The sequence below is a fragment of the Mesoplodon densirostris genome, chromosome 1, assembly GCF_025265405.1.
Source record: "Mesoplodon densirostris isolate mMesDen1 chromosome 1, mMesDen1 primary haplotype, whole genome shotgun sequence".
In the NCBI taxonomy this organism is placed as follows: Eukaryota; Metazoa; Chordata; class Mammalia; order Artiodactyla; family Ziphiidae; genus Mesoplodon; species Mesoplodon densirostris.
The window spans coordinates 108790304-108934482 of record NC_082661.1 but is presented as its reverse complement, the minus strand read 5'-3'; the positions used below and the strand labels follow the sequence as shown (position 1 = coordinate 108934482).

At 44.4% G+C, this 144179-nt stretch overlaps 3 protein-coding genes across 3 annotated transcripts; 1 reads left to right on the top strand and 2 right to left on the bottom strand.

The window, feature by feature from the left end:
• Positions 1-10104: 10104 nt before the first annotated feature.
• Positions 10105-12292, bottom strand: LOC132483907 (U3 small nucleolar RNA-associated protein 6 homolog). Its single transcript, XM_060089784.1, is given in 2 exon segments — positions 10105-12167; positions 12170-12292. Coding segments are annotated over 2 exon segments (1710 nt in total). The 5' UTR covers positions 12258-12292; the 3' UTR covers positions 10105-10545.
• Positions 12293-32431: 20139 nt separating this feature from the next.
• CCSAP (centriole, cilia and spindle associated protein) lies at positions 32432-50320 on the top strand. Its single transcript, XM_060107479.1, has 3 exons — positions 32432-32936; positions 44469-44737; positions 46360-50320. The coding sequence occupies exons 1-3, from the start codon at positions 32555-32557 to the stop codon at positions 46534-46536; spliced, it is 828 nt and encodes a 275-aa protein (XP_059963462.1). The 5' UTR covers positions 32432-32554; the 3' UTR covers positions 46537-50320.
• A 13394-nt stretch (positions 50321-63714) lies between these two features.
• On the bottom strand, positions 63715-117341 carry RAB4A (RAB4A, member RAS oncogene family). Its single transcript, XM_060089772.1, has 8 exons — positions 117132-117341; positions 84713-84793; positions 82496-82610; positions 76826-76888; positions 75543-75697; positions 74031-74126; positions 70148-70282; positions 63715-65407 (listed from the first exon to the last, which is right to left on the bottom strand). The coding sequence occupies exons 1-7, from the start codon at positions 117160-117162 to the stop codon at positions 70167-70169; spliced, it is 657 nt and encodes a 218-aa protein (XP_059945755.1). The 5' UTR covers positions 117163-117341; the 3' UTR covers positions 63715-65407; positions 70148-70166.
• Positions 117342-144179: the final 26838 nt, after the last annotated feature.

Here is a 144179-nt window from a genome sequence, read left to right as displayed (position 1 = left end):
AAATACGTTTGCTTTGAGTAAAGGACACTGTGATATTGTGATTTATAATAAATACTCATTTGGTCTTTGTCCCTGTTTCTGATTCTCAACTCCCAAAACCCTTGGAATTTCCTGAGCAGTAAGAGCCCCAGGAGCATCTTTTGTTCTACTTGGTCTCTTGTCCTCTGAGCCACAAAGGTGACATGGGTGTCTTGTTGTTCACAAGCCCCTTTCCACCACTACTGGGCTTATGTCCATGAGGTTTTTGGAAGCACCTGCGTATGGGAGCTGGTTGCCAGGGGAACCAACCATAAACAGAGGGGTGCAAATTTCAGTCCCACCCCCGATTTCCTGGGAGGAGAGGGGCTGGAAATTGACTCAATCACCAATGGCCTATGACTTAATCAATCATGCCTATGGAGTGAAGCCTCCGTAAAAACCCAAAAGGCCCGTTCAGAGAGCTTCTGGGTTGGGGAACGCATGGAGGTGTTGGAAAGCTCCACACCTTTTCCTCATGCCTCACCTTCTGCGTCTTCTCCACCTGGCTATTCCTGGGTTATATCCTTTTATAAAAAACCAGTGATCTAGTAAGTAAAGGGTTTCTCTCACTTCTGTGAGCTGCTCTAGCAAATTAATCAAACCCCAGGAGGGTATCCTTGGAACCTCCAAATTATAGGCAGCTGGTCCGAAGCACAGGTGCACTTGCAGCTGGCGTCTGAAGTGGCGGCAGTCTTGTGGGGCTGAGTCCTCAGCCTGCGGGACCTGATGCCGTCTCTGGGTAGAGAGTGGCAGAACCGAGTTGAATTGTAGGACCCCCAGCTGCCGTCAGAACGTTGCTTGTTGGCAGTGTAGGGAAAAGCTTCCCGCAGGCTGGACTCGGTACTAGAATCGTCAGACCTGCACCTGGCCTTGGAGGAGCTCTGGTTCCAGCGCTGAGACCCAGGGCATCTGGTCCAGGTTGGACTCCTGAGTCTTCCTGGGCATCACCTGGGCAGCAGGGACCCTGGAGCTGACCTCAAAGCCATCACAGGCCTGGGGCACTCGGACGTGGAACGCTGTTCACAGAGGTACTTGGGGTCCCTCGTTGCCTTGAGTCTTGCTGCAGGGCAGGTCCTCACACTTACATCTGGGAACTCAGCCTTTGAGGCTGGGGGATGCTCTTCCTGCTTCTCCAGTCCGTGTGGTGGTCGGAAGGGGAAATGGGGGGACACAGCATGTTTGCCCAAAGGACCTGCTGAAGTCTGAAGGCTCAGGTTTCTGAACTCTGAGTGGAAACCAGAGCCCTATGGGGCCCTCAGGTTACGACGGACAGACCTGGGAAAGGTATTTTCATGGACCCTGTGGTGGGTTTGAGAACCAAGGTCGTTAAGCTGGTGGCCATCATGATTTAACTGTAGTGGGAGCAGAGGGACCAGGGGTCGGGGGGCTCCAAGAGAGGAAAGCCATGCAGTTTGCTTTCACCCATGCAGTTTGCTTTCACCCATGCAGTTTGGCTGGTATCCACCGGCCCAGTGTACTCAGCTGTCTGACCTGCTGGCAGGAAAGCAATCTCAGGCACTCATTTAGAAATCAACAGTGTTCCTCTGGCCCCCACGAGGGAGGTGGTCCTGAAAGTCCCCACTGGATGGATACTGTTCTCTGGGGACTGCAAACCTTGCACTCACCCAGCCCGGCTCCTGCATCACCCCTCAGCAGGATGGCCGTGCCCTCCCTGGCGGACTACAGGGGACAGTCTCGGCCCCTCCCCACCCTGCTCCAGCTCAGGTGTGCCTCGCTTCTCGCAGGACCGAGGGGCAGGCTAGAACCTGGTCTGCTGCCCACTGTAGTTGGGCCTTGGTGCATCCCACACTCTGGTCCACACCTGTGGGGCTGTGGTCAGCGATAAACAGTGATGCTGACCCAGGGTGATGGTTCTCCGGGTTGGGGTCCACACTGAAAGCAGCCTCCTGCTGAGCAAACAAGCCGGCCATGCAGTTGCTCAGTGGACAGTCAGTCAGCATCTTTGAGGCCTTAGACCTCCTCCACGGGTGATGTGTTTCTGTTTCAGACCACAGTCCTGGGTGCTTTACGAGCTGCCTGGGTTTGTGTAGAATACTACCGGGCAAAGATTTTGGCAGTTAGGATCCATCGATTCTCCTGGCCACTCTTCAGACAAATTCCCCAGTCAAATCCACCTTTGTTTCTCCAGAGAAACCGGATCTGTATCTTCAGCCCCCGTCAGTGAGAAGGTGCTGAGTCTGCCCTCCTGGCCGAGATGCCGGAGAGGACCAGGCTGAACATTAGCGTCAGATCAGAAAGCGGAGAACCGGGTTCCAGCTTCTCAAAAAACTCAAGCCGTCAGCCTCTTCGGGAGCTAAGTCTTCTTTTCAACATCTCAGTTATTACACACCCCCAAACTTAGTTCCCTAACCTCTGAGAAAACTTCCGGTCCGGTGCTGACAACTGTTGTCAAACCCCCCAAATCTAACTTCAGAAAGGAGTTTATCTGAACATCCTCGGTTCTATATGGGCTTGGTTCAATGCTTTTATTTCATGCAAAGCAACCGCTGAAGAAGGATAGCCATTTCCTTTGTGCCCAGGAGCCCCTGGCCCCTCCAGAGATGTTTGGATCTATTTATAAATGTGACATACAATGATGCCTGCCTTGGCAAGCGGGTCATACAGAACTTGAATGTGGGGAGGTCGGAACAGATACCTCAGTCTGAATCTGGCCATGATGTCATTTGCCTTCTAATTCCAGGTGGCCTGCTGCCCGGGGAAGCCATCTGAGCCCTTGAGGGAACCAGGGCCCCGTGGGAAATTTTGGTCCCTGAGGACCCCCGCTGGTAGGTTGGGAAACGTCTGGACCTGTAACAGGTCCTGGGGTGGGAAGGCTCCAGCACTCCATTTTGTCAGTTTATGCCCCCAGAGAAGTTCTCAGGCATTTTAATGGAAATCAGTTTCCCTCTGCCTCACCACCCTCTGCCTTGTCCTTTTAGGCAACAGCACAACCCAGGGCAGAGCAACATGCTTTAACCACCCAGACCCCAGACCCAGATAATCTACAGCTGGGCCTTCTGAAGATGCTCCTGGATGTAATTTGGAACTGTTATTTTGGCGATTTTTAAGGCATCATTGAGAATAGTAGAAATGACAAAAATATTAGAATCAGACAAGCATTTTTTTAAGGAAAATATAATAGATTCTAAGAAACTGTATGTCTGCTTGGCATTGCTTCCCAGAAAACTCCTGGGATTGATTGTTGCACATATGCTTCGTGACTATCTTGCAAAGCACACAGAGATGGCTGGGGGTCTGCGCCAGTTCAGACAGTGCAGGTCGTGCCAGCCTGGCACCCCTCCGTGTTCAGGTCTTGCTGCTCAGTTAATACCTCAGGTGGAGCACATAGAGAGTATTTTTCTTATTTCATAAAATATGAAATATAAAGTATGAAGTAGATCAGATCAATGAATAAAATACCAACCAAGATGAATGTCAAGTTTGGATTTCAAATTTTAAATATGAAAAAAAGAGTACATATATGTATAACTGATTCACTTTGCTGTACACCTGAAACTAACACAAGATTGTAAATCAACTATATTCCAATAAAAATTCAAAACAAAACAAAACAAAAATTTTAAATATGGGAGAAACATATTGGCAGTTCATGGAAAAATAACTGCGGAGTTGTTAAATAAACCACAGTGTGGTGTGATTAAAAAGCACACATAAACCTGCCCTGCCTGCCTGAGCAGCTATGTCCTCCTTGAGGGTGGGTCCTGTTCACATTGTCACATCTGTTCCTACACCAGTGCCAGTCACACGCTGGGGGCTCAGCCGTTTCTGGCGGTTCCTGCCTCAGCCCTTGTGGGCTGGAGGGAGAGGGACAGTCCTGACGCCAAGGTGGGTCCCAAAGGCTGGGAGGAGAAACGCTCGGTGTCCCCTGTGAGAGGCAGTGCAGCAGCTGGAGGACCGAAGGCCTGCACTGAGTTTAGGGACAAGTTGGTGCTCGCCCAGGTGACAGCAGCCGGAGGGGCTCCAGGTGGAGCTGTGCAGAGGGGCCCGTTTGCAGGTCCAGGTGGCTGACCTTGGCAGACACAGTGCTCAGCGAACAACCACGGGCTCCTCTACATTTTCCTCTGCGGTTGGTTGAGTTCAAGGGACCAGATCTAAAACGGATGTGTCACCTCACGGCCATGGATGTTACGAGCTGGTGTGTCTCCTCCATCCCTCTGAAATTATAGAATATATATATATATATATATATACACACATATATAGTCTCTGTCCCTGGTTCCAGTCACAGAACTCCTAAAATCCAGGTAACTTCCTAAGTGGTAAGAACACTTGGAGCATCCTTTGATCTAATATTTGGTCTCTGACTTCGGTTCCCGACACAGATCTCTTAAATCCTGTGGAATTTCCTGGGCGATAGGCATGTCTGCTGTTCTAATGAGGCGACTTTTGTGGGTTCCTGGGTGGCTTCCAGATGCGGGCTGGTCACGAGAAAGGTCAAGCCATTCCAATCATGCTTAGAATATCCAGCCCTACCCCTACAGCCTCCGGGAAGGCCAGAGAGCTGGAGATGGAGTCAATGATTGATCTTGCCTGTATGATAAAGCCTGTATAAAGACTCCCAGAGTGTGGGGTTCTAAGAGCTTCCAGGCTGATGAACACATCTACGTGCAAGAAGGTGGTGCCCCCCGACTCCACAGGGACAGAAACTCCTGTGCTCGGGACCCTTCTGGACCTTGCCTTACGTGTCTCTTCATCTAGCTGTTCATTCATATCTTCTACTATCTCCTTTTTAATAGACCAGCAAATGTAAATGTTTCCCTGAGTTCTGTGAGCCATTCTAGCAACTGATCAAATCCAAGGAGGGGCTCATGGGAACCTCTGATTTTCAGCTAAGTCAGACAGAAGGTGTGGGTCACCTGGGGACCAACTACGGGTTCCTGGCATCTGAAGTGGAGGCAGTCTTGTGGGACTGAGCCCTTAACCTGTGGGGTCTGATGCTAAATTTCAGGTAGACAGGGTCAGAACTGAACTGCTGGACACCCAGCTGGTGTCACAGGTTTTCCTGGTGTGTGGAAAACCTACATTTCTGGTGTCGGGAGTGTTGTGAGTGAGTGGTATCGTGAGAGTGAAGGTGAAACACGCAGGGAATGATTTTCTCCAAGGAAACCCTCCCTTCCCTTCTCCTTGTGTCCTGGAAGCTATGTCGTGATGGCTGTGTCACAAGATGAAGGGATCTGGTATCTCTGACTCATGCTGGGAGGACAGTCCCTCTTTGTTTGAGTGAGAAATAGACTTCTATTGTTTTTAATACTGAGACTTTTTTTTTTTTTTTTTTTTTTTTTTTTTTTTTTTTGCGGTACGCGGGCCTCTCACTGCTGTGGCCTCTCCCGTTGTGGAGCATAGGCTCCGGACACGCAGGCTCAGTGGCCATGGCTCACGGGCCCAGCCGCTCCGTGGCATGTGGGATCTTCCCGGACCGGGGCACGAACCCGTGTCCCCTGCATCAGCAGGCGGACTCTCAACCACTGCGCCACCAGGGAAGCCCCTAATACTGAGACTTTTACAATTGAAGTAGAGTTGATTTACAATGTTGTGTTAATTTCTCTTGTACAGCAAAGTGACTCAGTTATACATATATATACATTCTTTTTCATATTCTTTTCCATTATAGTTCATCATAGAATATTGAATATAATTCCCTGTGCTCTACAGTAGGGCCTTGTTGTTTATCCATCCTATAGATAATCGTTTGCATCTGCTAATCCCAAACTCCCAATCCATCCCTCCCTCACCCCCCTCCCCCTTGGCGACCACAAGTCTGTTCTCTATGTCTGTGAGTCTGTTTCTGTTTTGTAAATAAGTTCATGCATATCATTTTTTTAGATTCCACATGTAAGTGATATCATATGGTATTTGTCTTTCTCTGTCTGACTTACTTCACTTAGTATGACAATCTCTAGTATCCATGTTGCTGCAAATGGCATTATTTCATTCTTTTGTATGGTTGAGTTGTAAATATTGAGATGTTTGGATTTGTCTACTATAGAAGCTGGTGGTTCCTTGTTCTGTCTAATACACTGACCAAGTAGGAAGTGTTTACAGGGACTGTTGTCTTATCCAGATGTGATGAAAGGCAGCCTGCTCAAATTTCCCTACTTTTCTAGAGAATGAGGATTGTCACCTTGGTTTCATCTATCTGCTTTACTTGTTCAAGCTCCTTTGGTCAGATTGTCTTTAATAAAAGGCTTCTGCTGTTTTTTCAAAAGGCATAAAATAAATGAAATTTTCTAGCATTTATGGAGGGCTTGTGAAGGCCCCAGTGTGCATCTTGCTTCATCTTCCCAGCAACCCTATGACACAGGTGCTGTTACCAACCCCATTTTTCAGGTTCAGAAGCTGAGGTGACAGAGGCAGGTGGCTCCCCTGGGCACAGTGGAGGTAGGTGGGGAGCTAGGTTCTCAGCCCTAGTCCATCTGACTGCAGAGCCCTCTCTCCTAATGGCTAAGTGACTCCGCTGATCTCATTTATCCTCCACTAATGCTTGAGTCCCCAACAAGTGTCTTCCATAGTATCTCTGGTAGAGCCCTCAAACACATTTCTGGTCCATTTTAATTTGCCAGAAAGTTCTTTATCCTGAGGTGAAATCTTAGTCCCAGACCTCCAGTAAATGAATCATGAAGCATTCATGAGTCATCGTTGTCCTTCTACACTATATTCTGTATGCACCTTTCCATTTTATTTATTTATTTATTTGCGGTAGGCAGGCCTCTCACTGTTGTGGCATCTCCTGTTGCGGAGCACAGGCTCCGGACACGCAGGCTCAGCAGCCATGGCTCACAGGCCCAGCCGCTCCGCGGCATGTGGGATCTTCCCGGACCGGGGCACGAACCCATGTCCCCTGCATCGGCAGGCGGACTCTTTTTTTTTTTTTTTTTTTTTTTTGCGGTATGCGGGCCTCTCACTGTTGTGGCCTCCCCCGTTGCGGAGCACAGGCTCCGGACGCGCAGGCTCCGGACGCGCAGGCTCAGCGGCCATGGCTCACGGGCCCAGCCGCTCCGCGGCATATGGGATCCTCCCAGACCGGGGCACGAACCCGTATCCCCTGCATTGGCAGGCGGACTCTCAACCACTTGCGCCACCAGGGAGGCCCGGCAGGCGGACTCTTAACCACTGCGCCACCAGAGAAGCCCACCCCTTTCCATTTTAAGAAGACAAAGAATCTGCACAGGAAAAAGAAAGAGCTAAAGGAGAGTTTCCAACCAGCCGTCCATTGCAGAGAGAGGCATCACACAACAGAACTGGTGAGTATTACGTAGTGCATTTCAAAGTCATGGTGAGGGATGCATGGTGATGTTCGCCATTGGTCTCAGGATCTTGTGCTGTGCTTTTGTTGCTATTTGAACATCCTGTACATCGAAATTATTTTTCGAAACATCTTTATCATGAACCATAGACAATTGTATTCTTCGGAATCACCTTTGGGGTTTATAGCAGGTGGCTTTCACAGAATGTAATATATTTTCTTCCATGTGAATAAGTCAAATGAAGGAGTGGATTCTGCAGCTCTGTCAGTAAAGGTATGATCTTGGGACACTCACTTACCTTTGCTAGGGCCTTGTAAATGTGCTCTCAGCTTTCAAGACTAACGGGATGTGGTGTAAGGAATATCTAAGCAGCCTCTGAATTTCAGAGGACCCATGAGGGAATATTTTTTATATTTAATCCCACCTCCACCGCTCCTAAACCCCACCAACAAGGATTCTAATTTAACTTTGCAGTCTTGATCAGAAGGCTCAGATACTTTTCCTCTACTATCTATGCTTTTTAATCAAGATTTCTTGATGACCTGTGTCCGTGTGTTTAATCTCTAGTAGTGAGAAGTTAGGGAGCACAGTTCACAAGACCACTTTCCCTTTGGACTCTAGTAGTGAGAAGTTAGGGAGCACAGTTCACAAGACCACTTTCCCTTTGGACACTTGAGTTTGGTAATTCTCTAGAAGGATTCACAGAACTCACTGAAAGCTGATATACTCATGGTTACAGTTTATAACAACAAAAGGATGTAGATTAAAATCACATAAGTGGAGAAGCGCATGGGCAGAGTCCAGGAGGGAGGGCTCCTGACTCGGGACTTCCAGTCTCCTCTCCCCATGGAGCCATGAACAGTGCTAACTCCTCCCAGCAACTATGTGTGACAGTACGCGGGGAATATTGCCAACCAGGGAAGTTCACCCAAGCCTTGGTGTCCAGAGCCTTTATTGGAGCTCCAGGGTCAACTGTCCGTGTGGCTGACCTCGGTCTCTAAACCTTCTGGAGGTTGAGCTGTTACTGCATGACTCAAAAGCCCCCCACCATCAACACACTGCTAGACACTCCAAAACCCCGGGTCAACAAAAGCCCCACTCATTGGTAGGGCATTCCAAAGGCTTAGAAATTACCCACCAGGGGGTGAGGGCAAAGGTCAGCCCTCCTACTGGTCAAGGTTAAAATTCTTACTACATATGCAGAAATGTTTTCTTTTAGATAAGCTTGCAAACACCAGTCTTTTTTTTTTTTTTTTTAAATCTTGTTTTCTGTTTGAGACAAAACAGTCAACGGCTTCATCCACAGTAAATGCACTTTGAACACCTGCTATTGTGCTTGGAGAATCCTGTGTTTATTGTTGACATATTTTACCTTGCCATATCTCAGCCATGTCTTCTCTATCAGCAGGTCATGGCATGTGACATGTTACATGCACCAGCAGCACACATGGATGGAGTTGTGGAAGGGTTACCATCCCTTGACCACAGAGTGGTCAAGGCTTAAGCTGGCTTCTGACCAGTACTGTTATTTGGGTCGTGTTTGCCAATTCCCAGGGTTTCTGAAAAGAAGGCATGATGAGATGCAGAACAATGTCAGCAGCCTCAAAATCTGCAGTTGATTTGTCACTGTCACTCGATTCCCTTTCACATACCCATTTTCTCCTTCTCTCCACGCTCAGAAAATGGGCAACACTCTGGCTCCACAAGGCTAGGACCTCTGCCTGTGCGTGAGGTCTCATTTATCCCACTTTTAGCCCCTTTCTCTCCTCGATTTCTCCCCTTCTCCAAATATGAACAAGTTACTCCTGTCTCTGATAAACATTTTTATTTGACCTAATTATATCCCAATTTTCTGTTAGAGTTATTTATTTGTTTGTTTATTAGATTAAACACAAGCCAAAGATTTATTTAACTCATGATTGAAGGAGCCAGTGAGCTGAGAGAGCTGTTTCAAGGGGCTATGGGAGATACAGAAGTATTTATAGGCACAGAAAGAATGCTGGAAGATTACAAAATTCCATACAAATTGGTTAATGTTCTATAGTGGAATAATAACCTTTGGAGTCTTCTTTTCTGTAAGGTATAAATCATTTGCATCTCTACAGGACAAAATTCTTTGGATAACAATAATTTGTGAGTGATATTAGCAAAGTTATTTTGTACCTATTTCTGTTAAGCCACATACAAAATATCTTTTCTGATCACAATTGAATAAAACTAGAAGTCAATAACAAAATGAAAACTGGAAACTTCACAAATATATGGAAATTAAACAATACTCTCAAACAACCAATGAGTCAAGGAAAAAATTACAAGTGAAATTAGAAAATATCTTGCAAGAAATGAAAATGAAAACAAAACATAATTATGGGAGGCCAAAACTTATGGGAGGCAGCAAACACAATGCTAAGAGGGAAATCTCTAGCTGTTAACACGTTTAAAAAGGAAGATCTCAATTCAACAACCTAACTTTACAGTTGAGAAAAAGAAGAAAAAACTAAACCCAAAGCTAACAAAAGGAAAGAAGTCATAAACACTAGAGTGGAGATAAATAAGATGGAGAATAGAAAAACAATAGAAAAAAATCAGTGAAACCAAAAGTTGGTTCTTGAAAAAGATGAACAAAATTGACAAATCTTTTCTTTCTATATAAATTTATTTATTTATTTATATTTATTTTTGGCTGTGTTGGGTCTTGGTTGCTGTGCACGAGCTTTCTTTTAGTTGCAGTGAGCCGGGGCTACTCTTTGTTGCAGTGTGTGGGCTTCTCATTGTCGTGGCTTTTCTTTTTTTTTTTTTTTTTTTTTTTTTTAAAATGACAGGATGCTTTTATTTTCTTCTCCACATTATTCTATTCCGCCCATAGTTTCGACAACAAACGCATACCACATATGCTTTTATAATAAAGAGACAATAAACAAACAGAACTGTACTTTCCTATCTTAACTGACCCCTGGGTCTAGATTAGAGATACTCAAGTTTGACCGGTGGTAATAAAAGAAGATCAGTGATACGATTTTCATGTATTTTGGAAAACATTTAGGACCTATGGTAGGTCTGGCCTCAACAATTGGCCTCTGGCCACTAAACAGCAGCTCTCTTTTCTGGCATTAAAGATTAGCACATTAACAAAATTAAAGCATGTCTCAAAATCAGACACCACCTCGTCTGCCATCTCAGCAAACTGCAGATGAATGCATAAAACAAAACTATGCAGAGGGCTTACAACACTATTTCAGAGTTGGCTGTGTTCTTCCTCTTTTCACAACTGGCCGGCCTGGTGCACAGCATGTTTAGCTACAAACAGCTCTGCTGACTCTCCCTGCAACATTTTCATGGCTCGCCAGTAGATCTGTCCGCAGTGCTCAGGTCTACCAAGGGGGTGGTTCAATTCTTCTTTGATGTAATCCATCCAAAGATCAGAATCCACGGATCCAAATTCTCTCACAGCTCTCTCATAATATTCTCTTAAGTTCGCCATCTTGCAGGATTCTTGCTCCTTTTCAAATTGGATCATCTTCCTGAAAAAATCAACTGAAAATGGACGGCTTTCCTGTAAACTTTTAAACACAGCTCTGGCCTTTTTGTAGCCACCACTTCGATAAGCCCAATCCAGGTACTTATCCTTCAGAGTGACTGAGTCGCCACCCGTGACAGCTAAGACAGCTTTCTTAAAGATTGCTTCAGTGTCTTCTTGGCTTTTGGCACCTTCACTCCACTCTGCCCAAGAAATCCACAATGGCAGACAAGTCTGGGGTTTCAGGTGCACAAAGGCTTCTTCAAAAAGCATGGCTATGTCAGGGCTCTTTGAGGCAATCAGCACCTGCAGCTTCACCTGCCACATCATCACGGAGCCTCTGAACAATTCCATCCCCGCTCCTGCCACCTCCAGAGCTTCCGTAAGGAAGTCATGGTGCAGCAACAACTCGCTCCACTGCTTGTACTGGAATTCTGGTACAAGTTTGAGATCATGTGCCTTCCTGAATGCAACCATGGTTCTTTCCAGCCTCTTCTCTCTGAGGAGCCGACTGCTTGTCTTCTTAGCAAACCTTTCCATGCAAAAGTTGATGTAACACTTGCACATGGCCTCTGTACAAAGAGTCTTCACCGCCTCTTCATACACAGCACAGCACCTCTCCTCCCGGCGGCCCACCTCTGCCACTTTGGTTTGTTTCGTTGTGGGCGGCTCTTCTCCTGGCTGTGACTCGATCTCTAATTCTCGCCGGGCCACATAATCCCAAGTGAGGGGGTCGTCTGTATGCAGAGCCTGAAGGTCATCATAAATTTCTCTTTGCAGATCTTTGGCAAAGTCGAATAGCTGTGCAATTGAAAGCAGTGACACATGAAATTCTGCACTTTTAATTATGTTTACAGAATTTTTGTAGATGATCCTTGCCAACTCGCCCATAAGGATTTCTTCAGCATACTCGAGATTCCCCACATCCATCTTGGCTTTTTCAAACTCTTGCTTTTCCTTCCTCAATTTCTCAGCATGCATCAGCTCCATCCTAAAATACTCTTGATAAAGTTTCGGGCACCCTGGATGAAAGCGCAGAGCCCGAAGAAATAGTTGTCTTGCACTTTCTGAAGACAAGCGATCTTCCATTTCCCATTTGGCCGCCATAATCCACAAGGCTGGCTTGTTCGAATGAAGGGCCAACATGGCAGAGAATACCTTGCTAAGTTGAACTTTGGTAGCCCACTTCTTACAAAAGACTACATAAGACAGCCAAAGTTGAACATCATCTTTCCACTTGGCTGATGCACGTCGGAAGACACCTTGTACCCGGTGTACGATAGAATTTTCAATCTCATCCTTCTTAAATGAATACCCAATACGAACTCGTCTTCGCTGGATCAGTTCCAAAAGATTGATTTCATATTAATCTCCGCACGACTGAACAGTCCAATGCGCTCCAGCTGTTGCAATTCGGGGAGTCGATCCTCTATGCGTTCCTGAATTATCTCCGCCATGAGGTCGAACTCTACAAGCCGGCAGAGACCTTCTCACAGCCTGTCGTGGCTTTTCTTGTTGCAGAGCATGGGCTCTAGGCACATGGGCTTCAGTAGTTGTGGCATGTGGGCTTAGTAGCTGTGGCTTGCGGGCTCTAGAGCTCAGGCTCAGTAGTTGTGGCGCACGGGCTTAGCTGCTCCTCGGCATGTGGGATCTTCCCAGGCCAGGTCTCGAACCCATGTCCCTTGCACTGGCAGGCAGATTCTTAACCACTGTGCCACCAGGGAAGCCCAAAATTGACGGATCTTTAGCTAAATCGATTAGGAAGAAAAGGGGAGAGAAGAAAAGTCAAGTTACGAAAGTCAGAAATGAAAGTGGGGCTGTTACTACTTATTTTATAGAAATAAAAAGGATTATAAGAGAGTAGTAGGAACAATTGTATGTCAACAAATTGAATAGCCTAGGTGAAATTTACAAATTCCTAGAAACACACAACCTACTGAGACTGAATCATGATGAAATAGGACATAAAAATAGACCTCTAACTAGTAAGGAGATTGTATCAGTAATCAAAAATCTTCCAACACAGAAAAATCCTGGGTCAGATTGCTTCTCTCGTGAATTCTACCGAACATTTAAAGAGGGATTACCACCAATCCTTCTCAAACTGGGCTGAAATATTGAAGAGGAGGGAACACTTCCTAACCTGTTCTATAAAACCAGAATTTCTCTGATACCAAAGCCAGACAAAGACATTACAAGAAAAGAAAACTACACACCTTTACTTTTGAATATTATGTAAAAATCCCTAACAAAATACTAGCAAACCAAAATTAGCAGCATGTTAAAAGGATTATACACTGTGACCAAGTGGGATTGTGGGATTTATTCTCAGAATGCAAGGATGGCTCAACATATGAAAATCAATTAATGTAATATATATTAACAGAATGAAGGAAACAAATTGCATGATCATCTTAACTGATTCAGAAATATATTTTTGACAAAATTCAACACCCTTTTATGATAAAAAGACTCAATAAACTAGTAATGGAAAGAAACTTCCTCAAATCCATAGTGTTTCTATACAATAATAATGACAATCCAGAAAGGAAATTAAGAAAACAATTCTATTTACAATAGCATCAGAAATAATAAAATTCTTAGGAATAAACTTAATCAAGGTGGCAAAGGACTTGTACACTGAAAATTATAAAACATTGCTTAAAGAAATTAAAGAATATACAAATGAATGGGAAGACATCCTTTGTTCACAGATTGAAAAGACTTAATATTGTAAGATGCCAATACTACCCAAAGTGATCTACAGATTCAATGCAATCCTTATCAAAATCCCAATGATATTTTTCCAGAAATAGAAAAACTCATCTTAAAATTCAAGGAACCCTGAACAGCCAAAGCAACCTGACAAAGAAAAACAAAGTTGGAGGACTCACAATTCTGGATTTTAAAACTTATTACAAAGCTACAGTAATTTTAAAAAGTGTGATACTGGCATAAAGACATATATATCAGTGGAATAGAATAGACAGCCCCCAAATAAACCCTTTCACATAAATAAACCTTGGCACAAGGGTGCCAAGACCTTTCAATATGGAAAAGACAGATTTCTCAACAAATGGTGCTGAGAAAACTGGATACCCTCATGCAAAAGAATGAAGTTGTACCCTTACCTTACACCATATACAAAAAATCAACTCAAAATGGATCAAAGAGTTAACTGTTAGAGCTAAAACTGTAAAACTCCTAGAAGAAAACGGAAAAGCTTCATAACATTAGCTTTGGCAACAATTTCCTGGCTATGCCACTGAAAGCACAAGCAACAAAAGAAAACATACATAAATTGGACTTCATCAAAATTTAAAATTTTGTGCATCAAAGTACACTATTAACAGAGGGAAAACACAACCCATGGATTGGGAGAAAATATTTGCAAACCATATATCTGATAAGGGGTTAATATCCAGAATATATAAAGAATTCCTGCAACTTAACAACAATTAAAACAACCTGATTTAAAAATAGGCAAAATACTTAAATAGACATATATCCAAATAAGATATACAAAGGCCAATAAGCACATGAAAAAATGCTCTGCAGTCTACATTAATGACTGTTAGGGAGATACAAATCAAAACCACTATGCGATACCAATTCACACCCATTAGGAGTATTGGCAAGGATGTGGAGAAATTGGAATCCTTGTGCATTGCTGGTGGGATTGTAAAATGGTGAAGCTGCTGTATAAAACACAGAATCACTTCCGGGTAAGATGGCGGAAGAGTAAGACGCGGAGATCACCTTCCTCCCCACAGATACACCAGAAATACAGCTACACGTGGAACAACTCCTACAGAACACCTACTGAACGCTGGCAGAAGACCCCAGACCTCCCAAAAGGCAAGAAACTCCCCACATACCTGGGTAGGGCAAAGCAGAGAGATTCCCGCACAGAGGAGCGGTGCCGAGCGGCACTCACCAGCCCAAGAGGCTTGTCTGCTCCCCCGCCGGGGCAGGCGGCGCTGGAGCTGAGGCTCGGGCTTCGGTCAGAGCGCAGGGAGAGGACTGGGGCTGGCGGCGAGAACTCAGCCTGAAGGGGGCTAATGTGCCACAGCTAGCCGGGAGGGAGTCCGGGAAAACTCTGGAGCTGCCGAAGAGGCAGGAGACTTTTTCTTCCCTCTTGGTTTCCTGGTGCACGAGGAGAGGGGATTAAGAGCGCCGCGTAAAGCAGCGCCAGAGACGGGCGTGAGTCGCGGCTGAAAGCGCGGAGCCCAGAGACGGGCGTGGGACGCTGGGGCTGCTGCTGCCGCCGCCAAGAAGCCTGTGTGTGAGCGCAGGTCACTGTCCACACCGCCCTTCCGGGAGCCTGTGCAGCCTGCCACTGCCGGGGTCCCGGGATCCAGGGGCGGCTTCCCTGGGAGAACGCACGGCGCGCCTCGGGCTGGTGCAACGTCACGCCGACCTCTGCCGCTGCAGGCTCGCCCCGCACTCCGTGCCCCTCCCTCCCGCCCGGCCTGAGTGAGCCAGAGTCCCCGAAGAGGCTGCTCCTTTAACCCTGTCCTGTCTGAGCGAAGAACAGACGCCCTCCGGCGACCTACACGCAGAGGCGGGGCCAAATCCAAAGCTGAGACCCAGGAGCTGTGAGAACAAAGAAGAGAAAGGGAAACCTCTCCCAGCAGCCTCAGAAGCAGCGGATTAAAGCTCCACAATCAACTTCATGTACCCTGCATCTGTGGAATACATGAATAGACAACAAATCATCCCAAATTGAGGAGCCAGGAGTCAGTGCTGTGCCTCTGAGGTGGGAGAGCGAACTTCAGGACACTGGTCCACAAGAGACCTCCCAGCTCCACATAATATCAAACAGCGAAAATCTTCCAGAGATCTCCATCTCAACACCAGCACCCAGCTTCACTCAACGACCAGCAAGCTACAGTGCTGGACACCCTATGCCAAACAACTAGCAAGACAGGAACACAACGCCACCCATTAGCTGAGAGGCTGCCTCAAATCATAAAAAGTCCGCAAACACCCCAAAACACACCACCAGACGTGGACCTGCCCACCAGAAAGACAAGATCCAGCCTCATCCACCAGAACACAGGCAGTAGTCCCCTCCACCAAGAAGCCTACACAACCCACTAAACCAACCTTAGCCACTGGGGACAGACACCAAAAACAACGGGAACTACGAACCTGCAGCCTGCAAAAAGGAGACCCCAAACACAGTAACATAAGCAAAATGAGAAAACAGAAAAACACACAGCAGGAGAAGGAGCAAGATAAAAACCCACCAGACCTAACAAATGAAGAGGTAATAGGCAGTCTATCTGAAAAAGAATTCAGAATAATGATGGTAAAGATGATCCAAAATCTTGGAAATAGAATAGACAAAATGCAAGAAACAGTTAACAAGGACCTAGAAGAACTAAAGACGAATCAAGCATCGATTAAAAACACAATAAATGAAATAAAAAATACTCTAGATGGGATCAATAGCAGAATAACTGAGGCAGAAGAACGGATAAGTGAGGTGGAAGATAAAATAGTGGAAATAACTGCTGCAGAGCAAAATAAAGAAAAAAGAATGAAAAGAACAGAGGACAGTCTCAGAGACCTCTGGGACAACATTAAACGCACCAACATTCGAATTATAGGGGTTCCAGAAGAAGAAGAGAAAAAGAAAGGGACTGAGAAAATATTTGAAGAGATTATAGTTGAAAACTTCCCTAATATGGGAAAGGAAATAGTTAATCAAGTCCAGGAGGCACAGAGAGTCCCATACAGAATAAATCCAAGGAGAAATACACCAAGACACATATTAATCAAACTGTCAAAAATTAAACACAAAGAAATCATATTAAAAGCAGCAAGGCAAAAACAACAAATAACACACAAGGGAATCCCCATCAGGATAACAGCTGATCTCTCAGCAGAAACTCTACAAGCCAGAAGGGAGTGGCAGGACATACTTAAAGTGATGAAGGAGAAAAACCTGCAACCAAGATTACTCTACCCAGCAAGGATCTCATTCAGATTTGATGGAGAAATTAAAACCTTTACAGACAAGCAAAAGCTGAGAGAGTTCAGCACCACCAAACCAGCTTTACAACAAATGCTAAAGGAACTTCTCTAGGCAAGAAACACAACAGAAGGAAAAGAACTACAATAACGAACCCAAAACAATTAAGAAAATGGGAATAGGAACATACATATCAATAATTACCTTAAATGTAAATGGACTAAATGCTCCCACCAAAAGACACAGACTGGCTGAATGGATACAAAAACAAGACCCATATATATGCTGTCTACAAGAGACCCACTTCAGACCTAGAGACACATACAGACTGAAAGTAAGGGGATGGAAAAAGATATTCCATGCAAATGGAAACCAAAAGAAAGCTGGAGTAGCAATTCTCATATCAGACAAAATAGACTTTAAAATAAAGACTACTAGAAGAGACAAAGAAGGACACTACATAATGATCAAGGGATCAATCCAAGAAGAAGATATAACAATTGTAAATATTTATGCACCAAACATAGGAGCACCTCAATACATAAGAGAAATATTAACAACCATAAAAGGAGAAATCGACAGTAACACAATCATAGTAGGGGACTTTAACACCCCACTTTCACCAATGGACAGGTCATCCAAAATGAAAATAAATAAGGAAACACAAGCTTTAAATGATACATTAAACAAGATGGACTTAATTGATATTTATAGGACATTCCATCCAAAAACAACAGAATACACATTTTTCTCAAGTGCTCATGGAACATTCTCCAGGATAGATCATATCTTGGGTCACAAATCAAGCCTTGGTAAATTTAAGAAAATTGAAATTGTATCAAGTATCTTTTCCGACCACAATGCTATGAGACTAGACATCAATTACAGGAAAAGAGCTGTAAAACATACAAACACATGGAGGCTAAACAATACACTACTTAATAACGAAGTGATCACTGAAGAAATCAAAGAGGAAATTAAAAAATACCTAGAAACAAATGACAATGGAGACACGACGACCCAAAACCTATGGGATGCAGCAAAAGCAGTTCTAAGAGGGAAGTTTATGGCAATACAATCCCACCTTAAGAAACAGGAAATATCTCGAATAAACAACCTAACCTTGCACCTAAAGCAATTAGAGAAAGAAGAACAAAAACATCCCAAAGTTAGCAGAAGGAAAGAAATCATAAAAATCAGATCAGAAATAAATGAAAAAGAAATGAAGGAAACGATAGCAAAGATCAATAAAACTAAAAGCTGGTTCTTTGAGAAGATAAACAAAATTGATAAACCATTAGCCAGACTCATCAAGAAAAAAAGGGAGAAGACTCAAATCAATAGAATTAGAAATGAAAAAGGAGAAATAACAACTGACACTGCAGAAATACAAAAGATCATGAGAGATTACTATAAGCAACTCTATGCCAATAAAATGGACAACCTGGAAGAAATGGACAAATTCTTAGAAATGCACAACCTGCCAAGACTGAATCAGGAAGAAATAGAAAATATGAACAGACCAATCACAAGCACTGAAATTGAAACTGTGATTAAAAATCTTCCAACAAACAAAAGCCCAGGACCAGATGGCTTCACAGGCGAATTCTATCAAGCATTTAGAGAAGAGCTAACACCTATCCTTCTCAAACTCTTCCAAAATATAGCAGAGGGAGGAACACTCCCAAACTCATTCTACGAGGCCACCATCACCTTGATACCAAAACCAGACAAGGATGTCACAAAGAAAGAAAACTACAGGCCAATATCACTGATGAACATAGATGCAAAAATCCTCAACAAAATACTAGCAAACAGAATTCAACAGCACATTAAAAGGATCATACACCCTGATCAAGTGGGGTTTATTCCAGGAATGCAAGGATTCTTCAATATACGCAAATCAATCAATGTGATACACCATATTAACAAACTGAAGGAGAAAAACCATATGATCATCTCAATAGATGCAGAGAAAGCTTTTGACAAAATTCAACACCCATTTATGATAAAAACCCTGCAGAAAGTAGGCATAGAGGGAACTTTCCTCAACATAATAAAGGCCATATATGACAAACCCACAGCCAGCATCGTCCTCAATGGTGAAAAACTGAAACCATTTCCACTAAGATCAGGAACAAGACAAGGTTGCCCACTCTCACCACTCTTATTCAACATAGTTTTGGAAGTTTTAGCCACAGCAATCAGAGAAGAAAAGGAAATAAAAGGAATCCAAATGGGAAAAGAAGAAGTAAAGCTGTCACTGTTTGCAGATGACATGATACTATACATAGAGAATCCTAAAGATGCTACCAGAAAACTACTAGAGCTAATCAATGAATTTGGTAAAGTTGCAGGATACAAAATTAATGCACAGAAATCTATGGCATTCCTATATACTAATGATGAAAAATCTGAAAGTGAAATCAAGGAAACACTCCCATTTACCATTGCAACAAAAAGAATAAAATATCTAGGAATAAACCTACCTAAGGAGACAAAAGACCTGTATGCAGAAAATTATAAGACACTGATGAAAGAAATTAAAGATGATACAAATAGATGGAGAGATGTACCATGTTCTTGGATTGGAAGAATCAACATTGTGAAAATGACTCTACTACCCAAAGCAATCTACAGATTCAATGCAATACCTATCAAACTACCAGTGGCATTTTTCACAGACGTAGAACAAAAAATTTCACAATTTGTATGGAAACACAAAAGACCCCGAATAGCCAAAGCAATCTTGAGAATGAAAAATGGAGCTGGAGGAATCAGGCTCCCTGACTTCAGACTATACTACAAAGCTACAGTAATCAAGACAGTGTGGTACTGGCACAAGAACAGAAAGATAGATCAATGGAACAGGATAGAAAGCCCAGAGATAAACCCACGGACATATGGTCACCTTATCTTTGATAAAGGAGGCAGGAATGTACAGTGGAGAAAGGACAGTCTCTTCAATAAGTGGTGCTGGGAAAACTGGACAGGGACATGTAAAAGTATGAGATTAGATCACTCCCTAACACCATACACAAAAATTAGCTCAAAATGGATTAAAGACCTAAATGTAAGGCCAGACACTATCAAACTCCTAGAGGAAAACATAGGCAGAACACTCTATGACATAAATCACAGCAAGATCCTTTTTGACCCACCTCCTAGAGAAATGGAAATAAAGACAAAAATAAACACATGGGACCTAATGAAACTTCAAAGCTTTTGCACAGCAAAGGAAACCATAAACAAGACCAAAAGACAACCCTCAGAATGGGAGAAAATATTTGCAAATGAAGCAACTGACAAAGGATTAATCTCCATAATTTATAAGCAGCTCATGCAGCTCAATAGCAAAAAAACAAAGAACCCAATCCAAAAATGGGCAGAAGACCTAAATAGACATTTCTCCACAGAAGATATACAGACAGCCAACAAACACATGAAAGGATGCTCAACATCTTTACTCATTAGAGAAATGCAAATCAAAACTACAATGAGATATCATCTCACACCAGTCAGAATGGCCATCATCAAAAAATCTAGAAACAATAAATGCTGGAGAGGGTGTGGAAAAAAGGGAACACTCTTGCACTGCTGGTGGGAATGTGAATTGGTACAGCCACTATGGAGAACGGTATGGAGGTTCCTTAAAAAACTACAAATAGAACTACCATATGACCCAGCAATCCCACTACTGGGCATATACCCTGAGAAAACCATAATTCAAAAAGAGACATGTACCAAAATGTTCATAGCAGCCCTATTTACAATAGCCCGGAGATGGAAACAACCTAAGTGTCCATCATCGGATGAATGGATAAAGAAGATGTGGCACATATATACAATGGAATATTACTCAGCCATAAAAAGAAATGAAATTGAGCTATTTGTAATGAGGTGGATGGACCTAGAGTCTGTCATACACAGTGAAGTAAGTCAGAAAGAGAAAGACAAATACTGTATGCTGACACATATATATGGAATTTAAGAAAAAAATGTCATCAAGAACATAGGGGTAAGACAGGAATAAAGACACAGACCTACTAGAGCATGGACTTGAGGATATGGGGAGGGGGAAGGGTAAGCTGTGACAAAGTGAAAGAGCGGCATGGACATATATACACTACCAAATGTAAGGTAGATAGCTAGTGGGAAGCAGCCGCATAGCACAGGGAGATTAGCTCGGTTCTTTGTGACCGCCTGGAGGGGTGGGATAGGGAGGGTGGGAGGGAGACGCAAAAGGGAGGGGATATGGGAACATATGTATATGTATAACTGATTAAATTTGTAAAATAAAAAAAAAATATTAAAAAAAAAAAAAAAAAAAAAAGACGCAGATGTAGAGAATGGACTTGAGGACACGGGGAGGGAGAAGGGGAAGCTGGGATAAAGTGAGAGAGTGGGCATGGACTTATATATACTACCAAATGTAAAATAGATAGCTAGTGGGAAGCAGCCGCATAGCACAGGGAGATCAGCTCAGTGCTTTGTGACCAGCTAGAGGGGTGGGATAGAGAGGGTGGGAGGGAGACGCAAGAGGAAGGGGATACGGGTATATATGTATATGTATAGCTGATTCACTTTGTTATAAAGCAGAAACTAACACACTATTGTAAAGCAATTATACTCTAATAAAGATGTTAAAAAATAAAAAAAAAAAAAATAATAAAAAAATAAAACACAGAATCACTATATGACCCAGCAATTCCACTTCTGGGTATACACTCAAAAGAATTGAAAGCAGGGACTTGGACAGATATTTGTACACCCATGTTCCCAGCAGCATTAGTCATAATAGCCAAAAGGTGATAACAACACAAATATCTATTGACAGATAAATGGATGAACAAAATGTGGTCTACAAAACGTGGAATATTATTAAGCTTTAAAAAGGAAGGAAATTCTAATACATGCTACAAAATTGATGAACTTTCAAGACATTATGCTAATTGATATGTCAGTCACAGAAGGATAAATACCCTGTGATTCCACTTATATGAGGTGGAATTTGACTTAGAATAGTCAAAAGTCATAGAGATAGAAAGCAGAATGGTGGTTGCCAGGGGCTGGGTGAGGAGTTAGTGTTTAATGTGTATGGAGTTTGAGTTTGGGAAGATGAAAAAGTTCTGGAGATGAGATTCACAGCAATGTGAATGCACTTAATGTCACTACAATTAAAATGGTAAAATTTGGGTTACATATATTTTACCACTATAAATAATAATTTGCATTTTTACAAGTTAACACCAATCCTTACACAATTAAAAAAATTTTAATCAATAACTAAGCAAGATACATACCACTAGCACAGGGTTTCCCAACCTTGGCACTACTGATATTTTGGGCCAGATGATTAACTGTTGTGGGCATTGTCTTGTGTATTGTAGGGTGTTTAGCAGCATCTCTGCCCTCTTCCCACTAAATGCCACTAGCACCCCTCTCCCCTTGTGACAACCAAAAATGTCTTCAGACATTGCCAAATGCCACATCTCTATTGGTTGGGAACCACTAATAAGGGTTCTGGAAATTCTGACTTAATCTCTGATATTGGATGTTGTCTAAGCAGCATCAGCTTGGAAGTCTATAGCCATAAATTTATTCCTTGAGCTATCGATCATTAGAAGTTTCTGGTGGAGTCCTTTGCACCAACATCCTTTAGACCATCATCCTCTGCTGTAATCCAGCTTCCAGGGTCTGTAGTTTAGAGCAGAGCAGGTCCATACCTCAGAGAACTGATCTCGTTTATGGTGTGCATGGAATATTTACATGATTGACTTGAGTTCATAAACAGATGAGACTATTAAGCACCCCACCCTCACAAAGACTATTAACCCCAAGTCTTTACTGTATTTCATGTGGCAGAGAAAGATTCTCATCATCTTCCTATATGCTTAGACCATAAAGCCAGATTCCTAATCATCGCTGCCAGTGGGGAATAAATTATTCGCCACGTGCAAATCAGAACCAGAAACAAACTAGTCTAAGGACCAGAAATAGAACCAAAAATCATGGGACAGGGGTGGAGTGAAGAGAAACAGAGAGTCAAAGAGGTGAATTCTATCACCACTTGGGATTCACTCCAGGCACCAAGAAAATATGTTCCTGGGCTTACCTGGCCTAGGAGGTGCACCTTTTTGGGCAATGACGCTCTGAAAGTTGGATCCACTTGGACATCACAATGGGATCTCCCAAACTGTCAAAGTCCCAGATGCGTACGTTGAAGCTCCAACCCCAATGTGACTGGGTTTAGAGTTAGGGCCTGTGAGGAAGTGATAAGGGTGCCCTAATCTGGCAAGGCTGGTGTCCTTATAAGAAGAGGAAGAGACACCAGAGCTCTCTCTCCACCATGTAAGGACACAGCAAGAAAGCAGCCATCTACAAGCCAGGAAGACAGCTCTCAGCAGAATCTCATCATGCCAGACCTTGATCTTGAATTTATAAGCTCCAGAACTGTGAGAAATAAGTTTCCATTGTTTAAGCACTCCATCTATGGTATTTTGTTATGGCAGCCTGAGCAGACTCATACAGTGTAATGCCCCCAAAGTTGTCAGCATGACTTACAAATACAGGAAGAACATGTGTCCAAGATACATTTAGCCCTTCAATGGGGGCCCAGCGTGATGGGCCTGGATTCATCCCCAAGGCCCGGGGTCATCCTGCTGTGCTGCTTTCTAATAAAAAGACCTACCATCTATCGATTGCTTATTAAATGCAGACACAGTTCGAACTACTTCATAAACTGTAATTTTATCTAATCCACACAAGAACTGCTGTTAAGCTTATTTTATACCTAAGATCACTGATGCACAAAGAAGTTAAATTACTTGACCAGGGTCACGGAGTTAGTGGCAGAGCCAAGACTGAAACTCATGCAACCTGGCCCCAGTGTCCTGTATACTTACACCCACACCACGTTGTCTGCACCCTCTCTTCTCTCTGTCTCAGAGTGCCTGGCTGATTATTCCTCTGTTGAATTCTTTTTGTCTTAATCAATCCCTTCTAGCAACATGAGTGTTAACTCTGGAGCCAGCCATACCTGAGTTCCAGTTCTGTCTCTGTTACTTACTAGCTGTGTAATCTTGGTCAAATTATTTATTAGGTCTAGTCCTCAGTTTCCTCATCTGTGAAATGGGTGTAATAGTAGATTCTATTTCAAAGAGTTGCTGTGAGAATTAATTGAGACAATGTAAGGAAAATGTCTGATATATAGTGGGCATTTGATGCCAGTTCTCTAGAAAGCTAATCATATATTGTTTTTCTCTTGAATACAGGATAGGGGCTCTTGTTCTAGGATCCATAAGCCAGCACGGGGAGAGGCTGACAGGCAAGCAAATGTCTTGTGTGTACCTTTATTTTTTTCTGGGGAGAAACCTACAGCTTTTATTATATTCCCAAGAGAGTATCGACCTCCCTGAAAGTTGGGAACCACTGAACTTTGAGTCTGGAGGTTGAGACCAGAGTCCTTCACATGTCCTGCCCTCAGCACAGCTGGGCCACAGCAGGACCTGGGTCTTTCAGGTCTCCTCCCCTGAGCGCAGCGCTGGGCACACAGAAAGCTTTCAGCAACGTGCATGGAATTGAATTCCATTGGAATTTAGCAGCTATGTCATGGCCTGGGACAGTGACATCCCTGATGTTACCAGCCTGTCCTCATTCCATTCAAAGATGCCCATGGTTAAAAGATTTCCAGAACACATCTTTAGTCCAATAACAATATTTCAAAGCTGAATATCCCAAATGCTGCATTGGAAAAGGATACTGATTACATCAATCAAGCTGCACTATGACCTTTATTGCTAGCTGACTACCACATGGGTGGAGGGGATGACTGTGGGTATGGCAAGTCTCTATTATCCCTCTTTGTCCTGACTTCACTGGAGTACCTTAAAATAATAGCAGCTATCATGTAAAGAGTAGAAACGCAAACTATTCATTTTAATTTTTACCCTTCTACTTGGGGTTTGTTATATCCATCCCCAATTCAAAAAGGATTCATACATACATACATATATATATATATATATATATATATATATATATATATACACACACACATATATATATTTATTTTTTGAAGTATAGTTGATTTACAATGTTGTGTTAGCTTCAGGTGTACAGCAAAGTGATTCATTTATGCATACATATATATGTGTATGTGTGTATATATATGTAGGCGTAATGAATAGATGTACATATATACATATACAGTATTCATGTGTATTTAGATATTGATTTCCAATTAAGGTATTTAATATATCTTATGTATCTTATATACCTATATGAGATCTGTGTAGTTTTATATTACACATTTCCTGCAAGTCTCACTGAATTAAAAAGTTCACATTTTACATGAATTCTGGAAAATAAATAACAATTTTCAAACATTTAAAAAAGCATTTAAGTCAGCTTCCAAAATACACATGACACAAAAGGATCAAATCCATAAGAGAGGATATCAGAGTGAGGAAAAGAAAAAAATATAAAACAGAATAAAACTGTGGTATGTTAATGTACAAAACTGGGACACAAATTTGGCTCTATACTTTATAGCAGCTGAAGCAAAGAAAAAAACCAAAAACAAACAACCCCCCCCACCAGAATTTCCAGTGTCCAAAATGTAAAAAACTAGTCAGCTTGTCAATAAAAGCCCGAGACGAATTTCTGCCATGAGTTGTCACAGGGGGTCACAGGCGAAGCGTGGACCAGGTCACCTCCCTTCATGGATCTAAGAGTTCCGTCTGCCTGTTTCTGGTCCAGTGCTTCAGGGAAGCTGATGCCCTGACACTAAGTGCAATTCAGAAAAAGCAATTCTGTGAGGGGCCAGAGCAGTGCTCTTGAAGTACACTGTTTTCTAGTAAATTGGCTAGAAGGCAAGGGAAAAAAAAAATAGACTCTGGAATCCTAGAGCAATGGAGAGAGTGCATATTCATTAGCAACCCTCCATGAAGGATATTTTCTTGCTCCCCAGCCTGGCACTGTTTTCTAGGGGGAAAACCTGAAGCGTAGGGAGTCTGTGCTGCTCAACTAAGAATGTCATCCTCTCATGAATATTCTGAAGCCTCAGAAAATGATCGGTTTCCTGATGTGCATGGTGACGGGCTGATGGAGTATGGGCAGTGTGGTTGAGAATGCCTTCAGAAATGCACACAACTAGGCAGCCCAGGGCTCAGCATAACACCACACAGAGCAAGACAGCCGGAATTCGAGCCTGGGCACGCCCTCAAGGCAGGCATTCCGGATGCTGCCGGAGGACACACACGTAGAATTCTGTTCTGACGAATTGCCATGGTTATCACACTGCTTTTCTGGATTTGATGGCTTATTACCGAGTAGTCAGGGAATTGGGGATATTTTGGCTTCTCTGTTAGATGGAACCGAGAGTGGGAACAGCAGGGAAGGGGAGTTTTCTGGAGGGAGACAGAGGCACTGCTGGAAGTGGAGGGGGGGACGGAGGGGGAGGGAGGGGGAAGGTTGGGGCGCCATGCAGGAGAGGCCCTGGAAGATAAGAAGCTGCAGCAGGGGAGGAAGGGCAGAGGACAAGTGTTGCTCTGGTCTGAATGTCCACGTCTCCCTAAAATTCATATGTGAAGACTACTCCCCAGGGTGATGGTATTAAGAGGTGGGGCCTTTGGGGAGCCCTCGTGAATGGGATTCCTGCTCTAAGAGAAAAAGCCCCAGAGAGCTCCCTGGCCCCTTTGCCCACCATGTGAGGGCCCAGTCTGTGAGAGGGAGGAAGCGGATTCTCCCCAGAACTCGACCATGCTGGCGGGCACCTTGATGTCAGCGCCGTCAGAAATAAATGTCTGTCCATGTTAAGCTGCCCAACTTGTGGTACTTTGTTATAGTGGCCCGATCGGACAGAGACGGGTCTTCACCTGAGAGTCCGTCCCAGGGCTGAGTAGCCTCTCAGGGAAGAGCTCAGCTGGTGGTCCAGGTCAGGGTCTGTGGTCAGTGGGGGCCGGCACAGAGCCTCTTTGCCTCTTCTCAGGAAGTGAAGGACTCCAGAAGCCCCTGAGATAAGCAGGGGTCTGGACACCCTCACTGCCGCATAGACAGGGTGTGTTCTGCACTGAGGCTGGGGTTTGCTGTTTGGGAACCCTCTTCCCGTGAACAGGGCTCCAGGCTACCAAGTTGGAGGTATTTTCCCCAGGCTTCTTGGTAGGAACTCAAGCTAAATACTTCGTTGTTTTCAATGCAGATTCTTGATTTTTCCTGTGGCCGGTATGGCCTTGAGACAAAAGGTTATGACCACCAGGACTAATCCAGTGACACAAAGCCTTTGCCCAGAACTTGTCCACATAAAAGGAACTGTTCATATGTATTTTTCTACATGATAGTCCCTGGCTACATCCACTGTAGACAAGAAGGGAAAGAGGGCAGTTAAACAGTACTGAGCTGCACTTGAGGATTTTTTGGTTTTAATATTGTTTTGCTTTACCCTCACTGAGCAGTCTAGACCAGCCTGTGGCTCTGACAGTCCCCTCCGGGGTCACGGGAGGGGCTTCCCCAGCAGTCGTGCAGGGGGCGGGGCTGAGGGTGCAGTAACTAGCCGGGCCTGCTCGGGCTGCAGACCCCTTGTTTGGATCAGGTCCTCTCTCTCTGCAGGGCCACAAAGGGGGCTTGATGCTTGTGAGTGTGCCTCCATCCCCGACCAAGGTGATGAGGGGAGGGGGATGGACATGTGAGACACCATCTGACGGACATGATTGCCCTAGCCAGTGATTGCATGTGGGCAGCCAGGCTCAAGGATGACCCTGACATTTTGACCCTGTGACTGGGAGAATGAAAATGCTGTTAACAGAAATAGGGAAAGGAGACAAAGGGATTGGTGGGGAGAGCAAGATGGTAAATATGAACACTGAACATGAGCTGTTGGCAAGCTGTGCACCAGGGGAGAATGGCCAGTGAGCTGGACGGTGGTCTGCAGGGTGGGGGCCATGGAGGTATTGATGCCCCGGTAGAGAGCAGTAATCACTGCTATGTGGTCCCTTGTGCAGAGATGGCAGGCGGAGAGAGGTGAGGAAAGAATGAGGAATCCTTAGTTTAAGAAAGAGGAGGAGGGCTTCCCTGGTGGCGCAGTGGTTGAGAGTCCGCCTGCCGATGCAGGGGACACGGGTTCGTGCCCCGGTCCGGGAGGATCCCACATGCCGCGGAGCAGCTGGGCCCGTGAGCCATGGCCGCTGAGCCTGCGCGTCCAGAGCCCGTGCTATGCAACGGGAGAGGCCACAACAGTGAGAGGCCCACATACCGCAAAAATAAAAATTAAAAAAAAATTTTTTTAAATGAAAAAAGAAAGAGGAGGAGGAGGAATAGGAAGCTGCTAAGGAAACCGGAAGCCCATCAGAGAGGAGGAAGGAGTCAGGACAGACTAGTGTATCGAACGAAGTGCTCGATTGCTCTCAGAGAAGTCAACTCTGCTCATTTCAGCAGAAAAGACACAGATTTAGAGGTCACTTGGGTGGCTTCCGGAATCTCTGGAAGAGGTCTGGGGCTCTGAGAGGAAGAACATCAATGGAGACCAATGGGGCTTGCATCGCTGACACCATTGGCTCTGGACGCTGGCATTTCTGCAAGCACTGGGGTCACTGCGGCTCCAGGAACTAGGTTCTGGAACTGGCATTTCAGCCAAAGAGAGACCCTCCTGGTCCTTGCTTCTCTGCACCAGCAGACCCTGATTCTAAGCCTGGGGGCAGGAGTATCTGATTAGCAGAATTTAGGCCTCAGGACTACTCTAGCTGCAAGGGAGGCTGGGGGAAATATAGCATCTGTAGCTTCCACACTGGGAGATAGGTTTGTAAAAAGGGTAGAGGGGATAGGGGACTCCTGAGTCTTGTTTGTGTTTGGAGAGAGAAGGAGAGGGAAAAGGCGAGGGAGGGGGAGGGAGGGAGGGAGGGAGAGAGACAGAGACAGAGAGAGGCGAAGTCCAGAGACGAATGGGAAGATGGAGGCTGATGGAGGGAGCCCCGGCTGAGAGGGGTCAGGAGAGGCAGGAGGCGAGCATATGACATGGAAAGAACAACTTGGGAGGAAGGAAGGGTGAAGTCAGGGAAGCTCTTGGAAGGTCGCCTCCCTTGGCTCAGAAGGATACGGACTGACACAGGATGGGATGGCACCCTGAGGGGAGGGAATGATGGTGCCAGGGGCGGCAGGTGGCAGGGCTCTGGAAGTAGGGAGTGCAGGAAGTTCAGCCCAGCACCGCAGAAGGAGGACAGCCTGCAGGGTTTGCCACTTTGTGAGGCTGCCATCCCAGTGCTGCCAGACTTAGTCAGTAGCAGGCTTCTTATATGGAATCTGTATGTCTAGGTAGCAAATCTCTATTATCTTTCTATGATCTTTCAGGAGTCAGGCATTGACCTTCCTTTCTATTGGCTCCGACTCTTCCTCATGGAGGGGCCCGCCCAGGGTTGCCTCTCACTGAAGGCTCCTTCTACCAAAGTCCTCTCCTCTCCAGGCGGGGACCCTGCTGCCCAGCCTCTGAGGTCCCTTTGCTGCCTGCCCATTTTCTACTCTCTCTGCTTCTTCTGTGAGCTCCTTAGGCCAGTCCTAAAGTTTCCCTCTTGCTTCAGAAACCAGTTGCAAGTCCACAACATTTGCCACAGTTGTGTCTTGTAATCTCTGCTCGTTGGTCCTGATTCTACCTGCAGAACAAATTGATACCGTCATCCACACGGGCAGTCCTTCAGTGCCGTATGAACAGAGGATTCTCTGGAGGAAAGGTTTACCTCCCCTGATATAGAAATACAACTTTGTAGTTATTGCTTATGATTGTGTTCAATTTCTTAACAGCCATACTTTACTTACAGTCAAATAGATCCCAGAATACTTCCCCTCACAAATGCTGTCAAATTAAATCTTTCTCATCCTGTTATTCTTCCAAACACAAAGATGAATATATAGATGGGCATATGTTGTTTTGTCTGCCTACCGTTCCCTCCTCTGGGAAGCCACTTCTTCCTTGTTCCCTGTGGTTCTCCTGGCAATTTCAGCCTCCCACTCTATCCCCATTTACAGGGATGGGCACATGACCCATGCCTGGCCAATCACATCACCTCCTACCCCTGGCAACAGCTAAGCATGTGACAAGAATCTGTCTCTATAATTGGAATACCAAGAAGTGCTCTTTTGCTGGTGGTCCTCAGCGAAGACAACATAAGCTTGGGGTACAAGTGGCGCTTTCTCCAGCTGTGTGCAGGAAGTCCATTGCAGTGCGAGAAGAGGCCAGCCCTCTTCCCACCCTCACCCCCCAGGAAAGCAGAGGTCAAAAAACCAAGAGAAAGAAGTAGAGTCCCAGTGACATTGATGGATCCCCGGGTCTAGGTCTGCTGGAGCCAGTAAATATTCTTTCTGTTTAAGCTAGTTGAATCGGGTTTTCGTCACTTCCAAGTGGGTGAGCCCTGACTAATAATAACACTTTACAAAATTAGAATGAATGTAATCCACTTAACTGTGCAAAATAGGGAAAAGTAAAACAAAACAAAAAAAATCATTCCTAACCCTATTTTTCAGTTATACAAAAAATGGTATCGTACCTTATATACTTTGTGCGTGTGTGCTTGTGATTGTAAGATACAGCCGCACATTCCTCCATCCAGTATGCATGCCCCTTTGCAATGTAAGTTTGCTGCTGCTACTCCCCGTGGAGGGGTGGAATTTCTCTCTCTCTGGATCTCGGCTAGCCTTGTGACTTATTTGAGCATTAGAATGCAGCAGAAGAGATGTATATGACCTTCAGAGGCCTTCCAACTTCTGCTATTAACCTCTTGGAAGAAAGGGCCAGGTGAAGAAGCCAGGCTAACCTCTTGGAGGATGAGACCGCAAGGAGGAGATCAAGACAGCCCATCCCACAGCCAGCCTCAGTGCCAGGTGTGTGAGTGAGGCCATCTTGAACCTTCCAGCCCAACTCTCCCTCCAGCTGAATGCAACTGTTTAAATGAGTCTAAAGCAGCAGAGGAACTGCCCAGCTAACCCATAAAATCGTGAGAAATAATACACCGTAGTTGTTTTAAACCACAACAGGTGGTTAATTATGCAACCAAAGCTAACTGAAACAGATTGTGTTCAGAATTTTTCGTGTAACTGCACATCGTCATTTCCCCCACGTTATTAATATCAATATTAAGGTTCTTTTGTTTGTAACCATGGGAAACCAGTTTAAATAAAAGTGGGATACATTAGAAGGTTCTTGGGGGTATTTCAAGCTACAGAAGGTAAAGTTGGGGAGGGGAGAAGTCAGGGCCACCATGGGGGTGTCAACAGTAGGAGGTCACAAGCGTCTCTCCAGAAAACTGCCATTAACAATTAATGTTAATGACTTCTGGACAACTAACTTCAAGTTCTCAGAGTAGGCTTGGGCCGCGCGTCTACCTCTGGATCTTTTGGCTATGATGGGGGGCGGGGCAGGATGCAGAGACAGGAGACAGAAGGGAAAACAGCCCTGAGTCGGTGGAAATCCAGGATGGTAGCCGGAACCGTGTAACTCATCACGGCCCCGGGCCTTTTTTTCAATTGCTAATGTTTTGATTTCCCCGAACTTCTTTTCTCTCAGATCTTTTTTGTTACTAATGTATCCAGGCTCCTTTTAATAAAGGGGAAGAATCTGCATGGGGCCACGTTGGAAACTGTAACAACCAGAGCAACGTTGTATACTTAGCACAACGCAACTGAGTCCGCCAACGTTTTCTGTGCAAACGAGTCTCTGAGAGGGTGGCTTGGCAGTCTGAATCAATAGCTTCAAAAACGTTCGGGGTGTAGACGAGAAAGGAGTTGTACCAAAGCGTTGAAAAGGGGTTAAAGCCAGAGTAACAGGTGTTGTGAACAGAGGAGGAAGCAAGAGCCAACGTGCGGACTTGGGGTTGTTTCTGGGGAGCGCGGCCGGCGCAGGTGTCGGGAGGAGAACACAGAACGTCGCGGGCTGGGGGGGCGGCCTCGTTCCCGGATGTGTCCTGCGGCGGCGGGGGCCCGGGCCAGCCGAGTCGCCCGCGTCCCCGCGCGCAGCGCCGAAGCCGCCGCCCACACCGAGCGGGGCGGGGGCCGGGGCTTGGGGCCCGGGGCTCGGGAGCGCGCGCGGGAGGCATCTGCTCCCGGGACTGAGGCGGCGCCTTGCCCTCCCGGCTGCTGCAGGAGCGCGGGCCGCCGCGCCGGCAGCGACATCTTGCTCGGCAGGAAAGCGCAGGGAGAGCGGGCGGCTCCGGGCTGCTGCGCCGCCCGGCCGGCGCCGCGGGGCCGGGGGCGCACGGAGGAGGTAAGCGGGTCCGACTCTCCCGCCCGCACGCCGCGCTCGGAGGGCTCTCCTGGGACCGCGAGGCCGTCCCGCTCCCCGCGCCCACGCCTCCTTCGTCTCCCTCCTCCACCGCCCATCCGAGGGCTCCCGCGGCTTCTGCCTTCCTAGCTCCGGGGCCGCCCTCCTGGCTGACCCCCCCACACGCCCCGCAGCTGCCACTCTGCCCCCACCCCCGCCGGGGCCTCCCACCCGGGTCCCCTCCCCCCTCCTCCCCTCCCCCTCCCCTCCCCCTCCCCGGGCAGGCCGCGCGCTCCCTCCGCCCTTGCCCCGCCCACCGCCCCGGCCCGCCCACGCCGTGCCCGCCCCCACGCCCCGCCCCCGCCCGCGCTCCCGGCCCCACGTCCCGCCCCGTGCGGGCGGGGCTCCGGGTTTAAACGTCGCGGCGGGCCGGGCGAGTGGAGGGGCGGGGCGCGCCTCTGTGTTGTGCCGCGGGTTCCGTAGGCGACAGCGCGGCGCGGAACGGCGGGCACTCGGGGCCGGCGGGAGGCACCATGTCCCCGGGAAGCGGCGTGAAGAGCGAGTACATGAAGCGCTACCAGGAGCCGCGCTGGGACGAGTACGGGCCGTGCTACCGCGCGCTGCTCCACTACCGCCTGGGCCGCCGGCTGCTGGAGCAGGCGCACGCGCCCTGGCTCTGGGACGACTGGGGCCCGGCCTGCGCCTCGGACGACTCGGCGTCGTCGGCGTCCTCGAGCGCCGGGGCCCCCGCGCCCCAGTGCGCCCCGGCCTCGCCGCCGCCGCCGGTGGAGCCAGCGGCGCGCGAGGAGCCGGAGCAGCGGGCGCGCGCGGCCCCGGAGGAGGAGCGGGGCGCGGAGGCCGCGGGGGACGCGGAGGCCAGGGACGCGGAGGACGCGGAGGACTCGGCGCTGCCAGGTACCTGGCCGGGGAGGGCCCCGTTCGCGGGACTGGATTTGCTCTTGGGTCTCCTCTGAACCGCCCAGCTGTTTGTCGCAGCGCTCAGAGAAGGCGCTTCCTTGATTTTATTTAATCTATTTTGGGTAGGCGGAGAATGCGCCTCCCTTGACAAAATAAGGAAGGTGGCTGCCCCGCCTCCGCCCTCCCACCCTTTATTCCGTAATGAGGTGGCTCTGGGTTGAGCCCAATGTGAACGCCTTTGACGTGTCCCTGGCGAAGTCCCCGGGTCTTCATCCGCTGGCCTTGGTGGCCTCTGGACCACTGAACTCCCATCTGTTTATTTCTGAGCGCCCGTTTGTTTATGAGAGGCGCCCAGCTTTCATCAGATTCTCGAAGGTGACCGCCAGAGGTTAGGAACCACTGAGCTAAGCGCTCTGTCTTGTGAATGGGGCCGTTGTTTTCTGTGTTAACTCCCTGACCTCGCCGCGCTGTCCCTAAGGAATATTTTGCATTGTTTACTCAGACTGTTGCGTAACTCCCGGCTGGTGGGAGATAATCCTTGTAAGTGCCTGGTTCCCTCCGCTTCTCGCCACCCCTCCTCCGGGTGCTGCTGTGAGCGGGAGGAGAGGCAGCTGGAAAATGGCTCTTGGGGGCGGTGCATCTGCAGTTGCTGCCGGGGCCCCGCGCCTTCTCTCCTGCCCGGAGGAGCTCAGAGCTGGGGTGACTCTCGGCGTGTGAGGCGGGCTGGCTGGTCACTGGTGCTAAGGGCCAGGTTGAATGGATGCCCCAGATACCGCCTGGAGGAACCCCTGGTTTCTTCCTGATACTCTAACGTGGGCCAGGCACCACCCGGCGTCGCTCAGTTTTAACGAGGCTCTGGTGAGCAAAATAACTAAAAGGTACTGAGAGCTTGTCACGCATCCAGTCACTGATCTTAGAATATGTATTTTCTCATTCAACGTTCAAAACAATTCTAAGAGATAGGACCATAGCTTTTATCTCAGTTTTATAGATGAAACTCAGGATAAATCATTAGTGATTTTATTTTTGTTTGTCAAATTGCAAGTGGTACTCAGTAAGACTCTCATCCTAGCTTCTCTGTGAGACGCTGAGCAGGAGAGGAAATTGAGTCTTGTTATACTGTTTGCAGCTACTCTCGGTTCATTATCGGTGGCAGAGCTGCCCCTCCATCCTCAGGTTACTTGTGAATTGCTACCCATTCCTAACCTTTGCTAGAAGTTCGCATACAGACGGTGGAGAGGGTAAGGGGGCACTGATCTACCAGCTCAGTTATGAGATGTACTTTATCAGGCTGAATGGGCTTTTCTCTCCCCGCCTCTTCCCCTTCATTGTTTGCAAAAGAGCTGTCAGTTATTTCCATACGTATATAAATGCAGTTTTTAGACAGCACTGTAGTATGGATGGGGTCTGTGTTTGCAAGAGTTCGTGATTATTTTGATTTCCTTAGAGACACTAAATCTTCCCAGTGGCTAAAGTAGTTACTTTTTCTCTGCTAATATTTCTGGTTTAGGCATCCAGGAGAAGAAAGGATGTTTCTGCTTTCAGGACTCCCAATCCCAGGATCTTTTGGTTTGCTCATGCCTGTCACAGCCCCTGTCTATCCCTGTGAATGGCAGGATTGAAAGTCCTTGTTTTTATTTATTTTTATTTATTTTTATTATTATTTTTTTGCGGTACGCGGGCCTCTCACTGTTGTGGCCTCTCTCGTTGCGGAGCACAGGCTCTGGACGCGCAGGCTCAGCGGCCATGGCTCACGGGCCCAGCCGCTCCGCGGCATGTGGGATCTTCCCGGACCGGGGCACGAACCCGCGTCCCCTGCATCGGCAGGCGGACTCTCCACCACTGCGCCACCAGGGAAGCCCGAAAGTCCTTGTTTTTAAGTGGACAGTCTTTCTGGAATGATGAGCACGCTTTTGAGTTTCTATAAAACGTAAGCGCTTAGCCCTTGTCTTTACTGAAGCCATGTGTACGCACAGAATCGTGTAGCTCTATATGGCTGAGTACCGCTATAGCAGCTCCCCTCACCACCAACAGCGCATTCCCTAGGCGGCCACTTCCCACTCCTCTGGTTTTCCTTAATGCGTATTTCTGTTTCTCCAGGTAACATGGCTTTTATTGATACTTCTTGATCTTTTTCAGTTTTTAGCACCATCTATTGGCTTTAATTCTTTTTAGTGATCTCCTAACCCATACACATGGCCTATCCCCACCCTCTCAGTACCGTCATCATAGAGTTTGTTAGATTCACAGTTAGTGCCTGTGGAAAGGTGGCTCACAGCTGCCCTATATTGTTTTTGCCGTGATTCCCTTTTCTTTCTTTCGCAACACCACGGACACATCAGTTTCACTGTCACCCTCCCCATCTTATGACGTCCCTCCCGGGGCCTCTGACCTACTTTCATCTGGCCTGGTTGCATCTTGGGAAGGCCCTTGGCCACCGCCGCAGGGACTCCCTGGCTTCTCTCTTGGGTAGGACCCTCTGTTGTGTGGCTCTCACATCGTCTTCTTTCTTGGTTTACCCTCTCCTGACAAAGATTATCTTCTAGTACCTTCCTGAGAAAGGGTGTGTGAGAGGTTTAACTTTCTGAGACCTTGCATGTCAAAAGATTCTATCCTCACTATTCCATAGTTTGTGGCTGGGCATGAAATTCTAGGTTAGAAGTAATTGTCTCTAAAAAATCTGGAGGCGTTGCTGTCCAGTGTTGGAACTTCTGATGTTGCCGTTACACTCCTGTGTCATTCTTTGTTGATAACACGTTCCCCGCCTCGGGAAGCTTTTCAGGTCTTCTCTTTGTCCTCTGTGCTCTGAAAAGTTTCCCCAATCCAGGCCTCTTTTCCTCCAATGTGCTTTCATGGGTCCTTGCAGTCAAACTCATGTTTTGTAATTCTGGGAAGTTTTCTTGAATTGTCTTCTCATTTCTATTTTTTTTCTATTCCTTTCTTTTTGAACTCCTTAGTTGGATGTCAGACTTCACAAATGTATCCTATAATTTTCTACCCCAGCCCCCATTCCATCTGTCTTTTTCTTCTATTTTTCTGGACAATATTCTCAACCTCATCTTCCAACTCTTCGATTACATTTTTCATTTGGGGGGTCCTATTTATTTTTTAATATAAGAGCTGTTGAATTGTTTTCTAGGTTTTCCTCCCTCCCTTCCTTCCCTCCCTCTCTTTATTCTTCTTTAAAAAAACAGTATTTTGTTCTTGATTCGTGCACATAGTATCCTCTCTTATCTTGCTGAGAATATCACTAGGAGTTTTTTGTCCATTTTCTTCTTGCAGTGTTTCTTCAGCACAGTCTGTTTCCCCTCCGTCTCCCTGCATTTGTTTCTTTTGCTTGTAATCCTGCATTTCCTGTTAGAAGCTATTCTCAAACGTCTAATGATCCTTGGCTTCTCATTCTTATTTAAGAAATGGGTATAAGAAGCTGTCGGGAAGTTCCCTGTGTGTAGGGGGTGTGGGTGGAGGTGCTTGTTCACTGCGAAGTCCCTTCTCTCCGTAGCAGCATGCTTCAAAGAGGGTCTAGAATGTCTCCAATTCCTTTCTTCATATTCACATTTCTTTTTAAATTAAATTTTATTTTTTAACCAGTTATACATATGCATAATTTTTTAAAAATAGGCTTAAAATGAAAATAATCCTGACCCATCTACCACCCATGCCCCTCGCTCCCTAGGGGCCTCCTTCCAACTCTCTACCTTTCGTTTCAGCATTGTGGGCAACACTCTTTTCATTCAGACTAATGTTGGCTTTTTTAGTTTAAACATTATATATTGACTTCCCGTCAGTATATTTATGATGATTTAGCTCGAGATCTTAGCTTGGCCATCCCCACCCCTAGACACATACCAGCACCTACTTTGTACCACAGTATTAACTATGTGACTGTTTCATTAAAGCACTATTCTGTGTTTGGATGATCATGACTATGTAAATGTTATTTGCAGGTAATCCATGTAGTACATGCTGATTACATTTTCTTGGTTATTATTTATGTTTTTCCTGGAGTTAATCATTGCTTTACTTTTATGTTTGTTTTTGGTACTCCCATCACTCATTCAGCCTGAAAGAGTCTGGTAGTACTGTAAAACTTTTCATATGCCAGGCACATTAGGTGTTCTGTTCGTTTCATTATTTTCCTTGGAGACATTTTTGTGGAACCCTTGGTTCTCCTGTTTTAATTTAGACTTTATGCTGTCCTGACATAGCTGTCAAACTGAGGCTTCTCTTCACTGATTGCCTGAGTATTCCTTTTGCTAAACTCCTTTATGCAGCCCCATCTCACAAGTCTCAAATCTCCCTTCCTTTTGGTGGGGAAATGTTGAAGGGGAGTAAGCATTTTGTCACCTTGCAGTCTGAAAATGCCTTTATCCAAGGACTGGGCTGCCATTTTGGCAAGATAGAGACTTCCTAGATTAGAAATTTCAGTATTTGAAGCCATTATTATGTTGAATCCTAGGTTTAGGTCTTACTGTTGAGAAGCACCATGCTATTCTGATGCTTATTTTGGGTACGTGACCTCTTTTCTTTCTTTCTTTTTTTTTGGTGAGGGGACGTTTTGGGACATGCTCTTCATCCTAGGTGCTCTAAAATTCTATGTGTATGTCATTTTTCATTCATTGGGCTGACAACTTGGTGGGCCTTTTTAATCTGGAAACATTTCTTTCCATTCCATGATGTTTTCTAGTACTGTTTAAAATAATTTCCTCCACTCTATTCATTTTTTCTTTCTATAATTATTTTTAGTTGGATGGTGTACTTCCTGGATCAAACCGCTAACATTTTTATTTAACAATTTTTTGATATTGGAATTTTTGGTTCTATTTTCCAGGAGAACTCTTTAATTTTATCTTCTAAATTTCTTATAGAAATGTTAATTCTAGTTTTTAATTTCAAAGAGATTACTTTTTTGTCCCAAGTGTTCTTTAAAAATTCTTTTTTAAATAGCATCCTATTCTCTCTGGATTTCTTTTAACTACCCCCCTCCCCCGCCCCAAAGCCATAAATATCCTTTGAGTGCTCTCTTATATTCCCAGCCTAGTCTTTTTCTCTATATTTTGGTCTCTCTCTTATTAAAGGATGTACTTGAATGCTTGCTCTTAGCCTGTCTGCCCATATTTAAGAGTGAGGCTTGAAGGGCTTTTCGGGAGCTGTGTTCCTGGGGGAGCTTGTGACCGTAATTGCAGGAGGACCCCGCTGTTTCTCTGGGGGCTGCCAATGTCAGTACCTGCCCATTTCTCTAGTGTCTGCTTCTCAGACAGTGTCCTCCATCCTCCTACCTGGGAGGGCACAAGCCTGGCTCTCAGCATCCCGGCAGCAGAGTTGTGGGAACAGAGGAGGGATCCCGTTCTTTACCACGTCATCCTGTTCTCAGGAAGGTGACCCCTTACTTCTTCTGTGCCTGGTGCCCTCTAGTCCTCCCTCTCCAGGCTGTAGGGCACCTGCATTCTGGGGCAGGGGCAGGGCGGTCGCCTGGCCTGAGGAGCAGAGGAAGGACTGTTGAAGAAGTATGCATTGCTGCACAACAGAATTACCCTGGAAACTAGTGCTTCAGACTCCAATTCTTACTTTATTATTGCTCATGGTTTCTGTGTGTTGGAATTTGGCCCCAGGCACAGGACGTGCCTTGTCTCTGCTGCGTGGGACTGCAGCCATCTGCTAGGACACTTGCAGGTGACATCTTCAGGTGCCTGGCCCTCCTCGTCACATGCAGGCTGGCCTCCAAGGGCGAGCGTTCCTGAGAGAGAGCTGGGCACCTGCTGTATTGTCCTTGACGACTTATTGCCAGGAGCCATGTGGCACCTCTTTCACCCCATTCTTTGCTCACAGAAGTCTGCCCAGGTTCAAGGGGAAGCAGCATGGACCCTGGTTCTCAGCAGAGGCACGTTCATATTACACTGTCAGAGGAACACCTGGGGCACTGATCGATGCCGGACCTTTGGGAAGGCAGTCTGCCGCACTAGCCTTCTGGGGAGTCTGGTGCCTCAGTGCCAGTTCCTGTGGGGCTCCGCTGTGTCCTGGGCCCTTCTCCTGCAGGGAGTCAGCAGCATCCTGCTCCTTCCTGTGAGTCGCTTCTATCTCTTTGTCACTTTCCATCTTCCAAAATTTGTCTGATGTCATCGCCTCCTTGCTCTTTGTCCTGTGGTTTGATACCTTTTTTCCTTCACTTTAGTGGGGTTTTGTGAGGAAGGGACTATATGCATGTGTCGCCAGTGCACATTTAGCCTGCTGACCCCATTTGCTCTATTTTTACTTATTTTTATTTTTCACTTTATTTATTAGTCTTAGAGGTTTGTGAATTCTGTTAATTTTTTTCCCAAACTAACCCTTGGCTGTGTCGGTTTTCTTTATTATATGTTTATAATTCATGATCTTTTTTCCTTACTCTAATTTTTTAATGCTTACTTTTTTTTTTAGTTTTTTATTTTTTAATTTATTTGTTTTGGCTGCATTGGATCTTTGTTGCTGTACGCGGGCTTTCTCTAGTTGTGGCGAGTGGGGGCTACTCTTCGCTGTGGTGTGAGGGCTTCTCATTGTGGTGGCTTCTCTTGTGGTGGGGCACGGGCTCTAGGTGCACGGGCTTCAGTTGTTGTGGCAGACGGGCTCAGCAGTTGTGGCTCATGGGCTCTAGAGCGCAGGCTCAGTAGTTGTGGCGCACGGGCTTAGTTGCTCCACAGCATGTGGGATCTTCCCAGACCAGGACTCAAACCCATGTGCCCTGCATTGGCAGGCAGATTCTTAACCACTGCGCCAACCAGGGAAGCCCCTAATGCTTATTTTTATAACATTTTAAGATGGATGCTTATCATTGATTTTTTTCCCCTGCCCTTTTTTTTGATATATTGATTTAAGGCTATACATTGCATTCTGATTACTGCTTTAGCTGCATTATGCTTAATGAGGAAACTGTAGAAACATTTCTAATAGGAACAGGATTAACAACACAGATTACCGTTTTAACCATTTTTAAGTGTATAGCTTAGTGGCATTGAGTACATTCACATTTTTGTGCAATTGTATGATTTGTTTTTGACCCATGCATTATTTAGAAATGTTTTTAGGGGGAGGGATAAATTAGGAGCATGGGGTTAACAGATACAAACTACTATATATAAAACAGATAAGTGACAAGGATTTCCTGTATAGCACAGGGAACTATATTCAATACCTTGTAATAACCTGTAATGGAATACAATCTGGAAAAAAATAGGTGTGTGTATGTGTATGTGTGTGTGTGTGTGTGTGTGTGTGTGTATATATATATATCTGAATTACTTTGCTGTACACCTGAAACTAACACAATATTGTAAATCAACTATACTTCAATTAAAAAAAAGTTTTTAAATTTCAAAACGAGATTTAAAAAAGTAATTTATTTTTGTTGTTGTATCCAGCTTAATTACATGATAGAGAATACATTCTATATGATTTCAATTTTGTAAATGTATTAAGATTTGCTTTATGACCTTGCTTGGATAAGTAGATTTCTGTAAATGTTCCATATGTGCTTGACAAAATTGTATATTCTGCAGTTGTTGGGTGCAGTGTTCTGTATATACCCATTGGGTCAAATGTGTTAATTCTGTTGTTCAAATAGTTTAAAAAATCAATCTGTTCAATCAGACTTTCTGTGATGAGGGGCAGGTTCTCTGTCTGCACCATCCAGCGTGGCAGCCATGAGCCATATGTGGGAATTGAGCACCTGAACTTTGATTGGTGTAACTGAGGAGCTGAATATTTATTTTACTTAATTTTAATTAATTTAAACATATTTAATAGCCACATGTGGTTAATGGCTTTTGTATTGCATAGCATAGTCCTAAATCAAGACTGAGCTTATTTTTCAGTTACTGAGAAAGCGGGTATTAGAATTTTTCACAGTAACTGGTGGTGACACTGTTTTGTCTGTCTGGAAATGTCTTTATTTAAAACTTTGAATAGGATTTTGAAACATATACGTGTATACACTTATCTTGTACCAGGCACTATTTCAAGAGTTTTATAAATATTAATTTTATAGTTATATGTTCTGTCTCTTCTGTGTTTCCCATCTTCTGTCTCCCGCTGCAGATATTTTTGAGCTTGTTTTTTCTTTAAGTACAGAGCGTGAACACGGTTGTTTTATGGTCAGTGATCATCCCATTATCCCAAGTCTCTCGCTGCTGCTGGGCCTTCCTTACTGTCTTGTCTCTTGCGTGCCTGGTCATCGTCCCAGGACACTCATCGTTGTGTCTGGAAGATTATCTGTAGGAATAATCTGAGGCCTAGGCTCTCTGGAGAGGATTTTAGTTTCTTGTGTTGGGTGCTTGTGGACTCTGCTGTTTTTAGTGTCAGCCCTTTTAGTGCTCTGTGGTGAGGAGAGTTGGTGCATTACCTGCATTGGGGTCTCCCCACTCTTCACTCTGCAGCCTGCGGTGACCTGCTTCCCCACCCCTATGCTCCCCTACATCCCCCGTGAGACAGCCTGGCTGCTCAGTGCTGAGTCTTTCTTTAAAAAAAAAAACAAAAAACTGAATACTTTATGTTTAATTGTGGTAAAACACACGTAACATAAAAGTTACCATCCTATTTTTTTGTTGTTGAGGTATAGTTGATTCACAATATTATATATATAAGTTTCAGGTGTACAACATAGTGATTCACAATTTTAAAGGTTACGCTCCATCTATAATTGTTACAAAGTGTCGGCTGTATTCCCTGTGCCGTTCAGTACACCCTGGCAGCTCTTCATTTTTTACGCAGTAGCTGGTGCATCCTAAGCCCCTGCCCCTAGAATGCCCTGTCTCTTTTCTTCTGCATCCTCCCGCCCTCTCTGTAGTGTCTAGCCCTGTTCACTGCTCTCTCCTTTTCTGGGAGTCCTTCTCCGGCTTCTCTCCTGGAAGCTTTTCGACTTTGCTGGCTGTTCTCTCCCTGGCTCCCTGGCTGCTCCGTCTGCCAGCTCAGCCCCGGGGCCGCCCTCCGCCCCCTTTTCCCTCACTCCCACCGCCTACTCCGCGTCCCCGCTGGGGGACCTGCTCTCCATCTGAGCCTCGGCCCCCACCCACCTGCTCAGGACCCCCTCCGATTCCACATTCACTTCTCGGCCCCAGATTAAGGGTCCAGCTGCTGCCTTCTTGGTGGCTCCAGGGGCATCTCACACCGGAGGCGTCAAGCACCCTTTCCCCATCCTTTGGCAGCCTTCTGCTGGAGGACAGCGTGACTAGCCGCTCCCAGCCCCTGAGGACGCAGACTCCTCTTCGCCTGCCAGCATCCTCGCGGTGTCTGTCGCCCGCTCCCCTGTCCATCTTGCCCTCTGCTGCTGGGCTCTCTGCGCTGTGGTCTGATCAGTGTGCAGTTCACAGGTGCCCGGGTGAGTCTGAGCACCGGCCAGGTGTGGTGGACGCTATTCCAGTCTTTCTCACCGCTCCTCCCCTGCCGTCACTGTAGGTTACCCTCCCCTCCCCGGACTCTGCTATTTTTTCCTAGCTGTCCTTTCTGTCCCCACCACTCTGATCTAACCCGTCCTTCATGTTCGTTGCTAGAGACCTCATTCCCGAAATGAAAATAGGACCACATCATTTTTCAGCCTAAAACCCTTCAGTGATTCTTCTTCATTTTCAGGAAAAAATAAAACTTCTGAGCTTGGCACAGAAAGTCTTTTCTCCCCACCGCTACCCGCCACCCCCGCCCCGTGCCTTCATCCCTAGGATCTCTGTGTGCCTTTCAGTTTGAACCACGTATATTCTTTCTTCTGTCCAGGCCGTTGAACAAGCCAGTCCCTCTTTCTGGAATTCACTTTCCTAACCTCTTCATGGCTGGCGTTACCTTGTCCTTTGAACCAAATCATTATTGTCTTCTCTGGGCAGGCTCCCCACGTGGGTTAGAGGAAGAGAAGGAAGGGAAATGAATCGATGAAGATGATTTAGGTGGTTCCTGTCTCAGTGTTGTGACTACACCAGCCTCGGTCCCCCTTCTACTCTCTGTTGTCTTGGTCCTGATGGGCTCTTTTCTCTTCTCCTACATCCAGGGAAGAGAAGCGGACAGGGTGTGGACACATCGCTCAGAGGAGTGTGTGAGTGATGGGTGGATTTGGGTTCTCATGATACAGCAGAAGGCTGGCGTCTCACCTCATCCCTAGATAGCACAGGGCTGGGTTTATGGATATGGTGCATGGGGGTGCAAAGCACTGAGCCCCAGGGTCAGATGCAGGCTGTCTGCTCCCTAAAATGCTTAGTAATAAATGAAACAATTTGGTAGATCAGGGTCATTGCTGAAGACAGAAATGACGGTGATCTGTCAGGATTCACACGTGTGCATTTTGTGTGAGGGCCTCTACTTCTGTGGGGACATGGATGTCGGCAGAGAAGGATCCACTAAAGGGGTGAGGGACCCGAGCATGTCCTAAAAGTGCTGGGGTTTGGGAATAGCAACCTGGAAAATCATCCCCTATAGCCAAATTCTGGAGCCTCGGAAACGAGGGATTTCCTACATATGTGAACAAGGGGGTCTGTGAAATAGAGCCTGGATGCACAAGGAGCTCTTATTTGGACATAAGTTTAGTCTGAGATGAAACACAGGCTCACTAAGGGTTTACACAAAGAATACAACCTTTACAAGATCATAAAGTGCTTATAAAAATAATGAATGGAAAGTCATGAAGGGTAATTAAGGGACACAGGTACGTTTTGGACTGTGTTCTTAGTATCTGAGTTCACCTCAGGCAGGAGGTCTATTCCCCACTGGAGTTTCCCCAGCCCCGCTGAGAGATTTAGGACTGTGTAGACCAGGGGCCCTGGTTCACGTCAAGAACAAGAGCCCCCTTCCCAGCTGCTCACACTGGGGGCGCTCAGGTGTGTGTGTGTGTGTGTGTGTGTGTGTGTGTGTGTGTGTGTGTGTGTGTGTGTGTGTGTGTGTGTGTGTGTGTGTGTGTGTGTGTGTGTGTGTGTGTGTGTGTGTGTGTGTGTGTGTGTAGCTATGGAAACCCTCCCTATCGTGATGGAGGGCTTTTGAAGCTAAGGTCACTGGCCAGCTCTTACAAGGAGCACAGGAGAGCTGAGAGGAGCGTTTTCCATAATCATGAAGCATCACAAAGAAATGCAGTCCTGGAACTCCAGTTGAGTAATTTGAAAACTAACCTTTTGCAGCTGTTGAATGATTGTCACAGGCCCAGATCTAGCCCTGAAGTAAGACGATAAGCTGATTGGACTTATCATGGGGAAAGCCATTAGGCTGAGTTGCTTTCTAGCTTTTAGTATTTAATTAAGATGCTTAATCTCAGAATGCGAGTGATAGTTGTTACTTTTGAATAGGCTTGGTTCAATCTTGGTGTATTTATGGTTGATCTTAAAATGGGATAGGCTGAAAATTATTATACTAATGTGTTTCTGTCCTTACGTTTTAAGTGAAACTTGTGAGTTGAGCTATAAGTGAAAAAGTTACTGACTTCATTAAGCATTATGAATTTTTCATCCCAAATATTTAAATCATATGTAATTATATGTAAACTGGAATTTAAAGCATTCATCTTGTTTTATCTCCTTTTTCAAAAAGCACTGCCAGCGAAAGACATAAAAGAAAAACCTGAACGACAGATCAGGACCAGAGAGCCTGACAAATTACCCAGCAGTACCGAACCTCAACCACCACCAAGTGCCTTACCTGCCAGAGGAAGTAGGAGAGCGGTCAAGAGTCCTCAAAGGTCATCAACTAAAATAAAAGAACATAAGCATCCGTTTGCCCTTTATGGGTGGGGAGAAAAACAGACGGATACAGGAAGCCAAAAAACTCACAACGTCTGTGCTTCTGCCCCAGTGCATGAGGTGGGTGCCAGTGAACGGGCTTCTCTGCTTTCCCCCTGGAGGATGGGGGATGGCCTCGCCTTTGTCATTGGCTGTCATACCCTGTGGTCACTGTGATGCTTTGGGACATGGTAGGTCTTAGGTGGCCCAAGGAAAGCCTAGAACTGGGCATCTGATTTGCAAACAGGATGCAGGATGTTACCTGCCTGGAGGTCAGGGGGTTTTGCTGGTACCTGGAAGGGTTTACCGACACCAAGCCAGGCGGAGAAGTGCCAGGACTCAGGGTTCTCAAGTTCTTGGGGGGCCAGGAGGTGCACCTGAGGGGCATGGGCAGGGTTGGCAGCTGCCCGTCTAGATTTGCCTCTGGCCTCCTGAGAGGCCCCTGCTCCACCAGCCTTGATAACTGGTATCCATCCCCTTGACCCCTTTGTTACTGTCTGTCTGTTAGATCACATCTCCTGCATTCTCGACATCTATCTAGACTCTCGTTTTCTCTTTGGATTAAATTAGAGTGATTGCGTTTCCCCTGCTCATCCATCCCCCGGAGGTCTGGTTCTCCTCAGACTCAGACCTGGAGTGTCCCTGTGCGAAGGCCTGAGGACACGGCAGACGAGGGGGGCCTCACGTGTGGAGCCACAAAGCAATGACTGTGTTAGCACTAACACTGTCACTCCAGCCCAAAGCAAAGGGGGAATGAAAAGAAGCAGAAAGTTCAGGCTGTTTGAATTCTGGTTAAATACCAGGATCCAGTGTTCACCGAACAGACTTCTGAGCCCTAGCAGATGGTGCTGTTTAGAGTGATATTTGAGAAAACAGAGCTGTCCTCTGGCAACCCGGTGGGATTAAGTTGAACAGGGTTCATTAAACGTCTTAGCTGGTAAAATCCTTTGAGATTTGTTAGTATTTTGCTGTAAGATGTTATTTATTTTTTAAGTATTTATTTTTTAATTTATTTTTTGGCTGTGTTGGGTCTTCGCTGCTGCGTGCGTGCTTTCTCCAGTTGCGGCGAGCAGGGGCTACTCTTTGTTGCAGTGCGTGGGCTTCTCATTGCGGGGGCTTCTCTTGTTGCGGAGCACGGGTGCTAGGCGCGCGGGCTTCAGTAGTTGCAGTGCATGGGCTCAGTAGTTGTGGCTCGCGGGCTCTAGAGTGCAGGCTCAGTAGTTGTGGCTCATGGGCTTCGTTGCTCCGTGACATGTGGGATCTTCCCGGACCAGGGCTCGAACCCGTGTCCCTTGCATTGGCAGGCGGATTCCTAACCACTGTGCCACCAGGGAAGTCCCTGTAAAACATTTAAATTCCTTCAATGGAATACTGATCCATGCTTAATGCTAAGGAGTTCCAGTAATATTCCAGAGCCAGTTTCTCGAGGCACCTGCAGATTAGTTGCTTACTATTTATATCTGAAATTTCGTCCGGTGGACATTTTCTGTTGCCTAGTTTCTTTATTGCTGACGATGGGTAAGACAGAATCCAGGGCAGTGGCTCTTCTGGAGAAGCTTTTATACACAGAAGTCCTGAATATGGTGAGTCTGGCTTGCCTCTGCCCTGCTCCAGGTGACGTGGGGGAAGCTTCACTGTAAATGTTCTGGAAAATTAGCGCCAAAGCCACCTGAGTGAGTGTACGTTTATTCTGACTCCCTTAGATTCATGAATCGGCGTTGCGAGCCAAGAGCAGAAGGCAGGTGGAGAAGAGGCGGCTGGCGGCTCAGAGGCAGCGGGCTCACTCCGCCGACGTGGACAAAAACAGGCGGGTCAAGCCTGCCTCGTCGGAGAACCCGTGGATGACGGAGTACATGAGATGCTACTCCGCCAGAGCTTGAGGGGAGGGACAGTTGCTCAGACAACCTCTTTTAAAAAGTGTAAATGAAAGAAAGGAAAAAACAAAACAAAAACCATCAAAAGAAACTGGACACAGGTTTAAGAAACCAACTGATTATGCAAGATTTTTCTTAGGGAATTTCCAAAAGATTGTCTCTTTTGATGAATCCTGGTCACCTACCTCAGCAGTAGGGTGACAGCTGAAAGCCATAGACATTTGGTTATTTATGAGAATTCCCTAAATCTTTGATATTCTTATAAGGGTTTTGTTATAAAGCATCTTAATCTTTTCAGATACTGACACCAAATGCCTTTAAATGGCTTACAGATTCTTAACTTCAGTATCTTCCCTCAGTTTAGGTGGAGCCTGTGTTGCTCCTGTTCTGAACGACTTCTGAGATTCCATAGCTGGTAAGGTCACGCCAGCTTGCGGCAGAAGACTCATTTTCCTTATGTGTAGATTTCTTTGTGAAAGAATATCAAGTTAAAAGTGAGTTTCGACGCTAGTACTGATTCAATGTATAGTGAAAGTAGAGCTTTGGTAGCTCCTAACAGTTAACTTTCTTTTGCATTTCAGTTCAGCACCACTTCACGTGGACTGTGATATTTAAGAATTACTGGGCTGGGTGAGGGTCATCTTTTCTCTTTAAATTGTCATCTAGGCACTTATTAATAGTTTAATAGTTCAGGTGCATTCCAGTAAACAAAGTGCCAGTGCAGTGTGTTTAGAAGTAGTACTGGTTTCTTCTGAGTCAAAGACTGTCTGTCACTTTTTATTGTGAGATTTTTTAAGAACACATAATGGGGTACCGTTCACTTACTGCAGTCTGGCCTTTTGACACACACTCACTGTGGACTTTTGCCTCTTTTCTGATAGTTTGGCGATGACATTTAGAATTTAATTGTCCTGCTCATTGGGGATGGGGACAGATTTTAAGATACCCATTAGAGATGTGGACCACCCCTACTTTCTCCTCCATAGAACTCACCAGTAACAAAGCCTTGATGATGTACATTGTTCAGACTTTTGGTTGAAATACATTCCTCTTAGGTTGCTAACCGGTAGGCCTTGTGTAGAGCCTAATGCGAGAGGATGCTGGTGTGTGCGTGGGCAGAGGTGTATGTAAATGACGTGCTCCTTCTCTCTAGTACATTTGCTTTTGTGGTAGAAAGTGATTTTGAGAAACACTGGTTTCCATCCAGGAGAGACAGGAATCTGCAGGATGAATGGTAAACTCCTCATAGGAGAGAAGGAAGTACTTTGCCAACTTAGCACGTGCAGATGTGTGAATGAAAATCTGGTGTTTGATGTGAGTTTGAGCATTTCCTTGACATTTTTACTCTGGGTCTTTGAAGTATTATGGTCAATTTTTAGAACACAAATGTTTTATTCCATGTAAAATCTTCACACAGTATCATCTTACACAACTGTATTAAGTTTTGCAAATTCATACTGAAAAATCATGAGCTTTTTTAAAAAAAAAAAACTTTAAAAATATTTGCATTGTTTTTAGGTGAATACATCGTGAGCTCTCCTGGTCACTGTGATGTATATTTAGTACGAAGAAGGTCTGTGTGTTGTCCAAAACAACCTCGCTAGTGATTCTGGTGAATCTTGCTGTTATTATAGTCCTTAAACATTGCAGGTACCTAAAGATGAAATTCCTGTGGCGTCGTGATGGTGGAAACTGTTTCTTTAAAATCACTTCCTGCATGTTTGGTTTCAACCACCGGCTCTGGCGTTCCATTCCCGTTGCAGCTGACAATCTTAGGAAGAGGCCGAGGGGAGTAGCTCGGGTCCACACTGATGGACTGTCTTAGAAACCCGACCCTTCGAGGCTCTGAGCAAGCCAGACTCTCTCCTTTAGAAAACAGACTCATATTCAATGTGCTTGCTTATTACTGCAAACTCCAGATGCAGATCTGGAAGAACCTAGAGGGCAATACTGGCCAATTTTTCCCCATTTTTAAGTAGAGGACAAATGAACAAAATTTTTAAAGTACTTTTAATGTGCATGAACAATGAATGAGTCAATATGAAGTACTTGTGAGTTCCCTTCCTATGTCCAAGTCATTAGTTGGTTAGGGTTTCTTTACTTTTCTTTCTCTTTAGGGGTAAAGATTATCTTTTAAGCCTACAGAATTTTTTAAGTTGTAACTTTTTTTTTTTTTTTTTTTTTTTTGCGGTACGTGGGCCTCTCACTGCTGCGGCCTTTCCCGTTGCAGAGCACAGGCTCTGGACGCGCAGGCTCAGCGGCCATGGCTCATGGGCCCAGCCGCTCCACGGCATGTGGGATCTTCCCGGACCGGGGCACGAACCCGCGTCCCCTGCATCGGCAGGCGGACTCTCAACCACTGCGCCACCAGGGAAGCCCAAGTTGTAACAATTTGATGTCCTACTTTTTCCTTCTCATTCTAGAAACTGATGTTGTGATCATGTTCCCATTTCTTTGGACAACTTATAAGACAGCAAGGTAGTTTAAAATTACCTATCATGTTGAAAAGTTTGAAACTGAGAATCCAGTGATATTTAAAATATAGAATAAAATAATTGCTACATAAGACTGTTTTTAAAATTTTGGTTTTAAGTTCTTAGTTAAAACAATTTGCCATAAACATGTTTTCTGTGTTACTTTTATGAAAAGCAATAATGGAATATTGAGTAACACCTGAATACCTCCACTGGACCGAGGTGAGTGAGAACTAAATAGGAATCTGTCCGTTTTCTTTCTTTTAAAACCTAAAAGATCGCTCTTATTTAGGAGCTGTCAAAATGCTTGTACTCCCCTACTGTCAGAAAATTTCCAAGTACATATATACATTTTTTCAAGTTTACTAAAAGTAAAATAGGGCATAGGTTATCTGAATTAACTTGTAAGGTAGTAAGCACACATTTGTGGTGCTTCTTATGAAGTAGCTTTGTCATTGATTCATCAAATGTAAATTGCTAGTAACCTGAAAGGTGTGTATACTGGGTCACATAAACTCAACCAACTAAACTGCACAAAAGAAAGGTGGCTTTTGAGTTCTAAGGCTGTGCTGGGCGTAAACTTTATCAACGGAAGGTTAGTACTTGATAAAGTGTTCAAATGTATTATTGGCAAAGAGGGAGAGAGGCCAAGCCTATGTTAGAAGTAAAAACAACTTTCCTTGTTGACTGCTTCAGTAGAAAATAGTTTAGTGGATAGTTTTACATTTCACTGGACTAGATAAAAAATGGTGCTAATATTTACACAGTCTGATTCTGTAGTTGGTTTGGGATCAAACTGTCAATGCCTGACTTATAAGGTTCTTACTCTAGTCTTGTGATCAGCTAAATATTTAAAAAGTGATCCTAAAAGTGTGACCTTGTATTTGAAATGGATTTTGTACAATAGGATGAATAGGGAGCTCTTCAACGTAAGGTGTGTGCTTAATACCAAATCCTGTGCAAGGAGTGATGTCTAGGTTTTGGGCCCAGATTTGCTCCCTTCCAGCCTGCTAGTGTGAGAGGGGGGAAAGCTGCTCGTCTATTACTTATTTCCATTTTGAAAGTCGGGACACCTGAGTGAAGACAGTAGAGGCCTCTTTTTGGATTTCTTTTATAATTAGCAAAACTGTATTTAAGAACAGTCTCCCTGTGTTGTTGTATATTTATTTTGAGCACTGCATTCACTTTAACATTCTGAAGAACAAAGGCTGGGCACTTACCATCCCAAGGCTCGGGCAGTGGGAATCTGGGGCTGTGTTTTCTAAGAACTATGTATTACTTTTCGCTTGTATTGAATATTGCAGTTACTTGGAAAAATGTGAATAAAATTCATTAATGTTACAGGCTGAAACTTCTGTTTTGTGGAAAATAATTCTGATTAGCACATAAATGGTTGAAGAAAGTGGATGATCACATTGATCCCTAAATGGATTTTTCATTAGATAAATGTTTAACAAGATACGTTAGATACATCCAGGAAAAGACACGTTCTGTGTATATACTTTGCCTTAAATGCCACATTTTCCTCAGTCTTTCCCTCACACCTTCTTATTGTTTTGAAAATGACAAAAGTGATAGGGCATGGGTAAAGTAACTCAAAGAGAAGTTATAGAGTAAAAAGTGCAGGTTCCTTTCAGTACCACCCCCTTACCAAAATTCTACACCCCTCCTTAGAGGAAACCAGTGTTAAGTTTGGTGTGTAAACTTCCAGACCTTTTTTCCAGGCACTTGGAGGTACATACACACTTTTTCTTTTTTTTTTGCACAAACATGGAATAATGTTATACACATTCTGTAACTCCCCAGCTTTCCCCCACCTGCTCCCTTGTTCACACGTCCCCCCATGGAGCTGATCCTAATTAGCCTACCAAGCACCCTTGAGACTGGCCTGACTGGCAGACCCCCTCCTCGGGTCTCAGACTGACCACAAGATGGTGTACACATGGGGTAGGTCCAAATAGCACTGCCAAAGCTTTGAAGACTGAACTGACATTGGAACCAACACCCACAGGACTTGGGGCCTGAGCCTAAATAGGTTGATTACTTGCTAAAACAAAAATACCAGCATTCTCCACAGGACTTGGTCATGTCTTATCATGTAATATTCAGATGCCTAAGATTCAATCCCAAGTTACTCAGCATATGAAAACCATGAAAATGGCTCTCATGGAAAAAGAAAATCAGTAGCTGCCCTCATAGGCTTGATGGAAGCTATTATTGAAAAGTTCAAATGAGAAATCACCCTCTTGAAATAAGCATTGAAATAGAAATTATCAGTAGAGAAACAGATGATAGGGGAACTAAATGAAAATATTAGAACTGAAAAATACTCCAACTGAAATTAAAACCTTACTGGATAGACTCAACAGAAGATTGAAGATGACAAAATAAAGATAATCAATACAAATCATCCAGTCTGAACAACAGAGGAAAAAAGGGCTGAAGAAAAAGTTTCCGGGTTGTGTTATAGGAGTCCTAGAAGGATAAGAGGAAGAATGTAGTGCTTTAAAAACGTGTGGAAATGATGGCTAAAAACCTCCCAAGTAAGCTGAGTGAAGCTGAAACAGGATAAACCAGGAAATCCAAGCCTAGATACATTGAAAACTGTTGAAAACTACCAGACACCTTGAAAGCAGCCAGAGAAAAATGAAAGATGACCTACAAGGGAACAACAATTCAAATGCCCATGCGTTTTTTCATCAGAAACTACAGAGGCCAGAAGGAAGTGGCACGTTTCTTAAAGTGCTGAAAGAAAAGAACTGTCAACTCAGAATTCTGTATCCAGTGAAATATCCCTCAGGAATGAGAGAGAAATAAGGATATACTCATATGCAGGAAAACTAAGAATTGATAGCCAGGAGACCTGCTTTAAAGGAATAGTCAAAGGATGTGCTTCAGACAGAAGAGAAGTGATACCAAAAGGAAACTGGGAACACAGGGAATGAGAACAACAGTTCTAGAATTTGGTCTTTTGTTCTCGGTTCCTGAAACAGCTCCAGAGCCAGAAAGGTGAAAGGAGTGCCTTGTTATTCATAACAAGCCCCTTCCCAACACACCTTTTGAGATGACTTCTGGCCAGCCCCTAAGAATGGGGGCTGGTTGCCAGGGAAACCAACTGGGAGGAGAGGGTTGGAACTTTCAGACCCATCCCTGACCTCTGGGGAGGACAGAGGGGCTGGAGATTGAGTCAATCACCAATGGCCAGTGACTTAATCACTCACACCTATGTGATGAAGCCTCCGTAAAACCCAGAAGGACGGGGTTCGAGTGGCGAACAGATGGGAGATGTGAGGAAAGTGGTACCCACAGAGCATGTAAACTGCACTCTTTCCCTGTACCGTGCCCCATGCATCTCTTCCATCCTGCTGTTCTTGAGTTATATCTTCTGTAATAAAGCAGTAATCCAGTAAGTAAACTGTTTTCCTGATTTCTGTGAGCTGCTCTAGCAAATTAATTGAACCCAAGGGAGGGGGTCCCGGGACCTTCCAATTTACAGCTGGTTGGTCAGAAGCACAGGTAACAACCTGGACCTGTGATTGGCGTCTGAAGGTGGGGGGGGGCAATCTTGTGGGGCTGAGCCCTTAACCCATGGGACCTGCCACTGTTTCCAGGTAGACAGTGTCAGCACGGAGCTGAATTGTAGGACACCCAGCTGGTGTCAAAGGATTGCTTGATGTGTGGGAAGCTCCCACTCACCTGGGGTCAGAGGTGGAAGAGTGCTGTCATGGAGGAGACACAGCAGTGGATTTTTCCTGAGAACCTAATAAGAGCTTCCAAACACATAAGTGCCTGAGCCCACAGTGAATGAGTGTGAGCACGTGAACGTTCCTAAAACCTGGCAGGCTCCTATGGGAAGCACGGCAGACATCATCCCTACAAATGACAGAATGCAAGACCAACAAGGGTTCTCTGCATGCACAGGGAAAGCTGCACTACGAAAGTAAACAGAGTGGCTACGGAGGGCAGATTAAGCTGATCTTCTGGGAAAAAGGCTAAAACTACAAAGAAGACTGTCCTGAGGCAAAATACGATATATGAAGGAACATCTGGCCCCCGAAAGGAGAACTAGACAAATGTACAACTATAGTTAGAGACATCAACATGCCTATCAGTAACAGAACTAGTAGACAAAAGATTGGTGAAGACACAGAAGAACTAAACAGCACCATTAATAACCAAATCATTCTGACATACATAGAACACTTTACCCAGCAAAAGCAGAACACAAAGTTTTCATGTTCACCTGGAACATTCATCAAGACAGTTCAGATCCTGGTTATTAAAATAACCTAAAATTTAAAATCATACAAAGTATGTTTCTGACTATAATGGAATTAAACTAGAAATCAGTAAAGGTAGGAAAATCTCAAATCAGTCGGAAATTAAACAACCTGCTCATAAATAATCCACCAATAACATGGTCTCAAGAGGAATTAGAAGATATTTTAAATGGAAGAAAATACAATATATTAAAATTTGTGGGCACAGTTAAAGGAAGTAGTACTTAGAAGGAATTTATAGCATTGAGAGCTTATATTAGGAAAGCAGGCCTCAGATCAATAATCTAAGCTTCCATCTTAAGAGACAAAAGTAAGCCCACATCTTCCAGAATGAAGGAAAAAGAGCAGAAATCAATAAAATTGATAACAAAAACAAATGAAGCCAAAAGCTGGTTCTTTGAAAAGATTAGTAAAATTGATAAGCCTCTAGCAAGCTTGACAAAAAAAGAACAAGCCATACGTTAGCAATATCAGGAATAAAACTTGATTATCTGAATTTGCATTTCACTGACTATTAGTGAGGGTTACCTTCTTTTTCATGTTGATGAATCATCTATTTCTTTGATGAGTGGCCTATTTATGTGCTTTGCCAAGCTTAAAATTATTTTGGGAAAACTAGAAAAGCACACTGCCTTCCCCCTCCCTCCCTCCATCGTGGGTATCTGTCTGTTTAACTAGCTAGGATCTCTGTATTATCTATCTGACCCCAATCTTGTGTCAAACGTGTTGCAAATGCTTTGTCATAGCCCGTTGCTAACTGTATGCTTTCTTTTGTATAGAAAATACTAATACGCAGAGTCAAACCTCAAACCCTTTCTTTATGGGGTATTTTGAGTCACCTACAGAAAGATTCACCGTTTGGTCATAAAAAAATTCTTATGTTCTTCCAATGCCTTTAAAAAAATCTTACCTTTTGCTTTTAGATCTTTAATCCAACTGGAATTAACTTTTTTGGTGAATATGAATTAGGGATCCAACCTTTTTTAAAAAAAATTCAATTAAATGGGTAGAAAAAGTTCCTAACACCATCCAGTGAAGAGCCCTTACTGATGTAAAATGTCACATCATACTTTTTCATAAACTGCCACAGATACAAAGGAAAGTTTCTAGACGCTGCTCTTCTGTGGATCAACTGGTCTACACCTGAGCTCATAGCATTGTTTTAACTTAATTTTGCAGTGCATTTTAGTATTTTGTATGGCAAGTTTCCCTACCCCACCTTGTTCTTTGCTTTCCTTGGCAATTTTCTTTTTTATATGAACTTTAGAATGAGCTTGTCGATTTCTATTTTAACATTCCATTTGGGAATTTTATTAAACTGCATTGAACTTACTAATTTTGGAGGACTGACATCTTTATAATATTGACTCTTTCTATCCCCAAATAGAGTATGTCTCCATTTAAGTTGGTCTTCTTATATTTATTTCAATAAAGTTTTCATCAAAAAGGTCTTTCACATTTTTTCTGGATTTTTTTCCCCTTCCATCAAATTTTGTAAATGCTTCTTGCCTCTGCATAGGAAAGGGGCTGAACTGGGAGGAATGCTGTTACTTTTTCTAATGAATGAAGGAAGGAGACAGAAATGTGGGTGAAGACAGAAGTTGACGATGCTGTCATTAATCATGTATTTTGGAATTACCTCAGAAGAACCAGGGAATTGGAAAGGACCCAATTGTTTATCAGCAAGGAAGTGGTTAAAGAAAACATGGCATATTCACACAATGGAACATTATTCAGCCTTCGATAAGAAGGAGAAAGCTCTCAACGTACCCAGACGTGCCAAGAGCTCCAAGATGCAGTATAGATGGAAAAAGACTGTGTGTAACATGTTGCCTTTTGTTTGAGGAAGGGAGGAGGAATAATACCTGTATCCACATCAAGGAACTCTGGAAGGATACACACACTAGCCAGTGGTTACTGTAGGTGTGGGGTGAGAAGGGAGTGAGGGAGAAGCAAGGAGGCCCCAGGGTGACCTTGCATACTGCTTTGATTTTTGACATGTAAGAATGTATTAGCTATTTTTAAAAATCCTAGAGAAAATAGGAAAAAAAACCCAAAACTGAATACCCACTCTTTGAAGGTATGTCTCCCCCTGAAAACTCCAAGCTGTGTGTGGTTAAGCTAGGCTGACAGAGCCAGCTAGGGGCCTGTAGGGCCAGCAATTGCAGCACCCCCCCCACCGCCCCCCGCCCCGGGCCTGAACCTGGCTGGAAGGGTACTTTGAACCTTACCATATTCAAAACACGTAGATTTTTGGATAGTGAGGTGTAAATCCTGTATTTCCACCAAAAAAACTAACCTGTCCTAGGAATAACATTTGAACTTGATTACACCAACAATAGAAGCTTATTGAGTTTTTCAGAAGGACCAGGGCTTGCTTAGGTGGGCCAGGCTGCTCGCTTTTCCATGTGTTCTGATTGGGACACAGACTCTGTTCCACTTTCCTCCACAGCAGGACTGATTTCCCAGGGATGCCCGCGGTGTGCCCTTCATAACAACAGTGCTCCTGTAGCCTGTGACTGCTGTTTATGGATTAAAGGACACCTGCTTCATGACTGCCACAGTATGTATGGCAAAGGTTAAAATTTAATAATACAAAATATAAACCTTAATTTTTTTTAAAAATGGCTTTTTCTTACGTACAGCATGGATTTAAGTTTGGGCCTCCTGCACGACTAGTGGGAGGGTAAATTGGCACAAGTTCTCTGGAGGGCAGTTTGGCTTTACGGCTCTTAAAACGGAGCACATCTTTGACTTGGCAATTCCGCCCCTAAGCGTTTCCCCACGTACCCACGTGGGCCCAGGGAGGTGACCACAGCACAGCATCCCGGGCAGATGGGGCACATCTGCCCGCTGCCCCCATGGGAGCTCCTACGGTGGTGGGGAATGAGGAAAGGGAAGTGTGGGCAGCCCTGAGCATCTGGAAGACCCAGCCGACGCTCTCTGCTCATGCTTGCACAGGTTCAGGAAGCCCGGTGGCCCACGGGCAGGGGACACCACGCCTGCTGCCTGGGATCTTGCTGAGTGTGGCTTCAACTTAAACCCAAAACACTGGCCGTGTTGACTGTGACTGGTAGTGTGAACCAGTTAAGAGTGACTGCTTCTGACAGCTAACATCGCCATTAATCCATCTTTTACTAGTTTTACGACCTAGGTGTTGGCTAGGGCCCGAGACAGACAGCCTGTTTCACTTGAGGATTTCAAGGGAACTGGAGGTTCTTCTGTCTCTGTGCTGCCTTCTGCTCCTTGAGAGGAATCCTGGGGGTCAGGATCAAATGCCTTCTTCCTGCCAAGAGCCCCCTCCAACAGCCCACCTTGCTGGGGGCCCTGGCCTGGCACCACACACCCCTCCCTCATGGATGGATCCCGACACTGCCCGCTGTGCTTTCTACGTTTTCTGTGGACTCGACTCGTACCCACGCCCAGCCGAGTGCTCTGCTGTGTGGCGTCACCCTGTGAGAACGGCTCTGACAATGGGTGAGACACCATCTCACCGTGACATCCCCGGGGACAAACACCAGACCCAGCCTAAAGCCAAGGCCGCTACATGGATCCCAAAACGTAACTACATTGGGTAAAAGTCTGTTGAAGTCACGGGCTAGTGCTTAAAGCCAACATTACTCCTGGAAACAAAGAGGAAGACAGGAAGGCCAGAGTACAGTAATCGGATAGTTGCAGATCAAGTAAAAAAATCCGAGTACCTAAGGACATTTTTCTTCTATTCTTGCTCAAGGACTCAGTCAAATAAACAGAGAAGAGAAGCAGCACAGGCGAGGGCCAGCCGGGTCAGGAGTTTATTGGCAGAGAGCACAGGAGCGTTGCCACAGTAACTGCAGATGTTAGATGCGGCTGGGCGAGGGGCGTCAGGCAGAGACCACCCTCCTGTGGGCGAAGGGCGACAGCCACGGCACAGGCCCCCAGGCACTGCCTCACCTTCACAGAGAAATATCCGACTCACAAGCGACTTCGGTACAGCTTTAACCACCAAATACAAAACGACTGTGACAAGCATTCGAAAACCAGTTGGCATGCATTTGAGTCATGCATTTTTAATTGATAGTATTTTCAGTGTACTGAAGGCAGGGACAAAAAGGCAAGTTATCAAGCTTGCAGGTTTCTTTTTCTTTTCTTTTTAAATCAAAGTATGGTTTCACAGCGATGAAATCAACTTATTTCCCATCTCCAACAACTTGGCACTAAAGGTATGTTAAACATGGAAAATACTCTTAACAGTTAAAATAAGAACGCTTTATAGTCCTTGAAATTCCAGTAAACACGTGTGTTTGAAATTTCCATGAATTTTGAAGAAAAATGGTGCCAGTCAACAGAAACCCCGGTGCCTTGTCCTACTGTGCCTTGCTGTGGAGACCACAGGGCTGTCCCCTGGGGCCTGCCGTCCACTTCCTGGGAGTGGCAGCCCTGGCCGCTGCATCTCGGGCCCCTGTACTCTGAGCCACTGCAAAGGGCTATTTTGAAGGTTAAATCAGATGTTAAATGTGAGAACACCTTTAAGTTGTAAAAAAGTGCTATGTCCCTTCAGGGCTTTATGATAGACATTTCAAATGACAGAATTAAAAATGAGGAATCTGTTAAACAAAAATTCTCCAGTAATTTCTCAATAAACTATGTTTTCTTTTAAAAGAAGAAAAGAAAAGTGGGCATGAAATCCTATACTTTAATCAGAGACACACTGAACAACCAATGCAGCACTTGGGTACTGGATTTCTCCAAGTGCAGAAGTATATTTCTCACGGCTCAGATAGGGCTAAAGTTTGAAGAATCAGGTAAAAACATGTATAAACAACCTAAAGAGAAAACCAAACTTAAAAGCTTCAGGTGAAATCATTTCATCTTAAAATTAGAGTAGGAAAACTATTATTTGCCATTCCTCTCCTACTGCTTTGAAAAGGTGGCAGTTACTGAGTTTTTATACCTCTGGCTTCTGCTTCAATGTGAGGACCTGTCAACTGTAACAGAGTGTCTGTAATTAACAGAATTGAGAGATTGGACACATTTCACCCCAAGCATTTATGGCCCATCCTACAAGTCTTGGACAGCTGTGCAGGCCTAGCCCTGAAAGCAGACGTTTATCGACAAATCATCTGTTCCATTGCTTCTCACAGCCTCAAGTTACCGGTCAGTGCACACGGACAGCACAGCAGTCTGGACGCCTGCTTGCCCACAGGCTGTACCGTCAGGTACCAAGAGGCCAACTAAGAGTGCACAGACAGCGTTCCCAAGAAATACTGATCCAAACAACAAAACCTGCAACCTAAACAGCAAAGCTCTTAACCCTAGAATGTAAAACAAGACAACTGGGTAACTAGGCACTGAAGTCAACCGTTGCAAACAAAGAGGCTGCTCTGAGAGTTACGATTTTAGACAGTTTCATTACCATGTGTCTTGGAAAGAGAGTTGTGGACTGAAGCTTGGACTCCAAATGCCTCCCAAGGTTTGGGAAGTTCTCAGCCATCATTTCTTTAAACAAGCTTCCCGCCCTCCCTCCCTGTCTTCTCCTCCCGGGGCTCCAGTGATGTGTAGACTGTCTCTTAACAGGTGTCCTGTAAGTCCTGGAGGCTTTTCATTCTTCCCCCCACCCCCGCCCCCCGCCTTTGCTTCTCTGTTTGAATAATTTCAAGTGATATGTCTTCAAGCTCACTGTTTCTTTCTTCTGTTGCTGTTGAAGCTCTGTATTAAATTCTTTGGTTCAGTCGTTGTATTCTTCAGCTCCAAAATGTCTGTTTGGTTCTTTTTTATGTTTTCTATCTCTTTGTTGAACTTCTCATTTTGTTCTTGTATTGTTTTCCTGATTTTGTTAAGTTGTTTTATCTGTGTTCTCTTGTAGCTCTCTTGAGCATTTTTGGAACAATTATTTTGAATTCTTTGTTGGCCAACTCATGTGTCCCCATTTCTTTGGGGAGAGTTACTGGAAGTTTGCCATGTTCCTTTGGTGGTCTCACGATTCCCTGATTCTTTGTGATCCCTGAAGTCTTGCTATTAATAGGTATCTGTGCACTTGAAGAAGCAGCCATCTCTTCCAGACTTCATGGGCTGACTTTGGTATAAGACCTTCACCTGCAGGCGGGGGCATGCCGGAGTGTGCTGTGATCCCAGGCCTAGTGGTGTAGGGTTCCAAGTGCAGGGTCAGGGGGTAGTCTGGGTGGGAGGGATACTGTGCCATTGGCTCAGGCCACTGAGGGTCACAGCATCAACTGTGTGCTTCCTGGCAAGCACTGTGCGGGCTCTGCAGTGGCTGCAAGGGCTGGTGGGTTCCTCAGTGGCACCTCCAGGTTCAGCTGCTTGGGCACAGGGCAGGAAGCAGTGATGGCCAGAGTTGGAGGTGTGCACACACCTGGCTGTGGAGACCAGCTGCAGGTGCCTGTGTAGTGGCAGGGGCTGGTCGCAGACTCACACGTAGCGGTGGGGAACAGGGCCAGTCGCAAGGGCTTGGGCCAAGCGTGGGCCCACAGCAGCTGCGGCCCTGGCAGGTGGTGTACTTTACTAGAGCTGCAGAATCTCCCCACAGGTGTGTACACAACAGCGGAGGTTGGTGACGGGGATCAGCCTGGGGGTGTGCAGGTGCACAGCTGGGAGGGGCTGGCCACACTGCACACCTGGCAATGGGGGTCAGCCGCAGGGGCCTAGGTGGGCATCTTGCACCTATGTAGCTGCAGAGGCCTGGGCAGGCTGCCAGTGCAGATCCTGGGCGCTGGTGAGGCCGGGAAGGATGGGGAGGGACTCAGGCAGCAGGTGCCCAGGAACAGGAGTACCCATGGGGTGATAACTACTGAAAGCTGGTGGGCTCCTCTGCAGAGCAGGGTACTAGGAACCACGGTTGTTCCAGCTGCATGGCTGACACTTTGCTTTGCTGGTCTCTAGGTGGGGTGAAACTGAACAGGCCCTTTGTGTGGTGCCCCAAAAGGCTGGGGAAGCTAGTCGCTCACCCCCCCACCCCGCTTTCCTGGGGAGAACTCTTTCAGCACTCTTGGTGCTGTGCAGTGCTGGCCTGGGGGATGGGATGGTGCAGACAGAATGAAGCTGTTCTTCCCTTTCTGTGTGATTATTTTCAGGTTTTTGTTCCACTGAGCAGCTGAAGTTTCTTAAGTGGACTCCCGAGTTCTCCCGGAGCTGTTTTTCTCTGTGGATAGCTAATTGCTGATCTTTGTTGGGAGTCGGGGAGGATGGAGGCCGGGGCCTCCCTACTTCATCATCTTGGTGATGTCATTTGAAAGTGAGCTCTAGGAGTTATGAAACTCCCTCCCAGAAAGGAAGGGACTGAGCAGGATCATATAACCACCTTTTGGGAGATTTTGCAAAACAGGTATCTTGCAGTGGATAGGCTTGATATCCAGGTACTTTAGAAGGACTTTGGGACACAACCAACTCTGATCATTTGTCCTTTCCACAAGCACTGGAGTCCCTTCTATTTGCCAGGCCCTAGGCACACAGAAGGCAGCCCTTTCCTAGGGAAGTCTCAGCCCAGTAAAGAAGACAAATAAAGACAATCTACGGACCAACGTGACCAATACCAAAAGCAAGGTCAGGACAGCGCAGGACTGGAGTGGTGTGTCTGCACGTGTCAGGAGTGGGAGAGGGTTACGGAGGGCTCCCAGCTGCACCCATCAGGACAAGGGGGCTGCAGCCTGATGGACCTGGACCGTCTGCAGGGTGCGTTACAGGTGAGGGCAGCGAAACACAGTCCATGCAAAGGCAGAGGCGACGAGAAAGCAAGGGGCATTCAGAGAAACACAAGAGTGTCCTATAAAAGCACCATTTTCCCCAGGAAATAGGCATAGCGTGAGGGCATGTGACAGATGTTTATGGCCACAGAAACCAACATGGTGACTTTTCTGGAAAGGAGAATGGTGTGGTGGACTTACCCCAAATTAATCACATCACAAATTTTCCTAGTCAATGTAAAATGATTTGACGGCTCCCCACCCCACATACAGAACTTAGCACTTTACTCTCATACAGAGTTAGTTGGCCCTTAAATATTTAGTGAACATAATTATTTCTATGGCATTTTGGAACGTGACATACTCAGAAATTTAGTGTTTTTCTTAAAATGCTAGTTTTTCTTTAAAATGAAATTTACACATGACATCAAGAAGTTGGAGAAAGGAGCTGTCAGAGCACAGGCTTATCTATTTTCCATCCGATTCCCACAGGCGAAGGACAACATCCTTGAGGATGAAGGAGCATGCTGACATCATTGCAAGCTCGACCCACTTCAAACCTGGTTAGAGTAACTTCCGGAGATGCATGGGTCAAGTTCAGTACATCCTTCATGTAGACACGCTGAGGTGATTAAATTAGGTGTGCCTCACATTACTACAGTGGCAAGTGTGATACTAAGAAGGTCTAACCAGTTCGGCGAGGGGTCCCACCACTCTGAAGCCGCACTGGCTGTGGGTGGCAGGCTGGCTGCCCCGTGTCCCTGCTGAAGGTGCAACTGTCCCCTGGGCTCGGGGACAGAACTTCCAGTACAATTAGCCATTTTTTGGGAAATGACCTCCTGTAATACTGGATTAAAGATGTGCATCTTGCTTCTTCAATGCATGCCAGAAAGACAACTTTATATAATTGCAAGAAAAAAACCATAGCCATTCTTGGCTTGTAACAGTATCTTTTATGAAGTTCCCAATGGTATGTTGATTATATAAAATTAAAAAAATATATTCTTGTGAGAAATGCATACTGAACTATTTTTGGGTGAAATGACAGATGTTTTGGGTGTTTCCAAATATTACAGCATAAAAAAAGTGGGGCAAAGGTAAACAGTAGATAAAACAAGATGGGCATAATGCGGACAATTGTGGAAGCTAGCTGACGTAGTGGTTCTACGTGCTATTTTCTCCATACTTGTTTATGTTCAAAAACTCCCATAAGTCAGTTGCTAACCTTAAAGGGTGATGGCCGACAAGTGACTCCTCTTCCTGAAGCTGGCAAGTTGAGTGTTCTCAGATAAATCCCTCTACAATTCTAAAAGCAACTCCTTAAAGAAGTAAATACAATCAGGAAGCAACCAAGCAACAACTGAGATAAACTCAGATTGTTTGTAGGTGCATAGGTAGACTGATTAGTAAAGAGAAATCATTTTACAACTAGCACAAAAAATTATTTTAAACTTTACAGGTGTTTTAAAGTCCCTCTAATTCTCCCCTCCAAAAAAAGCAAAAAAAAAAAAAAAAAAAAAAAAAAAAAAAGACAAATTTGACAGAAAATAAAGAACCATCTTCTGTGTCACAGTATGAATTACAAATCATTTAAATTACTAATTTTAGCACTTTCTTCACTCTGAATGAGACTGATCTGCTAGGAATCAATGTTCTTAAAGATTTCAAAAACTCTTACATAAGTCACAAGTAATATGTTTTCAAAAAAACGTTATAGTATCCCAAATTGTGATGTTTTCATTTTCACTTAAATGTGGACTGTGAAAGAATAAATTATAATCTCAAGTCCAGATGGAGTATAGAATCTTTTTCTAGGAAGACTGAGAAAATGCTTTTCTAGATATGTAAATTAAGAGCATCCTGAAAACTTAGTAAGTTGTGGGAAATACATACATAACCTTTGTAACTAGATATATTTGGTCTTTATCTCTGGTTCCCGACACAAAGCTCCTAAAACCCTTAGAATTTCCTGAGTTTTAGGGGTCCCTTGTGAGCAGAGTTTATGCTAATGAATTGACTTCAGGTGTGTCCCCTAGAGAGCCTCAGTGTGGGGCTGGTCACCAGAAAGGTCGAAGGAACTTTTACCTCCACCCACTGGCCTCAGGGAAGTGGGTCTGGAGATTAAGCTCTAGAAAAATTCTTGAACAGCAAGATTTGAGGAGCTTCTGAGCTTCCGGGTTGGTGAACAGGAAGACATCCATGTGCTGCGAGGGTGGTGCAGCCCAAACTCCATAGGGACAGAAGCTCCTGTGCCCAGTACCCTTCCAGACCTGGCCCTATGTTATCTCCTCGTCTGCTGTTCATTTTTATCCTTTAATATCCTTTGCAATAAACCAGTAATCTCGTAAGGAAACTGTTTCTCTCAGTCCTGTGAGCTGCTCTAGAAGTTAATCAAACCCAAGGAGGGGGTCGTGGGAACCTCAGACTTAGTGCTGACTTAACCTCAGCACTTAACCTGTGCTGGTAGGTCAGAAGCACAGGTAACAACCTGGACCTGTGACTGGCATCTGCAGTGTGTGTCTGGGGGCGGGTGGTGGTAGTGGTGGTGATGCCGACTCAGCCCTTAACCTATGGGATCTGATGCCATCTCCGGGTAGACAGGGTCAGAACAGAACCCATCTAGTGTGTGAAGAATCAGAGGATTGGTTGGTGGTGTTGGAAAACACTCCATGGACCAAATACCACATTTTCTCCCCTCTTCATTTTTCCTAAAGGCCTTTATTAAGAACCACCATGGTTTGGTTCTCCAGCAACTTTTATTGGTCAAGGGATGTGGAATTATATGCAGTACCTGGGGTTTAATTAACAGGCTCACTTATAAATCAACTTAACATTTATCTTATCAAAAAAATGTTTGCTTTTGAATAAACTGATGTGGTCAAACAGACATGCTCCTACCCCATGCAAAAAGCTGTTCAAAAACGAGCAGCTTGCAAACCCACTGTAAATGAGATACTGAATGAAACGTTCTTCTAGCGAGGTCCAAGAAGCAGTTCGGTCTGATAATTTGTTTCATATTCTGACTTTTCAAAATCAAATATTCAAGACATAAAAGAAGCAAAATTAAAGTACCTAAAACAGCTATATCCTGATATTTTTATCCAAGTCACTTCCCAGAGTTTGTAGTGCTGCTGTGCTCTGTTGGTTAAAATAAAACAACAAAAGCAGTAGGCAGCTTCCAACTTAAAGGTAATGAAATTTACCAGTTTGCAGCTAAAAGTCACAGTGGAAGAACACATATAAGGTGAAGAATGCTTTTAAACCTTTCAGCTTTAAGTAGTACTGTATTTTAACTTTAAAGAGAAGTTCTATTATATATTTTTTTGCATAAACATTTAAAAATATTAGAACAAGTCTTTGTAATACAATATATATTAGACTTCAATATAACTCATGTGAATTAAAAACATGTTAACTTGATAACTGTCATAAGGCAAAAGCTGTACAGAAACTTCTTAGTGGTGTCCCTTTAAAATTAACTTGATTTAGTGGGTTGCCTTAAAATGAACACAAAACAATAAAAGACTAAAAAAGAGGCAGTGATGCTCTAATACTGAATCCCAGAAAAAGCACAGTAGCAAACGATGTGTTTTCTAACAGGGAGACCAGGTGGTTCAGCAAACTGGGACCCGGTGAGCAGGCCCTGGTACGTCGTTCATCTATTGCACTGACCAGATGCTGAGAGTAGATCGGTTGCCTAGGAAGTTTGGTTAAAGGTACCAGCATCTTAAGTACTGATCACAGTGCCTGAGACAGAGCAGGTGCTCAGCTCCGCTTCCTGAACGGATCTGACGAAGATGCTTTAAAATCAACAGGATGCTGGACAGTGTAAAGTTCATGGAAAAACTCAATTTTTCATTTTGTTTTGGTGTGTGAGTAACTACTGATCTAGTATTTCGAGTATGGCTCACATAACACCTTGTGGACTGTGGTAAATGGGATTAACTAAGCACTGCATTGGCGATTAATGCCAGAGTCTCTGAATATCAGGTCATAAACATAACCAACTGTGCAATATAACCGACACAATGATCAAAGTACACCTCACAATAAACAGATTTTAGTTCAGACGATTAAAAAAAATAAAGTATTAGACTGCATTTAGTGCAACGCTCTATCAATCATACCATACATCACATACCATGCTGTGGAGACGTACTGGACTAGCATATATACAGTACACAGCCAGGATTCAAACCAGGGTGAAAGGGCGAATACGGAACAGAACATTTTTACATACATGTGTACATTTAATGGTCTTGTCCACTGAATTGGATTTATTATACATTTGCTGTGCCACATCTACTAGCTTGCATAACAACCCAAATTATTTTTTTTTGCACAAAGATCTACTTCCATTTAAAGTAGAAAAAGATGGTGGTTAAAAAAAAAAAAACTTCTTCAAGCTCGAACAATTGTGTCCCAAATACCACTGTATGAACACCTAAAAAATATTAAGAACAATTTAGAAACATGCATAACTAAAAATGTACAAACAAACATCGATTAAAGTCACAAAGGGAACTAGTGAATGAATACTTACAATTTTTATTTAAACTTACCTAGGCATATTAGATAATGTTGACTATACATAAAAAAGAGGAAGCTTTAGAAAGTTAAAATCTCTACTTGCAAATTTTATAAACGAGCCTTAGCTACAGGCACATTCATTTAGACTTCAATGAACCCAGGAAAAGAATCGTCACTGACATAAAGGGAGAAGAACCTCTAACTCAATCACTCCCAACAACTTTCCTTTCTGAGCAAGAGCATTAAGGATTTCTTACAAATTCTTTCAAGCAGAGAATCTAATTTTTTTAAATTGATAAGGCTGGGTTTAATCTAGCATTTTGCTTTTGTTTTATATTTTCCCCATCTGTTCTTCACTTCCTTTTTTCCTCTTTTCCTGCCTTCTTTTGGATTTATTTAGATTAATTATGTACTTATTCCATTTTAATTCCCATGTTGGCTTATTAGCCAAAACTTCATTGTGTTATTTCAGTGGTTGCTTTAGGATATTTTTCTTAAGATTTTATTTTTTTAGAGCAGTTTTAGCTTTGAAGCAAAATTGAGGCGGGAAAAGTATGTAGAGTTCCCAAAGACCCCCTGCCTTCACACATACACAGCCTCCCCCATTATCAACGTCCCCACCAGATGGTACATTTGTTACAGCTGATGAGCCTACACTGACAATTCATAACCACCCCAAATCCATAGTTAAATACAGTTCACTCTTGGTGTTCTATGTTCTAGGGGTTTGGACAAATACATGATGACATGTAGCCATCACATGGTATTATACAGAGTAGTGTCACTCTCCCAAAAATCCTCTGGGCTCTGCCTACTCATCCCTCCCATCCCCAGCCCCTGATCTTTTTCCTGTCTCCATAGTTTTGCCTTTCCCAGGATGTCACATAGTTGGAATCATGCAGTATGTAGCCTTTTCAGGTTGGCTTCTTTTTTTTTTTTGGCCACACCGCATGGCATGTGGGATCTTAGTTCCCCGACCAAGGATTGAACCTGTGCCCCCTGCATTGGAAGCGTGGAGTCTTAACCACTGCACCACCAGGGAAATCCCCAGAATGGCTTCTTTCACTTACTTATATGCCTTGAAGGCTTGACAGCTCATTTCTTTTTAGTGCTGAATAATATTCCATTGTCTGGATGGACTGCAGTTTACCCATCTGCCTTCCGAAGGACATCCTGTTTGGTTGCAAGCTTTGGCAATTATGAATAATGCTGCTATAAACATCCATGTGCAGGTTTTTGTGTGGACATAAGTTTTCAACTCCTTTGGGTTAATAGCAAGGAGACTGCTGGATCGTACAGTAAGAGTATGTTTAGTTTCATCCATCTATCTACCTATCTACCTACCTACCTACCTAATGGTTTTACCCGTGTTATACGATTGACAGTTTAAACATTGATTATAAGCATGTCTTGCTAATTTATGTTTATTTTTAAGCATTACATTTTTTTAAATTTAATTTTTATTTTTGGCTGCGCTGGGTCTTTGTTGCAGTACGCGGGCTTCTCATTGCGGTGGCTTCTCTTGTTGCGGAGCACGGGCTCTAGGAGAACGGGCTTCAGTAGTTGTAGCATTTGGGCTCAGTAGTTGTGGCACATGGGCTCTAGGTGCGTGGGCTTCAGTAGTTGCAGCACGTGGGCTCAGTAGCTGTGGCTCGCGGGCTCTAGAGCGCAAGCTCAGTAGTTGTGGCACATGGGCTTAGTTGCTCCGCGGCATATGGGATCTTCCTAGACCAGGGATTGAATCCGTGTCCCCTGCATTGGCAGGTGGATTCTTAAGCACTGCACCACCAGGGAAGTCCTAAGGTTAGTTTTATAAGCAAATGCCAAGCTGTCTTCCAAAGTGGCTGCACCATTTTGCATTCCCACCAACAATGAACAAGAATTCCTATTGTTCTACATCCTCACCAGCATTTGATGCTGTCAGTGTCTTGGATTGTGGCCATTCTAATAGGCTTGTAGTGATATCTCATTGTTTTACTTTGCTTCTTCCTTGATGGCATATGATATGGAGTATGTTTTAGTATACTTATTGCCATCTGGATATCTTCTTTGGTGAGGTGTCTGTTAAGGTCTTTGGCCCGTTTTTAAATTGGGTTGTTTGTTTTCTTACTGTTGAGTTTTAAGAGGTCTTTGTGTATTTAGGATAACAGTCCTTTATCAGGTGTGTGTTTCACAAATATTTTCTCCTGGTCTATAGCTTGTCTACTAATTCTCTTGACATTGTCTTTTGCAGAGCAAAAGTTTTTATTTTTCATGAAGTCCAGCTTACCAATTATTTCTTTCATGGATTGTGTCTTTAGTGCTGTATCTAAAAAGTCATCACCATACCCTAGGTCATCTACATTTTCTTTTATCTTCTAGGAGCTTTATAGTTTTGCATTTTACACTTAGGTCTATGATCCATTTTGAGTTAATTTTTGTGCAGGGTACAATGTCTGGTATGTAGATTCATTTTTTTGCATGGATGTCCAGTTGTTCTAGCACCACTTGTTGAAAAGACTATTTTTACTCCATTGTATTGCCTTTGCTCCTTTATCAAACATCAGTATGTGGGTGTATTTATGGGCTCTCTATTCTGTTCCATTGATCTACTTGTCTATTATTTCACCAATACCATACTGTCTTGACTACTGTGGCTTTATAGTGTTTTGAAGTTGGGTAGTAACAGTCCTTCAACTTTGTTCTTCTCCCTCAATACTGTGTTGGCTATTATGGGTCTTTTGTCTCTTTTCCACATAAACTTCAGAATCAGTTTGGTTTTCCTCATATAGATGTTGTTAAGAGTTCTACCTATTTCCTTTTTGGGGGGATGCTAATGTAAATGGTATTGTGTTTTTCATTTCGAATTGCACTTGTTCATTGCTGGCATAGAGAAAAGTGATGGACTTTTGTATATTAACCTTGTATCTTGCAACTGTGCTATATAATCATTTATATAGAGTTTGTGGATTTTTTGGATTTTCTACACAGATTATCATCAGCCAACAAAGTTAGCTAATTTCTTCCTTCCCAGTCTGTATACCTTTTATTTCCTTTTCTTATTGCATTAGCTAGGACTTCCAGTATGATGGTGAGAGGGGACCTCCTTGCCTTGATATTAATAGGAAAGCTTCAACTTTCTCACCATTAAGCAGGATGTTAGCAGTAGGTTTTGGGTAGATTTTCTTTATTAAGTTGAGGAGATTCCCCTGTATTCCTACTTTACTGAGAGCTTTCATTGTGAATGGATATTGGATTTTGTCAAATGATTTTTCTGCATCTATTGATGAAATCATGTGATTTTTGTTCCCTGTTGATGTGACGATTACATTAATTGATTTTGGAATGTTGAACTAGCCCTGCATACCTGGGATAAATCCCACTTGGAAGGATGTAATTCTTTTTATACATTGTTGGATTCGATCTAGTATTTTGTTGAGAATTTTTGCATCTATGTTCACAGGAGATACTAGTGTGTAGTTTTCTTTTCTTGTAAAGTCTTTGTCTGGTTTTGGAATTAGGGTAATGCTGGTCTCATAGGATGAGTTAGGAAGTGTTCTGTCTGCTTTTGTTCTGTGAAAGAGACTGAAGAGAATTGGTATAGTTTCTTCCTTAAATGTTTGGTGGAATTTACCAGTGAACCCTTGTGGGCCTGGTGCTTTCTGTTTTGGAAGATTATTAATTATTGGTTCAATTTCTTTAATAGATATAGGCTTATTCAGATTGTGTATTTGTTCTTGTATAAGTTTTGGCAAATTGTGTCTTTGATAGAATTGGTTTATTTCATATAGGTTATCAAATTTGTGGGCACAGAGTTGTTCATAGCATTCCTTTATTACCCTTTTAATGTCCACAGAATCTGCAGTGATGTCCCCTCTTTCATTTCTGATATTAGTAATATATATATATATATAAATATAAAAAATATATATATATATACATATATATATTTTTTCTTTTTTTTCCTTAGCCTGGCTAGAGTCACTGATTTTACTGGTCTTTTTCAAAGAACCAGCTTTGGTTTTGTTGATTTTTCTCTATTGATTTCCTGCTCTAATTTTTATTATTTCTTTTCTTCTGCCTACTCTGGCTTTAATTTGCTCTTCTTTTTCTGGTTTTCTATGGTGGACACTTATATGATGGTATTTAGACCTTTCTTCTTTTCTAATACATGCATTCAATGCTATAAATTTCACTCTAAGTACTGTTTGTGTTGAATCTTCCCAAATTTTGATAAGTTGTGCTTTTTCATTTAGTTCAAAATATTCTTAAATTTCTCCTTTCACTCATGTGTTATTTAGAAGTGTGTTATTTAATCCCCACGTATTTTGGATTTTCCAGTTATCTTTCTGTTACTGATTTCTAGTTTAATTCCACTGTGGTCTGAGAGCAGACACTGGATGATTTCTATTCTTTTAAATGTGTTCAGGTGTGTTTTATGGGCCAGGATGTGGTCTATTTTGGTGAGTGTTCCGTGTGAGCCTGAGAAGAATGTGTGAGCAGAGGTTCTCACTGCTAAGAATCTCTAACTTTTAATTATGCAATCACCTCTCCTTTTCATAACGCGGCTGCAAAAAGCAGCGACGGCCTCCACCTCTAAGCCTGTGCGGGGCTATGGGTAGCAAACAGAGGGTGAGGCCGAAGGCGGCAGGGCTGCCACAACGCGGGCACCTACCTGTGAACCCTGCGCTGCTTCAGCAGCCACACTCCTGTGCGCTCGGGGCTTGTGCGCGGCGTGGAGACCGCAGCTGTCTCAAGGCAGCATCTCCATACTGAATACCTGAGCCCATTCTTTCTGGGTCCAGCTCACCTGAGGACCAAGCAAGGCTTTAGAAAAAGTTTTCATGTTTCTGTGATCCCCACAATATATTAAGTGAAAAAAGCAAAGTGCAGAACACTGTGTACATAGAACACAATTTTGAATAAACAGGAAAAAATACACACGTTTGCTTGTATGGGCATAAAAACCTCTTCGGACGGATACATAAAGAACTGGTAATAATGGTTGACTTCAAGAAAGAGCTCTAGATAGCTAGGGGACAGGAGACGGGGTAACAGAGGGTGACTCACTGTATCCTCTTCTGCACTTTCTGAATTTGGAATTATGTGAATATACTATGTATACAAAGATTTAATTTAAAATTAAACCACAAAGATACCATTTTTCACTTATGAGACTGGTAAAAACCCACGTATGATAATACACCCTGTGGGTGTGGCTTTAGTGAAATAAACACCTTCATTCACTACTAGTGGGATGATAAACTGCTACAACCCCGATGGAGGAATTTGACAGCCTCCACCTAACTTCCAAATGCTTGTGTTCTTTGACTCAGCAAATCCACTTCTGGGAATTTATCCTATACATACACTCATACACATGTGAAATGATATACAAAAGGTTATTTACTGCAACATTTTTTGTTATAGCAAAATACTGGCAACAACTCAAATGTCCAAAGTAGACTGGTTAAATAAATTATGGCAATACACAAAATTGAACACTACATACACACACACATTATGTGTGTACATGTACATTAGCATATATATGTATAAGGAAGTCTCTAAATACTGATTTGTCATCACTGGTAGGTATAGTAAGTGCAGAGTTCACAGTATGCTAACTTTAATGTAAAAAGGAAGAGAGAAAATAATGGTTTTTGAACCATATGAATGTACTGCCTCTTTAGAAAACTAAAATTAAAAAGTACTGCTGAAATGGATAAACAACAAGGTCCTACTGTATAGCACAGGGAACTATATTCAATATCCTGTGACAAACCATAATGGAAAAGGATATGAAAAATATATATATATATATGCATAACTGAATCACTTTGCTGTACAACAGAAATTAACACATTGTAAATCAACTATCCTTCAATAAAATCTAAAAAAAAAAAAAGTACTGCTGAAGAATTCTAACATATCCTTATAGTTTTTCATCTGATGTAACTATGATTTGGATGATCTCAGAAGAAAAAGATCCTGAAAGCTTTATATGAATTAACTCACACACAATGTATTCATGGGTGGATACCAAAGGGGGAAGGTAATCTAAATAAAAGCTCATGTTGAGCTTGCCAATACTCAATATCACACCAATTTTCATGATAACTATTTATGCTCTAGTCTTTAAAAATAACAGTTCTGTACCAGGTTGAGTAACTTTTTGCTGCTGTTTTCAGATCAAAAGACCACAGAAGGATGAAGCAGCCCTGTTCCTGCTGAGACCAGCCCTCCGTCTGGGGCCCTGACGCTCTCCCACTACCTCGCCCACCCCTACCTTCTCTGTCGGCTCCCCTCCAGCCTTCTCTCCTTTCCGTTCCTCTCTCTCCTCTCGCGTCATTTACATACGCTAAGACTTCTGTCACTGAAACCTCTCGTTAAATTAACCCTCCTCCAGGGAGGTGCCAGGCTCTGCCTTTTCACCTCCTCTTGCTGCTCAGCTGCCCCGTCTTCTCCCTGTCATTCTGCTGGTAAAGATGACCGGTGACTTCCTACTGCCCGCCCCACGGGACACTTTTCAGCTCACGTCTTGGCTTATGAGACTTTCCTCTGATGCACTTGACAATGAACAACGCTTCGGCTGAAGCTCGGCTAAAGTGAAACCCATGTTCCCGGGTCTCTTCATATACCTCTGACTTCCCCCTCCTCCTCTCTCGCATCCTCTGGTCTCCAGGGCTTCGCTCTGGGCCACTGCCCTTCCCACTCTCTCCACTGATAGCTGCATGGTCTCGCTCCTTCCAGAGTCGCCACTACTCCTACAGCCTGATGGCTCCCAAGCAGACACCGCCAGCCAGGGATTCTCCCCACAGCCTCCTGCATGCCTCCCCGCGTTTGTTCCAGGACGCTGCCCAGGGAACACTCCAAAACAGAAGCATCTTGATTCCTTTGAACCGGCTTACCCTCTGGCTCTGCCATGACCCTCTGGGTCCCCGAGTTACCCAGGTGTGACATCTAGTTGCCCTCAGCCCCTCCTCCCTTCCTGACCCCACCTCTCAGCCCCCTCCCGAGGCAACGGCCCCGCCCCGCTAGTTAGCATCTGAGTCGTGACGCCACTGCCGAAAGGTTTCTTGGAATTCATCTACGTCTCTTCATCTCCGCTTCCACATCCTCGATAAAGCTTTAATCAGGCATTTTTTGCGGATTACTCAAACATGCCTTAGTTGCTATCCTGGCCATCGGCCCTGGGCTCCCTCCAGTATGTCCCTGATGTGACCACCCACACACACGATCTGCCTCCAGCCACAATCTGACCACATCATTCACTGACCCCGCCCCTGAACGGCCACTTACCCCTACCGCAGTGGTCCTCAATCTTGGACGAACATCAGAATTAATCACACGAGAGAGCTTTTTAAAATCTGATGCTGAGGGCTTAATTCAGCATCTCTAGAGGTGGGTCTTGGAATTCAAACTTTTACGCATCCCAGGAGACTCTAGCATACAGGCAGGGTGGAGACTCGGTCACCACAGGGCAAAGTTCTAGGTCCCGGATCATGATCCCTGGCCTGGCTGCTGCCTTTCCTCAGCCTTCTCTCCTGCCATTCCCCGCTGTGGTCCTTCTGTTCTAGTAACTTCAACTTCTCCCCCAGTGTCCACTCGCGCTGTCCCTGCTGGCCTCCCCTCCTCCCCACTCCCCTGCCCGCCTCCTCCTCCTCACACTGACAGCCTGAGCTCAGTCACCACCTCCTCCGGGAAGCCCTTCCTGGTATCACCTCCTGAACAGGTAGGCTCTCCTTCTTCGTGTGCCTCAAGATCCTGTGTGCTTCTCAGTTACTGTATCGACCACACCGTAGTATAATTATCTTTTGACTGCTTCCCATGAAAGACAGTTTCTTGAGGGCAAGGGTTGTGATTAATTTATTTCTGTATCCCAGCACCTGACAAAGAATAGGCATTCAGATACTTGAATGAATCAATTAAAAACTGAATGTCCACATATAATTGTGGTGATATTTAAATAAAAAGGAACTCTAATAAATGACAACTACATATTAGTTTGTTAGCTGCCTAAATGAGGGGTATTGTAAATTTATTTTTACTGAAGCAACAAACAGAACACTGATGAGACGGGTTACTACTGAGGCAGGCTCAGTGAGCTTCGGGAGTAAATTCTCCCCGATGCCTGAGCTAAACCAGCGGCACCCCGCAAGGTGCCCATAGATCACGTCAAGGCACATGGCTGGTGCCTGTCCACCACACACGACCACTGGCCCGGCAGAGTCCGAGGTGCTGATGGAGCGCGGACAAAGGTCCGTTCTTCCTGAAGCGATGCTCCAACAAAGGCTGTGGTTTTAAAAGCAAACACGCCCTGACACCCTGACTCTGTCCCTTCCGTCACTGGGGCCAAGGAGTAAGCTGTGAAGGAGGCGTGGGCTCCCACCTCAGCCGCGGACAAGACCTTCAAGCCCGTGAGTGGCGACTGCAGGTCGGCACAAGGAGAGAGGCCACTCTGACCAAATCACTCCTAGAAGTACTCAAAAGTGACACTATTGAGCTAGAGAGGAAACTATGCTAAAGGAAAGTTTATTAACGGAAAGCCCTTTTACCTGATTCAATTTTGTTAAGTATTTTTCTCGCACACTGTACAAAGGCCTCTTCCACGTTCTCCCCGGTTAGTGCGCTCGTTTCCAGAAACATCAGCTCTAAAATCGACATCAAACAAAACACGAAGCCGTATTTAGAAGACAATCACAATTATTCGATTCATAACCACCAGCTTAGTACACTCTTAGAATAGTAGACAAAATAGAATTTAGTACTTAAAACCAGGTATTTCTGCAAATATGAAATCAATAAATGTCAAAATATTTTTTTAAATATTAGAAGAAATCTAACTTTTTATGAAAAGTAACTAGTATTTAGTGCTACCACTTAAATGTGTTGAAGAAGCTAAGCAAGCAGGACGCTGGTAAGGAAGCAGGCTGGCTGAAGGCACCCGGCTGTTGATATAAGACAAAGTAGCAATTGCCTTTCCAATAGTCTTCACATCACCACAAATACAACCTACAAGCGCTGACACTTGGTGTGCCGCCGACAGTGAGGGGACCTTACACGAATGAGCCCTCTTATTCACCAGCTGGTGACTCATGCAGCAGAAGGCTGCTTTCCTTTCTTTTGTGAGCAAACCACCACCTCTCCAGACCCTTGTTTCCTTCCTTGTAAAAATGAGTTTCATTTAAATGACAGATAAATTCCTTTCGAGCTTTAACATTCTAAGCGTGCATATTTCTAAACAGCTTCTTTACAAACTCATGAAGGCTTATGTTTTTATCGCATGTTTATTTTCTTAGCAGAAAACCTGCTCGTTTGTGAGAGTGTAAGTTGGTAGTCCTGGAGTCCAACTGAAAGTTGGTATTAGGATATTTTAGTTATTGATTGCTTCTAAAAATTAAAGTTATTTTAAAATGTCTGAATTCTTCTCATTCAGCTGTCTATAAGCAACCGTTAATTTTACATGTCATCCTTATGTATTCTATACGGAAATTCAGAGAAGTTTCAAAGGCATCTTTAGCCAAATGACTTAAACTTAATGTAAGTGAAATACAGCCAATTAGTCCAGTATGTCTTCTACTGCTTCCCTTTCTATTTACGTCTCATATTTCACTAACTTAGCTTCAAATTACATTTTATAAAAGATGACATAATCTGATTAGGGCCTTTAAAGATTGTTATAAATTTCACTTTAAACCAAGACCTGTGATATTCAAAGATCCTAGACTGAAAAGTCACCAGAGAATGCTAAGAGATTAGCTTTTATCATCATAGTAACCTTTTTTTTTTTTTTTTTTTTTTTTTTTTGCCACACCACGCGGCATGCGAGATCTTAGTTCCCTGACCAGGGATGGAACCTGTGCTCCCTGCAGTGGAAGCACAGAGTATGAACTGCTGGACCACCAGGGAAGTCCCTCAACATAGTAACCTTCGTAGGCAGAATGCAATAGGGTGAAACTATGTTAAATGAGTCTAAGGTACAGTAAAAACAATAGGAAGTTCCACACTTCCTAACTACAGCTGCACCTTAAACCTCCAGCAGGTGTGACAGGTGAAAGGCCACTTGCCATTTTCCTGAGCAAATCGGGAGGCTTCTAGGAAAGTGACTTCCCGATCGATGTCCAGGTCCTTCTTGTTCCCGCAGAGGATGATGACGATGCTCTGACTCGCGAGCATTCTGGCATCTGTTAACCAATTAGTAAGCGCATTGTAGGTTTCTCGGCTGCGTAATATAAGATTGTGAAAATAGTACATGTATTTTATAAAGCTAGCAACTCTTTCCAGTCACTCACACCACTCATAGCGCTTCTGCACACGCAGGGCAATGCCCACAACCTTTAAGGTCACTCAGATGACCTGGATGCCCCAGGTGTACACCACACCCACAGGGTGCATATCATCTTGTTTCCGTGAAAATGAGGCAACAAGTCAGGCAGCTTGCTGTCGGTCGTTTGCCCAAGCAGGGTGCAGTGTTTATTGGGCTCTGGGTTCATGCAACATGTGAGCAAGACCTAAGGCTAACTGCTGCCACTCCATGGATCCGTGTGACACACTGGTACTTTGCTTCACAGGGATTTAACACACTGATTCTCTGTAAGGTCCCTGTGACACAGGCTCTTATTATCTCCTGTTTCCACAAGAAACCTGAGGCCCAGAGAGACTAAGCTGCCCAAAGTCACACAAGCAGCCAGTGGCAGAGCCAGGACTTGATCAGGTGCATCCACCTTCAGGACTGTTTTCAGCCCCCATCTAAGGATAAAATCCTCGTATATTCTAAGGAACTGAATTTTAAATTTAATTTAATTGTGATACCTGGGTGATAGCTACATGCAGGACAGTGCACTCAGATCCTTACGATGGGCCAGGAGCTCTATATGAACCAAATCAACCGCCCAACAACCTCACGCGTATTACGTGGTCATTACTCCATGGAACAGACAAGGAAACTAAAGTCCAGACAGCGGAGCACCTCACCGGAGGACTCACACCGCTGGTGACGGGAACTGGGATTTGAACCCAGGCCATCCCAGCCTAGAGCCTGTGCTTGATGGAGGTCCGTTACTTCTAATAATTTACCACACGCAAAGCTTCACTTTGCAAACCTTAAGGAAAGTATCAAAACATCATGTTAAGAAACATAATGACACTGGGGATGCTTATCTATCTGAAGCTTGGGAACATGCTGCTTTACATGGTAAAGTGGTGGAAGGGGCTGCTTCAAAACCCCCCAAGGCCCCCAGGGAAAGGGCTGAGGGGCTTCCCCACCCACAGCCCTGCCACCGACGTGCCCAGCACACCCGTGGGGAGGCTCGGACCTTGGGGAGCACAGGCCGGTGAGGGGTGTCATTACCTGGTGATGTCATAGACAAGTAGCGCCCCTGCCGCACCCCTGTAGTAGCTTCTCGTCACAGACCTGCAAGAGTTACAGGCTTTCACTTTCCACCACGCAGAGCCCGTACCCCTGAGCACCATCTTCCCACACAAAACACACATTTTTGCCTTGGAAACCACAACACAGGGACGGAGGTGGCTTTAAAGAGAAATGATTCAAAGTTATCTGAACATGGGCATGAAGGGTTGTCCTGCCTGAAATCGTGTCACAGGAGCGACAGGGAGGTGGGGACGTGAGGCTGGGATGAGTGTCATCCTCCCTGGAGGGCGTGAGGCTGCCCCGCACCACTGAGGGTGCCTTTGAGAACGGCGGGGGAAGGGCAGGAAGGGGGCATCACAGAGTCCCAGGGCACGAAGCCCTCGGCAGCCCCTCTGCGTGCCCGGGGTCCGTGCCTTCCTGCGGACGAGGGGCCGCGTGGCCTCACCTGTCTTCAGCGAGCCCCCCACCCGAGCACATCTCGCCTGTTCCCACAAGCTCCAGGATTTCTCCTGCGGTAACACACCTTCTCACCTGCATCTCGACTCTCTCCTGGCGTGTTAAGATTTCCCCACTCGCAGAATACAATGGGCCCCGGCACCTCCCATCTTGGATGAGAGCAAGGCAGGCGGCGCGACGCTCCCGCTGCCGTCCCATCTTGGGCCCCTTGTCGCACCCAGACTTCTCAGGAGCTGCCTCGCCAGCACCGCCTCCTCCTGCCCCATGGACACAGCAGCTCCACCGACCCCGCGGCACCTGCCCTCCCCCGCTGCCTGGACCCCTCCCCCTGCCCCCAGGCCGCAGCCCCACCCCCTCCCGGTCTCCTCTCACACCAGCTACTCTGGACCATTCCTCTGAATCTGCCCCGCTGGTCCTGGAGCTCCTTCCCCCAGGCTGGGTCCTGGGCTCTCTTTTCTCCCAACGCTCTCAACTCCGGTTTAATCCTCAGCTCAGCCTACTTCCGTAAGAGCCATCCGCCAGCCCGGCAACTCCGTGTGACCACAATGAACGCGCCACAGCCAACATCTGTCAGGCAGAACTCTTTGGCTCCCGGCCTACAGGCCCCTCCTGGAGAGGGCCCCACCACCCACTCTGTTTACACAGCCAGAAATCTCTCCACCCACTCTGTGCCCATCACAAAGTGATGTGACGCAATGTGTCCCACAGTGGACACATCAGTCAGGACCCGTCTCACCAACTGGTCAGGTCCTACACCGTGCACGTCTCTACACCTTCACCAGCACCGTCCTGATCCGAACCACCAGCTCTGCCTGGACCCCTGCCACGTGCATCCCCTCTGTCACCTGTGGCCCTCAGTCCCTCCTCCAGGTCCTCCTCGAGGCCTACAAGGCCCTGGTGCTCAGGGACTGGGGCTCAAGTTCAACCCCTAAAGGTCAGTGATCTAATCGATCATGCATACAGACTGGAAACTCCCTAAGGACCCCTAAGAAATGGGGCTCAGACAGCTCCCGCCACCTCCCTGTTCCCCAGGCTGGGGTCCCGGTGGCTCCATCTTCCTCTCTTGGTTCCTCCCTTGTGCTGGTGAAGTATATCCTCTTGAAGTTTCTAAGAGAGTATATATGAAAGAGAAGCTTTGTTTCCCTCCATTCTTGTATAACTGAAGGTATTTTGATTTTATTCTCACACTTAATGGATAGTTTGGCTGAGTTTAGAATTTTAGGTTGGAAAAACAATTTTTCACGTTGGGTTTTGAAGGCAAGGCTTTAATTATCTTCTAGCTTCCAAGCGTTGCTGCTGAGTAGTCCAGTGCAATTCTCATTTTCGATTCTTAATATGTGATTTGCTTTTCCCTCTTGGAATCTTTTGGTATCTTCACTTCATCCCTGGTGTTCTGAAATTTTTCGTGGCAGACCCTGGTCTGGATTTTCCCCCCTCATCTGTGTTTGGTGTAAGGTGGAATCTTACAGAGTCTCATTCCTCTAGTGGAAAATTTTCTTCAATTGTTTCTTTTACTGTTTCTTCTGCTCTTCTGTCTTCGGGAAGGCTTAACTGGTCAGGCCTTGAGCTTCCTGGACTAACTCTGTATGATTTTTTATGTTGTCTCTTCCCTTTCTCATCTCAAGTTTACTGCTTAACTTTCTGGAAGAGCACTACTCTATTTAATATATATATATATATATATATATATATATATATATATGTATATATATATATTTTTTTTTTTTTGCGGTACGCGGGCCTCTCACTGTTATGGCCTCTCTCATTGCAGAGCACAGGCTCCGGACCCACAGGCTCAGCGGCCATGGCTCACGGGCCCAGCCACTCTGCGGCATGTGGGATCCTCCCAGACTGGGGCACGAACCCGTGTTCCCTGCATCGGCAGGCGGACGACTCTCAACCACTGCACCACCAGGGAAGCCCTAATATATTATTTTAATTGCTCTTTTTAAATTATAATTTTGTTCTTATTCCCTGAATGCAATATCTACTCTTATTTGTGAGGATACTATAGTTTTAGTTTTTGTCTATTCCCTGAAAGTTTCTATTTTCTTTATTTTGGGCTCTTTCTCTTATCTTAAAAATTTTCATCAAGTGTCTGGTGATCCTTGGTTGATCATTTATATTCAAGAACAAGGAATGCCAAACTCTAAAAGATGCTCTTTATGTGTGGGCTATTTACTGTGAGATGGCTGGACAGAAATTGGGCTATTTCATTGGGGAAACCAAAATGTTAGTATCTTTAAGCCTTTTCTTTGGGGCTATTTTTCTGCAGATAAGAATCGTTTCTCCTGCCTGAGACATACACACTTGGCTGCCAGCAGCTAAGGAAGAGGTGGGGGAAGAGGGTGAGGGTCAGCAGACTTTCACTTAATTTCTGTCTTTTCAGTCCTTGCCTCACTCATCCCTGACCTCGGCTGGGCCTCTACTTTTAGTTTTTAGAGGAACCTCCATACTGTTCTCCATAGTGGCTGCATCAACTTACATTCTCACCAACAGCACAGGAGGGGTTCCCTTTTCTCCACACCCTCTACAGCATTTATTGTTTGTAGACTTTTTGATGTTGGCCATTCTGACCAGTGTGAGGTGGTACCTCACTGTAGTCCTGATTTGCATTTCTCTAATAATTAGTGACGTTGAGAATCTTTTCACGTGCCTGTTGGCCATCTGTATGTCTTCTTTGGGGAAATGTCTATTTAGGTCTCCTGCCCATTATGTGATTGGGTTGTTTGGTTGTTTTTTTTTTTTGCGGTACACGGGCCTCTCACTGCTGTGACCTCTCCCGTTGCAGAGCACAGGCTCCGGATGCGCAGGCTCAGCAGCCATGGCTCACGGGCCCAGCCGCTCCGTGGCATGTGGGATCTTCCCAGACCAGGGCTCGAACCCGTATCCCCTGCATCGGCAGGCGGACTCTCAACCACTGCGCCACCAGGGAAGCCCTGTTTAGTTGTTTTTGATATTGAGCTGCATGCTGTTTGTATATTTTGGAGATTAATCTTTTGTCAGTTGGTGCGTTTGCAAATATTTTCTCCCATTCTGAGGGTGGTCTTTTTGTCTTGTTTATGGTTTCTCCTTTGCTGTGCAAAAGCTTTTAAGTTTAATTAGGTCCCATTTGTTTATTTTGCTTTTATTTTCATTATTTAAGGAGACGGATCAAAATAGATATTGCTGCGATTTATGTCAGTGAGCCTTCTGCCTCTGCTTTTCCTGCAGGAGTTTTACAGTACCTGCTCTTACATTTAGGTCTTCAATCCATTTTGAGTTTATTTTTGTGTATGGTGTGAGGGAGTGTTCTAATTTCATTCTTTTACATGTAGGTGTCCAGTTTTCCCAGCACCACTTATCGAAGAGACTGTCTTTTCTCCATTGTATATTCTTGCCTCCTCTGTGGAAGATTAATTGACCATCGGTGTGTGGGTTTATTTCTGGGCTCTCTATTCTGTTCCACTCACCCATATGTCCATTTTTCTGCCAGTACCACGCGGTTTTTTTTTTTTTTTTTTAATAAGAAAGTCCTTCTAAGTCTGTCCAAGGTACTTTCTCTTTTTTAAAAAATAAATTTATGTATTTATTTTTGGCTGTGTTAGGTCTTCGTTGCTGCGCGTGGGCCTTCTCTAGTTGCGGCAAGCGGGGGCTACTCTTCGTTGTGGTGTGTGGGCTTCTCATTGCGGTGGCTTCTCTTGTGGCAGAACACAGGCTCTAGGCGTGCAGGCTTCCGTAGTTGTGGCACGTGGGCTCAGTAGTTGTGGCTCGCAGGCTCTAGAGCGCAGGCTCAGTAGTTGGTGGCACATGGGCTTAGTTGCTCTGTGGCATGTGGGATCTTCCCAGACCAGGGATCAAACCCACGTTGCCTGCATTGGCAGGAAGATTCTTTTTTTTTTTTTTAATTTTTTAAAAATTTATTTATTTGTTTATTTTTTGGCTGCATTGGGTCTTCGTTTCTGTGCAAGGGCTTTCTCTAGTTGTGGCGAGCGGGGGCCACTTTTCATCGCAGTGCGCAGGCCTCTCACTATCGCGGCCTCTCTTGTTGCAGAGCACAGGCTCCAGATGCGCAGGCTCAGCAGTTGTGGCTCACGGGCCCAGTTGCTCCGTGGCATGTGGGATCTTCCCAGACCAGGGCTCGAACCCGTGTCCCCTCCACTGGCAGGCAGATTCTTAACCACTGCGCCACCAGGGAAGTCCTACCATGCTGTTCTGATTACTATAGCTTTATAGTAATATTGTCTGAAGTCTAGTTATGATTTTTTTTTTTTTTTTTTTTTTTTTTTGCGGTATGCGGGCCTCTCACTGTCGTGGCCTCCCCCGTTGCGGAGCACAGGCTCCGGACGCGCACGCTCCGGACACGCAGGCTCAGCGGCCATGGCTCACGGGCCCAGCCGCTCCGCGGCATATGGGATCCTCCCAGACCGGGGCACGAACCCGTATCCCCTGCATCGGCAGGCGGACTCTCAACCACTTGCGCCACCAGGGAGGCCCTAGTTATGATATTTTTGAAGCAAACAATTATTAAGGATTTAAAATATTATACCTGACTTTAAGTGAAATGCTTGCACTGGGATTGAGTTTTATTTAACTGAATTTTGAAACTGTGAATATCTGTTCTCTTTGACTTTCTGTATCTATTCAAAAAAACACAACTAAAATATTAATCTACTTTCTGCTTTAGTAGTTACAGAATATCAAACATGGAACCTATCTGCTGTGGACTGTGGTCATCATTCCAAACGTCGATTATGACTTCAGTGTAATACAAGTGCTGAGGAGAGAATATTCTGTGGAATGTTTTAATGTAAAGCAAAACCAACCCCCAAAGAGGTTTTAAAAAATTCTCCTTTTAAAGTGAAATACAGAGAAAAATTGTTTGTGCTACTACTTTGCCTTGATTTTAATCTAAAAGTAAATTGTGGAATATGCAATGCCACGACCTCCTAATGGACCATTAGGTCCCAAAGAATAAATTAGCCTCCAAATTAGGACGCATGCACTTGGAAGAGATTCTAATGTATTCTTTCATAAATCAATGCTGTGTAGAGAAAAACTGACTTTTAGCTTGTCTTAAAGCTTCCAGAGGTGAACCTTCTAAAATCTGTGAGGGTGGGGGGAGGGAGGAGGGGACCACGTACATTAAGAGAATATAATTGATTATTTCAAACCAATTTTCCAATATTTTTATTAAGTTAGAGAAAAAGCTACCTGAATCGCTCTTGGCCTGCTGTGTCCCATATCTGTAACTTTACATATTTACCACCAACATTTATTATCTTTGAGCCAAATTCCACTCCTATTGTGTGATTTGAGTCATCCTTGACTGAAAAAGAAAAAGAAATTTAATTTTAGAACATTAGAGAAACAGGCTTACAGATTTATACAAGTAACATTAAAATCAAGGGTTCTGTCAATGGAAAATGTAATTTACTGTCGCCATTCATTTCTCCAACAGTCAGATGATAATAAGCACTCACTGTTTTAAACAGAATACACACAGTTCCTGTTCTCAAAGGCAACAAAGCTTTTTCTCAAAACACCTGAACAAGCCATATATTTAAAGCTGAGGCTTGGTGGCCACGCCATATAAGACCATATCTACCTGACCACTGCTAAGGTTCTCATGAATGGCAACTGCACAAAATACTGGGTACCACCTTGAAGGGCTTACTGCCCAGTGACAGACTGCAACTTGGCCAACGATAGTTTCAACTATTCGGACAAACATTCTAAAGAAATAAAAGTAAAGGGAAGGAAAAGCACCGTAGCCCAAGAAAGAAACTTGATGCTCACCAAAGATTAAGGGAAAAAGAAGAAAAGATAGAGTAAAAAACTCAGAACAAACACACCCCAAACCAAGACCTCTATGCACATTACAGCTGTTGAGTTTCATGAACTTGAGTATTATGTGTGGCAATCATTTGGAATGAATTTGCTGGAGAAATCAATACTGTCTGAATGGGCAGGGAGGTTGGCAAAATAAGTAGTTTGCTAAACCCAACAGGAATAAGCTGTCTTGTAAAAGAAAATTTCTGTGATGTGAAAGGAAAAGAAAAAACAAATATCCTGGCTACACAGTCCATTGACTGGTTTATATTTTATAACTATAAAGTTTAATTGTACCAGAAACCAGGGTGCCATCTGACAGTTGTGTTCATTGCTCCCTGGGGACCTGGGGGAGGAAAGGGTCTGATTCCAGCAGCTTGTCTCAGGCCCAGACAGTGCAGACCGGCATGGACATCTGCTGGTGTCCAGCTACTGGGCCAGCCTGGCAGGAAAAGCCTACAAAGGCAGTAACAAAAGGCCAAGGGCATCCTGATTAAGACACAGCTACAAGAGCAGTACAGTGAAGCCTCGTTACATCATTACTGTGGTCATGAGGGGTGAGGGGAGGATGTGAAGGGAGAGTGTCCGCCGAGGCCGGGCGCCTGGCCCAGCGTCCCCTCTTCTGAGATGGAACAATGCAAAGTATGGGTAACTTGTACAGAACCCCAGGCCGCCCAGCGGGTGAGCGCCTGTCAAATTCAAGAGGGACTGAGCCACGCTGGGTCCATGTCACTACATGAAGGCTCCAACAAGCTCCTGGTCGATGGAAATGGAAGCAGCAGAAAACACTTCTAGAATCTTATTCTTCAGAGCTCTTTCCCAGGACACCCTTTGCTGCCTCTGTCTCCACCACCCGCCATCTAATGCATCTCACGCATTCTTACTTAAGAGGCACTTCATTAAGTGAGATTAATTTTCTGTGTTCGGGCCTTTACCTGACTACCTGTAGATAGACAGGTCATTCTCCACAATTCTGTCCATTACTATATAAGCACGGCTTATTTTAAGGGCCTTTCAAACCTACCATCTTTTACAGTAGCTTGGAATACAAAATTCAACCTCTCTCACCAACACAAGGCAAGTCAACAGCACAAGATATTTTCTGTGGTCGAAAGGCCTGGGTTTGAGTCTAACGTGCACTGTTACTAGGTGACCATCCCAAGTGCATACACCAAGTCCTGTAAACCTCTGTTTATTTACCTGTAAAACAGGACTGATGACAATAGCTGCCTTAAGGACAATACAAGGCTGCTGGGGACCAAATGCTATCTTATCCAAAATGTACAACTAGGGTTCTCGGGCCACTCCTGACAGCAAATAGAATTCCACAGCATCATACTGTATTTTAGTGTCTGGAAAATGCACAGGACAATTCACTACATAATGAACAATGACCCACTACGAAACTGAAATGCTAAATAAAAAATCAGATTACTAAATGTTTAATAACATAAACTTTTTATGTCAGTTAAAAATATTTTTAAACTATGACTTTTTCCCTGAAAACATATTCGGAAATTTTGTCCTAAACAAATCTGCACGAGAGCGCACTCTCGGGAGAAGACATGCAAGAAACACTGACCATGTGACGTCACTTACATTTTTTTTCAATAAACTGATGAAGCAAGCAAGACTTGCCGGTTCCCGCATTCCCAATAACCAAGAATTTAAACAAAAAATCTGAAAAACAAAAAGAGACTGTGAAACATAACTTCAGAGCAGGTGCTGTGAACTTAGACTATAATCATAAAATTTAATGAAATCTCAGTTAATACAAAAAAGAGGTAACTGAATGTTTTGTGAAAATGGCAATAAACACACTGACTTACCTTTCCACATTTTTGATATATGGCTTATATGCTAACCCAGTGCCTTTTCAAACTGCTCTGGGGACAATTTCTTTTGATACTGGAAGTTTGAAAACTCCTCTTGTAATGACTGAAATCTCTTTGCTATTCAAATAAATACACACACAGTGACAAGCAAAAATCGCCTAGAAATTGCAATTTTTCTGTACAAAAGAAAAAACCTGGTAGACTTACAGGCTTTGAGAAGTCCACTCCTTTCTTCTTTTAAAAACAGGTGTAAGTTCTTCCTGCACTTGCAGACTTCTGTGGCCTTGCCTTTATTCCTGTGTCTATGACCTTTGGGAAGGCCGGCCTAAACCCAGGGGTTTGGGTCAGTACTCCACGTGTGATATCTGTCCCATTCAATATAGAGAGAGCTCTTCACTTCTTCTTTACACGGGGGAATAGATTTAATTTGGGATCCTACTTTCCATCAACTGGAAATAGAGGCTTTCTAGAATGGAATCTGTGAATCGGAATGATGGGGCATCGGTAGCCTGACACTGGCTTGGTGATTCCTTTTGCTTTTTCTGTTGGCGAAGAACTCCCGTTCTGTTCAGCCTAGTGCTGCAGGCACCAAGCCCCTCTCCACCCTCACACTTTGACCTCGACCCACGTCTCCTGACCCCCGCCTGCCAGGCTCAGCCCGTGGCCCTGAAGGGCCTGCTCCACATTCCTGGTTCTGTCGGGGGCACCTCTGAAGGTGCCACCTCCACACTCCTGTTTCAGACCCGACCACGCACTCCCAGCCCTGGTTCCTTCTCCCCCCGCCCACCCAGTGAAGCACAAAGGGTCAATTTGCTTGCTGGTGCTTGGTCCAGCCCTGTTCCTGAGAACTACATTCCTTATCACCCAAAGGTCAAGCCTATTCAACCTCTCATGCTTTTCAAATAGCTACAGGCAATTAAACTTGTAGGATAGTGCTATTAACAATTGTTAGCATTTAAAAATACCTACAGTTTTATGCATCTCACTGCCTGTTTTAAAAGCATGCCACACCAGTGTTCATAACAGCACTAGTCACAGTCGCCAGAAGATGGAAGCAACCCAAATATCCATTGACGGATCAACGATAAACAAAATGTGGTACATACATACATACATTGGAATATTATTCAGCCTTAAAAAGGAAGGAAATTCTGATACATGCTACAACATGGATGAACTTTGATTGTGCTAAGTGAACTAAGCCAGTTACTAAAGGAGAAATCCCAGAAGATTCCATTTATATGAGGTACCCAGGGTGGTCAAACTCACAGAGACAGAACATAGAAGGCTGGTTGCGAGGAGGCTGGGAGAGGGGACATGGGGAGTCAGAGTTCAACGGATATGCGTATCGGTTTGAGAAGATGAAAAAGTTCTGGAGATGGATGGTGGTGATATTTGTACAACAATGTGAATGTACTTAAAGTCACTGAACTGTTGATTTTAAAATGACAAATCTCATGCTAGGTATATTTTACCACACATACAAAATAAAATACGCAAGTCTCATCATTGTCATTGAACAGCTTTTACAGCCCAAGAAATTAAGATTGCCAGGTTAAAATGAAAATACTGAAATTTCTCAATCTTGTTCAATATCCTCTTCTATTTAAGAAATAAAGCCCAATACATTACATAGGTTGTAAACATTGGAAGATGAGAACCAGGTAAAGATGCTGCCAATATATAGGCAAAAGTAAGTCTTGAGAGCAAAAATAATTTATATATACAAATGCGAATGTTTCTCATGTTTTATATGCACATAGTAAAAGGAGTTTCACAAATCCATCTAATCCTGAAACAAAAACTCATAGATCTAAGCACAGACTTTGGCTTAATGCTTGTTCCATTATTATTTTCTGCTTTGGAAGTTTTGCTTAAATGGACTCTATTATGGTAATCGCTTTCCAGATTATACCACAACCTCAACAGGTAAAAGGGTAACATATCAACTGACTTGCACCTTGCTGGACAAAGACAAGTAAGATGTGTAATTTCCATATGTAAAAATATTTAATTCCTCCAAAAAACTCTTCACACTCTGAATCTTGCAGCTCCAAGAGGTAAGTTTTCATACTTAAATAGAAAACCCTATTTTTGAAAACCCTCTTGGGTTAAACAACTAGAAATGCTGGAAAAAATATATCGTATTAAAAAAAAAACACACACATAGCTGACCTTTCAGGAAAGAAAAGGAAATCTGTAGATGCTTGGAACTGGAAAAAGCAGTAGGGGCCCCAGATGGAGGGTTGTCAGTATTGAGTTTTAACAACTGTGGGACAGGATTCAAGAGCTTGTGCCCATGTGAAGGAAGGAGTGGAGAGCTGAATCTAAACAAGTGAAGGACAGGCTGGAAAAATCCTCTCACCAGGTCAGGAGGACAAGGAACCTTCTCTGACTCTGCCCGACCTCTCAGCAGGATCAGCAGAAAAACATTACCCTCTGAAGATTTATCATGGGCTGGCTCCACAGGTGAGTGTGAAATTCAAACTTAAAAAACATGTCGACAATGAACCTCCAAGTCAAGAAATTTAAAACAATAAAAATGGCCTTAGAAAGTGATATCAACAGGATGCCTGGAAGATGCAAATGCAGATCACTCTGGAAGGACACATCCTCAAACCAGGATACATAGGAGTCCCATGCTTACACATCCTCAAACCAGGATACATAGGAGTCCCATGCTTACAGCTCCTCTGAAGAAGAGCAATCCTCACAATCTAAAATTACAAAACATTCAAACAATCCATCATGAGTGAGTCAGCAATCCAAAGACATTACAATTTCAAGAATTTGATAAAAAAAAGAACCTGACAAAGTATACTCAGGATGATTAATACCATAAAAAAGGAACTGAATCCATAAGAAAAGATGAATCCATAAAAAATGACATAAAAGAAAAGGTAGATTTCCAGAATGTGTCTGTCTAGAAATAAAAACTGCAATCATTAAAAATAAATAGTCAATGGATGAGTTAAAGAGTAGAAACAACAAAACTAAGGAGAAAATTAGTGAACTGCAATCCAGACTGGAGAAAATTACTAGGAGGCAGAACAGAGAAATGAAGAGAGAGAAAACATGAGAGTTTAAGAAAAATGCAGAATTGAAGGAAAAGGTCCAACATATAGGTCTAGTACATATTCTGGAAAGGAAAAAAAAAAAACAAAACAGAGAATGAGGTAGAGTCAATATTAAACTGTAAAAGCAATCAGCAAGAAAGGAAAAACTCCCTATTAACAAATGAGGTTCCTTAACCCCAAAGGTCACCATCTTCACAGTGCTGGGGCAGGAGCACAAAAACAAGGAACTGTCTAATGTGGAATTCGATGTGCAAAAAATGATCCTTAACACCAAGGTGGACTTCTGCTTCCAAGAAGATGGAGTAGAAGTACTTTTCCCCATTCCGCCTGCTCAGGACAACTTAGAACCCTAGACACTACATATAAAAGAAACATAAGAAGACTTGGAAAAGTGTAGAGAAGGTGGCAAACTGGCCAGAGATCTTGGGGCCTGAGGAATGACACAGGGATGAGTCCCTTGAGTTTCCTTTTCCCTCGTATTTCCCAGACTTGGAGCCGAACAAGCTGGCAGCCTGGAAATGCCAATGGAGGCAGATTTTAAGAAGCCCCAACAAAAGCCTGCTCTCTCAAGTCATCGAACCAGGAAAGGGCAACCTAGCAAGAGAGAAACCTTTTACACAAGACTGCTCTACTCCAGACAAACACTACAGGAAAAACTGTGGCCTCACGCCACCAATGCCAGCAAAGGCTGAGTGGGGAGCCCAGACCACCACCCTTCCGAGGCTGCAGTGAGGTTCCCTGACGCCCCCAGCAGGGTGGTGTCCCAAGGCCAGGTATGGAGCCACAGTGCCCGTGGGGACATGTGGTCATGGGGTGTGGGAGGCCGGACACTGGGGCTCTCACCCTGGCCCAGCAGTACAAGGAACAGGCCTGGCCCTGGGTGTCCACGGGAGCTGGGCGGGCAGCCTGGGCTTCCACCTCACCCAGCAGTCACGGAGCAGCACCCAAGAGCAGAGAAGAGTTAAACAAGAGATTTAGATAAAAATCTAAGGTCTCATAACACAATGCAACAATGCCCAGAATTCAAACGGAAATCCTTCATTATATCAAGAACCAGGAAGAACTCAAACAGAAAGAAAAAATATTATCAACAGATTCCAGTGCCAAGATGATAGAGATGTCTGAAAAATGTGACAAAGATTGTAAAGCAGCCATCATGAATGCTTCAACAAGCAACAACACCATGACTGAAACAAATGAAAAGGAGAAATCTTCAGCAAAAAGGAAGGCTTAATAAAGAAAAAGAAGATATAAAGAAGAACCAAATGGACATTCTGGAATTGAAAGATACAATAACTGATGTATGTAGCTCAGTGGATGGGCTCAAAACAAAATGGGACACAGGAAACAATCAGTGAACTGGCCTTCAAAATGATAGAAAATATCTAATCTGAACAAGAAACAGAAAATAGTCCAAAAATATATTAATAGAGCCTCATGGAGTTTTGAGATTATTAAAAAAAACAAAAAACAAATCTAACTTTCATGAGTCCCAGAAGGAGAGAAAAAAGAGGATGGGTTTGAAAAAGTATTCAAAGAAATAATGGCTGAAAACTTCCTAAATTTGGCAAGACACATAAATCCAGATTCGCAAAGCTTACTGAATTCAAACAGCTAGATTCCTCCAAACAAAAGTCCAAATACATCCATGCCAAGACACAGAATTAAATTTCTAAAAACTAAAAACAAATAAAAAAAATCTTGAGGGCCTCCCTGGTGGCGCAAGTGGTTGAGAGTCCGCCTGCCGATGCAGGGGATACGGGTTCGTGCCCCGGTCTGGGAGGATCCCATATGCCGCGGAGCGGCTGGGCCCGTGGGCCATGGCCGCTGAGCCTGCGCGTCTGGAGCCTGTGCTCCGCAACGGGGGAGGCCACAACAGTGAGAGGCCCGCATACCACAAAAAAAAAAAAAAAAAAAAAAAAAAAAAAAAAATCTTGAAAGCAGCCAGAGAGAAATGATAACCTTACCTACAGGAAAAAAAAACAATCCAAACGACAACAGATTTCTCATCAGAAACCACTGAGGCCAGAAGTGGCACCAATACTTTTCAAGGGCTGAAAGAAAAGAACTCTCAATCCAGAATCTTATCTCCTTATAGCCTAAAAATATCCTAGAATGAAGGAGAGATCAAGACATTCTTAAAGGAAAAAAAGAACTAACAGAATTTGTTACCAACAGATCTACCCTAAAAGATGGCTAAAGGAAGCTCTCTAAACCAAAAGGAAAGGTGTTCCCTGGTGGTCCAGTGGTTAGGATTCCGGCCTTTCACTGCTGGGGCCCGGGTTCAACCCCTAGTCAGGGAACTAAGATCAAGCTGTGCAGCGCGGCAAAAAACAAACAAACAAAAAAACCTGAAAGGAAGTGATAAAAGGAATCATGGAACATCATGAAGGAAGGAAGAACATGGTAAATAAAAATATGGGCAGTTGGGCTTCCCTGGTGGCACAGTGGTTGAGAGTCCGCCTGCCGATGCAGGGGACACGGGTTCGTGCCCCGGTCCGGGAGGATCCCACGTGCCATGGAGCGGCTGGGCCCGTGGGCCATGGTCACTGAGCCTGCACGTCTGGAGCCTGTGCTCCACAACAGGAGAGGTCAGAGCAGTGAGAGGCCTGCGTACAGCAAAAAAAAAAAAAAAAAAAAAAAAAAAAATATGGGCAATTACAATAGGCTTTTCTTTTTCTCTTCTTGAGTATTCTGAAGTATGTTTGGATGTTTAAGCAAAAATGGTAACACTGTTTGATGTGACTAAATATAAGAAGAGGAAATATTTAAGATGACTATATTACAAGTGGAGGAGGGTGAACGGATGCACAGGTCTACCCCAGAGATACTGTGGGTTCAGTTCCAGACCACTGCAATAAAGCAAAAATCGCAATAAAGTGAGTGACACAAATGTTTTGGTTTCCCAGTGCGTATAAAGTTATGTTTACACTATCCTGTAGTCTATTAAGTGTGCAATAGCATTCTAAGAAAACAATGTACATACTTTAATTAAAAAATACTTTATTGGTAAAAAACGCTAACCATCATCTGAACCTTCAGCAAGTCATAATCTTTTTGCCACAGGAACATCAAAGATCACTGATCACCATAACAAATATAATAATAATGAAAATGTCTAAAATATTTTGATTATTACCAAAATGTGACCCAGAGACACAAAGTGAGCAAATGCTGTTGGAAAAATGATGCCAATAGACTTGCTCAATGTAGAGTTGCCACAAACTTCAATTTGTAAAAAACGCAGTCTCTGTGAAGCACAATAAAACAAGGTATGCCTGTTTTATATTTCACTCGAACGTAAAATGATGACACCAGTAGACTGTGATATGTATATATAATGTGATACCTAGAGCAACCACTAAAAAAGCAATGCAAAGAGATATACTCAAAAACATTATAGGTAAATCAAATGGAGTTCTAAAAAATGTTCACATAAACCGCAGAAAGACTAGAAAAAGAAAAGAGGAAAATGAAAAACAGAACAGAAAGCAAAAATATAAAATGGCAAAAATAAATTCTAACAGATAATTATATTAAATGTAAACTATATAAATATATCAAGTAAAAGACAAAGATTGGCAGATTAGTTGAAAAAACATGACCCAACTACAAGAAACTCCCTTCAATTATGATGTTCAGGCAGGGTGAAAGTGAAAGGATGGAAAAAGGTATATCACACAAATATTAATTGAAGTAAATCATTATCATTAGCTAAAACAGTCTTCAGGGCAAAGGAAATGACCAGAGAAAGAAAGTGTCACTATATAATGAAAAAAGGGTATTCCACCAATAAGACATAGGAAGCCTCAATGTGTGCACCAAAAAACAGAGCTACAAAATACATCAAACTAAAGCTTGATAGAACTGAAAGGAAAAACAAACCCACGATTATGGCTGAGACTTCAACACCCCTCTCTCAACACTGATAGAGCAACTAGACAGAAAATCAGCAAAGACACAGAAGAACTCAGCTTAGTCGACCAAGAGAATGGAGTCAACATTTACAGAACACTCTGCCCAACAAGAGAGGGACACATATTCTTTCCAAGGGATGATGGAACATAAATCAAGATGGACTATACCCTTGGCCATAAAACAAACCTCAACAAATTTAAAAGGATTGAAATCATATAAAATGTGTTCTCCAACCACAAGGGAATCAAAGTAGAAATTCATAATATAAAGACAATAGGAAAATCTCCAAATACTTGGAAAGTAACCAATCTACGTCTAAATAACCCATGATTTAAAGAAGAAGTCTCCTGGGAAATAGAAAAACACACTGAGCTGAATGGAAATGAAAATATAACTTATCAAGATTTGTGGGTTACAACTAAAGGAATGCTGAAAGGAAAATTCAGAACACTAAATGCATATATTAGAAAATAGGAAAAGTCTCAATCAATTATCTAAGCTCCTGCCCTCAAGAACACAGAGAAAGAAGGGCAAAATAAATAAAGCAAGCAGAAGGAAGGAAATAAAGAGCAGACATCAATGAAACTGAAAACAGAAAAACAAAGAAAATCCATAAAACAAAAAACTGGTTCCTTGAAAGGATCATTAAAATTGATAAACCTCTAGCAAAACTCATGAGATCAAGGTCTGGGGGCAGATCAAGGAAAAAGACAGGACCTTGAGATGGTCACAGCACACACCACCTTCGTTTGGGTAGCACTGTGACTGGCTGCATGGGAGGGAAGCCAGACAGCACCTGCTAGAGGCCTGTCACAGCCCCAGAGTGTGTCTAAGCAAAAGTTTGCAGATGAGAGTGAGGCTTCACAGGGTATTCAAAGCAGGTAGCCTCTAAATGGCTAAAAATATGCGTATTGGGGCTATATTTAAAGCAACTGAGTGGGTAAGAATGGAATTTGGTGCTGGCAAGGCTTTGAACTAACGTCTCAGCTTGCTGTGAAGAAGAACACCACAGAGAGGCCAACATGCAGGGCCATCTTTAACTCATTTATGTAACAAAGACTCACAACAACAACAAAGGGAGGACACACATAGCCAATTTCAGGTCACAGCAATACAGACCCAGCAGGGTAACAAAGGAGTAACAAGAACAGCTCCACATACTTTAATTTGACAACTTAGATGAGATGGACCAATTCTTCAAAAACACAAAGTAGTACAACTCACCCAATAAAATAGATAACTTAAATAGCCATATAACTTAAGGAAACTGAATGTGTAATTTTAAAACTAACAATAAAAGAAACATTTAGGCTGGATGGTTTTACTAGAGAATTCTATGAACATTTAAAAAAAGAATCAACACCAACTCTATTTAACATCTTTGAGAAAACTGAAGAGGAGGGAGCCCTTCCCTAGTTATTTTATGAAGCTAGTATTTCCCTGATACCAAAGCCAGAAAAAGACAGCCTTAAAACAACACAAATGACAGAGAAATATCTCTTATGAACATTAACAAAATATTAGCAAAAAGAATTCAGTTTTACATATATAAAAATTATACACTATGACCAAGTGGGCTTTGTTTCAGGGACAAAAGGCTGTTCAATATTTGAAAATCAATCAATGTAATTTCTCTACTAACAGGTTAAAATGAAAAATCACACAATTATATCAATTGATGCAGCAGAAGCATTTTGTCAAAGTCAACACTCATTCATGATAAAGACACTCAAAAAACAAAAAAAGACAGCAACCCAGAGAGGAACTCCCTCAACTGATAAAGAGCGTTTAAAAAATTCTACAGCTAACCTTACACTGAACAGTGAAAGACTGCTTTCCCCCTAAGATCAAGAACAAAGTAAGAATGTCTGCTCTCACCACTCTATTCAATATCATACAGGAAGTTCTAGCCAGTGCAGTGAGGCATAAGGAAACAAAGGCACACAGATCAAAAAGGAAAAAATAAAACTGTTCCTATTGGCAGACAATATGATTGTCTACATAGAAAATCCAAGGAATCAAAAAAAAAAAAAACCACCCCAAAACCCTCCTATAACTGATAAGTGAATTCAGCAAGGTCCAGATTGTAGGATATAAAAATCAATCGTATCTCTACATACTAATGACAAACACATGAACGTCAAAATTTAAAATATAACACCACTTGCAATCACTGAAAAAAAAACCTCTGGCATAAGTCTAACAAAAATATGTAAAGGGTTTCTATGATAAAAAATACTGCACAATGCTCATGAAAGAAACAAAAGGCAATCTAAATAAATAGACATACTGTGTTCATGGATTAAAGACTAGACAAAGTAAAGACACCAATTCATTCCTATTTCTAGCAAGACTTTTTGGTACATATAGAGAAGATTATTCTAAAATTCATATGAAAAGACAAAGGAGCTAGCATAGCAAAAACAATTTTGAAAAAGAAAAACAAAGTGGAAGCAATCACCTTACCTGAGTTATTATGTAGCTACAGCAATCACACTGAGGGACTGATGGGGGAGACACATAGATCAATGGAACAGACCAGAACTAAGAAGTAGACCTTTATTAATACGTCCAACTGCTTTTGAAAGTGCAAAACTCATTTCACAGAAGAAAGTGAGTCTTTTCAACAAATGGTGCTGAAGCAGCTGGACATCCATCGGGGTGGGGGGGAAGAACTTTGACCTAAGCTTCATATCTTATGCAAAATTAACTGAAAATAGATCACAGACTTAAAAGGTAAAACATTACTATGAAACTTTTAGAAAAAATAGGAGAAGAGCTTCAGGATCTATGGCTAAGCAAAGAGCTCTTAGGCTGGACACCACACACACACACACACACACAAAATCCAGAAAAGGAAAAACTGATAAATCTGACTTCACCAAAATTGAAAACATTTGCTTTGTAGAAAACCTTGTTAAGAGAATGAAAAAACAAGCTACAGACTGGATGAAAAGATCTGCAAAATATCCAACAAAGGACTAGCATCTAGAATATATTCATCAATTGAAAAAAGACCCTCTCAAAACTCCACAGTAAAAAAATTCAAACAACTCACCATTAGAACTAATAAATGAATTCAGTAAGGTAGCAGGATACAAGATTAATATACATAAATCTGTTGCATTTCTTTATACTAACGATGAAATATCAGAAAGAGAAAGTAAAAAAAACCAATCTCATTTAAAATTTCATCAAAAAAATATTTAGGAATAAACTTAACCAAGGAGGTGAAAGACGTATACACTGAAAAATATAAAACATTGATAAAGGAAATTGAAGATGATGCAAAGAAATGAAAAGATATCCCACGCTCTTGGATTGGAAGAATTAATATTGTTAAAATGTCCATACTACCCAAAGCAATCTACAAATTTAGTGCAATCCTTATCAAATACCCATGACATTTTTCACAGAACAAGAACAACAATCCTGAGATTTATATGGAACCAAAAAAGACCCATAATTGCCAAAGTAATCCCAAGGAAAAAGAACAAAGCTGGAGGAATAACCCTTCCAGACTTCAGACTATACTATAAAGCTATAGCAATCAAAACTGTGGTACTGGCACAAAAACAGACATATAGCCCAATGGAATAGAACAGAGAGCCCAGAAATAAACCCACAGTAAATTAATCTAAGACAAAGGAGACAAAAATATACAGTAGAGAAAACACAGTCTCTTTAACAAATGGGGTTGAGAAAGCTGGACAACTACATGTAAATGAAATTAGAACACTCCCTCACACCATATACAAAAATAAACTCAAAATGGTTTAAAGACCTAAATATAAGACATGACACCATAAAACTCCTAGATGAGAACACAGGCAAGACATTCTTGGACATAAACGGTTGCAATATTTTCTTAGAAATAAGAAATAAAAGCAAAAATAAACAAATGGGACCTAATCTATCTTAAAAGCTTTTGAACAGCAAAGGAAACCATCAATGAAATGAAAAGATAAACCTACGGACTGAGAGAAAAGATTTGCCAATGATGAGACCAACAAGGGGTTAATCTCTAAAATATACAAACAGCTCATGCAGCTTAATATCAAAAAAACAAACAACAAAAAACAATCAAAAAATGGATGAAAGATCTAGATAGACGTTTCTCCAAGAAGATATACAGATGGCCAACAGGCACATGCAAAGATGCTCAGCATCACTGATCATCAGGAAAATGCAAATCAAAACCACAATGAGGTACCACCTCACACTGGTCAGAATGGCCATCATCAAAAAGTCTACAGGAGGAGCTTCAAGATGGTGGAAGAGTAAGACACAGAGATCACCTTCCACCCCACAACTACATCGGAAATACTTCTACACGAGGAACTGCTCCTACAGAACACCCACTGAACGCTGGCAGAAGACCTCAGACCTCCCAAAAGACAAGAAACTCCCCACGTACCTGGGTAGGGCAAAAGAAAACAGAATAAACAGAGACAAAAGGATAAGGACGGGACCTGCACCAGTGGGAGGGAGCCGTGAAGGAGGAAAGGTTTCCACACACTAGGAAGTCCCTTCGCGGGTGGAGACTGCGGGTGGTGGAAGGGGGAAGCTTCGGAGCCACGGAGGAGAGCGCAGCAACAGGGGTGTAGAAAGCAAAGCGGAGAGATTCCCGCACAGAGGATCGGTGCTGACCTGCACTCACCAGCCCGAGAGGCTTATCTGCTCACCCGCTGGGAAGGGTGGGGGCTGGGAGCTGAGGCTCAGGCTGTGGAGGTCGGATCCCAGGGAGAGGACTGGCGTTGGCTGTGTGAAGGGGCCAGTGCGCCCCAGCTCGTCGGGAGGGAGCCGGGGAAAAAGTCTGGAGTTGCCGAAGAGACAAGAGACTTTTTCTTCCCTCTTTGTTTCCTGATGAGTGAGGAGAGGGGATTCAGAGCGCCGCCTAAAGGAGCTCCAGAGATGGGCGTGAGCCGCGGCTATCAGTGCGGACCCCAGAGACGGGCATAAGACGCTAAGGCTGCTGCTGCCGCCACCAAGAAGCCTGTGTGCAAGCACAGGTCACTATCCACACCTCCCCTCCCGGGAGCCTGTGCAGCCCACCACTGCCAGGGTGCCAGGATCCAGGCACAACTTCCCTGGGAGAACGCACGGCACGCCTCAGGCAGGTGCAACGAACGTCACGCTGGCCTCTGCCGCCGCAGGCTCACCCCGCACTCAGTGCCCCTCCCTTCCCCCGGGCTGAGTGAGCCAGAGCCCCCGAATCAGCCGCTCCTTTAACCCCGTCCTGTCTGAGCGAAGAACAGACGCTCTCAGACCCAAAGCTGAACCCCGGGAGCTGTGTGAACAAAGAGGAAGGGAAATCTCTCCCAGAAGCCTCAGGAGCAGCAGATTAAATCTCCACAACCAACTTGATGTACCCTGCATCTGTGGAACACCTGGATAGACAACAAATCATCCCAAATTGAGGAGGTGGACTTTGAGAGCAACGATATATATATATTTTTTCCTTTTTCTCTTTTTGTGAGTGTGTATGCTTCTGTGTGTGACTTTGTCTGTAGAGCTTTGCTTTGTCCTAGGGTTCTGTCTGTCCGTTTGTCCTAGGGTTTGTCCTAGGGTTCTGTCTGTCCGTTTTTTTCTTTTTATTACTTAAAAATTTTTTTTTCTTAATAATTATTTTTTATTTTAATAACTTTATTTTACTTTATTTTATTTCATTTTATCTTATTTTATCTTCTTTCTTTCTTTCTTTGTTTCTTTCTTTCTTTTTCTCCCTTTTATTCTGAGCCATGTGGAGAACAGGCTCTTGGTGCTCCAGCCAAGAACCAGTGCTGTGCCTCTGAGGTGGGAGAGCCAACTTCAGGACACTGGTCCACAAGAGACCTCCCAGCTCCATGTAATATCAAACGGCAAAAATCTCCCAGAGATCTCCATCTCAACACCAACACCCAGCTTCACTCAACGACCAGCAAGCTACAGTGCTGGACACCCTATGCCAAACAACAAGCAAGACAGGAACACACCCCATCCATTAGCACAGAGGCTGCCTAAAATCATAATAAGACCACAGACACCCAAAAACACACCAGCAGACGTGGATCTGCCCACCAGAAGGGGAAGATCCAGCCTCATCCACCAGAACACAGGCACTAGTCCCCTCCACCAGGAAGCCTACACAACCCACTGAACCAACCTCAGCCACTGGGTACAGACACCAAAAACAATGGGAACTGCGAACCTGCAGCCTGCGAAAAGGAGTCCCCCAAACACAGTAAGATTAGCAAAATGAGAAGACAGAGAAACACACAGCAGATGAAGGAGCAAGGCAAAAACCCACCAGACCTAACAAATGAAGAGGAAATAGGCAGTCTACCTGAAAAAGAATTCAGAATAATGATAGTAAAGATGATCCAAAATCTTGGAAATAGAATGGAGAAAATACAAGAAACGTTTAACAAGGACCTAGAAGAACTAAAGGGCAAACAAACAGTGATGAACAACACAATAAATGAAATTAAAAATTCTCTAGAAGGGATCAATAGCAGAATAACTGAGGCAGAAGAACAGATAAGGGACATGGAAGATAAAATAGTGGAAATAACTACTGAAGAGCAGAATAAAGAAAAAAGAAAAGAATTGAGCACAGTCTCAGAGACCTCTGGGATAACAATAAATGCACCAACATTCGAATTATAGGGGTCCCAGAAGAAGAAGAGAAAAAGAAAGGGACGGAGAAAATATTTGGAGGTTATAATTGAAAACTTCCCTAATATGGGAAAGGAAATAGTTAATCAAGTCCAGGAAGCACAGAGAGTCCCATACAGGATAAATCCAAGGAGAAACACGACAAGACACATATTAATCAAACTGTCAAAAATTAAATACAAAGAACAAATATTAAAAGCAGCAAGGGAAAAACAACAAATAACACATAAGGGAATCCCCATAAGGTTAACAGCTGATCTTTCATTAGAAACTCTGCAAGCCAGAAGGGAGTGGCAAGACATATTTAAAGTGATGAAGGAGAAAAACCTACAACCAAGATTACTCTACCCAGCAAGGATCTCATTCAGATTTGACGGAGAAATTAAAACCTTTACAGACAGGCAAAAGCTAAGAGAATTAAGCACCACCAAACCAGCTTTACAAAAGATGTTAAAGGAACTTCTTTAGGCAGGAAACACAAGAGAAGGAAAAGACCTTCTTTAAGGTCTTTACAATAATAAACCCAAAACAATTAAGAAAATGGTAACAGGAACATACATATCGATAATTACCTTAAATGTAAAAGGATTAAATACTCCAACCAAAAGACACAGACTGGCTGAATGGATACAAAAAAAGACCCGTATATATGCTGTCTACAAGAGACCCACTTCAGACCTAGGGACACATAAAGACTGATGGTGAGGGGATGGAAAAAGATATTCCATGCAAATGAAAATCAAAAGAAAGGTGGAGGAGCAATTCTCATATCAGACAAAATAGACTTTAAAACAAAGACTATTACAAGAGACAAAGAAGGACACTACGTAATGATCAAGGGATCAATCCAAGAAGATATAACAATTGTAAATATTTATGCACCCAACATAGAAGCACCTCAATACATAAGGTGAATACTAACAGCCATAAAAGGGGAAATCGACAGTAACACAATCATAGTATGGGACTTTAACACCCCATTTTCACCAATGGACACATCATCCAAAATGAAAATAAATAAGGAAACACAAGCTTTAAATGATACATTAAACAAGATGGACTTAACTGATATTTATAGGACATTCCATCCAAAAACAACAGAATACACAATCTTCTCAAGTGCTCATGGAACATTCTCCAGGATAGATCATATCTCAGGTCACAAATCATGCTGTGGTAAATTTAAGAAAATTGAAATCGTATCAAGTATCTTTTCCGACCACAACGCTATGAGATTAGATATCAATTACAGGGAAAAATCTGTAAGAAATACAAAAACATGGAGGCTAAACAACACACTACTTAATAACCAAGAAATCACTGAAGAAATCAAAGAGGAAATCAAAAAATACCTAGAAACAAATGACAATGAAAACACAATGACCCCAAACCTATGGGATGCAGCAAAAGCAGTTCTAAGAGGGAAGTTTATAGCAATACAATCCTACCTTAAGAAACAAGAAACATCTCAAATAAACAACCTAACCTTACACCTAAAGCAATTAGAGAAAGAAGAACAAAAAACCATCAAAGTTAGCAGAAGGAAAGAAATCATGAAGATCAGATCAGAAATAAATGAAAAAGAAATGAAGGAAACGATAGCAAAGATCGATAAAACTAAAAGCTGGTTCTTTGAGAAGATAAACAAAATTGATAAACCATTAGCCAGACTTTTCAAGAAAAAAAGGGAGAAGACTCAAATCAATAGAATTAGAAATGAAACAGGAGAAGTAACAACTGACACTGCAGAAATGCAAAGGATCATGAGAGATTACTACCAGCAACTATATGCCAATAAAATGGACAACCTGGAAGAAATGGACAAATTCTTAGAAATGCACAACCTTCCAAGACTGAACCAGGAAGAAACAGAAAATATGAAGAGACCAACCACAAGCACTGAAATTCAAACTGTGATTAAAAATCTTCCAACAAACAAAAGCCCAGGACTAGATGGCTTCACAGGCAAATTCTATCAAACATTTAGAGAAGAGCTAACACCTATCCTTCTCAAACTCTTCCAAAATATAGCAGAGGGAGGAACACACCCAAACTCATTCTACGAGGCCACCATCACTCTGATACCAAAACCAGACAAAGATGTCACAAAAAAGAAAACTACAGGCCAATATCAATGATGAACATAGATGCAAAAATCCTCAACAAAATACTACCAAACAGAATCCAACAGCACATTAAAAGGATCATACACTATGATCAAGTGGGGTTTATCCCAGAAATGCAAGGATTCTTCAATATACGCAAATCAATCAACATGATACACCATATTAACAAACTGAAGGAGAAAAACCGTATGATCATCTCAATAGATGCAGAGAAAGCTTTCGACAATATTCAACACCCATTCATGATAAAAACCCTCCAGACAGTAGGCATAGAGGGAACTTTCCTCAACATAATAAAGGCCATATATGACAAACCCACAGCCAACATCATCCTCAATGGTGAAAAACTGAAACCATTTCCACTAAGATCAAGAACAAGACAAGTCTGCCCACTCTCACCACTATTATTCAACATACCTTTGGAAGTCTTAGCCACAGCAATCAGAGAAGAAAAAAGAAATAAAAGGAATCCAAATTGGAAAAGAAGAAGTAAAGCTGTCACTGTTTGCAGATGACATGATACTATACATAGAGAATCCTAAAGATGCTACCAGAAAACTACTAGAGCTAATCAATGAATTTGGTAAAGTAGCAGGATACAAAATTAATGCATAGAGATCTCTTGCATTCCTATACACTAATGAGGAAAAATCTGAAAGAGAACTTAAGGAAACACTCCCATTTACCATTGCAACAAAGAGAATAAAATATCTAGGAATAAACCTACCTAAGGAGACAAAAGACCTGTATGCAGAAAATTATAAGACACTGATGAAAGAAATTAAAGATGATACAAACAGATGGAGAGATATACCATGTTCTTAGATTGGAAGAATCAATATTGTGAAAATGACTATACTACCCAAAGCAATCTACAGATTCAATGCACTCCCTATCATACTACCACTGGCATTTTTCACAGAACTAGAACAAATAATTTCACAATTTTTATGGAAACACAAAAGACCCTGAATAGCCAAAGCAATCTTGAGAAAGAAAAACGGAGCTGGAGGAATCAGGCTCCCTGACTTCATATTATACTACAAAGCTACAGTAATCAAGACAGTATGGTACTGGCACAAAAACAGAAATATAGATGAGTGGAACAAGATAGAAAGCCCAGAGAGAAACCCACACACATATGGTCACCTTATCTTTGATAAAGAAGGCAAGAATATACAGTGGAGAAAAGACAGCCTCTTCAATAAGTGGTGCTGGGAAAACTGGACAGCTACATGTAAAACAATGAAATTAGAACACTCCCTGACACCATACACAAAAATAAACTCAAAATGGATTAAAGACCTAATTGTAAGGCCAGACACCATCAAAACAAACTCTTAGAGGAAAACAGAGGCAGAACACTCTGTGACATAAATCACAGCAAGATCCTTTTTGATCCACCTCCTAGAGAAACGGAAATAAAAACAAAAATAAACAAATGGGACCTAATGAAAGTTAAAAGCTTTTGCACAGCAAAGGAAACCATAAACAAGACAAAAAGACAACCCTCAGAATGGGAGAATATATTTGCAAATGAAGCAACTGACAAAGGATTAATCTCCAAAACATAACAAGCAATTCATGCAGCTCAATATCAAAAAAACAAACAACCGAATCAAAAAATGGGCAGAAGCCCTAAATAGACATTTCTCCAAAGAAGATATACAGATTGCCAACAAACACATGAAAGAATGCTCAACATCATTAATCATTAGATAAATGCAAATCAAAAGCACAATGAGATATCATCTCACACCGGTCAGAATGGCCATCATCAAAAAATCTACAAACAATAAATGCTGGATAAATAAATAAATAAATAAAATAAATGTTGGAGAGGGTGTGAGGAAAAGGGAACCCTCTTGCACTGTTGGTGGGAATGTAAATTGATACAGCCACTATGGAGAATAGTATGGAGGTTCCTTCAAAAACTAAAAATAGAACTACCATACGACCCAGCAATCCCACTACTGGGCATATACACTGAGAAAACCATAATTCAAAAAGAGTCATGTACTAAAATGTTCATTGCAGCTACTTTTACAATAGTCAGGACATGGAAGCAACCTAAGTGCCCATCAACAGATGAACGGATAAAGAAGATGTGGCACATATACACAATGAAATACTCAGCCATAAAAAGGAGCGAAACTGAGTTATTTGTAATGAGGTGGATGACTTAAGAGACTGTCATACAGACTGAAGTAAGTCAGAAAGAGAAAAACAAATACCGTATGCTAACACATATATATGGAATCTAAAAAAAGAAGAAAAGAAAAGAAATATGGTCAGAAGAACCTAGGGGCAAGATGGGAATAAAGATGCAGACCTACTAGAGAATGGACTTGAGGATACGGGGGGTGGGGGGAAGGGTAAGCTGGGACGAAGTGAGAGAGTGGCATGGACATATATACACTACCAAACGTAAAATAGATAGCTAGTGGGAAGCAGCCACATAGCACAGGGAGATCAGCTCAGTGCTTTGTGACCACCTAGAGGGGTGGGATAGGGAGAGTGGGGAGGGAGATGCAAGAGGGAAGAGATATGGGAACATATGTATATGTGTAACTGATTCAGTTTGTTAGAAAGCAGAAACTAATACACCATTGTAAAGCAATTATACTCCAATAAAGGTGTTAAAAAAAAGTCTATAAATAACAAATGCTAGAGAGGGTGTGGAAAAAATGGAACCCTCCTACACTGTTGATGGGAATGTAAATCTGTGCAGCCACTATGGAAAAAAGTATGGGGGGTTCCTCACAAACTAAAAATAGGGCTACCATATGATTCAGCAATCCCTCTCCTGGATATATATCCAGAAAACACAAAAAACCTCTAATTTGAAAAGATACATGCACCCCAATGTTCATGGAAGCATTATGTACAATAGCCATGATATGGAAGCAACCCAAGTGCCCATCAACAGACAACTGGATTAAGAAGATGCGGTATATACGTACAATAGAATATTCCTCAGCCATAAAAAAGAATGAAATATTGCCATTTGCAGCAACATAGAGAATATTACACTTAGTGAAGTAAGTCAGACAAATATTATTGTGATATCACTTGTCTGTGGAACCTAAAGAATAGTACAAGTGAATCTATATACAAAACAGAAACAGGCTCACAGACATAGGAAACAAACTTATGGTTACCAAAGGGGAAAGAGGGAGGGAGAGGGATAAATTAGGAAGTGGGGCTTAACAGATACAAACTACTATATGTAAAATAGATAAGCCACAAGGATTTACTCTATAGCACAGGGAACTATATTCAATATCTTGTAATAACATATAATGGAAAAGAATCTGAAAAAATATATAAATGAATCACTTTTCTATACACCTGAAACTAATACAATATTGTAAATCAATTATAATTCAATAATTAAATTAATTAAAAAAATCAAACACCCCAATTAGAAAATGGGCATAAGACATGAAGAGGCATTTCACTGAAAAGGATATACAAATGGCAAATAAACACATGAAAATATGTTTTAGGTCATTAGCCAATAATTAGAAAAATGTAAATAAAACCATAATAAGGTATCACTACACATTAACAGAAAGGCTAAAATAAAAAGTAGTGATAACACCAAATGCTGCCCAGGATGTGCAGAAACTAGATCACTCATACATTGCTGGTAGAAATATAAAATGGTACAGTGAACTGGAAAATAGCTTGACAGTTTCTCACAAAAACTAAACAAGCAACCACCAGATGACTCAGCAACTGCACTTCCAGGCATTTATCCCAGAAAAATGAAGACTTATGTTCACACAAAACCCTGCACATGAATGTTTGTAGCAGCTTTATTTGTAATTGCTAAAAACTGGAAAGAACCCAGATGTTCTTTAACAGGTGACTGGTTAAACAAATTAGTACATTCAGACCAAGGAACAGTACTCAGCAATAAAAAGGAGTGAACCGTTCACACATGCGATAAGCTGGACGGATCTCCATGAAGAATTATGCTGTGTGAAAAAGTCAATCCCCAAAGATTACACACTGCATGATTCCACTTACAGAACACTCCTGAAACAGATGAACAGATGAGCGGTTGCCAGGGCCTAGGGAGGGGTGGGGGCAGGGAGGAAGAGGATGTGCCTTTAAAGGGTGCAGGAGAGATCTTTGTGCTGATAAAAGTGATCTGTGGTAGCCATGGCAACATCAAAAGACCGTTTTGCAATGTTCCCACTGCGGGCAACAGGGGAAAGGGTCTGTGAGATCTCTATTTTTTCTTAAACCTATGAATCTATCATGATCTCAAAATAAAAAGGTCTATAAAAAAATGAAAGAATAGGTGGTAGTATCAGACAGTGACTCTGTAAGTTGACTCTGCACATCCCACACTGAAAGGACCACTGAAGGGTGTGCTTCGAGGAGGACGTGGTACCCAGAGGGAGGGACCGTCAGGTGAGATGCGAGTCTGTGTGCCCTGTTATTTTCTGTCTGGAGATACATGTGTCTGGTTGACACAAACACGACCAAGCACCACAACCGGCAATGACTTATTCCCTGTAGGTGACAAGGATCCACCTTACGAAGAGTTTCCGTTAAACTCCTCCTGTTGACGAGGGGCTCTGGATTTCACAGGCTTCCTCGGAGCTGAGTGGCATCAGCTACAAAACCTGGCACTCTCTCCTCGGGGCAGGAGGGTGTCTGTTTTTTCACAGCAGTGAGGCTTTCACTCACGAGGCCCATATCCATGGGTTTGGTAGAAAGTGTGCTCGCTGGCTTTACTGATTTCTTTTGTTTTTATGATCTGTGGTCCCGCCCCCCCCCCCCCCGCTCTTTCCTTGCTGGAAGGTGGATGACATACACATTGCATATCATGTATGTTTTATATGACAAGTGTACAGTGCTTAACAGCTACAAAAAAGGCTTACCAGGAGCCGGTCACTAGGCATGTTACAGAGTAATTTATGGAGGGATGTGTAGGGCACATTGTTAGGTTGTATAAGATAACTAATTGGGAGCTAAATAATTATGTCTACTTCAGTTGGATTTGATGTTGTTTATTACAGTGGATGTCACTTTGCTCAAAATCACAAAGAAATTTTTTGCATCCAACTTATGATCATTATGAGGGTCTCCTCAGAATGAGCTAAGCTTGAGGGTGGGGGAAAGACCATATCCCAAAATAGAAAACCTAAAAGGGATATACGCTACTAGTGTATTTTTAATTTTGCATGAGAAATGTGAATTAAATGAGGTAACAGGAAAGGTACTGAATAATTAGAAACCAGTCTTGGGCAAAAGTCAGTCATTGAGGAACACGGACAAAATAGGATCAGGAAAAAATGGCCTCCACTGAAGCAGCTAACACAAAGCCAAAGGATTAACTCCATGGGGGAAACCTCCTTTGGAACCTACAGACTTGTTTTGACACTCATTTCAAGCAACCTCCCATTTCCCGGACCACAGCAGATCGTTAGCACACGCTACAGTATGACTGTGGCTACATAACGAGTGACGGGGAACCGGGCACCAGGCCAGAAAGGGGCACTAGAGCACCGCACATCTGCTCCACCACTGACCTTCAGCCTTCAAGAAAATTAAGTCACAGTGAGTAGACGAGATGGCCTCTGCCTTCCTTGTTTCTCCAAGCACTGGTTCTGCTTTTAAGGTTTCCAGAGGTCAGAAAGGAAGCAAAAGTGGATGACGGCCTTGACTGCAGGATTCATTCCATGTATTCCACTTCCTGGCAGAAAAGGCGCTGGGACAGTGGGTCATCTGAGAAGCGGTCCTGGGTTTCCGGCTTAGGGACCAGCTGGTCAGTGATACCAACAACTGAGGTAAGAAAGCCTGAAGGCTCTGAGGACGTATCCACGTTGTGGGTGCAGATTCAGAGATCACACTCCAAATGCCCACGACCATGGAGGAGATCTGGGCAGGTGGCTCCTCTAAGCGCTGTGAACGGAAGCTCGGTAAGGTCAACCCCCAGCACCCCGAAGGGAACCAGGTCACTGGAGCTGGGGCTGAGGGTGGGCTGCTGAAGGACGGGGGATGCGAGAGGCTGCAGGTAAAAAGCGCTGACAGCTCTGACCAGAAGCTTGGCTGGGATGGAAAGAAGGGCCAGGGCAGTGAAGGGAGAGTGCAGTGTGGATGCCAGCAGGTGGGAAGTGACCAGCAGAAAAGGGATGACTGGTGACACACGTCCCTAAGACTTGAGAGATGAGGTGTGGGTCAGGGCTTAGTGTCCGCTGCGACAGAGACTTCCTTTCTAGAGACAGCAGGACCAGGGCTAAGGTGAGGTGCGCAGGTGAAGACAGGTGCAGAAGGGGCGGCAGGGCAGGGAGTCTTCTCCGCACGGCACCGTTCTCTTCCTGTCGCCTAGTGGAGGTGAGCTGAGGGCTTGAGACCAATGAAGGTTTAAAACAGCAGATGCAGAGGAAAAGCGAGCCGGCCAGGAGAGAGGGAAGGGTGGCCAGGCACCCCGAGCACCCAGCCGGATGCACAGGCCATCCGTCTACAGAGATCTCAATCGGAGAAGAGCTCTGTCCACAGGGCAGCGGGCAGGGCAGATGGTGGGGAGCCAGGGCTGGGGGCACAGCGCGAGCGCAGTTGAGGAAGGAAGAGGCGAAGGAAAGGCCGTGGGCGGCACGTGGGTGATGGGCAGCTCATCACCCGAACAGAAGGGGCTGGAGGGGCTGGGAGCCCGCAGCTCCGAAGGGGAAGGGTGGGTGAGGGTGACCGGGACGGGGCATGTGACGTCCAGAGAGCAGCCGGGGATGTGAGGGCCTCACAGGGGGAGCAGAAGAGAAGGAGGAGAAGGGGACACGCAACGACATCGAGGAACTGAGAATCCAAGCGGGGACCCCACCGTCACCCAGGGTGGACGAGGGGCTGTACTAGAGAGCGGGACCCCAGACCAGGGGACCTTGGGGGGTAAGGAACAGCCCCGAGGACACCAGGGAACAGCAACAAAGAGGACAAAGTACCGCACAGAACATCAGATGACATGTAGTGCTTCCAAAAAAACTAGTTCTGGTTTACTGGGCAGGGGGAATCAAGCAGCAAAACCCTTGGTGGAGCGTTGGCTTAGGCGAGGCGGCCGGTCTGGGTGGCAGGAGAGCAGTGACCTATGGATGGCGGCGGGACAGGCGGCGAGCAGCCTGGCTGGTGGCAGCGGCACTGGGGCTTTGCCTGAGCCTGAGTTAAACGACGGCAGAAAGGAGCTGCGACATCGTGGGTTTAACATTCTCAGCACAGACCCCAGGGGCTGCTCAAGGTCACGGACAGGCTCTGAGACTGTGCAGACACGCTCGTGTGGGTCAGACCCACTGGGGGCCGGAGGTTCCTTCACAGGTGAGTGAGCCTGGCCAGCGACCCAGCATCAAAACCGCAAGTTCTTAGGTGATACCTACTTGATGTAATAATATGAACAAAAAAAAGAAAAGGAATTCTTCTCCTAAAGTAGAAACTGCCCAGAAAAGGAAGTTGGCGGCCAGCGAAGCAGACAGAAATAAAGAGACCTAATAAAAAAAACAATTATCCTTAACCAGGAAACAAGTTTGAATACTTTAAAGAGTAGAATGTTAAATCTGATTGAGGTATACGAGAGGATAAAATTATATGAAGAAATAAGGGCAAGTTGTTTGTCAAAATGTTTCAGAGAACACTCCAACTAGGGTAATAAAAAGAGAACAGTTGAACAGTAATTTTTGTATTTGAGGATTCACACGGAAAGCGTGTCTTTCTGAACTACAACTTTGGAGCAAGCCTCAAGTACCATAATAGTATCTGCAATTTTAGAGATTACGCAGAAATGAAAGCACCCCACGCGAATGGGAAAGGCCTCCAGCATTAGTTGAGAAGGTACAGGCTTCAGCGCCCACCTCCCAATTGTGTCCTGAGTTAGAGATAGATTCTGACTCGTATCAAACATCCAGTGTGTGTCTAGCACATGCACTAGAGCAATGAGATCCAGGGGGTCATCACTGATCAGAGACTAAATGGAAGAGAAAGATTTCTGTTCAGGAAAGGAAAGGAGAGTAAGGACTTGATTACCCTTGAGAATGAGCTCAAATGCCAGCCCCACCACCCTAGCTCTGGGACCCTGAGCAGACACCTAGCCTCTCAGAGAGTTTCCTCATCCCGAAGTGCATCCCAGTGTTTACCTTACCCTGTCCTGGTGAGGATTAGACACTGGATACAAAGCACCTTGTGTAGATTATTCTAACTTCACCCTTCATCTAGAGATTAGGGTTATAATTCAGGCTGACACACCGATGGTTTCTCAATAAGGAAAGATTTCCTGGTACAATGGAATCAGAATAATAGGTCAATACCAGAAGAATCTCATTTAAGGATATTGAGGGGGCTTCCCTGGTGGTGCAGTGGTTGGGAGTCTGCCTGCCGATGCAGGGGACACGGGTTCGTGCCCCGGTCCAGGAGGATCCCACATGCCGTGGAGCGGCTGGGCCCGTGAGCCATGGCCGCTGAGCCTGCGCATCCGGAGCCTGTGCCCTGCGGCGGGAGGGGCCACGGCAGTGAGAGGCCCGCGTACCGCACCAAAAAAAAAACAAAAAAAGGATATTGAGATTAGGGTTATAATTCAGAGATTAGGGTTATAATTCAGGCTGACACACCAATGGTTTCTCAGTAAGGAAAGATTTCCTGGTACAATGGAAACAGAGTAATAGGTCAACACCAGAAGAATCTCATTCAAGGATATTGACCTGAAAGCATCTTTAGTCACATAACAGCTAGAAGTAACACTGTTCTTGGGAAATGTAACTGGGGAAAATTAACTTGGTTACTAAATGATATACACCAGAAGGAATACAGAGAAGGTCACTTTGAACTCAATGCTTTTGTAGTTGTGAACATTTATTGAACTTATTTAGGTAATAACAAAACACACTTTAATATCAATTTTACCAACAAAGTTTTATCAATGTCTAGGCTATGAAGGTCCCTACGGATTTTAATATTAAAAAGACAATCCAAAGTAAGGACTTCATTTTTATAAAGGTATGTGACAGGTACAGTATCCTAGTTTACGTACAAATTTATGACAAAATTACTCAAGGTGCTGATTTATGAAAAGTGGGGAAATAGCAATGGCCACCAAATAATTGACTTCCATTCTCCGTCCCCCCCCCAAAGTATTAGTGCGGTCAAAGTGGTTCTGAAGGTAAATGTTAGTCTTCAAAACACCAAATATTTTTATCAGCTTCACAAAGCCAATGAGAACTAAGATCAAAGGCAAGTATATTGTGTCTGCAAAATAACACGAGAAATTTCGCTCTTCCTAAGAAGATCAGGGATTCCCATCTGTGCTCACCCACGGTGGAGGTCCGTGCTCTTTCCACAACTCTGCTGCGTCCTCCCCATCAGAGAAGGGACATCTAAGTCTGTCCTCTACTTCAGGAAGATCACTAACTGGAAGAAACAAGTTCAAACTGAACCGCAGCTGACATTTTTTGGAGACTAGGAGGCACCGCTGCGGTAGATGTTGTCTGCCTAACAGCCTTCCCCCAAGGAGCCACAGTAACCTGGGGAAACAGGACCCCAGAACTCCAGGACAGGCGCTGTTTTTATAAACCGATTCTCAGGCCCCACCTCCCTTCCTGAGACTGGATTAGAAACAGAGGTTTCAGCTAAAGGGGGCAAGGCATTACCCTGCCTGTAACTGGTCCAGGGCAGGCACTTGATCTAACTTGGCCCAATCAGATGGGGATGATGCACTTTATTTCATAAACATGGGAAAGCATTCCTCTTTTCTATGGATGTAAACAAGGAAGGGTACCCAGATTACAAACAGTAGCTGTTTTATGACTCAGGGGATGAGGATAATACAGCCAGAGGAGAGAGATGTTAAAAATTTAGGTCCTTGCTGACATGGCTGAGCTTCTGGATCAACCAGCCCTGAAACCTCATCTATAGCTATTTTCAAAAATACATGTTCAAACTCAACAAGAAGAGTGCACTAGAATGAATTCCAACAGACCAATACTTGAATAAAGTACTCTAAAATGAAAAAAAATACATTTTCATATTACCTATGCCACTTGCAGTTGGAAACCTTCCACCTGAGAAAATGACCAAAAGAGCTAACAATCTATTATCTATTGAACAGAAGTTTTCTTTTAAGCATAATTTCTAAAAAAATTTATTTTTGATCATGTAGAGTCAATTTATAATCAGAAGGTGGTTAAGTAAACATGGATTTAGAATCAGGTGAGTGCATTCAACGAGTGTATTTAATAACTACCAACAGCCGGGCATTTGAATGTTGGGTGAACACAGATTCCGGTCACCTGGTGTCTGTCCCCAGGGTGGGAAGAAGTCTGCCCGGGTGCCCCAGGCCCCAGGGCAGGGTGCCAGCCTCCCTGAAGTGCCCGATGGACACACTGAGGCCAGCCAGCTGCCATATGACCATCATGTTCTCTCTGCAGGTGCAGTTACGTTCAACTGGGCAGTGGTCAAGGGCTGCTGCCCCAGAAGCAAAGCAATGGTGCCTCTGCAGCCTTCAGCTCCAACCGCTGGGAGCTGATTTCAGATGTGACTTCCCAAGGGAAGTCCATTCTCAAAAAGGATGCCTGTGTGACCTCTTTGGAGAGGTTTTAATTAGAATTGCATTTATATTACATACAAGGTAAAAAACGGGTAGACTTCTACCATAAAGAAAAGAATTAAACTACATCTTCCAGTCAGCTTTTCTATTCATCCTGACATTTTGATTCACATCCTGCAACTGAGAGGAAAATATACCACCTCCCCAGTGGAATCAAAGTGAAGGCTCATTCAGCATTCTCTGACGGTGTCCAGGGGCTGGTCACAGCATGGGGGACAGAAAGTCATGCAAGCAGTCCCCTACTTTCAAAGAGCTTACGGTCTAGTCTGGAAAGAGATGTGCTTTGCCACCATCAAGAGTTGACTGAATTGCAAAATAGATCTGCCAGTCCCCACAAGCAGCAAAGCTGGGTGTTTATTTTATGAGGACTCCTATCATAACCCGTGTAAGCAAGTGAACCAGAGAAACTTCTGTAATGAAGCGAGCACGTGGCACGTAACAATATTTTAAATTACAACAAAGAAGGGAAAGATGCTGTGTTTTTAAGTCCGCAGTCTCTTCTGGAAGATTAAAACTTCACATTTGAAAAATGATAAACCTCCCTCTAAAATACATCGTCTCATTCATAAAGTATCAGCGCTTTATGAATGGTGTCCCTCCCCCCATTTCTAAATATTAGCTGCTTTTTATGACTTCTTAACTGCCCAAAACACAGCATATAAGAGAAATAGGAAGAATTAGAAGGCCAAGGTCACTAAATGTTGTCATATAAGCAATTACTGTTCTGTAGTGTAGTGTAGGGTTGCATCTAGCTATGGCAGAGTAATCAAGCATGATTCCTCCAGGTATCACAACCGTCATCATCAGGGGTTTATTTATTGGCCAAATCTCTCTCAATGTAAACTTATTTTTGTTTAGAAAGCTTAGTGGGGATTACAAAGGAAGACAATTTGTAGACAGTGTTCGTTTGACTTACATGTTGTGCTGTAGTACCCTATCCTTTACATCTGCCTTGCTTGATCCGCCTTTAAACAATAGTATCCTGCACATCATTTTAGCTTTTGATTCATATTCACAGCTACAGAGAAGCAAAAGTCTTCTTTAAACACATGGAACTCAGTCCATTACCAAGATGAGACTGGCAGAGAAAGCTGTGACGTCCAAAGACAAGTGTTACAGGACACAGAGGAATCAAAGGTTTTCCCTCAAACTATTTCCACTGGCGAGTATTCTAATGGATTTGTTAGAAATGGGGGGAAAAATCTATTACATCAGTCTGAGCAATCTCTAATGGATGGTTTAGGAGAAAAAAAAAATCAAAGAAACTTCAGCTTTCTTCTCATTCCAAAAAAATATTCAGAGCAAAGATCATCTCTTAGGGAAATGGGTACCTGGGGAATAGCAATGGGTAATTAGTTGGGTTTGGGACATGGGGTAGGCTACCTCTAGGCCATCCACATGCAACAGGTAGGTAGGGAGTTGAAAACAAGATATTTAGCTTGAGGGACTGATGTGGCTAGAAATATTTAGGAGACTTCAGAGAAAGGCAAATGACAGGCAAGGATTGGAATGCTTTATAGTTCAAATGACCATGAAAAATTCTCATAAACTTCTGATTTTCCAAAGAACAATGTTTTCAAAGTTCTAGGGCCTGGAGGCATTGCACAGAATAGTGTCCTGATATGCAGTTGTGGTCCTTGGACCAATAGTGCATGCACAGCCTGGGAGCTGGGCAGGTGCAGAAGTGAATATGCAAAACCAGAATCTGCATCTTAACACACCAGGGGGCTCGGGGCACATGCAGTTGAGAACCACGGTTGTAGTGTTCCCCAAACTTTGGTTCTTGTTCACCAATTTTCAATGGTGAGAAAAAGAAAAATACAAACATTTAAAATGATAAATGTATTCAGTTTAGAGAAATGTCCTTTATTCTGATGTTATATGCTTCCTTTGTTGACATTTTTTACATGCCCTGTCTAACAAAACACAGTAATGGCAATTTAGGTGATTTCCCTAACAGCAAGTTTTTTTACACTTCATTGGAACCAGATGACTCTGAAGACGTTATTTCCTTTGCCTAGAATGTTCTCCTCACTCCACTTTGCTTTATCAAGCCTGAATTTCTCCCTGAATCATATTTTGACTACCAACGCCTATGTATTAGTTTCCTATGGCTGCTATAACAAAATGCCACAAACTGGATGGCTTATTTGGTAGTCTTGTAGTTCTAGGTTAGAAGTCCAAAGTCAAGGTGCTGGCAGGGCCAGGCTCTCTCTGAGGATGCCAGGGAAGGACCCCTCCTTGCCTCTTCCTAGCTTCTGGTGGCTGCCGGCCATCCTTGGTGGTCCTGGGCTTGTAGTTACATCACTTCGACTTCAGCCTGTCTTTACATCATATTTTCCCTCCATGTGTCTATATCAAATTCCTCTCAACTTATAAGGATGCCAGTCATTGAATGAGAGCTCACCTTAATCCAACATGACCTCATCTGAACCTGATTACATCAGTAAAGACCCTATATCCAAATAAGGTCACATCCACAGGTTGCCTGGGCTTAGGACCTGAACTGGAACATACCTTTTAGGGGACACAATTCAACCCACAGCAGCCTATAGTGATAACACTCTAAAAAGAACATGTCCTGATAATTCTCACAGTTATATGTCAAATGTTGTAATACTTTCAAAATAAAGCACAAAATAAAAATATTGAGTATACTGTATCAATAGTAAAACTAGTATGCGGCCAACAATTTGTGTTCTGGCTTCATAAATTGTTGTCACTGTAGAATGCATAAAGTCCAGTGTATATAGAGATTTGGCTTAGACTTTTCCTCACTCTCAAACTGCCTCAGCCCTTACATTATTATTATTTTTTAAATTTCTAGCATCTTCTACACCAGGGGTCCCCAACCCCAGGGCTGCGGACCATTACCATCCATGGCCTGTTGGGAACTGGGCGGCACAGCAGGAAGTGAGCAGCGGCAAGCAAACAAAGCTTCATCCACCGCTCCCCACCGCTCCCCGTCCCTCCCTGTCGCTCCCCGTCGCTGGCATTACCACCTGAACCCTCCCCGCCCCCTCCTCCATGGAACAACCGTCTTCCACAAAACCGGTCCCTGGTGCCAAGAAGGTCGGGGACCGCTGTTCTAAACCACTTACACTTCTCACCTCCTTTCTGAACATCACTGCTTGACACTACCTATTCGATTCGTTTGTTTTGTCTCACAAATCTTGGTATCAGAAATTAAAGCCAATTTGTGATCAGCCAGTCTGGAGCTCCTTGGGAAGCCCCAAGCCATACTAAGTGGCCAGAGCATTAGGAATGCTGTGGATCTAACAATGTGTGGGAAACACTGTTTTGGTTTAGGGATACTCAGAGGGAGGATTTCAATCAGAAACCTATGTGCTCGAGATTTCAATGTTGTATTACACTATTAAGTTAAGTATTACATAACATACGTTATTCATGTGGTTGGTGCTTTCAGAGCAGCAAAATACTGAACACTTTTCAGTCACTGGCAGGTGAAATACTGCCTTAATAAGCGAAAAGGCAAGTAGACAGAGCTCATTAACAGTACACTGGTAAACAGTGGTTCTTTATTTTTCATCATATACCTGTCAAGCTACAGAGACTCCTTTTCCAGAAGGGAGAAAATGAGCACAGGGTACAAAGGAGTTTAAAGATTAGGCAAACATTCCTTTACCAGCTACCTAACAGGCAAACGGCCAGAAGCAGGGAACCTGACTGTTTTCCTTTTGGGAACCAATGCTGTGCCAATCTACCAATGATAAGTGAAGGTGACAGATTAGGACTTGGTTTTGGGTGACTTTTATTTTGGGTTGGCACTTTCAAGTGCCACACTTACTCTTCCTAAAACTAATTTTCTATGAGTTTCTTCTACTAGAGGGAAGGAGTAAATTCAGTTAGTTAAAAGTAAAAAACAGGGCTTCCCTGGTGGTGCAGTGGTTGAGAGTCCGCCTGCCGATGCAGGGGACACGGGTTTGTGCCCCGGTCCGGGAAGATCCCACATGCCACGGAGCGGCTGGGCCCGTGAGCCATGGCCGCTGAGCCTGCGCGTCCGGAGCCTGTGCCCCACAACGGGAGAGGCCCGCGTACCGCAAAAAAAAAAAAAAAAAAGTAAAAAACATATTTGGAAGGTACCATGAAATAAGAACACTAAAGGTGAAAGCCTGATGAACAGAATCTGATCAGTTAACCTGTGATGCTTGATGAGCTCTGTCTGAAGTGGAGATGCCAGATTTTACCAAGGTTATTGTTTCATATGAGACAACTGAATAACAAAATCTCCATCTTCCCATATTCCTCCTAACTCATAACCCCACTTGGTTTCTTACTTGGACTTTCCACCCCTCCCATGTGCTCCTTCTCCGGGTCAGAGGAAAAAAACAAAGTGTGGGGAAAGAAGCACTTGAAAATAAAGAAAAAGCAAAAGCATAACCAAAACTTGCTGGAGAAATGGATTTTCTTTAGAAAATCTGACTGTGGTTCTCTACAGACAGAGGCAGACCACGTGGATGTGACAGGTGCTGTAGCATCAGAAGCTCCCACGACACTGATCCTTACAAGCCCGGGACGTCCTGTCAGACTTCCTAAGCCTTCTAGGAACAGCCATCCTGCTCCCAGCGTTACCAAGAACAGGGCAGGTACCAGTCACAGGAGTGGCTGAAGGTGGAGCAAATGCCCAGGGGCCAAGGGGCCTCAACCACACTCCTCTCACAGGGACCCTGGATCCCTCAGGGCCTGGGTATGTGCGCACTGGTTAACGCCTCCCTGGCCTGGGTCTGGGTCAGGTTTCTTTGTAACATACCTTCAGAGACCACATTCCTTCAGAACTCCTGCCTGAAGTTTTTAACATTCATTAGTATCATACCTGGATTAACATCGTATCCCCCCCTGGACCGTAAACTCCCTGAGAGCAGAGCAGTGCCGGTGGGTACCTTGTAGTGTTGGAAACCACACCGGCCCAGAAAGCCGGTCCACACCTATCTGTTGATGGGAAAGGGGGCAGCATGTCAGGACACACGGAGGAGACATGACTGATTTGACTAGAAGTAATGGTTTTGAACTTGAGCCCCTCCCTGGGACTGTAAAATCCAAATCAGATTTAATCTGAGAATGCACACATCTGAGAGTGATTCCAGACTGGTGAACACCTCATCAACCTTGATACAAAGCAGAAGTGTACTATGTTGTTTATTTTTACCACGCAGGACAAAAACAAATACACAGTTTATGAATTGGGAAGGCTTTCGTTTATTAAAAAAAAAAACTCTGTTGGGTGCCTTCAGGTGTGGGTGCTACAGAGGAAGCAAAGATCAAGCAGACTCGGCTGTGCTTCGGAGGTGCTTATGGTCTTAAAAAGACACATTTATAAAGAGCCATCACGCAGCCTGAAAAGTCTCTGGAAATTGAAATGGATGAACTTGCCTATCGATAAGTCCTTGTAATTTCAGTGCAAAGGAAGACTTCCAATCTAGGAAAGCTCAAAGTGCAATAGCCGAAGAGCACACTCAACTGCAGGCGTCGCCTCAAGTCCTTCACATCCCTTGCTAGGGACAATATCGCAGATGAGCCGAGTCTCCAACTGGCTTCCCAAACCCTGACTACTGATATCAGACTAAGAAAGGGAAACCCTACCAGCGTGAACGCGGAGAACCAGCAAGAGGACCCTCGGAGAAGCAGATCACGTAGACTGGCCACACTCGGCCGGCCGGCGCCCCGGCACTCGGATCCGCGCCCCGCCGCCCGCGCCCACCCCACCCCGGCCGGCAAGCCCGGGCCCTCAGCACCCCACCCCGGCCCGAAAGCCCGGGACCCCGCGCCCCGGCCCGCGCCCCCGCCTCGTACCGTAGGTCTCGGACATGGCCGTCTGCGACATCTTGGGAGCGGCTCCGCCTCTCGCGGGGCACCGTCTGCAGCTCCGCCGGGCAGGCGGCAGGGAAGCCGGGTCGTCGGCCGCGCCTCGGTGGAGAACGCCAGGGGCAGAGGACCGGAGGAGGGAGGGGCCCGCGGTCCCCACGGCAACTGCCTGCCACCCCGCGGCTGCGGCCCCGCCAGACTGTCCGCTCCGCGCAGGCGCACGGCCCCGCCCCCCCAACGGTCGGGACGCGGAGGAGGGGGCAGGGGAGGAGGGAAGGGGGCGCGAGGCCCAGCCCCCGCCGTGGTCGCGCGTGCGCGCGGGGAGGCCGGGGCGGGGAGGGCCGATGGGCGCCCAGGAGCCGGGTCGGCGCGCGGGGAGGGCGGCAGGGGGAGGGCGGTCCGCAGGCCTGGGGGTGACGGGGTGGGCGCAGGGGCTGGGACAGCAGGGTCCTTTCTCGCGCAGAAGAGGCAAAGTGCCTGCACTGGCGAGGAAGGCAGCGCTTTGCCAGGTTGGCCGCCTCGGTAAAGGCTTGGTCGTCGTCATCTGGGGCGCTCGGCCGGGGAAGGACTTCCTCCACGCTGGAATGATCAACCCGGGGACGGGATGAATGTGTAACTAGGAGGCCGTGCGTGGCCCCAGGTGTCCAGCTGGAGGCCAGCCCTGCGGGCGGGGAGGCAGGCTGACCTTCCGGGGCCGTCGCCGCTGGGGCCGAGCTGGCGTCTGGGGGAAACTGACAGAAGCTTAGGACGTACCGGTTCCAAAAAGTCCCCAGAAGACTGTAGACGTTGGCCCCCCTGCACCTCACTTTAGGGAATGTGGCCTTTGGGCAGGAAGCATCTCTGGGCTCTCGGCCGCGGACGCATTTCTACGGGTACAAGTCGTTGTTTGAATATTTTGATTTAAGGAGCACAACTGAATTCAGAATACCCTTCTGTTGGAAATGCAGCGATAAACATTTACTGAGAAGAGATTTTTGGTTGGAATTTTGCTCCATCGGAGCATGAGCAGGGCCACGTGGTATCTCATAAGACCCAACCTTGTTCAAAAGACACAGTAGAATACTAAAAATATGTCCTGGCTAAGCTCCCAAGCGACTTGGATGGTGGGGAAAATGCCAGGAAATGCATTTTGTTCAAGCCCATTTAGCTCTGTCCTCCAAATTGGCATCAGACTTCCGTGAGATCTTCCCCTCCCCTCCAAAGGCTATCTGGCTCGGCATTTTACTCTTCTCTCTGATGTTAGCAGAAAATAGATATCCTTGCTTCTAAATCACAGAGGAGGCCCCATGCTGAAATGTGGTGAGAACTGTAATTTCCTGGAATTATTTTGTATATATCCCTTGTTCAGTGGCTGGGACACTTTGTTGTTTTCTCATCTGGCTTTGTGCAAGTTAGGTTTGATTTACACTCCTGAGCATAGCAGACTGACTCTGATTAGAGCTATTTCAGAAGAAAGACAGTGATCCCATTCTTTACATCTAAGTCTTCTTCCTGTCAGGAACTTCTGTGGATAATAAGAAAGGAATCACTGAGTTACCAAAACTGGACCTCATGATTTGTGAAACCTGGACAGGGTGATAGAAATTAAGTGACTGTTTCAAAGCTGAGAGCAGTTTTCTTTACTGTGGAAAACGAATGCTTAGATAAGCCTGTGGAAAAGACTATTTGTTTTGGAAAAACCACCCAGAGAAGCCATTTTTGTTTTAGTTTGCAAATATAAAGCCAAATATCACAACTTGAAAGGGAAGTACTCAAGAGCTGAGGTTGGAAGGGGCCAAACTTCCTTGAATAATAATGTGAAAGATGATTTGCATCTCAGCAATGTTGGATCTTTGAGAGAAAATACATTTCTCCTAAATATTCTTGGAGACTGCTTTGATTCTGAGGTACTGTTCATTGTGTGGAAGGGAAACTTACTGCAAAGTTAATCTGTGTTCTCTCCAGTTATTTTCTCCTTTCTCTTCAGGGGAGCCTTCCAAAATCCTAGGCACCTCGGAAATTTGTCTAATGGAAATGAAGGGAGAAGGATTTCTTCCAAAATAGGTCTTGCCCACTCCTCCTCAGGTCAGTGGGGCCTGGAAGCACGTGGTACTTTCCTTTTTGCTCCCTGGCAGTGTGTCACATTTAACGAACAATTAGGAGCTTCAGGGGCTGCCAGCCTCACAAGGAGTTCTGTTCCCCAGGACTAGCAGAGGCCCACATGGGTAGGGGCAGTTGTATCTCTGGAGGAACCAGTGGGAACAGATGGGCTCCTAGACAAGGGTCAGACCTAGAACGGCGGCCTGGTCCCCTGGAGGGGAGCCTTAGAAAGGGCTCGGGATGAGAATACAGCATGACCCTGACATTCTGGGGAGCGGTGACACTGGGAACAAAGGGATGTGGCATCCTTGGCAGAGCCAGTCTTGGGGGGGGCACTGGTTACAGTCTCGGTGTCACTGTGATTTTCCTTGATAACTGAAGGAGGTGAAGAATAGGAGCTAACTTGTGTTTGAATATTTGGGGACTCAGAAATATCTGGGTGATACTGTGAGAAGGCACCAAGTTCTGCACAGGTTGGTGGGGGCTTGAAAGGGTACCTTAGTTAGACACCCAGGCTGCTGACCCCTGTGACATGTAACTCATGTCTTCAAGGTGGAAGAGACCTCGGAGGCCACTGGACAGGTTTGCCTTCTAGTGCCAAACTAAACTTCCACTGTAATGGGACCTGTGTGGTGTCGGGGTATTCAGTCAGGATGGGCTAAGTTAGCTGCAGTAACAAAGGTGTCCCAACATACATGCAGTTCATCTCTCCCTCAGACTGCCAGCTGCACTCATGCTGGAAGAGGCTCAGCTCCACTTGGCCTTGGTAGACCCAGGGTGCCCCAAGTCTCAGCTATATACACGCTCCTGCTGTCTCTTGGGCAGGAGGAGGACACGGCACCACGTGCATTAGCTCGTGAGGACCCCTTCAGGAACTGATAGAATCCCTTTCATTGACATTTTGCAAGACACAGCAAGTGACGTGGCCACACCTAATGTCAGAGCGCACAATGTCGTTACTGCTGCAGAAGGAGAGAAGGGGGTAGAGAGATGTGACATCCCCCCCGCCCAGGAGGTCTCACCTGTGCAGGCAGCTCATCCTGCTTTTATTTTAAACAACTTTGTTGAAGTATAACTGACATTTAAAGCACACGCTTTGATAATTTCTGGTATCTGTGTACACCTGTGGTCACTACTACTGGGGTGTCACTACTTCCAGGCCTTTAAGGTGGACAGAAGCATTTTTTTTTAATGATTCTATTTTACCTGCTGTTTGCTTATTAGGAATAACTGCTTGTGAGGTTATCTGAGTGTTTGCTTTAGGGTTTATACTAGGGTCTTCACCTCACCACTGTCAACCTTCTATTCCTAGCAGCTCACCACCGTTCTCCCCACCCATGGTGCCGTGGATCTTCTACCCCCATATTTCTCATACGCCCCATATATGCTGTTGTTATTTTTGCTTTAAGCAGGCAATTTCCTCTGTTTTTAAAACTGTGGTAAAATACACATAAAACTGACCATCTCAATCATCTGACTTGAAGAGTACAGTTCAGAGGCATTCAGTCCCTTTGGCATCCGTGGGGGAATTGGTCCCAGCAGCCCCTGCAGATACCAAAATCCGTGGATGTTCAAGTCCCTTAGATAGGAGGGTATGGTGCAGTTGGCCCTCTGTTTCCGTAGTTCTACAGCCACAGATTCAACCAACCATCCATCAAATTTCCATCCATGGTTGGCTGAATCTGTGGATGTGAAACCCATGAATATGGAGAGTCCACTGTGTATTTATGGAAAAAAATCCATGTATAACTAGACCCACGCAGTTGAAACCTGCACTGTTCAAGGGTCACCTGTATTCACATCGTACAGCCATCACCACCCTCCATCCACAGAACTCTTTCCATCTTGCGGAAATGTAACTCTACACCCTCCACTCCCGTTCCCCTCACCCCCTGCCTCCTACAACCACCATTCCATTTCTCGGTCTGTAAATTTGACTGCTCTGGGGACCTCATGTGAATGCAATCACACGGTTGTCCTTGGTGACTGGCTTATTTCACGGAGCATCATGTCCTTCAGATTCAGCCATGTTGTAGCACGTGTCAGAATCTCCTTCCTGTATATTCCACTGTATGATTTTACCACATTTTCCAGCAAATTCCCTTTTCAATAGGTTTAAACAATAAGACCCAACATCTCATATTGAGCCCATAGGTAGCATATCTAGGACTCCTCAGCCCTTGGTGTGAATGCACATCTCCACTTGCTGTCATTTCCCTTTTGCCTGAAGGACTTCCCTCAGTGGATCTAGAAGCACAGGTCTGTGGGTGATGAATTCTTTCAGCTTTTGTATATCTAAAAAAATCTTTTTTTTAATCTCTGTTTTTGAATGATATTTTTGCTAAGTTTTGATTTCTAAATTAATGTGTTTTTTTTACCCCTAATAAAATTTTTTCTGGCTTATGTTGTTTTTGATCAGAAGTCTGCTGTCATTCTTATCTTTATTCCTTTGTATGCATGGTGTCTTTTTATCACTGCCTGCTCTTAAGATTTTATCTTTATCTCTGATTTAAGCAGTTTGATTATGATGTGCTATCATGTGCCTTGGTGTGGTTTTCTTCATGGTTTTTGTCCTCCAGTTTCATTACATTTCTTTGTTTTGTTTTATGTGTGTGTGTGAGTTTATAGTTTTTATCAGATTTGGAAATTTTTCACCCATTATTTCTTCAGATAGTCTTTCTGCCCCTCCCCTCTCTTCTGCCTTGGTAACTACATTGCACATGTATCAGGCACTTGAATTTGTCCACAGTTAACGGCTACTCTGTTTCATTTCTGGCCAGTCTTTCTTTCAGTGTTTCAATTTGGATAATTTCTATTGCCCTGCCTTTAAAGTCACTAATCTTTCCTGCAGTATTTCATCCACTGTTAACCTCATCCAGTGTATTTTCCATTTCACATACTGTAGTTTCATCTCTAGAAGTTCACCGTGGTGTGTGTGTACCATGTTCAGTGCTTGGTCTCACCTCTGGCATCTTGAACCTATGGAATATGTTCTAATAATGGTATTCATGTCATTTTCTACTGATTTTTATCATCTGAGTCATTTCTGAAGCAGTTTCTATTGATTGGCCTTTCTCCTTGTTGTGAGTAATGATTTCCATGCCAGGTAATTTTTGATTGGATGCCAGACATTGAGAAGTTTACTTTGTTTATATATGTAAGTATTGTTGCACTTTGTTCTGGGATACAGTTAAGCTATTTGGAAAGAGTTTGATGCTTTCAGGTCCTGTTTTTAAGCTTTTGTGGGGGGCCCAGAGCAGCATTTTGCCCCATTACTGAGGCCAACCCCTTCTGACGGCTCCACCCAGTGTCCCTGAACTTGAGGACCCACTGTGGTTCTGGACTTAGGCACACTCCTGGGCCCTGGGTGGGTGCTGGGGATTCTCCCCTCCACTCTCCGCAGGTGACCCTTCCCCTGGCCCCAGGTAGCTTCCTCGCAGGCCTGTGCAGGTCCATAGATAAAGGCATGAAGGGACCCCTGGAGGCTCTGACCCCCCTCTCTGCACAGCTCTGCCCCCTCCTCACTGGGCCCCGAGGACTCCCACTCTGTCTGCCCAGCTCAGGGGTGCTGCTTCCTCCTCAGGCTGTGATCTCGTATCCTCACTCACTTCCTCATTATTGATCTCATCCAGTCGCAGGGCTTTCAATATCTGGTAAAGTTGATGCTGCCAGATCTCCTTCTTGCCTGGGCTTCTGTATACAATCGCTTACTTGATATCTCTTACTTGAACACCTATTAGGTTTCTTAATACTCACAAAATAAAGCCCAAACATCCAAAGTTCTCAGCAAACCTGTGCCCTCTGCAGGCTCTCCTATCTCAGCAAATGGCAGTTTGCTCAGGACAAAACCTTGGAGTCCTCAGCTTCGCTCTGTCACTCGTGCCGTGTTTGGCCCTCAGCAAGTCCCCCTGGCTCCACCTTCAGAATCACCTTTGCTCACTGTGCTGCCCCCTCACCCTCATGCCCCTAACTGGCCTCCCTGCTGTCTGCTCTCCCACAGCTGCTGGAGTGAACCTATTAAAATGTAGATAAAAACAAAAAGAACAATCCTTTGAAGCAGCCAGGGATGGGGGGTGGGGTGGGTGGCCACGCTCTGCTCAGAACCCTTCCTCTCGTCACTTCCCAGGGCTCTATCTGTCCTCTGATGCTCTCCTCCCCCCAGCCCCCCACTAGTCTCACGGCTCTGATCACATAGGCCCTCTTGTTGTGTCTTGAACACACCAAGCAGGCTCTGGCCTCAAGGACTTTGCATGTGTTCTTTCTTCTGCCTGGAATGATCTTGCCCAGACGTCTATGTGACTTGTTCCCCCAGAGCCTTCATGTTTTCTGCTTATATGTCACCTCATCCATGAGGCCCTCCCTTTCAGACATCAAATAGTGATCCCTCTCCTCGCCAGCCCTTCACACACTTCCTCCTTTGGTCTCCCCAGCATCTACCCCGTACATCATTTATTAGTATATCATCTGCTCCCCTCTAGGCTGTAAGCTCTGTAAGGAAATGGGATGTATCTATCTGTCTTATTCCCTGCTCTGACCTCATGCTTAAAATAGTACTGGGCACATAGAAAACCCTCAATAATTAAGTAACTGTTGAAGGAGGAATGAATGAAATAAAACTCAGCAGCTCTTTATTAATTTGGATTTAGTTTAATATAATAAACTTAATTTTAAACTTGTTGATTTATGGGAAATTTAAAAGTCAGTAGTTTCATATGCCACCATGTAACTGTGGAAAGGCTGTAGTAAAACCATTTAAAAGTATCATCTAATACTATTTACTGAGGACTTAATTAAACAGTAGGTATAGTGCTAAGTGCTTTACATGTATTATAAAACCTAGTCCCCACAACAAACTCATAAGGTAGGTATTATCTCATTTTGTAGATTAGGAAACAAAGGTCTAGATGGATTACATATTTTGCCCCAGTTCTCACTGCTAGTATGTATCAATGTTGGGATTTTTCTCTAGAGCCAAACTAAACAAGGCATGTCTCCTTTTTATCTATAATATGTAAGAGAAAAAATAATGCAGTATAAAAACATCCAAAACACAGAGGTGTGACTTGAAAAGGCATTAAATTGTTTAAAGTAGGGGAAACTAAGAAAACCGATGTCCTGTCTGGGTGCTTTCTGTCCCTTCCCTTGACCCTCACAACACCTGCCCAGGTAGCTCCCCTCACCCTCCTTTACAGCTGAGGATGCACCAAACCCAGGTTCTCTCAGGCACCACAATGCTGAATGTACAGAGATGTGAGTGGGAGCACTTCCGGTTGTGAGATAGAAAGCAACACTGCAATTAACATCCTGTTCTCCATGACCAAGCTCAAGGCTTTGGACCGCCTCTAGAAGCACATGGATTTGTTTATGTGTGCGGAACATACCGCAAATGCTCAATGTTAGTACACAGTGTATAGTGTTCGGTCGAGGCTGGAGCTATGGGTACACTTCAGTAATGTGGTCATTCCCCCACTTCGTATTTTAATTTGAAACTTACCAGTGAACCGTCCATTCGTTCTAATAGGAATGCTTCTCTGCTTATTTCTGCATTTAACAGCATTTGTATTCAGGGATTACTCACGAGTTCTTAATTCAGAAGAAGAAGATTAGGGCTTCCCTGGTGGTGCAGTGGTTAAGAATCCACCTGCCAATCCAGGAGACACGGGTTAGAGCCCTGGTCCAGGAAGATCCCACATGCTGCAGAGCAACTAAGCCCATGCGCCACAACTACTGAGCCTGCGCTCTACAGCCCATGCTCTGCAACAAGAGAAGCCACCGCCATAAGCCCGCGCACTGCAACGAAGAGTAGCCCCTGCTCGCTGTAACTAGAGAAAGCCCGCGTGTAGCAACGAAGACCCAATGCAGCCAAAAATAAACAAATAAATGTTTTTTTAAAAAGGAGAAGAAAATTTTCTGGTTTTTATTTTCTTTTTATTATATTTTCCATATCAGATTAACTATCTGCCTGAGGATATTAAAATACCCATGTTTTCATTTTCTGATAAAAATGCTATAGAATTATCTTTCTTCTATTTTTCTATTTCTTTTCCATACTGTGTTTCAAATCAAATGGCCTATTTTTAGCCTGGTTTCTTGTTTAAAAGATGGTTTGCGGGCTTCCCTGGTGGCGCAGTGGTTGAGAGTCCGCCTGCTGATGCAGGGGATGTGGGTTCGTGCCCTGGACCAGGAAGATCCCACGTGCCGTGGAGCGGCTGGGCCTGTGAGCCATGGTCGCTGAGCCTGTGAGTCTGGAGCTTGTGCTCCGCAACGGGAGAGGCCACAACAGTGAGAGGCCTGCGTACTGCAAAAAAAAAAAAAAAAAAAGATGGTTTGCAAAAACAAGTGGTTTTTTTGGTTTTTTTTGTTTTTCTTTTCTTCTTGGATTTTCTCTCTAATCACCACCAAACAAAATTAACCAGAAATTTCTTTCCTGGGCTGATTTTTCACTTTAATCAGTTTTACTGAGTTATAATTTACATGCAACAAAATTCATCAATGAGTTTTGACAAATTTTACACAGTCGTGTAACAAACAACCACAATCATCATGATATAGAACCTTCATGTCACCCCAAAAGCTCTTTCATGCTCTTCCTAAATCTTCTCTAGGCTAATTTTTAAGAAGTTCTGATAGAAGATTACTGGCTTTCCCATGGGAAAATATAATATGTTCCATGAGATTGGGGTGGGTTTTTCTACTGTGAGGACACCCACCATATCCTCTATTTCCAGCCTGCTTTCCCTCCTCCAAACTCTGTCCTCTGTCCTTTCTGTTGGTCTCCACATCTTTATTTGGGCCCAAACTGTAGCCAATACCATTTCTATTGTAACAAAGGACCACAGAACGGGGGGCTTAGACAGCAGACTACTGTCCCCCAGTCTTGGAGGCAACTCGACCAAGATCAAGGTGTGGGCAGGGCTGGCTCCCTCTGAGGCTGTGAAAGAGGATCTGTTCCCGCTGCTCTCAGCTTCTGGTGGTCACTGGCACCCCCGTGATCTCTGCCTTCGTGTTCACGTGGTCTTCTCCCTTTTTCTGTCTCTGTGCTTTAATTTCCCCTTTTTATAAGGACACCAGTCACATTGGATTAAGGCCTAATGATCCTAATGACCTTATCTTAACCAATTACATCTGCAACGGTCCTGATCCTAAATAAAAGGTCAGTTTCTGAGGACCTGGGTGTTAGGACTTCAACATATGACTGTGGGATGGGGACACCATTCAACCCATAAACAACACTTTTCATCACCCAAATGCTCCACAGAGCTGTAAATACAGCAATGCTGTGTGTCAGTACAGGTCCTGCTCTCTTCTCCGAAGTGAAGACCAGGCTTCTGCAGTCTGTGAACGCCTGGGAGACTGGCAGAAGCACAGACTCTGGATCCCATCTCCAGAGGGTCTGATTCACCGATCCTGGGTCAGGGCCCAGGGCTCTGCATTTTTTTAACAAGCATCTCAGGCTTCTGAAGCAGGTGGTCCCCACACGTGAGGAATCCTGATGTGGGCTGGGGTGGGTAGCGCTTCATTGCTAAAGGACTCAGGCACTGACTGCCTCTGGGGCATGGAATGGAGGGCAGCAGAGCGGAATGTTAAATGCGGTGGGTTTCGGGGCCTTTGTGTCTGGCAGTGAGGACGTCTTTCTGGGAGCTAGTTCTCTGGTTAGAGGTATAGACAGGTTGGAAATCCACCATGGGCTAAAGTTCAAGCTATCCATGTTGGGGGTTGCTCCCTCTCTTTCAGGGCTCCCCACCCCTGCCCCAGTCAGCAGAGCTTCTCTCCAGGGGATGCAGCCAACACCAGCCGTCAAAGCTGGGGGGACCGGGTGGGTTGCAGGGTCCCCTCCTCACTCCCTCACCTTTCTCAGGAGGCTCTTGACTCGGGACTTTCCCTGATCCCCTCTGTTGAGATGGTCCATTTCCTTCTTAAAGCCCAATCTCTTCGGTTTCTTTCTTTCTTTTACTCTCCTGACCCCATGATTGAGCGATGACTCAGTGTCAGCCTGGCAGGGAGTCTGGAGCCTCTGACCCAGTCAGAGCACTGGAGCACTTTTCAGATGCCCCCAACTATGTGTGGGATGAGTGAGTGGATGAGTGAAGGCTGGTGTCACCTGTGTGGAAACAGTAACGACGGCCACGGAGATGTTGATGAGCCTTTAAACTGTCCCAGGGGAGCCCACAATCTGTGCCGAGACTGCACACCAGCATCCCCAGGATGGGTGAGCCACCCAGGCCCAGGACTCAGGGATGCTTATTCTGAGGCTGCTTCTGTGGGTTTTCCTTCCGCCCCTTCTCAGACAGCTGACGAGTTTCACTTTGCGTGTGAGTAAAGAGGGACCTTTCATAACTAATGACCCTCAGGGAACTGGAGATTTTGTTTGTGGGAGACGCGGTCTTGGAACTTGAGGGCTCTTTGGGAACCAATGTGCAGTGGGTTTGGGGGCAAGTTTGTGGCACATGAGTCTGAGCAGGAAGGAGGATAGAGAGACGGGGCCAATGGGGAAGTGGTGGCCAAAGCAGACTTCTCTTGGGCAACTTTTCTGAGAGTTGAAATCACCTTAGCGAGATAGGAGCTTGAGCCAGTCCTGGCGGGACAGCCATCCTACTCCTCCATGTATTTTCCTGTTCACTTGAATCTCAGAATCAGCGGGGCCTCCTGGCTCCTCTAACTGAGCTTATCCCAAGGGAGTGCCCAGTTTAAGGACTGCGGAGACCTACTGTCTGCCTGAAGAACCTACCAGCACAGGGTGGCTCCAAGTCCATGGCTACAAGCGTGGGTGCAATGAGTTTCAAAGCTGCTCAGAAATCTGTGATTGGAAAACCAGTAAATCCTTGAATCTCTCTGGACCAGCAAATTTGAAGATCATAATTTAAGAAATAAAATTGAGAAACAATTCAGGGAAGAATTTAATAAACCCATAGGTATATTGGAATTATTGTCTGGTCAAGTGGTGCCCCCTGGTGGGCACTTTGTGGACTCTCCCAGGTTGCTTGAGCCCCAGGCTGCACTTTGGGGCAAAGCAAGGACAATCCCAGGAATTCCCAGTTTAGGCCCAGTAGGATGATTGTCTATGGATTGTCTACTAGGAAAGCATGTAATTTATGAAGGTTTTCTGGGTTAATTTGTGTCCGCCCAAAAGATATGATGAAGACCTAACTCCTGGTAACTGTGAACGGGATCTTATTTGAACACAGGATCTTTGCCGATGTAGCTAAGAAGTAAGTTAAGATCAGGTCTTCAGGGTGGGCTCTTAATCCAATAACATTGCTGCCCTTATAAGAAGAGGAGAGAGACACACCAGGAGAGAAGGCCACATGAGGATGGCAGCAGAGATTAGATGGTGCAGCCACAAACCAGGGGACTTGTGGTCAAGACTGCCACCAACCCAGGAGCTGGGGGAGGGTGTGGAGCACATCTTCCCTCAGGGCCTCCAGAAGGACTTTGCTGACTCCTTGATTTTGGACTTCCAGCCTCTGGATCTGTGAGCGATGCATTTCTACTGTTTTAAGTCGCTCCACTTGCCCTATTTTGTTATGGCAGCCCCAGCAAACTAATAGAGAGAGGCGGGGATTTGGAGTCAGAAGACCTGTTTGGAATTCCAGCTACCACGCGCTACCTCTGTGACCTTGGGCAAATCACTTCAGTTTCTTTGAGCCTCATTATTTTAAACTACAAAATGGAGAAATGCAAAAGTGTTTCCTTACCCCAAGGTTCCCACGAGGATGAAGTGTGATGCTGCATTTCGTAAGCTGCAGAGCTCTGTGCAAGTGTTACATTATTATGCAAGGGAAGCTGGGATGTCATGCAGTGCAGAGGCTAAGAGCTAGGCTCTGATGTCAGTTTGCCTTGGTCCATGTAGGGAAATATCATAAAGGAGAATATCATGGAAACTGGATTATCAAGTGAGCCAAGGGCAGTGATGCCCAGGAGAGTTGGAGAAAGTTAAAGGAATCTGTCATTTATTGCTCTGTGACAAATTACACCAGAACTAGGGTCTGAATACAGTAACTGTATATTACTGCATACAGTTTCTGTGGCTCAGGAACCCAGAGCAGTTTAACTAGGTGCTTCTGGTCTGGGGTCTCTTGTGGGGCTGCACCATCTGAAGTTTAGACTGGGGCTGCGGGCACACTTCCAGGATGGTGCCTTCATGCGGCTGCTGGCCAGAGGCCTCAGATCCTCACTATGGTCCCCTCCGGAGGTCTGCTTGAATGTTTTCATGACATGGAAATCCCTCCCACTGCCCCTTCCTGCCTACCTCACCATCTTCTTCCCTTCCCAGTGGTTCTTGACCTTTATGGGCCTGCAGACTCACTGAGACCTAAAGAGACCTATGGACCCTCCCTCCAGTGAGGTCCATAATCCATGTACACAGAATGCCCTAGAGAGAGTTTCAGAAGGCTTCAAGGTCCACAGAGAGCTCTGTGAAACACAAATCTAACTGTGTAACTCCCTGTTTAAAATCCTTTCATGACTCCCAGTGCCCCAGGATAAAAACCCCTCAGCACATCCTAATCTGACTCCAATTTACTTTTTGTTTTGTTTTGTTTTGCAGTATGCGGGCCTCTCACTGTTGTGGCCTCTCGCTTTGCGGAGCACAGGCTCCGGGTGCGCGGGCTCAGCGGCCATGGCTCACGGGCCCAGCCACTCCACGGCATGTGGGATCTTCCCGGACCGGGGCACGAACCCATGTCCCCTGCATCGGCAGGCGGACTCTCAACCACTGCGCCACCAGGGAAGCCCCCCAATTTACTTTTAACAACAACAAGAACGCTAACATCATACTGAGTGTCTTCTGTGTGGCAGGGACTTTCATACTCTTTCTCATCCTTCAAAGGCCCCTGCAAGGACCGGGTTTTATTTAGTCTTCCCATTTTGGAGAAAAGGGAAATCTCGGGGCTGAGATGTGGCTGGTCCAAGGCCACATCTTCGAAAGAAGTCAGTTTGGGTTGTGTTGTCCAGTTTAAAAAAAAAAAAAAAAAAGTCTGAGCTAAGGAGGCAAAGGTGGGTTCCTCTGATTCACTCACATCTGTGCTGACGGTGCCCTTTGCTGCCGGTTCTGTTCATTCACCTGGTTAGCAAACGTTCGCCGTATGCCCACCAATTCAGGGCTCCGTTCTGTTCCTGGGGCTGCAGCAGTGGACAAAGTCACGTTCCTGCCTCCTGTCTCCAGACAGAACTTGAGGGAGTTAATAAGTAAGTGTGGAGTATGCCAGGAGTGATACATACAGTGGAAGAAGGGAGGGTGGCCCCGCGTGCTGGAGAGAGGGGGCTATTGCCACCATCCCCCGAGATGATGGAGGCTTGGGGGTGGGGCAATGAAGTAATGGGAAGTGGATGGACTCTGGGTGTATTTTGAAGGTAGAATCGACTGGATCTGGACCTGAGACGTGAGAAGTGAGCCAACAGTGCATCCGGTACTGGCCTGAGCTGTGGGATAAAGGACGGTTCTATTCTCTGAGAAAGGGAGCCTGCGGGGGGAGCAGGTTGGAGGTTCCAGCTGTCCATCACTGAGGGACAGACCATCCCAAAGTCAGTTCTGCTCACAAGTCTGCCGTGTAGGCAGAGCTCAGAGTGGACCTCATGGGCGCTGCGGCTCACACGCTGGCTGGACCATCCGAGACTCTGTGCACGTGCCTGCTGTTGATACTGGCTGTCGGCAGGACCCTCAGCTGAGAACTTCGGCGAGAAACCCCACATCTCACCTCCCTCACATTCTGGGGGCTGGGCTCCAAGACTGAGCCTCCCCAGACAGGGTGGAAGCACATGGCATGTAAGGTCCCAGCCCCGGAAGTCCCTCAGCTCATTTCTACTGTCCTCTATTGTTTGAGGGAGTCACAAAGGTCGGCCAGGCTCAAGGGGAGGGGACACGGACCCGGCTCTCCGTGGGAGGGTGCCAGCATCGCATTGCAGAGGAGTGTACGGAATGGGAATAGCCTGGTGCTTATCTGTGGGAAACAGAATCTGCCACATGAGGGATGTGGAGACCAGGATCTGTCAAGTGTGAGTGGGGATGCTGAGTAGGTAGGTGGATGCACGAGTCAAGTGAGGTCAAGTCAGAGAAATACAATGTGGAGGCTGCCGTATACAGCTGTTATGACAGCCGTCGGGGATGAGTGGAGAGAGAGGAAGGGGGTTGTGAAGCACGGCATTACTTACTGTGCCTTGAGTGGATATATAGACTCTGCATCGTGGGAGACACGTTGTGGAGACCATGCAGCTGGGCTTCCTGCTGATATTAGCGTCCATTTCAGCTCAGTTTCTGACTCTGCACTTTTATCTCCCTCCCAGCTGCTCCTGGTGCCAGAGCCCCGTGGTCAGATCTAACACAGTTCCTTTTGTCCCCAGGAAACTGGCCTCTCTGCTGTGTTTTGCAGTGCCTTTGGGCTTCCCCTGCATAACAATAGCCATGAGTATTCAGATTTGTATAAAAACTTTAACCTTCACTAGAGGTTAAAAAAATGAAAAATGAAAGAAAAGAAATGAGTGAAGAAAGCCACTTTTCATCCTTAAGAGAAGAACAGATGAAGCTTAGAAGCAAAGCTCTAGTGAAGCATCAGGAGATCTTTATTTTGTGATCAGACTAAATGCCAGACTATCAAAAAAGGGTGAAACACAAGCTTCTTAGCATGGTGCATAAAACTGTCATAATCTGGCCCTTCCCTTTCCCACCTCATGTGATACCAACCCCCATTATGTTCTGGTTACTCCGCTCAAATCCCCAAACCTGCCACACCTACTCACCTCTCCAGGGCTTTGCTGCCCTTTTCTATTCCTGGCAAACTCCTATGCATCCTTCAAAGTCCAGCTTAAATGTCCTCTGCCCTACAAAACAGGTGTCCCTAGTCTTTGGTAGTCCTGTAATGTTTATCCCAAACAGAGAGTCAGTTCCTTCAGGGCTGTAATCCAGGGTACTCTTTTCTGCAGCTCTGGCACCCAGCAATGCCAGACACAGAATAGATAATCGCTATACTTTTTGCTTTTGGAATGGATACACTAAAACTATAACGCTGCACTTTGGTGAAGAAAAGCACTTCGTTTCCCCTCTAATTTCTTGGTGTTCCTTCTAGACTTGCCTGAGTGGCTGCTGAGGGAGGTCTGACCCCACTGCTGAGGTCCCTCATCTGTAAGGCAGCCCCACAGCCTGGACAGGAGGACAGTGTTGTCCCCAAACTCGGCTTGATTTCTCCCTGCTTCACAGATGCGGGTGAGGGAGCCCTACAAACTCACCAATTTCCAGGTCACTTGGCAGGATGGCTCTTATCCTGAGCTGCCATAGCCCAATGTCTGTTGACTCCTGTTCATAAAACCTGAACTCTCAGGAATCGATGGGCTTAACAAATCATTTTGACTAACTAAATGCATGGGCTACAGAAGCTGGTCCTAATGTAGTTTTAAGAAGCTTGAAGAAAAAGCACAGAGGGATGTATACTGTAGTACTTTGTGAAAGTGACATGGCGGTTAGAACACATGACCTTGCCTATAGGAAGCCCTGTTTGTTCTAAATTTTTTGATTTATAATGTTTTGTTAATTTCTGCTGTACAGCAAAGTGATTTGGTTATACATATTATATATACATTCTTTTTTTATATTCATTTCCATTGAGGTCTATCACAGGATATTGAATATAGTTCTCTGTGCTCTACAGTAGGACCTCGTTATCTGTTCTCTATATAATAGTTTGCATCTGCTAACCCCAAACTCTCAGTCCTTCCCTCTCTCACCCTCCCTCCCCCTTGGCAACCACAAGTCTGTTCTCTATGTCTGTGAGTCTGTTTCTGTTTCATAGATAAGTTCATGTCGTATTTTAGATTCCACATATACGTGATATCATGTGGTATTTGTCTTTCTCTTTCTGACTTACTTCACTTAGTATGATCATCCCTATGTCCATTCATCTTGCTGGAAAAGGCATTATTTCATTCTTTTTTATGGCTGAGTAATATTCCATTGTATGTATGTACCACATCTTCTGTATCCATTGATCTGTTAATGGACTTGTAGGTTGTTTCCACATCTCGGCTATTGTGAGTAGTGCTGCTATGAACACTGAGGTGTGTATAACTTTTTGATAGGAAGCTCCATTTATCATAAGGGATGATGGCAGAAATCCCTGTGTGACAGTTACTGCAGACAGTTACTAGGACTTCCAAATAATATCCTCTGGTTGTGCGTGGGTGGCAAGAGCTGTCTCCGGGAGACTGAAGATTTGTGGGAGGGAGCACGTGTGCCAGAGACTTCCCTTCCTGTGTCTCTCAATGTCTGTCACTACTAAGAAGTAAAGAGATGCTTCTCTTATCCGAAGAGCAACAAGGAGTTCCCCTCCTCTGTCGTTGTCCTACAACATCAGTGAAGGGCTGTCTGAGGTACACAGACCCTTTTACAGCGATGCCAACATTTCTGGTCTCCACCCATGGGTCCTGGTGTGGGTGACGAGATCAGCTCTCACGGTTCAAAAGATACTGCATCCCCGCCTGCTCATTCCCTGGGCTCTCAGGCGACCTCGAGAGCCTCCCTGGAACCCTGGTGGCCCTCCATCTTCTGGGGAGTTGCCAACTAACACGCTGGGAGATGCGACAGCCCACGTGATTGGTGAGGAGCCAGGTGAGCATGTGCGGAGCTAGGAAGCCAATGGCCACGTGCAAATGGGGAAGGAACTGGGGAGAGGCTGTAGGGAGAGAGTGAAGGGCACAGGGTGATGGGGGTAGACTTGGAATCAGTGAGGCCAGAGCCGGTGGGAGAAGCTGGGGTCAGACATGAGGCTGCCCAGCATTTGCTCAGCAAGACTTAGCCTTGTCTTGACACTGATCGGATGCTAATGGGCAGAGGGGGTGGCCTGGCTTCTGGTGCCCAGCGGGCAGTTGTGTCCTGTCATGTTCCCGCCAGTGTTTGGGCTCAGCATCCTCTTCACTCCGTGGCAGCACGCTGAACTGGAGCACGAAGGGATAGGTGTGTGGACCCGAGCGGGGCTTGGGAGGGGTCTCGAGGGAGCAACCAGCAGCCCACGTGCTGAGTTGTTTCCTGCTGCTTCCTCCTATGAAGCCCTTGGACATGTCTCTGCCTCCAAAGATACTGTGATCAAGTCCTGATCTAGAAAATAAAACATGCTCGCCCTTCTACTGCTGTGGAGCCCTGTTTGAACCAGGAGGCAGCCAGCAGCTGAGACGCCCATCCTTAAATCTGGAACAGCATCCCAGTCTGTGGATTGTTGCGTGCTCATGACTAGACACGGGAGAGGCCTGGGACTTCCACACACTGGCCTGGAAATGTCACGAGAGGCACTGGGTCTGCTGTTCTTTCTGTATCTCCAGGGGACAGCTTGGCACTGACTGCCCTGTGCTCAGTACATGCTACTGAATGAATGAATGACCTCCCTACCCTGACAGCCTCAAATGTTAGGACCTGGGCTCCTGTTTCCAGCAGGTGGGGCTCGTGATTGTGTCCCCCAGGCCTCCCTACATCCGTTCACTGAGTTTCTTTCTCCCCTTCAGTCTTGTCCCTGAGCACAGGCAAGGTGCTGGGGGGTGAGGGGAGGAAGCGAATCTGAAGTCAAGACAAAAGAAAATAATCCCCACCTGCAGCCCTCATGCTTTCTCCCTTCTTTCTCTTGCATTAGTCATCTTGCTGTGCAACAATTTACCCCAGGATATAGCAGTTTGAAACAACAAATATTATCTCACACAGTTTCCAAGTGTTTGTTTTATTATTATTCTTTGGTGGTTTCTTTAGGGTCTACAATAAGAATCATACAACAGTCCATTTCTGACTTCCATCCTTTCTGCTATTATTGCTATGTATTTTATGTCCACATATGTTATAAATCCCATAATCCTTTGGAGTTTTTTTTGCTTTAGACTAGGGTTGGCAAACTTTTTCTGTAAAGAGCCAGATAGTAAATATTTTAAGCTTTGAGGGCTGTATAGTCTCTATTGCAACTATCTAACCCTGCCATTGTAGCACAAAAGCAACCGTAAAAAGTAAATAAATGAGCATGACTGTTTTCCAATAAAACTTTATGTACAAAAACAGGCAGCAGACAGGTTTTGACCTGTGGGCTATAGTTTGTAACCCCTGCTTTAAATAGTCAAAACTTATGTCTTAAAGAAGAAGATTTTTAAAAATTACCCACATATTTACCCTGTCACTCTTCTTACTTTTTTTTTTTTTTCCCTTGAGATCCCAAATTCCCTTTGGTATCATTTTCCTTCTGCCTGAAGAAATTTAGCATTTCTTGTACAGCAGGTATGCTAATAATACATCATCTCAGCCTTTGTTTGTCTGAAAAAAATCTTTAATTTGCCTTCATTTTTGAAAGACATTTTTGCTTAGTATAGAATTCTAGGTTGATAAGCTTTTTCTTTCATTCTTGTAAAGATGTATTTCATCTTGTTACCAAGTCAGAGCTCACTCTGCTCATTGCATGACAGGCGAGGTGGTGAAGCAAGGAATGTGGCTTTATTCAGAAAGCCAGGAGACCAAGAAGATGGAGGACTAGTGTCCCCAATAACTATCTTATTGGGGTCTGCATGCCAGTTTCTCTTATAGAACAGACAGGGGGAGGAGGTGAGGAAGTAAAGTAAAAAGGCCATTAATCTTGCAAGATATCTCCTTGCTTGGCCCCCATCAGGGAGGGGAGGTGTCAATTTCTTCTTTTCTGCAGCCATTCACAGGTGGGTTTCCTGTGGCAGGCCATTATGTATGCTTACAGCTATAGACAGCAACCTTTCAGTGATTATAATAGCAAAAGCAATAAAAAGCAAAGGTTAAAGTAAAAGAAACAGATCCAACATGGAATCAGATTTTGCCCTTCCCTGTTACACTTTGTCTTCTGGCTTCCATGGTTTCTCAGGAAGGCAGCTATAATTTTTATCATTTCTTACCTTATATAAGTAATTTTTTTCTTTAGCTGCCTTCACAATTTTGTTCTTTATCTTTGAATTTTTGTTACTGAATGCAAGTTCATGTTCCTGATGCACAGTGAGGCCAAAAAACTGAAACATCAGAGTTTGGAGCAGAGAAAGGTTTATTGTAGGGCTGAGGAAGGTGAATGGGTGGCTCATACTCAAAAAAACCTGAACTCCCTGATGCTTTTTGGAGAGAAGTTTTTATAGGCAGAATTTGGGGTGAAGGCTGTAGGGTATGTGACTTTCTTCTGATTGGTTGTTAATGAGGTAACAGGGTGGGGCTCCAGGAATCTTTTGCTCAGCCTGAAGTTACCATCCTTCACCTGGGTGAGGGCCTTAGTTCCTGCAGAAGAACTCAAATATTGTTATGTATATTCCTTGAAGAGGAACCAGGATCCTGCTTTAATTGCTGCACTTTTTTTTTTTTGCAGTACGCGGACCTCTCACTGTTGTGGCCTCTCCCGTTGTGGAGCACAGGCTCCGGACGCGCAGGCTCGGTGGCCATGGCTCACGGGCCCAGCCACTCTGCGGCATGTGGGATCTTCCCGGACTGGGGCACGAACCCGTGTTCCCTGCATTGGCAGACGGACTCTCAACCACTGCGCCACCAGGGAAGCCCTGCACTTTTGTTTCTTGACTGTTCCTCCTTTGTTTCTGCTTCCCCTTAAATCCTTGATTAGCAACTGTTTGAATCTGCCTTTTGGTATTCAGGGAGGTCTAGGAGTCTGAAGCCCTTTTCCGGCAAATAAGAAACAGGGAACACAGAAAGGCTTGGTTTAATTTTCAGCAGTTTCACTATGATGTGTCAGGTGTATTTTTCTTTGTGTTGATCCTGCCTGGTGTTCTCTGACTTCTTGGATCTGTGGTTCTTCAATCATTTTAGAAATTCTTGGGCATCATGTCTTCAGTTATTTCTTCCATCTTATTCTTTCTATTCACTCCTTCTGGAACTCAGACTGCATGTATGTTAGACTGTTTCAAATTATCCAGCACCAGCACCATCACCTCTACCACCTCCATCACCACCTCCATCACCTTTACCACCTCCATCACCACCACCATCACCTCCTCTACCACCTCCACCACCATCATCTCTACCACCGCCATCACTGCCACCATCACCTCCTCTACCACCTCCACCACCATCACCTCTACCACCACCATCACCACCTCCATCACCTCTACCACTTCCATCACCACCTCTAACACCTTTACTACCTCTACCACCATCATCTCTACCACCTCCATCACCGTCACCTCTACCACCACCATCACCACCTCCATCACCTCTACCACTTCCATCACCACCTCTAACACCTTTACTACCTCTACCACCATCACCTCTGCCACCTCCATCACTGTCACCTCTGCCACATCCATCACCACCCCCATCAGCTTTACCACCTGAATCACCACCTCTACCACCATCACCTCTAACACCTCCATCACCATCACCTCTACCACCTCCATCACCATCACCTCTACCACCTCTACCACCATCACCTCTACCACCTCCATTACCGTCACCTCTACCACCTCTACCACCTCCATCACCACCTCCATCACCTCTACCACTTCCATCACCATCACCTTCACCACCTCCATCACCTCTACCACCTCCATCACCACCTCCATCACCTCTACCCCCTCCATCACCATCACCGCTACCACCTCCATCACATTTATCACCTCCATAACCACCTCTATCACCTTTACTACCTCTACCACCATCACCTCTACCACCTCCATCACTAACTCCATCACCTTTACCACCTCCATCACCATCACCTCTACCACCTCCATCACCACCTCCATCACCTCTAACACTTCCATCACCATCACCTTCACCACCTCCATCACCTCTACCACTTCCATCACCATCACCTCTACCACCTCCATCACCACCTCTATCACCTTTACCACCTCCATCACCACCACCTTCACCACCTATGCCACCTCCACCACCATCACCTCTACTACCTCCATCACCACCACCTTCATCACCTCTGCCACCTCCACCTTCACCTCCACTTATACAATGCTTACTATGGGGCAGGTATTATTCTAAGCACTTTACATATATTAACTCTTTTAGTCATCACATCAACTCCATAATATAATTATATACACATTACTATTATCCTGATTTTACAGGACTTGGGAGAGTTATCTGGACTAATGTAGAGGAAATTAGTACAAGTTGTGGAGGCTTCTGAAGCCTTGGTGTATGACTACAAATGCTGTTCCAATATTGAACCTGGTAATTCTGTTGCTTAAGTCCCTTTCAAGGAAATACATTCAACCAATCATTCATTCATCAAACATTTATGGGATATCTCCTGTGTGACAGGAAGAGATACAAAGATAAATAGCTAACAAAGGCTGGTACCACCCCACCCCCAGAATATAAGCTTGCAGCTGTGGACCTGCCCCCTTCCTCGCCCCCCTGCTTGATTTCAGAGTGCCTTTGGCTAACAGATATTGCTTCCCTTCCCCGGCCTCCCCACCCTTTCCTCCTCAGAAGTCTTCCTGCTTTGGAAGTTCCAGTGCCAAGTTGATGGGCTAATTTCTTTGTGGCCCCAGGCCTGGAACTGGGCAGCTCAGACATTTCCTAGGATTCTGGGCCTGTGAGGTTTCTGAATCACCACCTCTTTTTTCTGTTTTCTACATTCCAAAGTCCCAAGAAATTGGTTGGTGGTATTTGACTTGCTGAAAATCATATGCACTGAAGTTTCCTCATTCCAGTTTCTCTCTGGACTACAGTTTATTAAGTGAGAATAATTGTGTGCTGGGGACAGTTCTGGTTTACACCTGTTGCCTGAATGTAATCATTAATTATACCCCCATTCACTCACAAAAATTCTTATTAAATGAAAAACTATAGGGTCGTCTGAAGTTAAGAAACCTCAAATCCAATTTTGTTGTAGCTTAATCTGCTTTCTCATCGGTTGAACGAAGTCTAAGAGCTCTCGTATATGCTGTGACAGTGGATGAAAGAGTAGAAGGCAGTGTTCTGAACTTGCTACAAGGAGTCACTCTAGAAACTAAGGTGGCTTGTTATTCTTACTATAATCTTTATAATGCCTGCTGGCTTGTAACAGATGTATTCGATTTAGGTCCTGGCGAAAACTTTACAGTAGGATCATAATTTTGTACATCTAATTATATATGCTTATGAATTTATGTAATTTTTTGAGATGCCTTCTCTTTTACTGAAGATCTTCAATTGTCCTTGGCTTTCTCACACTTGTTTCTCCCCTAAACTGATGTGGGTGCTGGGACGGATCTTTGGGGACTGTGCCCAGGGCAAAGGATGACTCTACTGCCTAGAGCAGGGGTTGGCACACTTTTTCTGGAAAGGGCCAGGCAGTAAATATTTTAGACTTTGCAGGCTGCATGACCTCTGTCTTTGTAGCACTTAACTCTGCCTTTGTAGCACATAAAGCAGCCATAGACAATAGCTAACAAATGAGGGTGTCTGTGTGTTGATAAGCTTTATTTACAGAGAGGCCCTTTGGGCCATAGTTTGCCTGCTCTGTGGTCTAGAGGCCTGTTCCTAGGCCCTGATTTGACCTGGGCTCTCCTCTTCATGAGCCCTTGTCAACCAGGTGTGGGAGACATGTTCACACTTAGGGGGTCCTCAGGGATTCCTTCTTCAGGGACTGAATAATTACTTTCTTCCTTCTTTGGAGAAAATGGGGTTTTCTTAGGATAACGATGGGTAGGTATAGGTTTATTCATTCTCAAACAATGACAGAAATTAAGATCTGAGGTTTGATCAGCTAACTAACAGTCAACTGGGAAGAATACAACCTATGTGGTGAAGGCACAGGGCCAGGCCAGACACTTGCAGTGAGCAGAGCCTCCCAGTCACAGACCTCTGGTCTCCGGCCCTTTTCACTTCACACCGCTATCCAACTTTCCTTTCCACATTCACCTTCTTTGGAGAAAAAAGAAGATTTTCATTGTTTTCATGTGGGTGAGTGGTCCTGTAGGAGCCCCTCGGGGGAGGTGGGGGTGGGTCTCAGAGAGCTGCAGTTGGAGGTGAATGTCACAGCCCTGCAGGTGGGCAGAGGTGGGTGGGGACTGGGATCCCCTGCTCCCTGACAGGTGGTGACCTTAGGGCAGGCTTTGCTGGCCAGGGCACAAGCCCTCCCGAGACAGCAGCCCCGAAGGGGTCACGTGACGTCATCATTGTTGCAATAAGTTGTTTCCATCGAGGTGGAGATGAGAGCAGAGTTAACAGGCCCCCACGTAACTCAGCGTGGATCTACTTTACAGCCACGGGACCAGTAGCAAGAGGTGGTCATGGGCGGTGGAACCTTTGAGGCAGCTCTCCTCCAGGAATTCTGAATCCCAAATTGGCAAAAGTCGTCAATGGGCAGTTCCCAGTTTACATGTACGTTAGCTGCCAAAAGTTGCTAATAAGTCAGTTTTTTTGGAACCTGGAGTGTATTTCATAGAAACGATTGTGTTATGGTGATAAGGTGGTTGCCAGCTCACTTATACCTATTCAACCCACAGTAAACTCATCTATTAATACTGCAAAGACTGACGGGTGTGTAGTGAGCATTGGGGGCTCAGGAGACACTGGGGGCTCATCCCCGCCCAGGAGCATCAGAAGCTCCCTCCCTTCCCAACCAATGCCCCAGAGAGACTGGCTGTGGCTTTCAAGGCCCCGAAGCCCAGGGGCAGGAGGAAGTGGGTGGGCGGGAGCTGGTGTGGGACAGGGTCCTGCCCAGAAACCACCAGGCTGCATCCAGTTCTCAGTTGAGGCCTTGATATTATTAAACATAATAACGTTGGTTTATTGTTTTCCTTAATCCAGCTGTCATGAGAATTCATTTTAGAAAACTTACAAAATACAGATAAACAGAAGGAAGGACAATTAAATATCCCATATTTGGTATACAGACTTCCAGTGTGTGTCTACGTATGTGTCTATGCATATATTTACATACAGGTTCATAAACTTTGCCAATGATATATTGTGAATATTTTCGTGTCATTAAATATTTCAAAATGGATAGATATACCATAATTTATTTAACCAGCTTCCTATGGTTGGACTATTAGGTTTTTCTATCAGAAATAACCCTGTGATTTGCATGGATCCACTCTCATTTCCTGGATGATTCAAAAAGGGGACAAGGCGTGTGTGTGAGTTCAGGTATTTAATGACTTATTACCGACACATCTTTGGCTGCCCCCGTGTGAGAAGGCTTACCTCCATCTTTACCAACACTTGATATGAAAACCTTTAAAAACTCTTTGCTAAATTGATAAGCAAAAAATGGTACCAGGTTTTGTTGCATTTTTTTTTGAGTATTGATGAGCTTGGACATTTTAATGTTTATTAGCCCTTTTGTGAATTGCTTCCTTCTTTAAATCAAAACACTCGTGTCCCTGGATTGCTATAGCCCTTTGGAATGGAAGTGAGTGTATCCAGGTTTTATTACCCTTTGAAATGTAAGCACAGGCAAACCTTCCCAGGGTAATGAATTTTCTGTCTCTGACTCCCAAGCCTTTTTAAAAATTTTTATTGGAGTATAGTTGATTTACAATGTTGTGTTACTTTCTGCTGTACAGCAAAGTGACTCAGTTATACATGTACATCTCTCCACTCTTTTTTAGATTCTTTTCCCATGTAGGTCATTACAGAGTATTGAGTGGAGTTCCCTGTGCTATAGCGTAGGTTCTTATTAGTTATCTATTTTGGATATAGTAGTTTGACTCCCAAGTCTTGTTCTCTATCTTTCATCCTCTGACCCGGGCTGCCCTGACTGTACAAGTCCCAACGTATTCACGCCATTTCCCTACCGTACCCAGTGCGGGTCTGGTATTGAGGTACTTTGCCTTTCTGGAACTGTGAGCTTTTAAGTAAAAGGAACGGAGGATAAAGTTGGTTCAGTAAAACAGTAGGAAATCATGGACGACCTTAAAGCCAAGAGATTGGATATCTCCACCTACTGAAGCATTTGTGTTGTATCCAGTTATTGGCCATCGTAAATAGAGTTGCCATGAGTGCCCAGGTGTTTGGCAGACACACGCACTTGCTTTGTGTTAGGTATTTGCCTGGGAGTGGAATTGTTGGGCCAGAGGGTAGGTGTATGTTTAGCTTTAGTAGATAATGTTAAACAGTTTTCAAAAAAGCCCAGTTTAACCTCCAGCCAAGTGGTGTCTGAGAGCTCAGCTGCTTTAGACCTTTACTGACTTTTGGTATTTTCAGTCCTCGAATTTTAAGTATTCTGGTAGGTTTCATATAGCTTTTAAGAAGCTAATTTGATGCCACATATAATATTTTTACTTTTTCTGTTCTCATTTAGTTTATTTTTATTACTATTTTTTTCTTTTGTTTTTTGTTTTTCTTCAGTTTTCTTTTTTTTAATACAGCACGTTCTTATTAGTTATCTATTTTATACATATTAGTGTATACATGTCAGTCCCAATCTCCCAATTCATCCTACCACCACCACCACCCACCGCCGCTTTCCCCCCTTAGTGTCCATACATTTGTTCTCTACATCTGTGTCTCTCTTTCTGCCCTGCAAACTGGTTCATCTGTACCATTTTCTAGGTTCCACATATATGCATTAATATACAATATTTATTTTTCTCTTTCTGACTTACTTCACTCTGTATGACAGTCTCTAGGTCTATCCACATCTCTACAAATGACGCAATTTCATTCCTTTTTATGGCTGAATAATATTCTATTGTATATATGTACCACATCTTCTTGATCCATTCATCTATCGATGGGCATTTAGGTTGCTTCCATGACCTGGCTATTGTAAATAGTGCTGCAATGAACATTGGGGTGCATATATCTTTTTGAATTATGGTTTTCTCTGGGTATATGCCCAGTAGTGGGATTGCTGGGACATATGATAGCTCTATTTTTAGTTTTTTAAGGAACCTCCATACTGTTCTCCATAGTGGCTGTATCAATTTACATTCCCACCAACAGTGCAAGAGGATTCCCTTTTCTCCACACCCTCTCCAGCTAGTTTAGTTTTAAAATAGATACTTTAATATTTTTAATCTATAGCTATTACATTTTTTGGAAACACTGTATGTTCAAGATTTTATACAACACTTTCTAATAAAAAATTCTGGGTATAGTCCCTTTATGATGATTTTCACCCTTTTCTACTACCTATAAAGAATTCTTCTTCGTGTCTATGCTGCACATTTCTTTTTGACAGTGTTTTTTTTTTTTTTTTTTTTTTTACCACTTCTCATTCATCCTACAAAATAGTATCCAATTCCTCACTCTTAAGTTTTGTCTTATTCTGCTCTATTAAAATAACATGGCAGCAATATTAAGCTGAAGTAAATTCAGCATGGATTGTTCTTAAATCTCCTTTCTTCAGATGTAAGTTACAGTGTGAAGACTGACTTGGGCTCGTATCTTGGCCACACAGCTTACTAGCTGTGTGACCTTGGGTGAGTGACTTAACCTCTCAGAACTTCCGGCTCCCCATCTGTAGAGTAGGAATAACAAAATGCAACCCTTATGATATATAAAGTGTCCTAAATGTACTACGTACTCTATAAATATTAGTTTCCTTCTGTGCTGGAAGCAAAGGCATCAGGTGCCTCTTTGTTACATTTGCCTCATTAGTTCACAAAACTATTAAAAGTGGGCATGACTTCACTTCTCTGCTAACCGTACCTCTCTGGCTGGCAGGAAACCCAAACTGCTAAGCATCGCCTGGATTTCATTTACTATTGGTTTACCCTGCATCCCATGTACATCTAAACATCCTGTGTGACATTCCTGATCTTGCTCCAGGACAGAAATTATTCAATATAAAACTTTATCTTTTGATGTGTGGAGTGTCACCAGACAAAATAGTGCTCTTACAGTTGTGATTTTGAGAGCCTTCTGCAGATTTGTGGGTTGGAACACTGCCTCTGTCCCCCCTTTGGCCACATTTGCCGCATTTCTTCAGCACTTGACATTTACATCTGTCTTCCAGAGGGGTGGGCTGCTGGCTCCCCAGTTTAGCTAGAGCTTTGCCAAGCAGCCTGGAACAGGGGACCACTTTGTATTCT

Excerpts from the sequence above, each read along its gene's own strand:
- RAB4A (XM_060089772.1), bottom strand. The coding sequence starts at position 117,162 with ATGTCGCAGACGGCCATGTCCGAGACCTACG. Across the intron at positions 82,611-84,712 it reads TCAGTTTATTGAAAAAAAAT|TCAAGGATGACTCAAATCAC; the intron begins GTAAGTGACGTC and ends TTTCTTTTTCAG. Across the intron at positions 70,283-74,030 it reads ACTTAACAAAATTGAATCAG|GTGAGCTGGACCCAGAAAGA; the intron begins GTAAAAGGGCTT and ends CTTGGTCCTCAG.
- CCSAP (XM_060107479.1), top strand. The coding sequence starts at position 32,555 with ATGTCCCCGGGAAGCGGCGTGAAGAGCGAGTACATGAAGCGCTACCAG. Across the intron at positions 32,937-44,468 it reads GGAGGACTCGGCGCTGCCAG|CACTGCCAGCGAAAGACATA; the intron begins GTACCTGGCCGG and ends TTTTTCAAAAAG. Across the intron at positions 44,738-46,359 it reads CTTCTGCCCCAGTGCATGAG|ATTCATGAATCGGCGTTGCG; the intron begins GTGGGTGCCAGT and ends TGACTCCCTTAG.